The sequence below is a fragment of the Zootoca vivipara genome, chromosome 5 (genome assembly GCF_963506605.1).
Source record: "Zootoca vivipara chromosome 5, rZooViv1.1, whole genome shotgun sequence".
Lineage (NCBI taxonomy): Eukaryota > Metazoa > Chordata > Lepidosauria > Squamata > Lacertidae > Zootoca > Zootoca vivipara.
This window is the reverse complement of record NC_083280.1, coordinates 62,897,321-63,041,499: the sequence shown is the minus strand read 5'-3', so window position 1 is coordinate 63,041,499 and position 144,179 is coordinate 62,897,321.

The following is a 144,179-nucleotide window of genomic DNA, read 5'->3' as shown; positions in this document are numbered from 1 at the left end:
GTTGATGTGTAGCTAGGGGGGCAGAGTATGACCTTGGTAAAAGCGGCAAAGCTCAACTGACTTCAGCAGGAGGCCTGATTGCATGTGACTGAGTTCATAGATAACAAAGGGATGCTTGATCCCACCAGTGACAAATCATTGCGGGGAAAATACCCCTGGCAGATTAACATAATTACGTCCAAAGAAACTGACAAAATGCATATGACTGTTACACCAGGTTCTGTATTTGCCTAACAGCAAGGAACTGTCAAAATTATTTTTCCTCACTTAGGCTGGAGGGAAATTAAAATCTGCTGGTGAGGGGGGGGGGGGAGAGAACCACATGAAAAGGAGAAATCTGCGGAGACATGTTCAATAGGCTTCAGTATTTATATCTCATTATGCTAATTTGGATACATTTTAGCTTTGATGGAATGTTGATGATGCTATTTTTGAGATTAAGAGAGGAAAGAAAGACCATTTCCCTATATCTGAGAATCTTATCTCAGGAATAAAGGAATGTTTATGCCCATATGATTCGTCCCATAAGATATTCCGAAGGGCCTCCATGACCCACCGCTGTCCAATGGTGGTGATATTGAATATTTTTTTTTTTTTTGTGTGTGTGTGTGTGGCACAAGAGGGCACACCCAAACCCAAAAATCTTAAATTATCATAAATTAAATCATTGTTATATTCTAACATAACTCTCTCATGTCAAGTAATATATATAAAAATGCACTATAACTGATAGCAGCAGCAGTAGTAGCAGCAGCAATAATAATAATAATAATAATAATAATAATAATAATAATATTTATACCCCACCAATCTGGTTGGGTTTCTCCAGCCACTCTGTGGAGCTTACAGCATATATAGAACCATAGTAAAATATCAAGCATTAAAAACTTCCTGATACAGGGCTGCCTTCAGATGTCTTCTAAAAGTTGTGCAGTTCTTTAGATAGATATTCTAAAGCTCTGTAGTCCATCTTTAGCTAAATTTCTACTCATTATAATGTTTCATCTCTGATCAGAAGGTATGTAATGTAATTGGATGCTAAATTGGGAGCCCCCTCCCCCCCAGTATTTTGCACAAGGGCCCACGACAATGTATGGCCTTCACTGCCTCTGCCTGAGCTTATGTTGGTGAATATACACCAACCTGGTGCCTTCCAGATGTTTAGGCTATAACTCCCATTGGCTATGCAGACTGTGGCTTATGGAAATTGTAGCCCCAAACATCTTCCTCCAGATGTTGGAGGAGTCACTTGGATCATAACATATATACACAGGGAGATGGCCCATCAGCACCTTATAGGAACCCACAAAGTTGGTAGTACAAGGTGAGAAATGGCTGAGCTTTCCAATCTATTCTTGGTTCACATAACCTTCAGAGAAGATTTCCTGTCTATGTGCCTGGGAAATACTTCAAATGTGACTAGTATTTTTTTTAAGAGGCAGGTGCTTCATTCTCAGTCCTTTCTCTAAACTTTGAAGTCCTATTGGTTTTAAATAAGAGCATTAAGCATGCCCTTAAGAATTTTTTCCATCGCTGGGTGAACACAATTTTGCAGAAAGATGTTAGAAAAGTGCAATTCTGTGTTCTCAAAATCTCCCCTTTTTGTGAACATATTTCTGTATGCTACCCATGAAATCACCTGCTTTTGAACTCTGGGCTTCATGTAGTGCATTATGGGGCAGTTTTTAAATGGCACTGAAGCCAGCTTAAAGGAGGCAACCATTGCTTATTGGGACTCAAGAGCTCATCCTACTTCTCCATATTTAAACAAATGAGCCCTCACTACATTATATTTGCCCTTCTTTCAAATAACTCCCTTGCAGGCAATGACGAATTTTGGTTGAGAACCTCTTAAAGTCTCACCTGTTTCCTTCAGTTTTGAAATAGAAGCAGTCTTCTTACTGAATCTTCAGCTTTTGCTGGCAGAGTTGCCAAAGATGGGAATAATGAATTGGCCACTTGACAAGACTTCAGTGCTTAGCAAACACACAATCGTGTTGTTGTTGTTTTTTTGCTCTCTGTAAGCAGGTCTGACTAGGAAAGCATTATTCTGCCAGATGCACATGGTTTACCTACTGTTGGAACTATTTGTGTGAAAGGCAGTAAATGTAAGTATCAAGGACACATTACTCTAGTGGGTGATGCACTGTTTTGATTGCTGGAAGTCTAAGTAAGCAAAAGCCAGGGAAGAAGTTTGGGCTTGTTTGTTTTTAACACGGCTAAGAGCTATAGAAACCAAAATGATTTGGAGTTTATACAGAAAGGGATAGGTGTCATTCCTCCAGAAATCAAGAGCGAGAACAAGAATTGCTGTAGAAACTACTGCAGCACAAAAAACCACACACAGTTTAACATCAGAAATTTCGGAAACAATCTACCGTAATGTGCAAATCTCTATTTTTGGCAATGGTGTCTACTTTCAACAACAGCAATGGGGAACCTGCACCCCCAGCCAGTATGTGTAGCCTGCAAGCAAGACCTGGGTGCAACAGGGCTCTCCCCATTGAAAACCAGCCTTGTAATTAAGCACTAGCCTGGTAGTCATAGATGACTAGGAGTGAGCAGCTTGATGGAGGAGCGATGGGGCTCTGCATCCCTGTTCTGCACCCAGAAAGCAAATGGACTGTTAGAGAAGAGAAGCCCCCTCTTCACCCATTATGGAGGTGCCACACTATGCCCCTTCTCTGTTCCCAGCAGGGTAGTGACTTTTCTGGGTTTATTTACAAGGGCCTAGAGAAGAACATGCTAGTGGATCCCTCTATGTGAGATACAGAAGACGTATCCTTAACCAGCAACAAGCTTAGGATGTTGCAGTGCACCAACATCTTCTCCAGCGACATGATCAAATAGAAAGGAAGGCAGAGCTCGGAAAGAGCAAGAGGAGGAGCAGTTGTTGTTGTGAGATGAGACAGAGAAAAGAAAGAGAGAGGAAGGGGAGAAGAAAGCAGGTAGGATGTCAGAAAGAATATGATGGGTAGAATGGAAAGGTACAAAAACTCATAGACTGAGAGGACTAGATTGATTGCTATCCAGCTAATGATGGTTGCCTGACAAAAAGTAGGTTGGTCTCATGTTTCTTCGTTGTTTATGTGCACTAATTCATTTGGGTTCAAGAAATCTGTTTAAGCACCCTGAGATCAAGATAATTTGACAGTTCTCCTCTTCACACCTGCCATTGACAACTTTAGCCATTTTACCTTGGCATGAGGTGGAACGGCTCAGCAGCAGTCCCGTGGAGATTCTCATGTTGCTGTGCATAAGGAGACAGTAGATCATGCCTTTGATTTGTAAAGGCTGTCAACCAAGGTACCTGTGTAAAAATAACCATTGTGCATTTTTAAAGGATTTGCAGTTAGAAGCTTATTTCATATTCCACCCAGAGGAGATAAAAAATCTTGAGACTCTTAACATCTATGAAGCAAATGTATGGACTTCTAGCGTAAGACACAGAAATACTATTGAAAAAGCAATATTTCAATATAGCAATAAAATGCATGTGGAAGACCTTTTGGGGAACTTACAAATACCATAACTTGTGTGTTGTCGTTGTTGTTGTTGTTGTTAACAGCATTAACATTATCATTTAATAGAGTCAAGATTTACAAACGCTATCTACCTACCCCAAGAGAGACAATATATTTGTCTAATTCCCCTGCCCAAACCATGTCAGAAAAGGCTTCTAGTGTCATAGTCATTCTCACTTTGATTTTTAAATAACATTTATAATAATATTAATAGACTATATGTTATATTCAATAGGGTAGGCAGCACCTAGATCCTGACCTCTTTCCTGTGAAAAGAAGCCCTCTGCTTTTGACCCAGCTTCCAAGAGGCTGTGCTTTCAGAGTGTGCCCTCCTAACCACCTTAATACAGAGACTTATTTGAAACTGCAAGTTAGATTTGAGAAATGAGTATATCTATATGCATGCATTAAACTCTGTGTTACATTCCTCGCCTCAATTTACATTTTATAGCTATCTTCTTTAAGGACAATTATGAAGCTAATGAGACATACACTGCACAATGACTACAGCAACAAAGAAGCAATAACTATTTATTAACCTGACAATAAATATTGTTTAGCCGAAAAGTGCCTATATTAAATAACATTAAAATGCCATTGGGGTGCGCAAAAATGGAATAAAATACCAACCAAGAGTCCTAAAATATGAGAATAAGAACACAACTTTCTCATAAATGGCATTTCAGCTACAGCAACATTGTGTCAGCTCCACTGAAGTCAATTGGCAACCAGTGTTTTCTGTTTCTGCCACAACTGAGCTGGGTCATCCCACAAATAGAATGAATGGGCATTTATGCATTTATGCCCATGTGTGGACTTCCATTTGTGCCCATTTGTTCTCCTATGAGCAGAGCATTTCCTGCAGGACAGATGAAAACGAAGCTGAAATGAACACCATTCAGTTTGATTTGCTATTTGCTCCATGCTCAATATTTCCCACGGAAATATTGGAATGTACGCCCACTTAAATCACAAGAAGGTAAATTCAGAAGTAGGGGATCAGGCTGTTTTTGCCTCATAGGAGTCGCTCCTTGCAATATCCAGCTCCTTTTCACTTAGCCTGATTTTCTAGGGACAGTGGGTGGAATTCAATATCATGCCATGATGAATGTTGCGTCAGCATAAGTATTGCAGCTTGCCAAACAGAATGATCACCCCTATCGTCACAACACACACTGTTCTGGGGGTTCTCACAAGCCCCCACCTGAGCCAATTTGGGAAGGAGAGGAGGGAAATCCACTTTGCACAAGTGGAAGTCCTTGTGCAGTGTTTCAAGGACTTATTAGGTGAAGCCCACCCACCCAGTGCACATTATTATACTGGGTCTCCACATCAGAATGCTGGCAGCAGGGCAGAGATGTATTATGGTGTAGTCCTATTTCTTCTTTGGTGATCACTTGTAGCTGAGTAAGATTGTCTTCCATAAACACGGTTTTGAAAGTGAGTCCGTAAGTGACTGTGGAGGCCAATTCTGGATACACACGTCCTTCCACAGTGGGGACATAGGTTTCTGGGCAGGAGTTGATCATGGTGAGGGCTTACCAAGCATGCCTTCCTCTTACAGTCTTAGCATGTTTCTCCCTTTCATCCTGAGTTTGAGCATCTTCAAAGCCCATGACACCTTTGATAAAGGCTGTTCTCAAATTGGAGCGCTCACAGGCCAGTGTTTCCCAGTAGTCGGTGTTTATACTACTTTTTTTTTTAGTCCTATATGTATCTAAACAGAAGTGAAACAAAATAAAAAAAAATCCTTCCAGTAGCACCGTAGAGACCAACTAAGTTTGTCATTGTAATGAGCTTTTGTGTGCATGCACACTTCTTCAGATAAACAGAAGTGAGTTGCATTAATGGGACATATCCCATTAATGTGTGTTTAATCCCATGTGTGTGTTTATAGCAGAGGCCAGGAATCTGCAGCCCTCTAGATGTTGTAGAGCTACAGTCCTCAGGATCCTTGGCCATTGGCCATGCCAGTTGGAATTGATGGGAACTGGAATTGAACAACAACTACAGGGCCACAGTTTTCCCCATTCCTTCCTTACAGCCTTTCTCCACTGTAGGATCCGTAACTTGCCAGAAAGAGTTTTTCAACACGATTGGTGCTGATGGCTAATGGGTGGTACTGCAGCTATCAACATAGTAAGATCAAATTACACTGGGGGGCGTCTGACCCGATAAAGCTGCTGATCTTGGCTTGTACCCTTAGTCTGAGCACCTTATTGCTGAGGCACAGGGTTTACTTGAGTCGGTTCCATCAGTCATATCCAAGTTCTAGAGGTGCCTATGTAGACTATTTGGACAACCACCATTATTTTCCTCCTTCTTTAACTCTAGTCACACCACTTTTCCTCAAATGTAGCTACACTGCCATCAGAGTGTCTTGTAAATCTGTTAGGTCACTTGTATTCTGCCGGTGAGAAATAGCATTTCACTTAGATCCAGTGGGCTGCTCCTTGTGACCTTGGGTTCTCATATACAAAAAGTGTCCCAAGTGGTTCCTTGTTCCTGCTTCACAGTGTTGATCAAGTTTGTTTAATCATGTTGATTAAACAGATGCAATGTTAATGCTGATGGGCCTGCTCTCATTTATAGAGCTATAACGTCCACGAAATAAATAGCTTTACATTGGGGGTCCCTTAAATGGGGAGATTTTCCATCAGCCGGTTCATTATGAACATAATATCCTTGGAAATGTTTTGCACTCGGTAAATGCAGGTGGTATTATTCATCTCATTTCCTCAGTTCAATCTTTAGCTGAGCTACGGAATATGAAATGGAAGAAATGGCTAATGCAGAGACCCGCTTCTCAGTTAAGTGTTCCCTACTTATTAATTCTAAAAACAAGTCAATTTGATTCCGAGTTCAATGGGAAGGTTATGGCTGGGGCAGGGGGAAGGATGGTCTTTGAGCCACCTCTTTGCTACAGCAATTTTCAGTGATCAAGTTTGCAGCTTTTGTAGCCATGGAAGCTTTTCTCACCTGCCAACAATGCCCTTCAGTTGCTTACACTCAGCAGTCTAGCTGGAAGGTAGCCCTTACATAATAAGAAAAGGGACAAAAACAGCTTGAACTTTCAGCACTGAAACCAACTGGAAGCTTTCCAAACTTACTAGATCCTCTACAACAGGCATCACCAAACTTCGGCCCTCCAGAAGCTTTGGACTACAATTCCCATCTTCCCTGACCACTGGTGCTGTTAGCTAGGGATCATGGGAGTTGTGGGCCAAAACATCTGGAGGGCCGCAGTTTGGGGATGCCTGCTCTAGATGTTGTAGAGCTACAATTCTCAGGATCCTTGGACTACAATTCCCATCTTCTCTACACCAGTGTTTCCCAAACTTGGGTCTCCAGCTGTTGTTTGACTGCAACACCCAACATCCCTGGCTAGCAGGACTAGTGGTCATGGACACTGGGAATTGTAGTTCAAAAGCAGCTGAAGTTTGGGAAACCCTGCTCTACACCAAGGATGGGGAAATGCTCTCTCCAGATGTTGCTAGACTGCTTTAATCCTAAACCAGCCAGATGGGTGGGGTATAAATGTAGTAGTAGTAGTAGTAGTAGTAATACAACATAGTGTTGAAACTGTAAATTTTCCCTGTGGGTTATTATGCCAATCAGCTGATCATTACCTGCAAAACACACCAGACCTGAAAGCATCATGGAGGATGTGCTGCACACTCCATAACCATTGTCTGGTGTTCATTACCTCTTCTCAAATTATAATTACTAGTACTGTATATGGATTTTAAAATGGCAGCAGTAGCTGTGCTACTTACTGGATCACATATATCATTTAGTTCTCCGAGTCAACATGTCTCTCAGTTCAGACATTTGGATGCCTAGAAGACACTTTAGGTAATTTACTTATGAGTATGTATGTGCTTTTTTAAAAAATAGAGACAATTTTTAAAATGATCACTTCATGAATAACTGCAATGGTAAAATGTTGCTTTCCCCCTATAATCATAGGTTTGAGTGGCATATATGCATGCATACTGTAGGTTGGGTGTTCATTTATAATTGCTTTGTTGACTCACCCGCCACCACCTCTAGCTAGTCAATGTTCTACCAGAGCAATTATGACAATGTAATTCCACTTGGTTTCCTGCCAGTTTGGTAATTTAGCAATTCCAGTGGTCAATCAAAAGTTGCCGTTCTTCCCAATGCTTCAATTAGAAAAGTGCTTGCTTGTTTGTGGGCATGATTTAGACTTTCAGAAGAAGGTGACAGAGTAATGGAATACATTGCTGTTGTCACTATTCTGCAGAGTGGGCTGGATCTTCAGGCAGAGCACATGGGGCATTTCTGAAGCTGAAATATAGTTCAGGTGCTGAAAATGTAATGTCAGGGATCGAGTGATTGCATATCTCTTTGGAAGGGGGAAAAACCTGCTTACTGCCAGCTGTTGGGGTGGCCTCCAGGCTCAAATGCAACTGGGGGAGGACATAGCTTCTTCCTCCTCCCGGTGCGCTGGCTCACCCATGGTTGTAGCCAATCGTGGGCAAGCCAGCGGGTGTGGTTTGTGGAGTGGACCAGAGGGAAACCTTTTTTCCTGTGGTCCTCTCTCTGGCTATAAAAGCCAGCCATGTCCAGGCCCTGGCGTCGGTTGATACTGAATTCATAGCTGCCAAGTCTCCCGTTGAAAAATGCGGCATCAGCAGCGGCGCGGCACCGGAATTCGCTTCTACGCATGTCTGGACATGCATAGAAGCAACTTCCGGTGCCGGCGGTGCCCGATTTCCAGTGCCCAGGCATGGGTGGAGCGGCACCGGAAGTCACTTTAACGCATGTCCAGACATGCGTAGAAGCGACTTCCGGTGCCGCGCTACCCATGTCTGGGCACCGGAAATCGGGCGGCGCCAGCACCCAAAATGGAGCCTCCCTGGCAGGTAAGAAATCCGGGGGATTTACGGGATTTTTTCCAATCCGGACTGCCAGTGGGAAACGGTTTAAAATACGGGGGTTTCCTGTGAAAAACGGGAGACTTGGGAGCTATGACCCTGCAGAGGACCTTGCTATGGAAATCTTTGGTCACTAAATTTGGGGCCAGGGAGGAATTTGCCTTAGACAAATTCGCCTGTCTGGGAGTTTTGCCTTCCAAAGAATTATGGAAGCTATTGTTTGTTAAGTGTGCTGAGAGTTGTTAGGAGACTCCTTTCCCCCCCACAGAGCTATAATTCCCAGTGGTTTAACGGTCAGCCCCTTCTCACAGGAATCTCTACCTAACAACTCTCAGCATCCTTAACAAAACAACAGCTCCCAGAATTGTGGGGGTGGGTGGGGGTGGGGAGCCATGACTATTTAAAGTGGTGTTTGCAGCTGGTTTTGGGAGATCACACTCTATAACAGGCATCCCCAAACTGCAGCCCTCCAGATGTTTTGGCCTACAACTCCCATGATCCCTAGCTAGCAGGACCAGTGGGCAGGGAAGATGGGAATTGTAGTCCAAAACATCTGGAGGGCCGAAGTTTGGGGGTGCCTGCTCTATAAGCTCTCAGCTAAGGTCTGGTAGTTGCTGTAACAACAGGAAGAGGAAAGGCTGTTGCTTAATTGTAGAGCATCTGCGTTGCATGCTGAAGAGCCCAGATTCCGTCCCTAGCAGCTCCAGGTAAGTGCTGGAATAGAGTCCCATTTGAAACCCTGGAGAACTGCTGGCTGTCAGTCTAAAAATACTGAGCTAGTATTTGCTCTTTGTACAAAGCCTGGAAGAAAAGGAAGAATTGTGCATGCTCTGGTCTTGCAGCTTCCGTAGAAATGTGCAGCTTGGCCTCAAGAGACCAAGAAACTGGTCCTGGAATGTAACATAACACATGATATCTGCTTACAGGGCTAATGCTTCACACATCCTGGTAATTTTGCATGATTAGAAAAGCAATATTCCTGCTGATCTTGTTTCCCACTGCCAGTATCAATGCCATCCCTGTTGCAGCATGCACACTGCTTATCTCACAAAACTACTCTGTGTGTCATACCTTTCAGCCCCCAATCAACTGCAGATCCTACATGCTGATGTGGTGCGATTGTTATGACAAGCTGACACACATCAAGACTTGTGCATTAGCTGTTTTTTTTCCATGCTAGTGAACCTCTATCAAGACCTCTGTATAAAAGAGGAAGAGGGTTCATTTTCAAAGAAAATGAGATTTTCTTTTTAAAAATAATGTTCAATACTTTCACAAAAGAATGAGCACATTGGTATTGACAAATGATGCTTTTTTATGCCCATGAGTAAGCTGTTGTATTCCAAACTCCCAATCACATCTAACTATTCTAGCACTCTCGTTGAATGGATCTATTAATTATAGCCAGGGCCAGCACAAACATTAGGCAGAGTGAGGCATCCACTTTAGGCGGCACACTCAGAGAGCCCACATATTTCTTTCTTCTTTTGGAATAAATACATACCACTCTTCAACAAGAATTTTTTAAAAGCAGATTACACAGGGAAAAATGGACAACGATGCAAAGCATCCTGAAGCATCTTTTTCTTTTGTTCTCAAGTTTTCACATCAGTTCCTCCTCTTCTGCTCTTGTCCTTGAGCAGCTTGATCCTTGTGTCTGTAGGTTTTACTGGGCAGATGCTATGATCCTGGCTATTTGAACTTACTTCCAAATGTGGAAATCCAGCCCTGCTGCATTGGGGCCCTGGATGTTTTCCTCCTGGTGTTTTGCAAGCTCAACTTTGGAAGCACATTCAAGCAACCCTGTTAACTTGGGTCACACCCAAGCCACACATTTAAAGCATTATTATGCAGCTTAAACAGGTCCCCATTGGCATTGTACCTTTAAAATAGTATAGTGCTGCTTTAAACAGGCATGCCCCTCCACCAAAGAATCCTGGGAAATGTAGTTCATTAAGCACACTGAGAATTGTTAGGAGTTCTCTATTCCCCTCACAATTTCCTGAGTGGTTTAGTCAATCTGTTTTCACAGGGAACTCTGAGAATTGTAGCTCTGTGAGGGGAATAAAGGTAAAGGGACCCCTGACCATTAGGTCCAGTCGTGACCGACTTTGGGGTTGCGCGTTCATCTCGCATTATTGGCCAAGGGAGCCGGCGTACAGCTTCCAGGTCATGTGGCCAGCATGACAAAGCCGCTTCTGGCGAACCAGAGCAGCACACGGAAACGCCGTTTACCTTGCCGCTGTAGCGGTTCCTATTTATCTACTTGCATTTTGACGTGCTTTCGAACTGCTAGGTTGGCAGGAGCTGGGACCAAGCAACGGGAGCTCACCCCGTCACAGGGATTCGAACCGCCGACCTTCTGATCAGCAAGCCCTAGGCTCAGTGGTTTAACCACAGCGCCACCTGGGTCTCAGTGGTTTAACCACAGCGCCCCAGGGAACTCTGAGAATTGTAGCTCTGTGAGGGGAATAAGGATCCTCTAAAAACTCACAGCATCCTTAACAAACTACGGTTCCCACCAGGATTTTTTGCAGGAAGCCATGAATGTTTAAAGGGATATGGTACTGCTTTAAATGTGTAGTGCAGCTGGGAACACAGTCATGGTTTGCCCCTTTCTCAATTTACTTGTGAGTTTATTCCTATGAGTGGTTTTTTTTTAAAAAAAACACCAACCTCTCCACAATACATATTGCTGCTGTGCCAGGATGTGTTCATCAAGATCAGCCTGGGAGTAACCTGGAGGCACAGGTTAATTCTGTGTCCAGGGCGGCTGTCTACCAGCTCCATCTGGTACGCAGGCTGAGACCCTACCAGCCCGCAGACTGTCTCGCCAGAGTGGTGCATGCTCTGGTTATCTCCCGCTTGGACTACTGCAATGCGCTCTATGTGGGGCTACCATTTTAAGGTGACCCGGAAACTGCAATTAATCCAGAATGCGGCAGCTAGACTAGTGACTGGGAGCGGCCGCCGGGACCACATAACACCGGTCCTGAGAGATCTACACTGGCTCCCAGTACGTTTCCGAGCACAATTCAAAGTGTTGGTACTGACCTTTAAAGCCCTAAACGGCCTCGGTCCTGTATACCTGAAGGAGCATCTCCATTCAGCCCTGACCCTGAGATCCAGCACCGAGGGCCTTCTGGCGGTTCCCTCATTGCAAGAAGTGAGGTTACAGGGAACCAGACAGAGGGCCTTCTCGGTAGTGGCACCGCCCCTGTGGAACGCCCTCCCAGCAGATGTCAAGGCAATAAGTAACTATTTTACTTTTAGAAGACAACTGAAGGCGGCCCTGATTAGGGAAGTTTTTAACGTTTGATGCTGTACTGTTTTTAATATTCGGTTGGAAGCCGCCCAGAGTGTCTGGGGAACCCAGCCAGATGGGCGGGGTATAAATAATAAATTATTATTATAATATTATTATTATTATTAGGCAGTTTAAGATGCCTCAGACATAACTTTGAAAACAAGGCATTCCCTAGCATTTCTAAACTTTGTGTGTGTGAATGATGAATTGTTTAATAGAGTTAGCAGAACCAAGTAGCAAAATCTTCCCTGGACTGTACTAGGGGTGAGGGAAGGATGTTGCCCAGAACTCTCCATGAAGCTACTAGAAAAATCATCATCATCATATTAGGGAGAAGGCTAGATTGAACCCTTCCTCCTGACATCCTCAGGAAACTATTCTGTTTTCCAGAGGCAAAATGTTCTGTTCCATTTCCCCTCACCTCTCCTCCTATTGATTAATACTTATTTCCTGCCGTGTGTAAATCAGATTGGGCCATCTGCTTTCTAACAACACCTCTTCTGCCTAGCCTGGTAAAGCAGTCCAGGAGGACAAGGTGAACAGGGACATGTTCTCTCTTGTCAACAACACAAGAGATACTCTGTAAAGGTCAGGGTGACTCTTTCCTGGGAAAGGGGGAGAATGCTACTGTAGCCAAGATCCAGATTATTGCCAGACAAACAAGACCTGCAACAAAATGTGCTCTGTGCAAGTTTCTAGCCAGCCATGCTAGACCATCCAGGACCCCCCATACCATCCCTTTCTCTGGTTTCCCGTTTTTCTTTTGCAGCTGACAACACAGCATAGATATATTCTCAGTTCTCATCAGGCTAGGAGTTGGGGGGAAGCATTCCACAAACCTTGGCAAACAAGCTGATACCTCCCAGTGAGAGCCAGTGTGGTGTAGTGGTTAAGAGCGGTGGACTTGTAATCTGGGGAACCGGGTTCGCGTCTCAGCTCCTCCACATGCAGCTGCTGGGTGACGTTGGGCTAGTCACACTTCTCTGAAGTCTCTCAGCCCCACTCACCTCACAGAGTGTTTGTTGTGGGGGAGGAAGGGAAAGGAGATTGTTAGCCGCTTTGAGACTCCTTCAGGTAGTGATAAAGTGGGATATCAAATCCAAAAACACAACAACTCTTCTTCCCTCGTGCTTTTCAGTGGCCCTGTTTGGGCTACAACCCTATAGGCACTAACTGAGTTCACAATTAGAGGGAATGATGGACAACATTTTTCCTCCCACTCCCTACATTGTCTCCAAAAACCATGTTCATCAATGACAGCCCCCGCCTCTCACCTCCCATTGGACGTCATACTTATGGTGTCTGCTATGGAACCCCAGGAATTCTGCGACTGATGCGACTGAATTGGCCGTGCTGCCCTAGATGCACTTTTTTATGGCACATCTGAGCCGGAGCCAATGGAGATCAGAAAGGTTTGTTCCAGTGCTATCGTTGTTTTTCAACACTGAGGCCTTCCTGATTCTGGAATGTGTAATACAAGCAGAAGAATGGCAACTAAACTCAGTTATGGTTTGAGTCCTAGCTTTTCCAGTGTTAGCTTGAATTAAAAGTTTGACCCACTGCTGTCACACACACACAAAATCTATTATAATGAAAACCCATTTATCATTAAGTTTTACTTGGTGAGACAGGAAGTCTCAAGTGTATTTCTTGGGGTAGTATTTAGAAGAGAAAATTGCAGTTGGCATGACTTCTGCTGCTGACACTCAAAATTAAGCTCACTCTCAGTGAAGACTGATATTTGACAAAGGTTAAGCACATGCACACAAGACTGAAGAGGAACTCTGCCCTATGCTGGAGGTTCCATCTGGGTAACAGGGGAATAAAACTGACCAACAGCATGCAAATCTAGCATTAGAAAACACTCCACATGTTGTGATGTTCAGAGGTGGAATAATGTCAGCCACAAATATTTCCACTGGCTTTAATTACTCCTGCCTGGACAAGTTGGTTAAGATCATGTGATTCCTCTACAATTAGATTAGGTGAACTAGTTAATCCCAAATAGAGAGGCACAATATATGTCACAAAAAATATATATGAATTATTTTCATGTTTTACCCAGAATTTATTTAACCTTACCAGGCTGGGAGTCAACTTTATTAATTCTTTTTCTGTTTGCTGTTAAGTTTTGCTCAAGTAATATATCATTACATTTTTGTGGGTGTTTCCCCCCCATTATTGCTGAGTTACTTTCCTTTAGATTGCTTTCTTTTATATGAACACATTAAAAAAACCTAAGTAATCTTGTTTGGTTTTGGAATAATTTTTCTGTTGCCTGGCTCTTTTTCTTTCTGCTGTGCCTTACACTGGTAGTTTACACACACACACTGTACAAACACACTGTGTACACACACACACACACACACACACACACACACACACTAAAGGGCTTTACAAAACCCTGCCTCTATTCAAAATCCACCTGCTGTCAATTTATGTTGTTCCTCCTCCTCAGTCCATTATGTCCTTGTGATCCCAATCAGCAAAAATAGTAATATTGTTTTCCATTCCCATTGACACTGTGAACTGTTGGTGGATCCCAATATTTTGTTTCACTTGGAACTCCCTTCCTAGACAAGCTAGACTGGCTCCCTCCCTGTTGTCATTCCATTAGCAGGTAAAGACTGTTTTATTCTGGCAGGCTTTCGGGAACTGACTGCTTGTAAGGAAAGGGCTCTTGATGGTGCACCAATACTGTCTCCCCCCCTCTTTTTAATAAATGTTGCATTGTTTTAATTAAACATATTATATAATATATGTTTTCATTATATGTGTCTTATCTGTATTTGTTTTCACTTTTGTGAGTCACATTGAGTCCCAGTTCCAGGAAAAATGCAGGAAATAAATAAATACATTAATAAACAAACTGTCTCCCAACATACTGTGAGTGGACCACCTGGTAAAATTATTCTCTCCTATTAGAAGCTAAGAATGTTGGTCCCAAATAGCTCCTCTACTCCCTTCTCCCTACTATGGCATTTTCTTTACATGGCAAACTTTGAAATAAATGTTTCTGCATTTGCAGACATGCTGTCTGCAGTGTTTTTTCAGTGTCCCAATCTCCAATGTGCTCCAAATCACTGGAGGTTGCTTCTTCACTTCCATGTACTTTGGAGAGATCTTGCTTTGATCCAGATAATCCCCAAGGCTGCCCACTTTCACTTTAAATTGAGGGTTCATCCAAATGTGATGGACATCCCTAGCATCAGCATAATTTGCATCAGTCACTTAGGGCTGACCTTCATATTATGAGATCCCTTCAGTGGGAGGCCATAGGAAATCTTTCACAACTGTTGCAGCTGACCACAAAGCCTGCAATGGATGCAAGCTGAGTGACTGGTCTGATTGCTTGCACATTTGGGTCAGTACACAGAGACTCTTTACTTACAGCTGGGCCTTGCGTGAAGCAGCTTACAAATGTGAGAACTGCTGTGTGGTGCTGATGCCATGCAGAACCTTTTCTGGTTAACAGGACAGATAAACCTCTCCGTTTCTTGCCACATTGAAGATTGTGTCAGGGCAGGCTGGCCTCAGCACTCTATAATTTCACTGATTTCTTTTTGCATCCCTTGCCTTTAAAACAAACTAATCTTGAAGTCCATAAGCCTGACAAACTTTGGGTTAAAAGAACCTGCTTTGTGAGCCTGGTTTTTGCCAATTTTATCTGTGCCTAGAACAGAATCTTTGTTCTACATCCTTGTGTAGCCAGAGTTGAGGGTGCAGTGAAAAAGCCCTCTGTTCATCTCTCCCTCTTTTGAAAAATGATAATATTACAGTTGTTAGAATCCTTCTCCCTTCAAAGATATAATGACATGTTTTCCTCTTATCTGTCCTTAAGACATTAAATCTTTTATATGAATTGCTTGACAGGATTTTTTTTTGAAGGATAACCTTTTCAGCACCATAAAATAAATAGAGGTGGTGAAGGATTTAGATTCTAAATGCGGTACCAGTGCACTAATAATTTGATGAGCACTTCTATCATTTTTCGAAAATGACAGTAGATTAAATCTTACTCTTCCTGCAAATTCCTTTGAAAAGGCTCACCTTTAAAGAGTTGATTCCACTAAACAGCCTTGAAATGTAATTGTGATGGCTGAAATGTCCTCCATCGCAGAGTCCATTTTCTTGGCGTTGCATTTTGAACATTTTTGTTCGTTTCCCATTGGACTCCTTTTTATTATTTTAAATATGTTTACAAGGGCAAGATGCCATTTTTTCGTGCCACAGTTCATTGTAGCGCCTTGGAAACTTCAGCACTTAGGGGCTGTTTCTCTCCCCCGCCCCCCGGCCACAAGGCATTCATGTCAGCAACACGAAGCCATGATGTGATAGGAAATTGCTTCCAGCCCCTCTCAAATTGCTTGCTTGGCTTGAATTAATCTTAATCGAATTTCTGTCTGAGATGTTTAAAAACCTTACAGAATCTCATCGTTGGAGCACAGCTCTGCTAATTTGATTCCGTATAAAACATTCTAAAAAGTGACGACGGCTTTTGTGGCACAGCAGGTCTTCTGTCGCTGATAATGTTCCCGTGCAGGTGGCAGAGGCCGGCTGTGCATTTATATGACCGACCTTTATGTTCATAATGAACGTCCACCCAGCAGCTGTGGATGCAGCTGAATTGTCTTCGGAATGGACTGCACAACTTTGGTTGCCGAACATCCAACATCATGAGGAACCCGACATACATTTAGGGAGGTGAAATGTGTCTTACGGTATTCTGAACCAGGAAACAAAATTTCAAACTATCGACTTCTTTCACGTGCCTTGTTTTTAAACGCTAAAGAAATAATGGGAAATGTGACAAGATCAGCGAAGAAGTGTAAGAGGCTATATCAGGATATCACCGAAAAAACAACTCGTGTGATGTCAACATTGGATGGACCGCTGAGTTCTGTTTCACGTGAAGAAATGAATGGCAGTTGTGTAAATACAGTATACTCTGGGGGGCAAGGAGACAGCCGCCTGGGACACATATCCTGCCCTGGCTTCCTAGTGTAAGCCAGCCTGGGTTTGGAAGGGGTGACTCACCCACCACTTCAGGCTGTGTTAATGCTATACCTTTAAAGCACATTCAATGCACATTCAGAATTCTGGGCCCTTTAGTTTCTTACAGGTTGCTGGGAATTGTACCTCTGTGAGAGGTGGCTGAAATGTTGTCAGGGTGCCACATGTCTCACCCTTCAGCCTTTGAGTTGACCATTTTTTCACCACACAAACATATTAAGCAGTGCCGCCACTGAAAACGGCAGCCACGGCCAACCTAAAAGCTGCAGCCCCCCCCCCAAAACCCCCCACAAAACTGAAGCCAACCTCACCACTCCCAGCAGTGCAACACCACCAGTTCTGGGGTTGGGTTTCCTGCTCTGCCACGACTGCTTTTTGTGTTTTGGTGCAGGTGGGTCACAAAAGTATTAGCATCATTTGGGACCAAATCTCATTGCAGTAGTCTTGGAAAAAGCTGGTGGGAGCTGCTGTTCGATGATAGAGCACGTTTATTTGGGGGTGGGGAGGACCATAGGTCAGTGGTAGAGCATATGGTCCGAATGCTTCAACCAGCTTGGGTTCAAAAGAACCCTGGAGTTAATCCTGAAAAAGCCGCTTCCAGACCAAATGGACAATGCTGAGTTTCGGTGGACAAATTGGTTAATTTCACCACAAATTTGAAGTACATCCAAGAATTTCCTCAAAGAATCGTGGGAATGGTAGTTTCCCATTACAGAGCGACAATTCCCAGCCCCCTTAACAGGTTCCAAAAGTGCTTTAAATGTACGGTATGGATCCGCCCTCAGTTTCTCATGTGTCCGATATTCAGTTCAGTTTGCCACATTTCTGCATCAGTCTGCTTTTTTGCTTTAACATCCGCATGAAAAGGCTTTTTGGTACACAATCCTAATATACAAATTTTTGCAAGTGGTATTTCTTAGCATGATGTGCTTTTGTATGCTCTCTTTCACTCATATATGCATTTTATGCTCTCTTCCCTTTTTTATGTGCTTTTTTTTGCACACATTTCTTAGTTGGAGAACTACATTGCAAAATTCAGAGACATGCACATTTCAAAGAGTACTGCATTTTGGTTCCTGTATTGTTTTAGAAAATGTGAATCCAGTCAATTCTAATTTAAAATGCACACCAAACTGCATTTCTCCCTGATCCCTAAGGTGACCTGACACAGCTCAAGGTGCTTACTAGATCCCATTGAAGTCAATGCCAGGCTTCTGATTGATTTGATAGATGAAGAAAGCTTGAAATTATCCACTTCTCCAAACAACCAGATTCGAACGCAAACTTCTCAAACAGTGGCATTACCTGGGATGTGCAGTGATTACTATTCAAAGAGCGCCATGCATGGCTTACATATTCATTTTGCGAAGCCATTCTCTGATAGCTGTAATATCAAATCTTGAGTCAAAGCTGCATGATAGAAACAAGCGCTGCATTTTTCTTTTGTTTGCTTCCCATTGTTTGTCACTCGCATTATATATCAGACGTTAACATAACGTAAGGGATGTAATGCGTCCAGAGAAGTTATAAACGAGGAGACGGTTTTGGACATATGTAGTGCATCATGAGAACTTGGTAAACTAAAATCTCCCATTTTTCTCTACCCTCTATGTATAATAACATGATCTCTTCGCACATTGACTTTTGAAGTTTGTAGACTTTCTAGGGATTGGAAGTAATTAAGTTTCACCTCTATTCACTGAGGAAGGATCCAATAGCCACAATGACCTCTGAAACAGTGGTCAAAATCCCGCTCAAACTGTATGACTACAAGGAGGTAAGGAGCGCCCAAAATGTGCCAAATCAGTTTAACATAACAGTGCAACTCACATGGTTGAAATAAGCAGCGCCAATTCTAACTTTAAAAGATGGGGTTCTGGCACAGGCAGGGGGAGGGGCCAGTGCATGGGGGAGGGCAATGGCCTGACACCAAGGCTGGGTGTTGGGGGTGGGTTAGCTGCTTGAAGCTTCCTTGCCCACCCACCCAACTACCTACCAAGGCACTGCTGCCCAGGTGAAGAGGCCTCCCCTGCCCAGGTGAAGAGGCCTCCCCTGCAGGTTGCTGTCGCCATCACTGCCATCGCTTACCTGTTGGCAGCTGTTTGGCAAGGGAGGTGCCTTTCCTGCCGGCAGGGCTCCACAAGCCAGCCCCTCTTCCCTGCCTGGCTCGTGCTCTCTCGCTTATGGGGCAGCCTGCCAAGTCTCGTGCTCTGCTACGTTGGGCAGTCAGTGGCTACCAGATGCATCTTTGACCTACTGCTTGCCCCCACATGCGAACTCCGGTCTCTGCTCCCTTGTCCTTCTCTCACACACCAGACTGCTTCTGCCAAGCATGCTCTCTCTCTCTCTCTCTCTCTCTCTCTCTCTCTCTCTCTCTCTCTCTCTCTCTCTCACACACACACACACACACACACACACACACACTGCCCCCAAGCTGCCATGCAGGGATAAGTAGGGGGTGAATGGCTATGTTAATGTGTGGTGTGTGCATTGCCTGAAGGCTGTGGGTGGTGGAGAAGGGCACTTTCCTGAGTTCGTCCTGCACTCTGTTGCTCTGGTCTTGGGGCAGTGGTTGTTTGGAAGCCCAGGCTCCATCTGACCCTTTATTTTATTGCAGTGCTGAGGAGGAAAAGCTCCAAATTCATTTGCTGCTGCCTCCGTTGCCACCTCTGCCCTTCAGAGACATCACATGCCACAATCTGCCTACAGTGCCACCCTCCAACCCCCAGTAACATTCTTGCTTCTCCTCAGTAGCAGCCAAATGGCAGTCCTGAACTCTTGTGTGTGTATCTGGTAGGAAAAGGTGGTGGTATTGTGTTCTGGTACATTCTGCCAGGGGGGGAAAGGACTAGTATAATGAATTGGAGCAGGGTCCTTTTAGACTAGTTCAGGGACTGGATATTTCACTCAGGCCTGGGCTGGATAATTTCCTAAGCTAGGGACTACCTAAATCTTGATAGGATGGGGAGTGTCTTCCAGCCTGTTCCTTGTTAAGGCTCATTTCAGCCTGAAAAATCTTCTTATCGGAGCTGTCAAGCTTTCTTCATACATGTCCTTTTAAGATTTGCCTGGAAGCGCCATGGCTCCAAGGCTAGGATGCTTCTTGCATCAAAACACTTTTGAAAGCATTGATGTAGCTCACCACCTTTTCTTTATGCAAAAGGTTGTACCTTGTTTGAAGGGGAAGTTTCGAATTGAAACTGACAGACTTACCGCTTAGCTTCATTAAGGAAAATGACCAGATGACTACAAATGAACTCCATTGGCATGGAAATCACAGAGAACTGACCTGGGAAAACATTAAGTGGTTGTCCATGGAGCATACGGAGCAGGATTGATATAATTTTGCAGTATTAATTACATAGCAAAGTTGGCATAATTGAACAGAGCAGCAAAAATGAAAGCTAAGGGCTACAGCAAGATAGGCCTCGGCAAATGGTTCAGCAGAAGTGCTTGTCAGAGGGAAAAAAGCTCTGAATGTCCCCTTTCAGGAATGAAACTTCTGTTAACACTGTGTCACAGGACCATGTGAACTCTTCAGTAAATCATGATTTGCACGAACAATTCTATGTGACAAGAGTTTCTGGGTGGGGTCTCTCTCTCTTTTAAAGCCCTTATGTGGAACTTTCCTTGGGCATTAATGAGACTTTGTCAGCACATAACACTGCTCAGAGATCTGCACCAGGCAAAGTTCAAAGTGCTGCTATTAGTTTTATTTTTTTAAAGGGACGTGGATGGTCTAAACCACTGAGCCTCTGGGGCTTGCTGATCGGAAGGTTGGCAGTTTGAATCCCCACAATGGAGTGAGCTCCCGTTGCTCTGACCCAGCTCCTGCCAACCTGGCAGTTTGAAAGCACACTAGTGCAAGTAGATAAGTAGGTACCGCTGCAGCAGGAAGGGAAACAGTGTTTCCGTGCACTCTGGTTTCTGTCACGGTATTCTGTTGTGCCAGAAGTGGTTTAGTCATGCTGGTCACATGATCCGGAAAGCTGTCTGTGGACAAACAGCAGCTCCCTCGGTCTGAAAGCTAGATGAGCGCCGCAACCCCATAGTTGCCTTTGACTGGACCTAACCATCCAGGGGTCCTTTACCTTTACCTATTAGTATATAAAGCACTTAAGAACTCAGAGTTGTTCACCTCCACCTGAAGGACCACAGAGCGAGCCATCCCTGCTTAAATAAATTGACCTTATGAACTTCTTTTGTTTATGGAATTCTAAGTTGTCTTACATTTTCCTCAATCTTCAGAGGTTTGTAATATGCAGATCGATGGAAATTATTAATGATCAAGCAACTGAGAATCTTGTAATTAGTTGACAGCCCTAATTTATTAGCAACATATATAAAGCAATTCACAGAACAACTCGTAGATATTGCAGGCTCAATAATGTGTTCTACAAAGGAATATAACCCACATATAATGAACTCATCAAAATTAAGAACATTCCCCACAGAGCAACAACTGATTCTCATTTCAAAGAGAAGCTTACTACAGCTATATCTGCAGAAGAATCTAATGTTATGCAGCTGCTGCAAATAACAGGTTTACACGCATGCAATTAAACAAATCAAGTTTATGCACAATACATCAAGAGACACCCTTCTAGAACTTTCACCACTCTGTTAGCATCGCTATCTATGCCGTCATTCATTTATCTTTACAGGGAAGTGTCGGGCAACTGGTAAACACCGTCATTGCATGGATTTAATCAACACAGCTACGTTTCTGCCATGATAAAAAGGTACACACACTTATTCAAAACAGAACACATTTGCCAACCTTTATAAATATGACCCAACTTTCAATGAATTTATTACCGTGTAGTGTATATTTAGCTCTGAAATTGTGTAAATTTGGTGCCTCTTTTCAACCATTTTGTGTAGCCTGGTTTTGAAGTTGATGCAGGTGGCGCTGTGGTCTAAACCACTGAGCCTAGGGCTTGCTGATCAGAAGGTCAGCAGTTCGAATCCCCGCGACGGGGTGAGCTCCCGTTGTTCAGTCCCAGCTCCTGCCCACCTAGCAGTTTGAAAGCATGCCAAAGTGCAAGTAGATAAATAGGTACAGCTCCGGTGGGAAGGTAAATGGCATTTCCGTGCGCTGCTCTGGTGCACCAGAAGTGGCTTAGTCATGCTGGCCACATGACCCAGAAGCTGTCTGTGGACAAACGCTGGCTCCCTCGGCCTATAGAGTGAGATGAGCGCCACAACCCCAGAGTTGTCCGCAACTGGACCTAATGGTCAGGGATACCTTTACCCTTTACCACCTGTAGAGGGGATCCACTAGAAGCCCAAATTCCAGTATAATGGCACCACTGTGATAGGGCTCTGGTCTGGTGTGTATATATTAGAACATCTTCAACAGTCTTGTGTACATGCCTCAGTCTGTGCTTGCTGTGTTTCCAGAAATAGATGGGGGCTTGTGATTATTATGATTGTTTAGAGCTATGTTTGAAATTACTGTTAAGTCATCCTAGAGAAGTCATTTGGCCTTAACAGAGCAGCACAAAGCTATGTTTCATTATTAGTAATCCCCTGCTGTGCTTGGTAGCAGTGACAAAGTAATTTCACACTTTGCTACCATAAGAAATATCTCTCTAAGTCTGAAAAAGCAATGAACAAGGCAATACATCATGAAGCCCTGATGCCTAGAGGAGTCGATTGTTCCCATATTTGACCCGCTATTTCAAAGTAATATGGCAGTGATAAGGGGTACCCAGAAACCTTTAGCAAGTCTATGTTTTGCTTAAATTCTAAGGCATCCTGGGTCACAGACACAGAGCTCAGAAAAGGTTAGACTGACTTGCAGCCCTCAGTTCCAATTTCCATTTGAAAGCTACCATTTGGTAGCACCCAAGATTATGTCACAGACAAGGGAAGATGCTCTTCTCCTGCATGTCTTTGAGGAGACCTCATTGGGTTGACATTGGTTGCTACCTTTGTTGTCATGTTCAACAGGAATTGCCTATCATATTTTGTAAGAGACTGTGGTCCTGGACAATGTTCCTGTTGGGCAAACATGAAGACCAGAGTTCTCCAACGGCAACTTCTCATTCAAATTGTGTACTGGGAGAATGATAACTTTTTATTCTTCTTCTTTAGGAGCCCTATAAAATTGTATGTGCTCAACTATACAATGAAGGGTGCTTTTGAGTTTGTTAAAGCAAATGCTTTATTTCCCCAGGACTGAAGTCCTATAGGATTTGTTTAAAACCATCAAACTGCTCGCATTTAAAAATAGTTTTAATCTGTTTTTATTGTTGAGTATGTATTCATGAGTTTTCATTGTTGTAACTTGCTCTGGGTTTCATTTCAATGAAGAGCAGCTAAAAGTGGTTCAAATAAATATAGAATGTGATTTTTCTCAATTCCAGTGTGGAATTCTTTAGTAGGTTAGATGGGAGAGGAAATTAAGAGAATTGATTCTGGTTCCATCTATGATTTTTCCCTCAGGTGTAGAACCAATTGTCTTGTAGGTAAATTGCACGGGTGGTCAGAAGGAATATTATGAAATGTGAGTTGATGTAAAACAGGCTAAACATACAGGGTTGTATCTAACTCATAAATATAGTAGACCAATTAAAATGGATTAACTTAAGTCTATTGATTTCAATGGGCCTTCTCTGAGTATGTTTTAGCTGGATACAACCCAAATAATGAAATGTTTTCCCTGTAATGATAGTTTCATTTTTTTTACGATGGCAAGTAATACTTTTCGAGATTTGTTTTATTACACTAACAGAGTCATTATACATCTGAATTCTGCAGCCTTGATCATTAATTACCTAATTGGTTTCTCAGGTGTTTCACAAGACAACTGGTGACCACCAGAGCTGCATTATTATTGCTACATCTACTTATTAGAACTACTTGGCATTTCTTCTTCTTGGCATTTCTACAGAGACATCAACGGTGCTTTACTTAGCAGAGAGCAGAAGAAACAGAAACACAGATGCCAGAGCTCACAAAAGGAAAACAAAGCAGAATGAGAATGTTTAGATGTCAAGGCCTAGCATGGAGAATGGGGTTATGGTAGGGGTCCCTTAGCTCTAAATCTGGGGGGGGGGGAACTGTCCACCCACTACTTCTAATAAATGGAAATGAGCCAGAATGTAAGGCGTTATCGAGTGTGCATTGTGGCCACACCTCTTTCCCCCATAGTGCATCATTGTCAGGGCAGGATGTTGTTTTGCCACCCACAATCTGCCACCCAGAACACATGCCACCACTTTCCCCTGTCAATCTGACCCTGATCACAACTCTCCCCAGGACTATCCCCTCACCAGGTCGCACCCTCACCATCCCTTGGCTGGCTAGAATGTGTCCTCGAACTGTGATATTGCCTCTGGCACGTCTTGGTGTAGCCTGTCTATGTAAAAACATCTGACTTTTGTATGGATGGAATGTATCCTATTGTTCAAAGGTAAGAGTCACTTTCATGGTTCCACCACTGGCCACAGTCACCATAGGCATATAGTCCCTGTTGGGATTTTATGCAACCGATACTGCTAGTGTGATTATTATAAAACACATGAGATGTCTGAGAAGAGTGTAGGAATGGAAGACTGTGTCTTATCTCTTCTGTCTGAGCGTACTGTACTTTCACTTTTGCAGTATGCAACAGTTGTTCTGCCAGAGCTTGGAGAACACAGACGTGATTATGGATCGTCTGTATAGAATGTAAATAAAACATAGTTTAGATCTACGGATGTTTCTTTTTTCTTGCTGTATGATGCCAGAAGACTTGTGTGCACTTTTCATATGAGAAGTGTCGCAGAAAGGCACTCTGGAGATGAAGGGACATACCATTCCAGAGATGTGCCTACTGGTAGATTCTCAGTGGTTCGGGGTGGTGGTGGTCACTGTCTCCCAAAGAGCGTTTGCCAAGAAGGTTCCCCGTTGAAAAGGTTCTCCACCCTTTTGGCATATGTTTATGCCCAAATGGCTTCATAATCAGGAGAGGATACCTAGGTAGTATTACTGCAACCTTGTCCACCAAACAAATAGCTTGTTAACGGAGATGTTTGGAAATGGGGAGATTCCAAGTGGCTACTCCGGTAAATATCAGTGCTTACTTGCTGCATCATTCATGGATCTTTAGATACCTATGATCTTCATTGCCGGATTTATTTTATTTATGACTATGTTTCTATCCTGCTTTTCCTCCAAGGAGCTCAGGGGGCAGGGGTTATGTGGTTCTCTCTCCTCCACATTTCATCCTCATGGCAACCCTGGGAGGAAGGTTAGGCTAAGCTACAGTGACTGGCCCTGTGAGTTTCATGGCTGAGTGGGGATTTCAACCTGGGTCTCCACTCCAACTACTTTAACCACTACAGTACACTAGTTTCCCCATTACACCATACTGGTACAGTGGTACCTCGGGTTACAAACACTTCAGGTTACAGACGCTTCAAGTTACAGACTCCGCTAACCCAGAAATAGTACCTTGAGTTAAGAACTTTACCTCAGGATGAGAACAGAAATTGCACGGTAGCAGTGGGAGGCCCCATTAGCTAAAGTGCTCCCTCATGTTAAGAACAGTTTCAGGTTAAGAATGGACCTCCAGAACGAATTAAGTTCCTAACCCGAGGTACCACTGCATTTGCAATTTATATCTAAACCTCAAAGTTCAGATCGAACAATAATCTAATCCACAATATTTTGCTCTAAACTTCTGACCCCAAAATCTCTTGACCCAGAGCTGGTTTCTGACTGGATAATTTGCTTCACTGCAAGCTGATACTATTTCCCTCCCAAGTTTCTTATTTTAAAACTGCTTCATGGGACCTTCCAGCAAGTCTTAAGATAGGTATTCCCTTAAAGCTTTCTCTGACCCTGTTCCACCTTCTCAGTCAGCAAAGAGACAAAAAATCCCTTAAGACAAAGTCGTCGTCTTCCTCCCACTATTTTTTTCTGTCTTTTACCATTTTTCATCTCAAGAAGCTTTCAGCAAAAATGATTCTGAGGGGAAGAATGAATCTCCTGTGTGAACCATGTGACTGTATTTTGCCCCAGAGGTAAAGACAATACATCAGGATTTCATGTACAGTGGTGGGTACCATAAAACCTGGATTCTGTTGGCACTTTAAATTTTATTTTTCTATTGTGCACTGTTCCATTTGAAATGTAAGATAGATCTAAATCTTCCCCCTAACACACACACACACACACACACACACACACACACACACACACCTTTCCTGAAATCACGCAGCGGGGCATCATTAATTGTGACTGAATAGCTCATGTGCATTGAAATGACTGCCCCTGCAATATATACAGATATTTATATTGATGTCTCATTGCCTAATGCACTCCTACTTAAACACTTGCACACCATTAAGAATTGAGACACTATGCATGCATTATTCCCATCTAGCTTCCTCTGTTTCTCAAAGTTTGAAATTGTGATGATGATGATTAGAAATTCATTGAGTATTGCAAGCATCAAATCCTTCCTCTTTGTCTCCTGTTTAGTGAGCAATTATTGATTTTGTGTGGGACCCTCCACTTTCCTGAGTGGTTGGAAGTTCCAGGAGGCAGCACTGAAGACTTAAGGCTATTAGTGAATTATTATTATTTTTTGGGGGGGGGGGACATAACTGTCTTATTGCGAGGTCAGTCCATTGGTCCATCTTAGCTCAGTACTGTCTTTTTAAAAAAAATATTGAGGATTTTCTTGGTTTACAAAGGTAATGCAGTGTCTCATAATTTTTCCAAGCTCAGTACTGTCTTTACCAGGGGTAGCTAATGTAGCGCTCTCTGCATGTTTTTGGACTCTCATTACCCCTGAACAATGGGAGCTGCAGTCCATGTTGACAAAGCTCCTTTAGGCAGATGTTTGTCATGTGGTTTGCAGTACCAGGAAAGCTAAACCACACCTGGATGGGACACGAAACCAAACTGTGGCTTAGCTCTCTGTGGTGCAGTAGCAAAAGGGCCAGGTAAGACCAGGTGGCCACCATCTCCTGGTGGCCCCCAACCCACCCCCTCTTCACAGGGACCTCTGGGAATTTTGGCTCTGTGAGGGTCAACAGGGGCTACCTAACAACTCTCAGCACCCTCAATAGACTGCAGCTCCCATAATATTTTGTGGGAAGCCGCAACTGTTTAAAGTGGTATGATGCTGCTTCAAATGTGTGGTGTGGATGTTGCCATTCTCATGCATTCATGCTAGCCATGGTTTGGCTTAGCATGATGTGAGAACCAAACCATTGTGTAGTTTTCTTGGTAAGAAAGGGAAGCGGTGGTTTCTTTTAGTAGGAGCAGCTAGTCCATGGGGCAGAGAGAGGGAGACTGAATGGGTCTCCCCATCTCCACCACCTATGGAAACAAGTCAGGCTGTTAGACATGGGGTTCAGTAAATTGCATCACTCAAGAGGCTTAATACAGTACCGTAAGAAAACATGTGTGCCGCTGTGTATTAGAGACTGGCATCACCTTTTCAGTTCCAGGGAACTGCTAACGCAGCAGCACTTATTTACTTGCTTTTGAAAATGGCCTTTATTGTTTGTCACGTACTAGTTGACTGGGAAATGGCAAATGAGCTTGCGCCCTGCTGCTGGAAATGGGGCCCTCGTAATGTTCTTGTAAAACTGACAGTGCTGAGTTTAAAACCCTCCTTGTGTGCTTCAACCACACCTTGGCCGCATTTCAGTAACCATCTATCTGCCAGACTGGCATACTGTCAGCTGTAATTCTCCGCTTTCGTCTGTTGTGTTCTATACTTCAGGGAATCTCTCTATCCACCCCCCTTCATCCACTGCTAGTGAAGTATCCCCCTCCAAGCCAGGGAACATTTTGTAGCTTCTGCTAAGAGAAACTTTCATTCATTCAAACACCTCTGCTTCCAGATCCTGCAGCAAGCCTGGTGCTTTGCACAATTTGGTCTGGAAGAATGGACATGATGCAGGCAATAAGCCCAAAGGATACGAGATATTTCTCTTCAGCTGCAAAGCTTTTTCCATCATTGTATCAAGGCACTCCTGATGCACTTAATGGAAGAAGGGAAAGTCCCATTTGTAAGCAGAATGCTGCTTGCACAGTGTTAGATGCAATTTAATTCCAAATACCCATCCCCCAGCTGCACTGCACTTGATGGTCCTACTACTGGTATGCATTGTCCTGAGTAGATTTCCTGAATGTTCGGCCACTCAGATTGTCCTGTTGGCACCACTGTGCGGTGCAGACAGGACAAAGAGCAGAATTTAGTTCAGTCCTGCTCTTGGTTGAGCACGGCAGCCATGTAGACTGCACAGCAGTCTTTTCTCCCCTTATATTCCCCTTCTATTGTACAACTGTTGGAAGAGATCAAGTGAGTCATAACCTACCAGGGGATAAAGCCTGGGCTTCTGGCTACTGTCTAAAGTGTTCTGACAGCTGAGCTAGGAGTCCCAATGGATTTTAATGCCAAGTCAACCATTGTGTGTAAATTTCCTTTTCTAATTTTGCAGATGGGATTTTTTTATGAAGCCTCGTGCAGCTTGAGGGCCATTCTGACCTGTAGGGATGACACATTGATTAGTCCCAAGACCGTAGGGGCATGATCCTGTCACATTCTGCTCTGAGTGTGGAAGAACTGAGGCTCTTGGGTGTCTGGCAGAGGATGACTGAGTGTAAGATTCCCCCCCCCTAACAAATCTGTTATACTACATTTTTCTTTACTCTCCTTTTATAATTGCAGTCTGGTACTTGAAATATTGAAGGCAGCATGAGATGGTCCAAGGAACAAGCAGCTGCTGCTGAAGGGCAGCCCCAGCTCTCCTCCCATGTAACGCCTGGTCAATAACAATGTGTGACACCATTAGGGATAGGCAAAACTGTCAATTTCAGTTTTTCACAGTTTCTCCCTTTTCCAATCTTAAGTTCACATTTCTCCATATTTCCACATCAGTTTTTGAATTCATTTTCTTTTTTAAGCCATGAAAATGTATCCACATTTTAGTGACCATTTCTCATAATATAGACATTTTGCATGCAATTTTGCCTAATACTGTATATGCATTTTTGCAAACAATTTTATTACATGTTATCTTCACTAATTGATGCATTTTAGTGCACACTTCCCCCTAATATGTGCAACTTTGTACACAGTCTTTAGTTGGAGAACTGCATCACATAATTTGGAAACGTGCAATTTTTTAAGGATGGCTGCTTTGTGGACCCTGTTTTGTGTGGGCACTCCAGCCTTCTTTGTGTGTGTTGTACTGCAAAGCATTGCTTTGGGAACTATATAATAGGATTTGAACACTTTCCTAGACAGATGACTGTGGCTGGCAATAGCAAGCTTGTTGCTGGCTGAACCACTGGAGCTGATGCAGTGGGTAGGTGTGCACACTCTGGCATCATTATGCCTGCCATACTTGTTTCTATGCAGGGACATATGCTGGGGGTGTGTCCCAGTCATTGTGAACCTATTGGCTCCCTGCATGTGTGGGTGTGGCATGTGGACATCATTGCCAGTGCTGTCCCTAACTGGTGGGCTCTGGCTGTGTCTCCAGGGATACTGGGCTAGTGTCTGCTGTTTTTCTGCTATTTTTATATTTATTGAGCCATGTGTCTTCCCCTCTCTTCCAAGGCTGAGTGAGCATAGTACAGTCATACCTCGGTTTAAGTACGCTTCGGTTTGAGTACTTTCAGTTTAAGTACTCCGCGGACCCGTCTGGAACAGATTAATCCACTTTCCATTACTTTCAATGGGAAAGTTCGCTTCAGGTTAAGTACGCTTCAGGTTAAGTACGGACTTCCAGAACCAATTGTCTACTTAAACCGAGGCACCACTGTATACGGTGGGCATTCAACCAGCCCAGCAGCACCCTCTTCTTCTTTGGCAATCACTCATAGCCGAGTAAGATTGTCTTCCATAAACACGGTTTTAAAAGTGAGTCCATAAGTGACTGTGGAGGCCACACTTCCTTCCACAGTGGGGATGTTGGTTCCCAGGTGGGAGTTGAGCACGGTGTGGATTTGCCAAGTGTGTAGATTGCCAAGCCTGGTTCTCGGGTGGGAGTTGATCACGGAAGAAGAAGAAGAAATAGCCTTTTTATTTTCAAATACTGGTTGAAGACGGTAAAAGAGACTGACTCTTCTACATCATTGTGGAGGGCCAAATCAAACTGATGAATCTTCAATCGAGTGCAAGTTAGCTGATAAAGGTCAAAATGCCTGAAACGGAAGGTGACGTAGCCCATTTATGACTAATGCACTTTGTACCTTTCAGAAGTGATTTTTTAAAATATAAAAAAATCTCTACTAACTCATTGTTCGTAATGAAGGGGACAAGACGAATCATATATTCGGTACAAGGAGACGAAAATTCTAGAAAGTAGGGGGTTAAAATGTTTTCCAGCTAAATCATCCAGTGAATCTTATCCTAGTGCACTCCCAGTGAGAACAATTAAAAGTAGCAGTCGATGAACAAAATTTGAACTTGGTTATCTGAGATGTTAAGAAGCATGTCTAACAGGTTTTGCTCTGAATATTCTCCACTGATTTTAATAAAGCAGGCTATCTGATACAATTAACTCATATGTTTCAGTTAGTAGCCTTATGGGAATGGGGCAAATAACTCTGCAATCTTAAGGCTTTACGGGAGGCAGGCTAAAGGCAGTTGAACTTTCTAGTTTTTGTCCTGATAGAAATGAAGGTAGAGGAGCTTTACCAATGTTGGTAGGGCCAGAGCTGTGAAAATTGTGATGGCCAGGAGTGGAGACCTGACATTGGATTCTCCAATGCAATAATTCAGGAGAAAGTACCCTCTCCCTCTTCGATCTTGCTAGTGTTGACACCAAACCTGTTCACCAAGCCTCCTCACATGTGCTTACTTTTCTTATTTGTCCTCAATTAACTCATTATGGTGCCTTAAAGCAAATACAGATATAATGAGCAATAGAAGCCAGTGTTGTCCAGTGAACAGACAATTGGACTCAGAGAAGAGAGGCTTCCTGTGAGATCACAGCCATTCGTCACCTTTTCATCTCTGTACTCCATAGATAAGAATGCATTTGTTGCTGATTTTAACAATCTCTTGGATGCAAAGAGCGCTTTATCAACTTCATTATATTTTCATCCATGGTATTAGTACTTCACTCAGGCTTCATTTTACAGGCAGGTCCTGTTGCTTGGAGAAGGATTTGCCAAAGGTACACAAGCAATGGGTGGCAGCAATGAGACCTGAACCCATATTTCTTGGGACAGTTTTACGATGTGAAACAGGATAAACAGCAAAAATAATACAGTGGACCCTCAGGTTATGTTACCTTTGGGTAACATAACTTTCGGGTTGGAAACGTGCCAAACCTGGAAGTGTATACTTCTGGGTTTCTCCGTGCATGCATGCGCAAAAGCGCTCTATTGTGCTGTGCGTGTGCACAGAAGCGGCACCTCTAGACGGACCCCCGGAATGAATTAAGTTTGTATCCGGAGGGTCCACTGTATACTTAATTGTGCCATATCATTAAAGCACTATTAAAAAGGCATTTCTTCATCTTTAAGAATATTTCGTAGTTCGTCTTAAAATGCTACAACAGCCTTGTAGATTGATTTAACTATACTTATGTTTATAAGTTAGGGGTTCTACATGCCTACATGGCATCTGAGCCCAATACAAGTAACTGAAGTGGTGCTGTGCTGATTTCTGTCCTTTTTTTCAACAGCACTTTTGAATTTAGGATTTGCGTGGGTACAGGATTTTGAGCATACAGTCTCATTGTGAGGTGGCCAAGGGTGGTTTGTGCATTTTTGTTTCCATCAAACGCTCCTCCAGCACTCTGCAGACTCCCCAGTTGCCCACACTTCCTGACCTGGGAAGCCTGATGGGAGGAGCTACCTCATGATGTCCTCCTGGCCACCTGGAATGGCTGCAGAGGACAGCCCACTGATGAGATGTTTTGTAGAATGAAAGAAAGGATGCCCACAAACAGACCTGGGCCCCCTCAAAAGTAAGTAAGGCCATCAAATTACTTTGCACCCCACCCACCAGAATTTCATCAAAAATTTCAAGCACAAGTTTCTTTTCTCCATTAATTGATGGAGGATGGTTGAAGGCAGGGGAGGAGGAATGTGAAAGAAATTGTTGGCACAGCCCAAGAGTCAAGGTCAATTTTTATCCTACCTTTTTTCTTTTACATGTACTATAGAACCCATAGGATTAATCGCCCTTAATGTTGAAGCTGTTCACCTTTACATCAACAATGTGCCACCTGAGTGTGAAGAACATTCTTCCTGCTCCCCAAAGGGTATCTGAACTACCCAGAGTGGGTCATGTGGAGTTCATGGAGCTTGATAACGTGCTCTTAGAAGAGACTTCTGAAAAGGGCACAGCTGTGGTTATATAAAAATTCCTGGGAAGGTTTCTGAGTTCCTCCTGCATCAGTTGGTCTGTGTTTTTTTCTTTTCTTCCTTTGCCGCAAAAACCTATTCATCATCCTTGGAAGAGAATGACATTTTGTCCAAATACTTTGTATAACTAGGGATAAATTTCTCTTTTGCTTTACTGAGTTTGTCATGAAGGATTTGTCCATTGTTGTAAATGTTTCTTTTTATTTATTTATTCCCTCTCCTTGCACCCCAAATGCTTTTGCATGGTTCACTGATGCTAGATGTGTACTATGCAGAATAGTCTTTTCTTCAGTGTCTAGAGAGGAAGAATGTATTTCTGAAAATCCTATTCCTGTCCTTACATTAAGTATCTATCAGTTGTTCCTAAATAATCTTAGTTTTCATTGGTTCAGCAAAAAGCTCTTTCCCCAGCTGTATATTGCGCAAATACCATGATGTCACCAAACAGTCAATGCTTCTTACTCCTGTTTTGCATTCTTCCTTTTTTACTGCTGCTTATTCCCTGTTCCTGTGTTCTGTCTGATCAGTTTTGTAAGGTGCGGCCAGTTTCTCCGAACTGCTATTTAGGCTTCAGTATAGAAACAACTCATTCTTTAGTCAGATTACTGGATTGGTTGCACATAGATTCCATGGAGATCAACGGGACTTCAGCTGGTCAAAACTAACTTGTCACATTGATTTAAAGGGCAAAACTAAATTAGTCATATCCATCCCAATGAATTCATTGGACTACTTGAAAATAAATGATACCGGTATTGTTTTCTTTGCACACCACAGCATTTGGGGAGGATCTTTGAAAGTGGTAATACAATTTACAAGGTAAGCATTTGGCTATTTAATTTAATGGATCTGGGTTATTTTTTCCTGTAGATGTGGTATTTAGACATGGCTTTCTATGCTTCTGTGTCGTGGTTCAGGGTAGTTTGAGGTTGGTGGGTCAGTGGCCCATTCATCCTCCACTGAGTTCTCCTGGCTGCTTGCCATTTATTCCCATATGCTACAAGTGACACCCATGAATAAGCTGTGTTATGAAAAATGTTGAATTAGGAGCAAATGCATATTCATATAAATCACTTTCCCTAGCCTTTTTATATATATAAATGCAACACATGATTTATTGCTTTATTTATTCTCTCACACTTTTGCACTTGAGCAGATTTGATCTTCCAAATTCAAAATCCTTTCTCTTCTCCAGCTCATTCTGTCCCCCTCCCCCCTTGTCTTTCCAGGTGCCGTCTACCCAGTGGGCTGAGCAGTTGAACTGATTAGATAATTAGTTGTGGGAAAAACCCTGTCCAATTAAGTCAGATCATTTTTGCTCTTTCTTCCTGATTTCATTATGTGATTACCAAAACATTCATCAAGAAGTTTCAGACAAGCATTTCCATCCCAAATGTTTGCTGTATAGTGCTCTCTCTCTCTGCCCCCCCCCAACCATCTTTTACTGTTCTAATCTGTTACATACAATGTGAGCTCGGCTGCTTATGTCATCTTTGGGGTTACATATTCCTCTGCTGACTATGAAAATGGAATACAGGTGATTCTCAACGTTCTGGGGATATCACATAAAGCGAAAACTGTGTATAGTCAAAACACATCTGGTTCAATGGTGGATGGGGTTGCCAAAGTCTTCTTTCCAAGGTGACCACCCCATTTCTGCCCCCATTTTAGGGTGGTTGAATACACATAAGTTGCAAGGTGACTCACAGTGGATTCCCACCTGCTGGGAAACTAGCTTACCTGCTGTCCCATCCAGTGAGCTGCTCCTGCAACCATGTGATAATTGCAATGCTCAAGTGATAGGCGTGATTGTTCCAGGACTTATCAAAATGCCTATGGACTTCCCTTCTGTTTGTTTTGGAAGATACCTGTTCAGTTCCACAAGCAGGTTAGCATTCAAATACTATTTTAGTAATTAACAACCTGTGTTTCTCACAAAATGATGATTACGTTTATTAACTGCGCCTAACAATTTCTCACCTTTCAAATCCTCTGCAGACTCAGAGTTAATTTTTTTTTATCAAAGTTAAACAACCTATTATTTCTCACTTCCATAAAAGATTATATGCTACAATGCACATTACTCAAAAGGGAAAAGATAAAGAAAATTATTTTCCTTTCCTTCCAAACAACGGCATTATCCATGCAAGTAAAACTTGTGTTTGTCCTCACTTCAGCTGTTTCCTCCCTTTCTAATTTACAAACACCAATCAAAGAAGAAGATAAAAGGTGCCTGAATGAATTGTTCAACTGAATTGTTGACTTTTATGAAGAGATAGCAGAATTTTTAGACTTTCTGGATTACTGATTTTACATACCAGTTAGATATCCTTTCAAAGCAGAGATAGGAAACCTGCACCCCTCCTTGTATTGTTGGACTCCAATTCCCATTGTTCAGTACATACAGAAGGTCCCAGGTTCTGTCCCTGGCATCTCCACTTACGAGGACCAGGATGAAGGTAATTTGAAAGTCCGCTACTGAAAGGGCTGGCCAGACCATTAGTCTATGTGAGGCAGTTGCCTCAAGCCACTGATTTTAGGTGTCACAAAACCACAGTGCATTGTTATTTATTGTATTTTTACTGCCAGAGAAGTGGAGAGAAGCTTGAAAAATTTTCTTGCCTGGCCTTGGTTGCTATGTTACTTGACTTGAGGTTCTTACAGGGATATGAAATAATCTGCCAAATCTTAGGCTGGAGGACTCTAGTTTAAACTATGGATTATTTCCTCAAAATGCATGAGCTATATTCCTGAAATACATCATGCCTACTTCTGTGTTCTGTGTTCACCTTGGAGCTTATCTAGACCATTTCTGTTTGGCAACTTTTATCTGCCAAGAGCCCTGAATGGATTGCTCACTTTCAGTTGTGGAAGCAGTAAAGTAATAATGAAGCTTACCTTGGCTGTTGGACTTTTGTGCTTTACTTTATAGCCACATATATAACGTCTTTGCCATGTGCGAAACTGTTAGGTTAAGCAGCTCCAATGAGCCACATGAAGGTACAAATTCAGTATCCCAGCCAACATGACACATTGTTTATCTAATTATAGCATATAATATTACATCAAATAAAGTGCACACTCTAAAACGAAAAACAGTAACTCATGGTGCACTACTCAGGGAGAATTAGATGAAACAAAACAGGCCCTTCCATTCTCCCCCCCCCAAAAGCCAGTTACATCTGGAAGCATCCCGCAGGCAAGTGATTTCATAATACCAATATGAAATTAGCTGTATCATCCATGCCTACTTTCAGTTGCTACGGAAGACTTTTCTGAGTGCCCAGGGTTGAAAGAAAAACACACGTGGCCTACAAAGGATGAACAGGTTAAATTGGTTATGATAAACTGGGCAAAGGACTTAGGACATAACATCCAAATGGCAGATTGGGAGAGGTTATGGAGAACAGATCTGAAATTTACAGCATGTTGTACACTGAAAGAAAATTATATGAAAATGATATACCGGCGGTATCTAACTCCTACTAACAGGTAGGTAGCCGTGTTGGTCTGAGTCGAAGCAAAATAGAAAAATTCCTTCAGTAGCACCTTAAAGACCAACTAAGTTTTTATTTTGGTATGAGCTTTGGTATCTGAAGAAGTATGCATGCACACGAAAGCTCATACCAAAATAAAAACTTAGTTGGTCTTTAAGGTGCTACTGAAGGAATTTTTCTATTTTGCTTTAACTCCTACTGAGTTATTTAAAATGTATAGAACAAGCTCCAATATTTGTTGGGAGTGTAAAGAGAAGGAGGGTACCTTTGATCGTATGTGGTGGTCATGTAAGATAACAAAGTCTTTTTGGAAATTGATATATAATGATTTTTTTTTAATGTTTAAAATAACATTTGTCAAAAAAAACCTAAAAGCTTTTCTACTAGGAATTACAGGTTCTGACATCCCAAAAGACCAGAAAAGACTGTTTATGTATGCGACAACAGCTGCAAGGATGCTACTAGCCCAAAGATGGAAGGAACCCACAGTCCCGACTAGGGAAGAATGGCAAGCCAAACTGCTGGACTATCCTGAAATGGCAAAACCGACTGGGAGACTCATTCTTAAAAAAGAATGGGGGAAATTCATAACCATTGTAAACAAATAAGAATGTTATCTGGATTTTAAAAATAACTTGCAAAAACTAATAAAACATGGACACAGGTGGCTCTATTAAACAGCTTATTGATTAGATCGTGCAAAAATGATTCACCATAATTAATTGTCTTGTAATACCTTAACATTGTAATTATCTCTCCTATTTGTATTTGATGCGTTTCCTGGTTTTGATTTTCTCCTAGCAGCTTCTGATGTTCCCCCCCCCCACCTGCCACTCCAAAGAAAGGTTTCAGGACATCCAAGGGTAGACTTGTAAGGTAGGGAGTAGGCATACCATGTCTCTTATTTTATCCATTGTGTCTAGAGTGAAAGTTTAGCTATAAACATACTCCAAGCTTTGTGTAGGGAACATGATCTAGGCATCAGTGCCATCGCTGATTACCACTAACTGTATATATCCCTGTGATGGAATTATTTTCATGGAATCCACTTCGTTTAGAACTCTGAAAGAAAAACCCTAGTCCAGTTAAACATTCTGATTACTTATTTAGGGCTCGATATTGGCTATGGTTCATGTTGTCTCCTTAGATTTGTGTCTCTTTCTTCACCCTCTGTTGGCTTTCCAATTACAGTTGTACCTTGGAAGTCGAACGGAATCCATTCCAGAAGTCCATTTGACTTCCAAAACATTCAGAAACCAAAGCACGGCTTCTGATTGGCTGCAGGAAGCTCCTGCAGCCAATAGGAAGCCTTGGAAGCCCTGTTGGATGTATGGCTTCCAAAAGTAGTTTGCAAACTGGAACGGTCACTTCCAGGTTTGCGGTGTTCGGGAGCCAAAACATTTGATAACTAAGCTGTTCGGAAATCAAGGTGCAATTGTATTTCTTTTAGATTATAAATTCTACTATCCTCAGTGATGGTCAAGAAGGTGTGCGATCTGCCTTATCCAGCTTTTACCAGCCCACAAAATGTGGGCAACAATGTGTCTGTTTTGTGCAACTGTGTAGAGTGCCACCCACTGTGGTTGGCTTAGCATTATGAGCAGTGGCCAGAACTGACCCAGACCCATCCCATTAATGGGTCTAATATTTTATATTTAGGAATTGCCCTGCATACAAAATGTAATGTCTTGTGTTCCTTCCTTTGTAGCACTTCTGAGGTTTTTGCTCTGAGATCTGATCCCTATGCATAATATCAAATGTTAACTTGCTTTTAAATGCTGGATCATGTACAAATTTAAAAAGATGGCCTAGAGTTCAGTGTGTATTATGGCGAGTTCTCCTCCTGCCTGCTTGCTGAGGCCAGGTATTCACTAACTGCTGCCAATCCTTAGTACCATTGTTATGCATATTATACAATGTTTTGCATTAGTGGGTCGGTTTTCATAATAGCTTGAAATAAAATGCCTTTGGAGCTCCTGGGGAATGACTGCCCAGTATGTATATAGTTTTCATTCTTATTTCTAAGATGTAATCAGAATTACTTGGATGACTTTTATAAAATATGTCCTATTTTAACATATTGCTTGAAAAATGCCTCTGGAAAGATTCATTTTAAATTTTTATGGTATTTTTGATTACCGTATCAAAGGCTGTTGAGTTAAATTAGGAGTCCTCTAAATTAATAAGAATAGCTTTTCTTGTGAGAGGTAGACTGAAATGGGTTTCTTATATTGCTTTGCCATCCATTCATTATAGCAATAATACACACACACACATATACTGCAACTTTCTTGTAGGCTTCTCCTAAATTTCAACAACATGACTTAGTTTTATTAGATTCATTTTTACTTTTCTCCCTTTGGGGGATTCCTCACAGGGACATATACTTAGACAAAATTGATTGTACTATGGTGAAACATTTTGCCTGTCCTAGTGAAGCCTTGTTCATCATCTAGAAAAGCTGTAATGTTTCTACGGGAAAAATCATGTTAGAAATGAAACGTATTAAGGCTACAGTCCTCTTTACACTGGAATGGGAATAAATCACATTATACACGGTCAGTCAGTACCCAGTAGCAATGGGTGAATCGGTCAGGTTCAGTTTCTTATTTTTCCAATCCCCAGTTCAGTTTTTCATATTTTCACATTAGTTTGTTATTCTTTTTAAAATGCCCTCATGAAAATTCACAAGCATTTTTATGTGAATTTATCCCAAGATACACATTTTTGCAAAGCAATTTCCCCCAGTATAATGCATTTTTAAATGTCGTTTTTAGTGATACATACATTTTGATGCACATTTTAGCCTACTATGAGCATTGCACATGACTTTGTCGGAGAACTGCAGTGCAAAATTCGGAGAAACGTGAATTTTGACACACTTGGTTTTTGACAGTGATTCAGTTTGTGTATTCCCTCCCTGAAAGTGCAAATTTATAAGGCTGCCTTTAATGTGAACCTAACTGAATTTCTCCTCTGTCCTTACCTCCAAGTAAGAGTAATAAACTTAGGGCACAACAAGTTGGTTGCCCCTGATGTTGGCTCCAAATCTCCTTACCCCCAAGCCAGGGTCAGGCAAGCTTCTCTTTATCCTTCCAATGCTTCCGGGTGCCCACTATTACTCTCATCATTTCCCTCCTGCTCCTCAGGACTACCTGCTCACTGTGGCCTATTTAATCATAACTTTCTGCTGCACACCATATCAGATAAAATAGAGTTGCCCCTCTCTCTAAATCCACCCCAAATTCTTGGTGTGAACCAAAATATAATGAGAAACAGTGATATCCTGCCCTATCACGAGCCAGTTGAATAGAAGGACTGTACACCTGCTCAAAGCCTTAAAAACTTTGGTCAACTGAGTACTCAGAACTGTTTGCAATATTGCAGCAGATTGAATACACCAACTTTTGCACAACATCTGTTTGTACCCTTGTAAGGGTCTGAGCTGAGTCTTGCAGATTTAGTCTGATCTTTCAAACATCCCTCCTCCTCCCCTTCCATCATACTTATCTCCACCAGCAGATTTCTGGCATAGTCTTCAATTGCCACGAAAATGCCAGGTTGTTCCTGAAAATCCTTAAGCTATCGCGGCTCCTCACTTTGTCATGCAGAGTCCCGAATTCCCCATTACAAGCTACTTTAAGCTGTTCTTAAAGGTGCCATGGGCAAAATTGCAGCTAGCTTGCAGGTTTAGCTTATCTGCAGTTTGGCCCATGGCCCCTTTAAGAGTCAGTAAAAGTGACTGGAAGAGCTCTCATGTGACGTAGTAACAGTGTTCCTCTCTGCATGCTTTACATCAGGCTTGCTCGACCTCGGCCCTCCAAATGTTTTGAGCCTACAATTCCCATCATCCCTGACCACTGGTCTGGCTAGCGAGGGATCATGGGAATTGTAGGCCATAAACATCTGGAGGACCGAGGTTGAGGAAGCCTGCATTACATGCTTGGAAGTATTAAAGCCCAGATAGAGCAGCTTGGATTGCCCCAGGTCTGAGGCTCCCCCTTCCTTAAAGAAATGGAGGGGAGGACTACATTCTTTCTATGATAAAAAATATGGAATTGAGCGCTGGGAAAATGCAATACCTCAGTGATAGAAACACAACCCTCAGGGAATATGTGAGGGTGGCAGCCATTAAATGAGAAACAGATGTTGGGTTTTTGGGGGTACTACAAATGGCTTGGAAAGGCTCCAAGCCCTTCAATATTTGTATTAGTGCAGCTGTGAATATAATTGTCTTTCTTAATGACATATTTTTAAACTGCCAAGTTAAAGCTCAATTAAAATGTAAAAGAAGTTTGTCTCTGCAACGTTCTTGATAATGCCATTTGGATGATATATTACAACCATCTATTATCACAGCAACTGTTCTCAGATAGTGTACAGTATTAGAACAATAAATCATCACTTAGAAATAGCATCTTTTAGAATGACATGTTTTGTAAGGTGTTGTTTAAAACACACACACACACACACATATATAGGAAATTAATCAGAGCTTAGATGTTAGATTAAAGGGAGGAAACATTATTAAATGGATGGAAGATTTCAATTGTTTGAAAAATGTATTAAGATCCACACAACTTAAGGAACAGGGAAGTGGAAACATTTCCCAGAGGGTCTTCGGACATAGTGCAGATCCTCAAAAGTTGAGGGGCTTCTAGCTCTTCATGCTACATGAGGATTCTGCTGTGTGTGGAGAGGCTTCCCCCATCTACAAAGAGTGAGGCACTCCCTACTTCTATGGCATTCCATGTGTACACTTAGGTCAGCCATTGCTGCTGTAGTTATCAATAAACAAATATGAGCTCTTCTTATAAACAGCACTTACTGTCAGAAAGTTCTTCTTGACATTTAGTCAGAAGCTCCTTTCTTGTAACTTGACTCCATTGGTATCAGTCTTCCCTTCCAGAGCAGGAGAAAACAAGCTTGCTCCATCTCCCATGTGACAACCCTTGAGATATCTGAAGATGGCTATCATATCTCCTCTCAGTCTCCTCTTTCCCAGGATAAACATCTCCAACTCCCTCAACTGTTCCTCACAAGGCTTGGCTTCCAGACCCTTGATTATCTTGGTTGCCCTCCTTTGCACACGTTCCAGGTTCTCAATGTGCTTTTCAAATTGTGGTGCCCAGAACTGGGCACAGTATTCCATGTGTGGTCTGACCAAGGCAGAATAGAGCATTGCTATTATTATGGGGACAAATGAACATTGCAATTTCTGCATACAAGGCAGATGTTCTACCACTGGGTCAGAGAATGAGTGCATATGTGAATGTGCATGAATGGCCTTCTCACCACCAGTGCCAGCCATGCCCTCTGTGGGTGAGGTCCATTGGTATGCAGCTCTCCAAGCACCTAAGCTCCCCAATCCACCCAACCCCAGAGTCCTGTGTTCTGTAGGAGCAAAAATGTTACCCACCCCTGAATCATTGTTTGTGAGAGGTATAGTTACAGGTAGGTAGCCGTGTTGGTCTGAGTCGAAGCAAAATAAAAAATTCCTTCAGTAGCACCTTAAAGACCAACTAAGTTTTTATTTTGGTATGAGCTTTCGTGTGCATGCACACTTCTTCAGATACACTGGAAACAGAAGTGTCAGACCCTTATATACAGAGGGTGGTGGGGGTGGGTGGGAATGGGTGATGGGCTGATGGGAGTGGTAAACCTGTGGATGGCTGTTAACGGCTGCTGATGACTGCAATTAGTCCGGGGGGGGGGGAAGCAAGGGCTGAGGTGCTAAAGAAAGCTTGATCATGCATAATGAGATAAGAATCCGATGTCTCTATTCATCCCAGGTGGCTCCATAGTTTTAAGCTTGGTAATGAGTTCCAATTCAGCAACTTCTCTTTCCAGTCTGTTCCTGAAATTTCTCTGTAATAAAACAGCTGCATTGAGATCTTGTATAGAATGTCCTGGGAGATTGAAGTGTTCTCCTACTAGTTTCTCTGTCTTATGGTTCCTGATGTCAGATTTATGTCCATTTATCCTTTGGCGTAGGGTTTGGCCTGTTTGTCCAATATGAAGGGCACTGTTGGCATTTGATTGCATACACAATGTTAGAAGATGAGCAAATGAATAGTCCTGAGATGGTATGTTGGATGTTGTTGGGGCCAGTAATGATGTTGTCCGGGTGTATGTGGCAGCAAAGTTGGCATTTGTGAGAGGTATATGCATTTTAAAGGAAACCTATTTGATCAGGGCTGTCTCGAGCAGGTCGCGCGCCCTGGCGCTGAGGGGCGGAGATTGCTCTGGCGCCCTCGCCCTCGCAGGGCGCAGCATGGCTTCCGTGCGGCTTTGCCGCGCAGTGCCCTGCCTACCGGCCCGGCACCTCGCACCACCGGGACTCTACCTAGAGCCGGCCCTGTATTTGATGCAGAATCAGAATAGCTTTTTCTTAATAGCTGGCTTCATTAAGGAATGTTTTAGCATAACAATTTGGGACAGTCAGACTTGGTTTGCTTAGACAGTGTTTATGATCACGGAGCTAACACCAGAAGGAAAACCTCACTGCAAAAAAAACCAAATCAAGTTGATATTTTGTTAACTTTGCCAGAGCTGTGGAATCAGTTCCGATTAGAACATCCCTCCTGTTCAAGTCTTTGATTGTAGGCGAATGCTAAAAACATATCATTCAAAACAGTGTGATGGACTGTTGCTTACGCCAGAAGAGGAAAGCAAGAGATCTTGAAACTCATTATCACTTCTCATTTCAAACATATGCGATCGCAGCTCTCCTGAGATACACTAGCAATGCTTTAATCCTTAGCGACACCATCCTTGTTCAAGCTTGCACTGATTCAATTATCACCAAGTTTGAGCAGGGCTCTATTTCTACCAGTTAGGGGCTGTTGTTGTTGTCATAGTAGGCAGGGTAAGCATATACTAGCTATCTTCATTGAACAGCAAGTGGAAAGCTGTGTGTTTTCATAATGTTCACACTAAAATAGTTTAACTCGCAATATAAATCCCAGTGATGAGCCCTTAGGTGATACATAGTACTGTGTGATGCTGCTTAAATTTTGTTTCTGCTGTGCTACAGAGGCTACTGATGCATCTTCTTAACTGCTTGCTCAGTATTCTGAAGCTGAATCCACACTTCTCCTTTAATAAACTGTTGTGAAATGTTATAGTTCATTTCAGTTCAATCTACTATGGGTGTAAAAAATCTCACAAATCCTCCCCAACTTTCCTTAAATATCTACATTGTGTGTGGGTGTGGGAATATAAAATTGACCACCAAGTTGTGATCACGCATGACAAATCACAAGAGATGCATCACAATGGTGGTTGTATAAAATGGAGAGTTTTGCCTTAGTGGAAAGCACGTCTTCTCATGCACCTGATTTTTTGCTAAGGTTATGTCCCTACTTGCAGCACTCTTCGCCATATCTCACTTTGTCCCAGAGGGATCCCCAACCCTGAGAAGCAGCATTTTAGGGAAGATAGGAGGATTGAGTAAATTAGGGGGGGTTCAGTGAAAATGAGATGCTCCAACATGCATAAACAGAAATGCTTTTCTTCTAAGGAAGAGAAGTGGAATCTGCAGTCTTCCAGATGTTGTGGGACTCCAACTCACATCAGTCCAAGCAAGCATAGCCAATGGGCAGGAACGATGGGAGTTTGAGTCCAACAACATTTGCGGGGGCTGCAGCTTCCCCATCCAGATACTAAGGCACCTTTGGACATGACCCTTATTCACCAAATAATTTATTGAGTGCAACCAAGATTCCTATGGCACCTTAAAGACTAACCTATGGTGGAATCAAGGGATGCGGGTCATGCTGTGGGTTAAACCACAAGCCTAGGGCTTGCTGATCAGAAGGTTGCCGGTTCGAATCCCTGCGACGGGGTGAGCTCCCATTGCTTGGTCCCAGCTTCTGCCAACCTAGCAGTTCGAAAGCATGTCAAAGTGCAAGCAGATAAATGGGTACCGCTCCTGCGGGAAGGTAAACAGTGTTTCCATGCACTGCTCTGGTTCACCAAAAGCAGCTTAGTCATTCTGGCCACATGACCTGGAAGGTGTACGCCGGCTCCCTCGGCCAATAAAGCGAGATGAGCGCTGCAACCCCAGAGTCGTTCACGACTGGACCTAATGGTCAGGGGTCCCTTTACCTTTACCTTGATGGTGGAATCAGCATTGTTATGCAAGAGTCTATGTCCTTCCATTAGATGTATGAAGTGGACAGGGATGTTGTAGGCAGAGAAGGGTGGAATGAGATCTACTCTACAAGGTGATTAAAAGACGAAGCAGACATTATCTTGTTGACTGAATATTGTTTGTTTCGATTCATTGACCCATGTATGCTATCCTTCCTTTAAAGATATATATTTGACTGCATGATCCTATCCATGTATTTACAGGTGTAAGTCTCATTGAATTCAATAGGCCACACTCCCAGGTAAGTGTGTATAGGATTGCAGTGTTAATCTCACAATATAAAACATTTTCTTCTTCTACGGGACACGTGCATAAAGCAGTAGATGCCATTTTCACCTGCCATCTACTGAAGTGGATGTTACCCTTGGCATGTTATTTAAGGTGATACAGAACTCTTCATTTCCCAAGATAAGAAGACGTATGAAAAGCAAAGAAGAGAGATGAAAAGAACAGTGCAGTTTCTCAGGTGGGATGCTCACTTGAATAAGTCGCAACTTAGTTTTGTATAAAACAAAGTCCCATGTCAATTGGCGGCATCCTGGTTGGCCAAAATACCCAAGGAATATTGAAAGGTGCAAAATGTTTCCCTAAGACTAGTAATATTTCTCGGGGTGTGCTTGCAGACTGTGTTGTCTCTTGAGTCCTGAAATACTTCCTTCCTTCTTCACCCAGTGAACATCATGTGTCTTTCAAACTTCCTCCGCTGCAATTCAAAATAAATTTCATTGAAGCCATAGCATTGATTTAATATGGCACCCCCCTTTTTTGCCTTCTCTAAACTTAACAAAGACAGACAGATGAAAAATTGAGGAGGTGAGGATCTAAAAGGTCACCCACAACTTTTGAGACAAAGCAAGGATAAAAGGTTTCCTGTCATCCTGTCTCATACCCTGTTCACGGGATCATTTTTCTTTCCACACATATTACACCATCAGAGATATGGGGAAATATTACTTTAAAACTCCCTGACCTTTGCCTAGCTGCCTCTTCCTTATTGATCACGGTGCTGGATCCAATTATAGCTTAATTAAATCTGCTCTGAAATTAAACTTGGATCTTGGTCACACTGCCATTTTCTTTTGCGTTTATAGCATCCTGGATTTTAGCCACAATAGAAGCTGCATTGACAAGCAGTTCTGCTGCTCTGTACGCAAGATATTTAGATTCATAGCCCAATTCATCCTAAGGGCTTGGGACATCATGAATTTCATTGAAAATGGCACTAAGCATTATCAACAAGGTATTTCCTATAGTGTGGGGAACTAGCTTATTTGCAAATACCGTATATGGAAATGGGAGACCCAAAAGCCTATTAGCTCAGCATCTTCTTACCAGCTTAGTCCCCCTCTTTCCCCTTGTTTATGTGCAACCTAAGGCACTTACACTAACACACATATATTCAGTGTCTGTGCAAAAATGCATCTCATCAACCCTAACCCTCTAGGCTTTTGCCAATGATTCTAATAGCTTAGGCTTGCCATACATCAGAAATATTCCAGACATGTCCTGGTTTTTGGGGTGTAAAAATGGTGTGTGGGTGTGTGGGTTTTTGCCAAACTGGCAAAACTTCAGGGAAAACCCAGATGTGTGGAAATGCGATGAGAAAAGCAGCAGAAACAGCTCAAAAAGCTTAAAATCACACCAACTTTGTGGGTTTTGAAATACGGCAAGCCCAAATAGCTGCATCTAAGAAATGTTAAGGATAATAAATAACTGGCACTAGGGTAGCCATCAAATTACCATTAAATTACCATCAAATTTTAATGGGCAATATTAATTATGGGGAGAATTGGCTTTCTCTATTAATAGCATATCTTAAATGGAATCCCATTTGCTACTGTGTGGTTGCTGCTTAGCTCAGGCTGATGCAAATGTCCTTCTGCAACTCTAAAACCACACCTCAGAAAAATAACTATTTGAAAAGGGAAGTCCACATTACCAGGCTTCCACCAAGCCAGTTGCCCGTAGAAAATCCCCATCTACCTAAGAGCATACATAAGAACAGCCTGCTGGATCAGACCAATGGCCCATCTAGTCCAGCATCCTGTTCTCAAAGAGGCCAGCTTCTCTATGGGAAGCCAACAAACCGGACATGAATGCAACAGTCTTTTCATCTCCTGTGCTTTCCAGCAACTGGTATTCAGAAGCATTACTGCCTCCAACCATGGAAGCAGAGCAAAACCACCATGGTTAGTAGCCATGGATAACCTAATCATCCATGGGTCTGTCCACCTTTGGTGATTACCCCTCATAGGTGCCAACACCCTGAGGCCCCGGGTGCCTACAAAATTCCACATGAAGGTGTCAGGCACCCACAAATTTTGGTGCCAGGGTCATGCATGCTGCATTGCACCCATGGCCCTGGGCACCCATGGTCGTGTTGGAAAAACACTCTGGGGGCGATGACATACTCCCCAATACGCCGGAGTATCTTTCCGTGGCCCTCTCTGGCTGGCCTGCCCCTTCAGTCCAGAGTGTCAGTAATATGTGATCCTTTCCTCATGAAAAGAGTATGCAGGTCTTCTAGCATCTTGCAGCAAGAAGAAAGACTCATCTGTAATTCTAAACTACGGTACGTTTTATTTACAGTCTATATACATAGACTCCATAACTCATGTCTGTGTTCTCCAACCAACAGTACAGAACTGTGACACACCAGAAGTGAAACTAACATTACAATAACAACACTTATGCGGAAGAGATAAGACAGACTTCCGTTCTCACACTCTCTCAGACACTCATGTGATTTAAACTAACCACACTACGGTAGTCCTTGCTGTAGCAGCTAAGAATAGCTAAAATACTAACAGGTCGTGGGGCCAAGTTGGCACTCCTGCTATCCTTACTCTAGAGTGCAGAACAAACTTCCCTGAGTTGTCGAGAACAGCAGCATGAGTATTATTCCTTCACCATATACTGAGAGTATCAGGTGCTATGCTTCTAAGACCTTCACACATGCCAGATAACTCAAGGGAGTACTGATCACAACGATTCTTTCTTAGGGCTTCCCACAGGCACTTGGCTGACCACTGAGAGAACAGAATGCCGGACTAGATGGGTCTTTGGTTTGACCTAGCAAGGCTCTTCTTATAGAAGACTTCACTCTAATATTTTCCACTCTAAAGTTTTCACTATAAAACTAAACACTTGCTTATACTAGGCTTTTTTCAAAACAACAACAGCACATATTTTGCCCTGAGCACTTCTCAGCATTTCCCCCAAAGCATTGAAGAATCTTAAATCAATTAGCACGTTGCCTGTTTTTTTCTGTTTTCCTTTTCTTAAAAAAAAAAAGCAGTCCCTGTAGTTCAAATAGAACTACAGCCACAGAGAAGTGAATAATAATGGAACCCCCGCCCGCCCGCCACACACACACAAGTAAGTCTTAGAAAGCTGGCATTCCGAAAAGCATCGTCTCTCAGCATTTCTGTTAAGTGGCAAATGGCCTCCCACATTATCCATTAACATTCAGGGCACATTATAATTAACTTGGAGGGAAGATCACTTTTGTGCTGAAGTATATTGGTAGCATGGAACTTTCAGTGGTCTAATTTTAGTTCCTGATAGTAAAAGCAATTTGAGGGACCCTGAAAATCTCAACTTTGGGCCTTTCAGTTCATTACTGGAGAGCAGTCGGTGAGTTTTACTGAGGGACAAAAGAATTTTCATAGCATCTTTCTTCCCCTCTTGATGATCTCAGCAGCAAAATAGATGAGGTGCCAAATGGAAATATTTAAACAAATTTGAAATAGGGTTCTTTCAGCTTCTCATTTCTTTTCCCCGCTCTCCCCCCCCTCAAAAAATGGGGCTGTATCCAGTGCTCTTTCTGTGCATGAGGAGAGTGGCTTTCACTCTGAGCAAGGCCTCAGAATTTGCTCCAGAGGAGAGAAAAGGAAGGTGAAGTCCAGCTGCAGATGACCAAAGTTAGATTCACCCATTACTTAATGCGATGATTTTTAAGTTGAAATGAGATAAAAGACCTCAAGGATAATATCTGTAATCTTTACTTGCAAATAAATAAGTATGCAGGGAGCAGCACTCTGCAGGACTGAACTTGCCTGCTCTGGGAAATGGGCAGAGATACAATATGTACCCTTTCCACCTCCTGACCATATGTTGAAAATAGCATTTAAAAAACCCTTAGCCCTCCCCCTAAATTGCTTCAGGGGTGGATCCAAGGTGAGGTGGGTGGGGCATGGTCAGCACAGTGCAGATGGCCAGATCCAGAGGCCACAGATTGGGGCCATGGAGCGGATGGAGGGAGAGTGCACAACCCTGCCTTATACCATTATGCTTTCCTATAACTCTCTGTGCCTCTTGGTCAATGGGCTTTGCAAGCAGTGAAGCTGTCCAAAATGTTGCCTGCAGAGTACTAACAAGTTCTGGGCTGTTGTTGTTTGTTAAAGCAAAGCAGCGGATGATTTTTTTATATATATAAAAAAGGTTTAAAAACTTCATTTAAGTCTCCCCCCCCCAAAAAAAACCCTTGCTCTGCTTTAACAAAAACAACAGAGCTTTTCAGAACTCCTCTGGCAAGACCTATGTCTCAAGGCCTATTGAAGGGCACAGACAAGCACCAGAAAGGAAGGTGTGAAGCTACAAAGTTTTAAAAGATGCATAAACAAGAATGCACACCAAGCAGCTGTCTCTGAATTATTTTAAGATAAGAAAGTGAGAGGTGACTCCCCACTCCCACCTTATAAGGAATTACAGAGGAAATTTAATCTCTTTTATGTCCTCCTCAAAATGCCCCAGGACTTTTTTGTTTGCAATTTGGAGACTTAGTCCACTCTTTGCCTGTAAATTTTACCCACTTTGTCCAATGAGAAAAAAGTTATTGCTGTATTTAGATTCCCCGTTATAGTGAATGAGGAACATGGAGCTTCATTTTATCCAGAATAACTCAGAATCTGAAACACAGATCTAACTGGAGAGAGCACAGAGTGATTCAGAAATGCATCAGAATTTCATGAAATGCACAGATACAATGCAAATCTTGGAACCTGTGCACACCCCAACTAAACACCTAGATCCCATAAATGCCTTGACACTCACTGTTTGTGTTAACCTCAAAGTTTAAATTTCCCCTTTGCATCTGTAGGTATACAGGATAAGAGATATGGGAGCATGGATAATAGGTGATTCAACAATGTATACTTAAAAAGAGAGTGAATATTGACTGATCTGTTAGACATTTAGAGTTATAACTAGCAGGATTTAGACACTAGGCAGACCATATCTATAGTGCCAAAGACATTTTCAACTGGGGTGGGATGTTAATGGTGATTTCATTTTACTTGCCTTATGCAGACCAACTTTAAATATGCTAATGGAAATTCTGGAAAAATCCCATGTTCTCAGAACCAATGTGTGATCCCAGGCCAAAAAAATTAACTGGGATTAATAGAAAACCTGATTTATTAGAAGCAGTTGTGAAATAAACTCATTGCAATATTTGTTCAATCCAACAGTTTCTTCCCAACAGTTGCCTCTGTGCATAGAGGCAATTTTAAGATCTCTCTCTGACTTTGAAAGTGAACAAAACTTTAATGATTCAAACACTTAAAGCTCGAAATGATTAAAAAGGAAGGCAATTTCAGGGATTGCACAATCTGTGTTTTGTCTATTAAAAAATCCACGGGAGAAGAGTACAGAGATCAGAATTACCACCACAAATTATTCTTCTGAGCATCATTAGTCTTTCTGTTGATTCCAAAGAGAATTTAAAACTGACTTGCATTTTCACATTACCAAAAGGCCTGTGATTTGGATGGTAGGCGACAGTGTGTTTGATGGGATCAGAAGCTAGCAATCTGATCCATGTAATGAAGTGAGACCTGAATAAAATGCAGTATATTACTCATTGCGGAGACTTGCTCTTCCAAGCAAGACGGTCTGCCATTGGTATAAAAGATTCTTTATGGAAGGCTCTTATCAACACACACATCTACACTTCAGCAGTAAAGCAAAATTGGATAATGCACTTTTGCTTTGAAATGTCCTTACTCAAAAAAGGTTATTTATTCAAAGGCTGCATCTCAACTTTATAAATTATCCATTTGAGTTTATTTTTGATTTGATTTTTTTTAAAGCTCATTGTCATATTTCTATTTTTGCCTTTATTTTCAACTTGACAGTATCATATTTCATATGGAAAAAGTTTACGGGAAAAGCAAGGCAATTGTATAGACAAAAATAGCAGAGAAAAACAGAGGCTGTGAGCGGGGGGTGGGGGTGGGGTGGGGACTTAAGTCTGCTGATCAATGACCTACCTAACTTTTTCAACTGTATCTGAGATGGACTAACCTTTTCCTGGAGAACACAGTCAGAAGGGATGGGGGAGAAGTTGCCAGAGGTGAGATAAAAGTCTCTAAGCTAGGATAGGTAATGAAAAATGGCAAGAGGCTCTGGGCCAAAGTGGGGCAACCCTTGTTCCCACAAGTGGTTTACTTCTTAGATCTTTTTTAAAAATAAAAATAAAAAGGGTAGTTGCCACTTGCTACCATCCAAAATAATGTTTGATTTAGCCAGTATCTGTGTGCTTTCAAAATCAAATATAATTTTCTAGTAGAGTACAACAATAAATTAAGCAAAGGGGAATGCAGAAGGTTTAAACCCAAAGGCAATTTACAGAGCAGTGCTATGTGGGGAAGTTAAGAAACAGCCTTAATAGAGGAGGGGAGGGAGAGATACAAATGGGAAAGCCATTAAAAATATCCTCTCCCTCTAAAAGGAAGACTCCATGCCAACGTTTGTCAAACTCCACCCCCAATGGACCAGAGATTAGACTGTTCCATTTCCATATTATGAAATCACAGGTCCTACCTTCATAGCTTGCTGGATGGTCCAAATAGCCTTGATTTCTGTTATCAGAAAAGACAGGGCCAAATACAGATATTCTCAGCTGTTCTGCAACTTTTCTGCAGCGCACCAGAATGGTGCTTGCAACTCACCTGTGATCTGCAGACCACCGTTTGATAATTTCCGTTTTGAGGATGTGGGAGAAATTTGGTTAGTTTGTATATTATTGTGAACCTAACTCATTTGCACAGAAATAATCCACGAGCTGAAATACAGCTACTGAAATACTTGGCATTTTGCAATGCAGTTCTCCAATCAAATCTTGTGATATATATATATATATATATATATATATATATATATATATATAATATTAGAGGAAAGAGTGCATTAAAATGTTTACAATGGAAAAACTAACGAGCAAAATTGATGTATATTGGGGCATATAGCTTGTGAAAATGAGTGTATTAGTACAAATATGCATTAAAATGCTGGCTTTCATGATAACTTTTTTTTTTAATTACAAACTGATGCAGAAATATGACAAACTGAACAATGGAAAAATAAGAAACAGAGAAATTGAAACTGAGAGATTTGGCTATCACTAACAGTTACCAGTTTCTTTTTTTCCTGTCAGATGTATGGTAATTCACTAGAATAACTGTCACTTGAATTAACTCATACTACCTTTTTATAGTTCTGGAGTAAACACCCTGACTTTATCAGATGAGATATTCGTATTACAATATTAGAAATAATGATAAAAGCAAATGCCTTTGAAAATACAATTTTCACCAATGAGAGAAATCCTTGTCAATGAAATATGATAAATCTCACTGTCCATATTTCAATGCAATGCACTGAATGAGATTAACATCATTCTTAATCTCATGGGACAGAAGCTGCCTCACTTCTCTTAGCATTTTTAAGAGCTGCAAATATTTTGTACTGACCCAATATAGCTTTTACTACTGCCTCCAAATATGCCACAAACCTATCCCATATCCTATAGGTTCCTGTTTAAAATGCTGGGCTGTTTAATGCAATCAACCCACTTATTTCGTATATTGTACAATAAATACAATGTATTATATATTGACCTAGGTTGTTACTATTCATCATGCAGCAAGAAGTCCACTCACCTTTTCCCACTGGGTGGCGTTGCGGCCAGGCAGCCAGGTCACAACAGCTTACTGGCTTAAGGGGCGGAGGATGCCGCCTCTCCCTGCATCATGCTGGCCACATCATCATTGCTGGGGTTCTTCTCCCTGTGGGGCAGCCCTGGCCAATCAGCTTTCAGGGTGGGTGTGGCCGTGGGCAATTAAACTGCGGTGCGGCCAGCCAGCACCCTCTCTCTCGCCCTACCTTAGGAAAGAGCCCTTTCTCATCAACACTGAATGCGTCCCTGCTGAGGAGTATGGCCAGTGCATGCAACACATGGAGGAGGAGGAGGAGGAGTTTGGACTTGATATCCCGCTTTATCACTACCCTAAGGAGTCTCAAAGCGGCTAACAATCTCCTTTCCCTTCCTCCCCCACAACAAACACTCTGTCAGGTGAGTGATGCTGAGAGACTTCAGAAAAGTGTGACTAGCCCAAGGTCACCCAGCAGCTGCAGATGGAGGAGTGGGGAAGTGAACCTGGTTCACCAGATTACGAGTCCACTGCTCTTAACGAGTCCACCACACTAGCTCTCTACACCACGCTGCTGGAAGGTGCCCAGCAGGTGTGGTCCCGCACTCCAGTTCAGTCGATACTTGGAAGAGATGTCTGTACATCTCCAATGTGGTGACAACCCAGTAGAACAACTTGTCTGAAATGGTGCAGTCAGGGCCGTCTCAAGCACGTCGGGCGCCCTGGCGCCGTGGTGCGGAGATCGCTCCGGTGTCCCGTCCCCCCGCTCTGTTTCTTGCCGCGGCTGGTGCAGCGTGCAGCACCATTTCCACGCGACGTGCCCCCTACCGGGCAGGCGCCCTAGCATCCCGCGCCACCCAGACTGCCCTGGGTGCAGTGTAGAATGGAACCCGGAGGTAACATTTGCTGGGAATTTGTAAACTGGAAAATGGCCAACAAGCACTTGAGTTTATCATCCATGGGACCTTTTCAGATACCCAAGGTCTACTTAACTCTGTTCCCATTGTCGCTACAAAGTCTATGCACAATCATAAATATGCCCAAAGTTGCATTTGTGAAATATGAAACACACAACAAATATTCTCAAAATTCTCAGACTTACCTCTCTGTAAACTTATTTGTAAATATGTTTAAGTATTTTTTCCATGGTGATATGTCAACAAACTGCAGCATTATAGGAGTAAAAGAAACTTGATCAACTAAAATGTCTTAAATAATAAAACCTGCCATATTTTTGAAGTGGTAAAATAGCTACAATTAATTTGCTTTCCTACAGAGTTTTCCCTGTAAGGGTCAGCTTTGCAACACTAGCAATCCCATATCCTTAATCTACCTTCCTTTGACTTCCCATTAGATTTTTTTCTACACGGTCAGCAAAGTTATTCCTTGCATTCTATTGCTGATGCTGTTTGTTTGTATAAACACAAGAATAAATCAGAGATACCCTATTTCCCCCCAATAATCTTCACTATACAAACAAAACAGCGGCAAAATTTTCATTCGGAAAAGAGCAGTTGTCATGGCGGAATATTTATGCAATATGAAATAGGTTATGATGGACGTTGATAGATTGTGCTGATGTTTTAGTGACCTAGAAAGAATTAAATCTTCCTTTAAAAAACAAACAAACCCCAAAACCTGAATCAATTTCCTGATGGAAATTACTCAAAAACAGAGGTCATCATTACAACATGTAAACCTAGAGAAAACCTGGTTTGTTCCCAAACACTGTATCCAGAATTTCTTTTGATGCCACATAAAGGTAAAGCTAAAGGACCCCTGACAGTCAAGTCCAGTCGCAAACGACTCTGGGGTTGCGGTGCTCATCTCGCTTTACTGGCCGAGGGAGCCGACGTTTGTCTGCAGTTTTTCCAGGTCATGTAGCCAGCATGACTAAGCCGCTTCTGGAAAAACCAGAGCAGTGCACGGAAACGCGTTTACCTTCCCGTCGGAGCGGTAACTATTTATCTACTTGCACTTTGACGTGCTTTCAAACTGCTAGGTTGGCAGGAGCAGGGACTGAGCAACGGGAGCTTACCCCGTCGCGGGGATTTGAACCGCCAACCTTCCAAGTGGCAAGCCCTAGGCTCAGTGGTTTAGACCACAGCCTTTCCCACATTTTACTGAGTCAGACCATGCAGCTAGCTATTTGATACTAAGAACCTCTATAGCATATGCCTGGGATGAAGCTAGAGGACTGTAGCCTTAGGATGATGCACTAGGTTAAACAACCTTGTCCTCATTTCCCTGTCTTGAGATCTCTCCAATGACACCTGCAGGGTGCTCATACCATGTATTTAGGCTCTCCTACCCATTCCTGGAGCAGGTGATGGAGAGATTGCTCCCAGAACCAAAACAAGGTGAACAAATGAACAATCAGTACATGTGACTTTCATAAGCATCACATCAAGTTCCATGGTGCTTTTTCCAACTCTAAATAGGAAGCAGTGCAGGGAAGCGGGGGCAGAGAGAGCAGAGAATCAGGAATGGATCTGTGGCACATGGGATGAAGTTCTCATGTGTTTCCTCCACCACTGAATTCACAACAAAATTCCCCCCCCTTGGTACTGGGAGCTTTTCCATTTGTGTACACACCTGCCCGATGCAGTGAGCCAGCCATTGCCTGCTGAACCACCTGAATAGGCAGTTTGGTAAAGGTTACCAGACATCCCTGTTTCCTGGGGAGAGTCCCCAGATTTACAAATCAGTCCCTATAGAAAATCCATTGAAGTTGAAAAGTGTCCCCGGATTCATTGAAAAAAAATCTGGTAACCTTAAGTTAGGTATCTTTGGGTGTTGGGTTGAACCCATCTATCCATAACGGTCACTGGCTCCATCTAGATAGGAAGGACAGGAAGAGCGTAACAAGGCCTTCCTGAACTCTAGTGTTTATTATGCCTTCTGGCTTGCTCCTTGCTCCTGCTTCCTGGTTTGTCCTTTGGGTCTGGCTCCATCCTGCCTCCTGGTCTATCTTTCAGTTCAGATTTGCTCTTTGGTCCTGTCTTTGGACTTTTCCCACAGCTCCTGGTTCTGCGATGACCACCAACTGCTGCTCACAGCTCAGCCCTGACACACTTGCAGCTGCTTTCAAACTCCTGGATGGAAGCTTCCGTCGGTTCCAAAAGTGCCTCCCTCCATGTTTTTGGATTTATAGGCTGTGCTTGGTACAGTGTTCTTTTGTGAAATTTGAACAAATTCTCTAACTAGTTACTTGGTTGTATTTAGCCCTGTCAGATCAGAAAGGTAATTTGTCTAGAAATTGTATTGAAAAACGTATTGCAACATTTGTCATAAATGATTTGACAAATATTACCAGCATGTGTCAGGCTGTGATGAATATACACATTGCTAGAATTTCTCTGTGGAATTATTTCAGAGTGTCTCAGTGACAGAGGTCGAAACTGGAAAAATCAATGTTTTCCTATATTCAACACACAGCCAGAACTGTATTTTCTGAGTACTTAGACATGAGTAGCAAGAGAACGTCGACCATTCCTGAACTGCAAATGTACTTTGCAGTGTATCCTCTTTGAATTATACGTACAAGAAATGCTAATTGAAAGGGTTCAGAAATAGTGCAAGTAGCATGCATTGTATGTTTAATATTCTATTGCTCTTTCCATCATGCAGTCAGAGATATGAAAGGCTGGGTTCTTCCTTCCCCTTCTTATTTCCGCAGTGCAATCTTCCTCCATATTCCCCCCCCCCCAGTTGTGAGTTGCACTACTGTGAGTATATTTACGTGTGAAAACGTTATTCTGATCTCTGTGATTTTAAGAGTCAGGATACCGGTATATTTGTTTGTTTATCTATCTGGATTTTTTTTATTGTGTGCTTTTCATTACAAAGGAACCCCAAAACAGGTTCCAGTCGCAATGAATTAAAACAGGCACGCCCAAACTTCGGCCCTCCAGATGTTTTGGACTACAATTCCCATCATCCCTGACCACTGGTCCTGTTAGCTAGGGATCATGGGAGTTGTAGGCTAAAACATCTGGAGGGCCGCAGTTGGGGATGCCTGAATTAAAACCATACACATCGGAAACCAAGAAAGATCTGTAAAACATTAACATTTCAAGAGAAACTCAGGGGTTTAACAGTTCATCAAAAAGCCTAAGAAAATTAGTAGGCCTTTGACTAGTACCGGAAACTCATAAGGGGTGGCACCACCAGCAGCAAAAACTCACAAATTTGAACAGTCTGCACATAAAATGAATAGTGGAAATTGTGCATCAGGGAGAAAGTTCTAGATTAAACTTGGGGGGAAAAGAGATACCTAGAGAACCAAAACTGGCAGATTTATTCACCCCTACTTGAGGTTAATCCTTCTCAACTGTTGAGCCCCCAAACCTGTCTGTTTCAGAAAGTTTTGGATCTCGCATAATGTAAATTCCTTTCGCTTTGTATCTATACATCTCTTTGTTGTTTTCCCCAAGCCGGTTTCCCCAAGCCACCCCCCCTCCCACAGTGAAAAAAGTAATGTGCTTAATGTTCAAATGCCTGAATACAATAGGTGCACATTTCCTATATTCACACATAAGCTTTTCCAAACACTGCTTCTTAAAAAAAGCTCACCTTTTGGATTACGGGGCTTTCCTAGTCATCATTTCCTAGTCACGAAAGGCAGTCTGCCATCGTTTAATCTGGCTCTCTGCCAAGTACTGCAGGCAGCTTGGCTTTCCATAGCTGTTTGTTTCACTGTTGAGCTTAAAACAAACTGCCGTTATATCCAGAATGTGATTTTGTTTCCACTCATCACTGGTAGGTATGTACAGGTTGCTTGCATTTTAGCAGCATGATACCTGACCTTCACCTCGGCACCTGCCATTCTCAATTACTGCAGCTCACGGAAGGCCTACTTGCTTTCACAGGTACCTCCAGAAGCTAATTGCTTGTGAAAATTCACTTAGTCCCTTGCAAGTTGACATGGCAGCAATTGCAACACCCAGCCACCCCTCCAATCTCTGGACATTAGGTTGAGCGGAAGAAGCTCTTTAAAAGCCATTTCTTATGAGATGGGGTCCTTTTTGGGGGGGCGGCCAGATACTGACATCTGCATAACTCAAAACGACTTGAAAGGTATATATACAGGTACTTATCAGTTATTTCCTCCTCTGAATGCATGGCAGACTGGAAAAAAAGATTGGATTACTCTTGTGCATGTTTTGGAGAAGTAAGCCAACATTTATGTAGATGTACCACAAACCTCGGGCAGGCACCTTTTTCTCTAAGGACCACAAGGGGTATGTGGTTCTTCTCCTCCTCATTGAATCCCCACAACAACACTGTGAGGTAGGTTAGGCTGAGAAGCAGTGACTGGCCCAAGGTCACCCCAGTGAGCTTCATAGCTGGGCCTTGTCTGACAACTGTAACCCAGGCATCCCCAAATTCGGCCTTCCAGATGTTTTGGGACTACTATTCCCATCATCCCTGACCACTGGTCCTGTTAGAAGAAGAAGAAGAGTTTGGATTTGATATCCCACTTTATCACTACCCAAAGGAGTCTCAAAGCGGCTAACATTCTCCTTTCCCTTCCTCCCCCACAACAAACACTCTGTGAGGTGAGTGAGGCTGAGAGACTTCAAAGAAGTGTGACTACCCCAAGGTCACCCAGCAGCTGCATGTGTAGGAGTGGAGACGCGAACCCGGTTCCCCAGATTACGAGTCTTAACTACTATACCACACTAGCTCTCTAGCTAGGGATGGTGGGAGTTGTAGTCCCAAAACATCTGGAGGACCAGGTTTGGGGATGCCTGCTCTAACCACTACACCACACTGACTCTTGTCAAGATCTGGGGGCCAAAATTTCCACGCATCTGGCTTAGAATGCTGGTTGACAACAAACTTTAGAGGAGGACTACTTGGAGGAGTGAAAGACAGACGGCAGAACAGAATCCCACCACACATTTGCGCACTGCAAATGTGCCTTCTTGCCTCTAGAGTGGCAATGAAGGGGGCAGGTTTGGCCCAGGAGCCACCAGTTGCCCATGCCTAAATCTGGAGATCTTGTGCCCTGGTTTTTTCTTTGGGGCTTTTCATCCCCCCCCCAATAAGACACCAATTATGAGCCCAACAGCAGCCCATCTTGACAGCAAGTCAGTAAGAGCACTGCCATTTCCAAGTGTCATTAAAATGCCACTCAGTCTGGTACTTGGTTATATCGGGTGGTATTGTATTCCCACACATCCCAATATATCACAAGGAATATATACCACCAGGTTATTTCACATTAATCCACAACATATTATTTTGGTCCCCAAAATTGCAATCACAAATTTAGTCAAACTAGTTTTAGATGTGATTTCATATGCTGTGCTATAAATATTGTATTTGCTATATTCATGCTCTATCACCGGTGCCCATGAGCTATTCATAACTCTTTTTTAGTAGTAAGAAGTCATTATTAAAGAACAACCCCCTGTATATGCATTTAGGTGTCTGTTTGGTCTTAGGTAGCATGCCCTGCTCAGAAATAAACTTTCAGAAACTTTTAAATTGCTCATTCCTTTATATTGGGCTATGACTTTTTAAAATAATGATGTGGATATTTATATTATAACTTGAGCCTGATAAAAGAAAATTGCATCAATTGTTTATTTATTTGAAGCACTTTTAACCCTGCTCTTCAGCCAAAAAAACCCTCCCCTAGCAGCTTGCAAAGATCAATAACAAAGCAGTCCCTGCCCTCAGGCTTGCAATCTAAAAGTCACAGCACAAAAGGGATTGGGAGGGAGGCAGAAAAAAGCCAACCCAGGCATTTGTTCTTAGGTCACATCCACCCTCTCATACCACTTTAATAGTCATTGCTTCCCTACAAAGAATCCTGGGAACTGTATTTTGTTAAGGTTGCTGGGAATTGGAGAAACGTGTGCGCTAAACTATAGTTCCCACAATTCTTTGGTGGAAGCCATGTGCTTTAAATGTGCTTTAATTTCATGGGGTAATTGCGACGCAAGTTCCAATGTGTCTTTATTTAAATAGTACCAAGGGTCATAAAATAGCCCTTTCCTGGTGCAGTAGTGGAACAATTGTTATCTGTGAAATCAAAGTTCTTCATTACAGCAGGCATGGGGACCTTGTGCCCCCCTGTTGTTACTGGACTACAGTTCCCATCATGCCCAAAGGCCATGCTGGCCAGGGATGGTAGCAATCGGAATCAGCAACACCTGAAGGGCCAGAGGTCCTTCAATTGCTTCCTTGCTACATCTGAAGTATGTGCCCACACTTTCCTCCTCAGGGGCAGAGTTACAGATTTTGCAGGCCATGCACTAAGCAAGAAGTCTGATGACTCCAGGGCTACAGAATTCATATCTGAGTCTGGCTTGAGCTGTCATGAGATATTGTCATGGCACAGGTGAGTTAGTCCCTCGGATAATCAGGGCCGATCTGATGAAACAGGTTAAGGATGAGGAATGAGGCCTTGAATTTGATGCGATATTCCTCAGAGAGTCAGCAGAGCGAGTGCTGGTATGATATGCACTCTGGTCCCAAAACAATTGTAGCATTGCACATGTCAGCAATTTCAGTCCAGATAATTGAAATAATCACGCCTGAGGGTTGTGAATATGTGAACTTATCATGTATGGCAAATCATGATGGCTGATTCCAAATCCAGGACGACAGGGAATAATTTGCTTTTTCTCTGACATCAATAGAAGGAAAACTAGGTTTTGCTCTCTAGAAATGTGGGTAATGGCAAAATGGCTTCCCCTGAGTAAGAAATGATAGGGCTTATATTTTAGAGCTTTCGTTTAAGGTTGCAGCTGTGATTGTCTGTTGTGTTCAAGCCAAAGGGTATATAAGAAACTACTCTCATTCAGTGGTGCAGATAGGCCTGGATCTCAGACCCAAAGTCCGGAATCTCTGATCCAGGGGACACCCAAATTACCACCTGATGTCAGGGACTGGACATTGGAGGAGGAATGGTGGAGTCCACCCCACCCCACCCACCCCGCACAGTATAGTGGTTTGCAGAAGATCATAGTTCAGAGGCTGCAGAGGGAAGAAGCTGGGAAATATTGGGGGTGAGCAGGAGGAGGAAGAGGAAGCACCAGGGGAGAAACAGCCAACAGACTCAGTGTCTTTAGACAGCATTCCTGATCCCCCCTCTCCCAGGACATGGCGTGCATTGCAAGTAGTAGAACAGAAAGCTCAGAGGCAGAAAGCCCAGATTAGCCAACAAAGGGGTGACATAAAAAAGGAGAGACAGAGTGGGTGGGACTTTACTTGGAGCAACACCATTATCAAAGAGAGATGACATTTCTATGTCTCTCTCTGTGTGAATATTGAATAAAAACTGGTAAGAACTCTTCTTGTTTTTCTACTTCTTGACTACCACCATGGGAGGGATTGGATTCCCTGAAGTCTTGACACCCAGAGAACAACATATGGTGGGATCAGGTCCCATTTCAGCACCAGGGACAGTATGAGCATGCCAGAACCCATTGGGACATATGCTCGTCACTACCATATCTCTCCTTCCTTCCTTCCTTCCTTCCTTCCTTCCTTCCTTCCTTCCTTCCTCCTCCTCCCCTCTCCTCCTCCTCGACACAAAGTCAGGAGGCAGCTGGCCAGTTGTGTGCATGACTATGTTAATATTTTTGCTTTGAAAATACACTTCCCTTTTCTACAATAAAATGATGCATATTCCCAAGTTAAAAATGTGTTTAGGATCAGGGCAGCTGAAGTAAAGGTAAAAGGTAAAGGACCCCTGGATGGTTAAGTCCAATCAAAGGTGACTATGGGGTTGTGGTGCTCATCTCACTTTCAGGCCAAGGGAGCCACCGTTTGTCCACAGACAGCTTTCCAGGTCATGTGGCCAGCATGACTAAACTGCTTCTGGTGCAACAGAATACCGTGATGGAAACAACAGCGCACAGAAACACCATTAACCTTCCTGCTGTGGTGGTACCTATTTGTCTACTTGCACTTGTGTGCTTTCGAACTGCTAGGTTGACAGGAGCTGGGACAGAGCAATGGGAGCTCAATCCATTGTGGGTTTCATTAGTCCTTCCTATTGAAGGCCATGGCCCAGGAAGAGAAAGGAAAAATACTGGAAGTAAACCAGGTTTGGCTTATTGGACTATTTTCTCTGCTTTCTTGAGGAAGGACTTCTGGCAAGAAATGGATTGAACCTCACAGCAGTTGACAAGAATATGTTTGCTAAGAGTCTCACAAACCTGTTCAGGAGAGCTTTAAACTAAACCCTGAGAGGGAGGTTTTAATATTAAGATAATATTACGGACAAGAGGGGAACACCAGGTACAGGGAATAATAGTTTCATGGCACATGAAACTGAAGTGGTATTACTGAAACCTGCTAAATGGCAGGAAACTACAAGAAAGAAACAGCTGTAGGCAATGACTCAACATTTCATTGGCTCTATCCTAATACACAGAGTATGCGAAACAAGCAAGACAAATTTGAATATTTGCTCACCCTTTTGGATGGCCCCAAGTTCAACTATTATGAGAAAGGAAGAAGTGTCCTTGTCCACTTTCTCTACACCACACACCATTTTATACACTTCTACCATGAATAAGAACATTTTTACAGATGTATATTGTTATAAGTTGTGTTATATGTACCGGAAAACAGGTTTTCATAATATATTTTGAGGTGTCTCCGGAGAAATTTAAATAAATATATGAAAAGTTATTTGTTGCACCAGGGTGAGGGAGCACTTTAATCTGTTTTAATTGTGCAAACCTAAGTATCCAGTGTGTGCTTCAATCTTTCCCGCAAAATACTGGCAGTCTGGAGGCAATCACAGTTCAGCTCAACATTTGGGACAAGAGAACATTCTGAGCACAGGATATCCTTGCCAGGAGGCATTTTCAAATGGATTTAATGGTGACTGCTTCAGCTGTGCCACAGTTTTATCTTCCTTAATGAGGACAGGAGGATCAGCAAAGGTACCGTCTCTTGCTGATCAGCTCAGTGGGTGGCTGTGGTGGAGTGGACAAATAGAAACACAGAGCGATGGAGTTAGTTTTAGCCCCTACAATGAAAGTGTGTGTGTGTGTGATGAGTGCAGCAGCAAGTACTACACCGCAGCTGAGTCACAATAATAAATATTGATTACAGAAAATGGAGAAGAGCACAATTAAATATAAATCTACTATGCTTACCACTGCCACTACCGTATTTTGGTGCTCTGTTAAACAGCAAATACGGCAAGCTAATTTGGCTCATGGTATAATGTCAAGAAAAAGTGGGGAAGAGATCAATGACTTAGGCGCTGGGGGTCATCATCTACTGTTCTTTATGAATGTGCTCTGCTCTTTAATGTAATTCATTTTCTTCCACTTTGCTCTCTCCGCCGCCTGCCTTTTCTTTGACGGGCACAGATCTGTCTAAATATACGTCTAAAAGAGGTTTGTGCTGCTCTGATCAACTAAGGAAGCCATTTGTCTTTTGTCTCATATTTTTGATGTCCTGTTCTCTTTCCTTTAGAAATCAAGACGGATGGATTGATTTCAAAACTTTGGCATCGACGGCTGTCATTCTCTCTGTAGCCCGCTCCACTTTATTTTCCCAAAGATGTCTAATCCACGCGGTAGATGGAGCAAAGAACTGCAGGAGAAACTGTGCTGGTGCTTAATAAACTGCAGGGAGCCAGAGCAATCTAGCAAAATAACAGCCATGATGTTCTGAAGGAAGTAACTAGTGAGTGTGAAATACTCAAAATCTTTTCATAGCACTCACATATATATCCATGCCTCTTTAAAGAATGACACTTCCTCTTCTTTTGATTTTTTTTTAAAAAAGGCTGCTTTTACTTAAATTTAAGAATTTCCAACGCCATAGCAATAATATTGTGTTTCTCATTTGCTGTACCTTTCATTCATCCTTAGTCTCAATCCCACCCCCATTCCTGTGACATTAGAGTGGCTGTGACATTCCTGTGACATTATTTCTGGCTGTCATATAGCTATTGAAGCCTCAGTGTCTTCATCAGGAAAATGGTAACAACGGTATATATTTTAGGGGTGATGTCAATTGAGCAGGTAATCTGCAAAACAACTGGTTTTTCTGCACATTCACCAGACTTCATGGGCAAGCTGCACTTAATCTGTCTACAAAAAAGGGAATTGCACATATTTCCCAGTCAATGTACCTAATCTCCAACAGGTATTGGGGAATGTGCCAATAATAATAATAATAATAATAATAATAATATATTATATTATTTATACCCTGTCCATCTGGCTGGGTTTCCCCAGTCACTCTGGGCGGCTCCCAACAGAATATTAAAAACACAATACATCATTAAACGTTAAAAACTTCCCTAAACAGGGCTGCCTTCAGATGTCTTTTAAAAGTAAGATAGTTGTTTATTTCCATGACATCTGATGGGAGGGCATTCCACAAGGCAGGCACCACTACCAAGAAGGCCCTCTGCCTGGTTCCCTGTAACCTCACTTCTCACAGGGAGGGAACTGCTAGAAGGCCCTCTGCGCTGGACTTCAGAGCTAGTTTACCAGATTTTTTTTCAAGGAATCCAGGGACACTTTTCAACTTCAATGGAGGGAGGGGATCATAGTGTTCTACTTACTTTACCACAAAGATGCTGTTTGATAGTCAGAAATTCAGCAGGCAAACTTTTCTCCATCATTGCATCCTCAGCACAGGTTGCATGTGGCTGTTGAATTTCTGAGATACAGTTGTTGAAGGCACAAGGATGAAGATGTGATAGTTTTGAGAATTCATGTGTTCTATTGTTATAGTTGTTAATGCCAACCACTTTTTTGAGTGGCAGGAAGTTTGTGCTATACAATTTGGCCTCCAATTGTATTCCCAGTGTGCTTTACAAGAAATAATATTATTCCCCCCCCCCAAATATAACAGCATGCCCCTGGAATACTTCAGGGCAAGTATCCATTTTGCCAGCTAGCTGTGAAAACCTCCACCAAAACACTTGCTGGCCCACTTCTAACTGCAAATCTGCCTGATCCAAGCCACATCCTAACTGGTAGAAAAACTAACCAATAACAACAACAACAACAACAACAACAACAACAACAACTGTATCTCATGCATCTGACTGGGTTGCCCCAGCTACTCTGGGCAGCTTCCGACAAATGTAAAAACATAATAATGTCTTGGAAAGATACAGAGCAACGTAAAAGACCGCGCCGCGCTCTCTGGTTCCCCGCCGCGCTTGGCCTTGCCAGAGGGCGCGCCGGGGAGCTGGAGGGAGGGTGCGGCGCGGCGCGGCGGGAATGGCGAACTCGCGCTACGCCGGGCTGTGCTCCGCCTCTGCCCACCAGCCCTGCTTCTAGAGTAGGGCAGCTGCCCTAACTTGCCCCGTGGTGGGTACGCCCTTGGTAAAAGTAATAAGCATATCTTATTACTAAACTTGTTCTAGATATGGATGTCACAACAAGGGCTTGTTGTCACATCTATGGTTGGCCGCCTAGCCTGTGGCTGATAGATACATGACAAAGGCAAGTGGAACTCTACACGCCATAATTTCTCACTCCAGGCTGTAAGGTGATTCCTTTAACAACTCCCCAATGCAATCAATAGACTTCTGCTTCAAAACTGCTGGTTTAATATGATTATCTAGAATTTTGAAAGCTTCTTTTTGCTTCAATGCCATATACATATAGATTAAGTCAATTGATTTTTCTTATGAAGCACCTTTCCTTTCGTTATGAAGTCCTTTGTACTCATTCCCACTTTGACAGGCCTCGGAACTTTGGACTGTCATATTATTACACAATGGGATTCAGTTAAGTTCTGCTAGTGCCAGCTCTGTTTAATTTTCACCGGATACAATTACACTGAAGCCTTCCTTCATGATTTGCCTCTTTTCAAAAGACAGGTTGAAATGGGGAAATGCTTTCATATTGCCTGTCAGGAGCTGCTTGTTCTGCAGCCCTTGCAGTTTAGCACAACTCACGCTGTGATCCGAACCGAGTCTGTTTAGAAGTAAGCCCCACTAAATTCAACGGGGCTTACTCCCAGGTGAACCGAGTTAGGATTGCAGCCTTTAGAGTTTAATAAGTGGCAAATGTGATCATTTTATACCAGGATAAAATGTGCAGGGACAGCATCGGCAAATAGTATTTGATGGCTGCATCTCAGTTTTCCTGTTGCAGAATTAAAAGATAGTCACTCAGGAAAGAGTGTTCTGTAGCTGCGTACTCCAGGTAGTGTTTCATAACTGATTATGCGAAGTGGTGATGTGAGGAGCATTTCAGACCTATTATTAGCAACGTGAATTTGCACGGTAAAGTACCAGAACAGAAACTCCAATGGGGAAATTTTTGCCATCACTCTAAGACAGTGATTGGTTGCTGATGGCATGGTAGGGCGTACCATCTGGTACACAGGCTGAGACCCTAACTGCCTGCAGACTCTTGCCAGGGTGGTGCATGCTCTAGTTATCTCCTGCTTGGATTACTGCAATGAGCTCTACGTGGGGCTACCTTTGAAGGTGACCCGGAAACTACAACTAATCCGGAATGCAGCAGCTAGACTGGTGACTGGGAGTGGCCGCCGAGACCACATAACACCGGTCTTGAAAGATCTACATTGGCTCCCAGTACATTTCCGAGCACAATTCAAAGTGTTGGTGCTGACCTTTAAAGCCCTAAATGGCCTCGGTCCAGTATACCTGAGGGAGCGTCTCCACTCCCATCGTTCTGCCTGGACACTGAGGTCTAGTACCGAGGGCCTTTTGGCAGTTCCCTCGTTGCGAGAAGCCAAGTTGCAGGGAACCAGGCAGAGGGCCTTCTCGGTAGTGGCGCCCCCCCCCCTGTGGAACGCCCTCCCATCAGATGTCAAGGGGGAAAACAGCTACCAGATTTTTAGAAGACATCTGAAGGCAGCCCTGTTTAGGGAGGTTTTTAATGTTTAATAGATTATTTTATTTTATTTTTCTGTTGGAAGCCACCCAGAGTGGCTGGGGAAACCCAGCCAGATGGGCGGGGTATAAATAATAAATTATTATTATTATTATTATTATTATTATTATTAGGCAGCGGCACTTACTTGACCTCTGGTTGGACACATTCCTGATGCTTGAGAGGGGGAGAACAAGGCTGGTGCTGTGCAAATGCATTAGCTGGAGCATCGGACTGGCTCCGATAGTGCACTTGCACTGTGCTGACATGGTCCCTTCCCTCTACCTCCTGCTAGCAGCAGTGATGCAGCCACCATGCTGTCCACTACTGGCAGTGATCTCCAGTGGGAATGAAGGACCTTTTATTTGTTCTCTTTGTGGGATGGAACACTGGGGCAGACAAGTCACAACAGTTCCTAGAGTGTCCACTAACAGGAACTCACCTGGAGGGACACCTAACTACAGGTCAGTTCCTGTTCCTCCAGATATGCTGAAGAGATTAGGTGGGACAAAAGCCCTAGCCTGCAATCACTCGCTCTCTTAGCTACTTCCTCCTTCGATGAGGACACATCTCCAGAGAATCTCTAGTTAGCATGGTTCTCACTCTAGGCCTGCAGCCAAGAGTGAGACCAAATGGAGTCTTACTTTACTAAGTAGTCTCTAGATATATATATACTTGTAACTTTTCTAAGCAAGCCTGCCTTTCTGAGATTATGCTGTAACTCAGGATGAAACTGTAAGTAAACTCTATCTTATTTTATAAACACTGTGTTGTGTATTTCTTTTAAGAGGGACAAAGGGGACCTTTGCCAGGAAGTGTAATATTGAACTATAAAGTGTAATATTGTTATAGAGATTCTAGCGAATCTAACGCACATGCTTTGCTGCGCACAAAAGGGGAATGTCACTCTGCTGATATTGGAAGCTTGCTAACACAAGCTTGGATAGGATCTATCTAATAATATATCCTAATCCACATCCCTAACATTCCCATACTCTTCATCATTCTTCCTCCATTCGCTTCAGGGAACAAGGTCTGGATCTGGGTGCACACGGTTGTAAACTGAGCACTCAAAACCTAATCTTAAATAGTTTTTTTTTAAAAAATAATATAGATAGAAAGAACTACCCCCCCCAACAGATGAATACACACTGATATACCATTTTGTCAGACCAAACAAACCAGAAAAGATAAGCAAAACCAGATTACGTATTCAAAATCAAATTACCCCAAACAAAGGATAAGGTTATATGGTATCCAGGACTCCGTCACTTCAATAAAAAATAATGTAAAGACTCAATTTCTCGGTGAATTGGTTTTAGCCTGCTGTTTAAAACTTTATGCAAACTGATTCAGTCTAGATACAACAATGTGTTTCAGCAAAAGGAAAAGGAAATGATGTAAAATGCAGTTGTTCTGTACTGGCCACGAGAGAGCCAGACAATCCCGTCACAGAAAAATGACAAATTGCCAAGTCCAAAATTGTTGTTGAAGCCAGAAATATGTAACATTTATTTTGCATTTTTGGTATCGAGGGGGGGAAAGGTAAATACTATGTTGACTTACAGGCTGTAAAAAAAGCCTGCTTTTCTGGATGTGGAACCTATTTTTAGAATGCTTTTTATATTATAGTATGTTTGATATGATAAAGTGGTATCTCAGAGGAATATGTGGCAGTTCAACAATTTACCAATAGTGGTAGAATGAACAACTGTCTTGTAATAGTTTACAAGGTCTCAACAGGAACAGGCGAGACTGTCACAGAAGACCACTGATTCACCCAAGGAAGAATTTAGAGGTGGGCACCAAACACCCATAACAGAAATCAGGAACGAAACTCCTCCTCCTCTTTACTGTTATTAGACCACCTGTCAGCCAAAGGTCCCTGGATTTTATTCAGAAGAGACCCATTGAAATTAATGGACCAAACTTAGTCATGTTCATAAATTTCAGTGAGTCTACTCTGGGTAAAGCCTTGTTGCTTACTACTCACAGTAAAATATGACATAAAATCACCCAATGGCAAAACAGCAACAATACAGAACAGGCCAGCCATTTCTTCAGTCCCCAAAGGCCCTTTAGAACTGATACGTCTTTAATAGTTGTCAAAAAAGATGTCAAAGACTGGCACAAATATATCTTTAATGGGAGAAAGCACCCTAGAGCCTATTTTTCTAAACTGGGAAAAATGTATGAGGTGCTTACATTCCTTGTGCATCTATCCCACTACTACAAGATGTATTACAGGAACTGCATACACCTTGAATATTTCTTAGATGTTATTTCCCTGATTTTGTCTTAACAGTGTTTACTTATGTTATTTAAGACATGTCTAGATTAAACATCTCAATTAAAAATGCCCAGGGCAATTTAATATATTTAAAGTAAGGGGGCAGTTTATATTTGTAACCTGCTAATAAACCACAAAATGTTACCAGTTTGCAGGATATAATGAGCTATAAACTCCACTCCCATCTGTCATTCCAACAAGCTGCGTGGAGATGACCTATCCTTACATACTACCACAATGGCTAATAATAATAATAATAATAATAATAATAATAATAGGCTCAGGCCCAAGATCTGCTACGAAGGCAGAACCTCATGTCTTATGGCAGGCATCCCCAAACTGCGGCCCGCCAGATGTTTTGGCCTACAACTCCCATGATCCCTAGCTAACAGAACCAGTGGTCAGGGATGATGGGGATTGTAGTCCAAAACATCTGGAGGGCCGAAGTTTGGGGATGCCTGTCTTATGGCATTATACAATAATTGTTTTGGTGATTCAGAATGACATACACTGCAATCCTGTGCACAATTTGGCCGTTCAAACACCATTAAAAGTGCAAAAGAGTCCAAGGGTCCATCTGATTCCCTGTTGTGTTACTAACAGTCAGCCTAATACATCTGTGAGGTGCACATCCTTCCTTGGTTCCCATTGTATTTGGAGGAATGACCACATTTCACTATCATGGCTTACTTTACCAAATCTAATGGCATTTAAGCAGTGTCACTGTGTGCAGGATTACAGCTGGTGTGTGTGCATTTCCTCTGAGAGTTCCCTTTACGTTTAGCCACTGAATCTCTGCCATTCACCCATGGGGCATCTTCAATGTGGCCTGTGACTGACCACAGCTCACATGAGAGAAGTGGGGCCAGTGAGTTCCTATCTCAGCAGTGCTTTTTAATGGGGGTACTCAAGGGGTAAGCAGTACTGGCACCTCCCCCCCCCTAGAAGAAAAGCACTGAATCTCAGTATCCTTATTCAGGTAGCCTGCTGCAGAGTCCGAGCAGTTCAACATCCATGCCTTCCTTAGGACAACAAACTCCTCCTCAGATGTTTCTACAGGTGGTAAATGCTCCCCTGGTAACCTCTATTCTTTTGTATTCCTTCCTCCATGCTCCCCTTCTCCACCATCTCCACAGATTCTGCTTGTGTGGCATCTCTCTGCTCCCCAAGCACCTGGCCTTTGGGTTTTTTTGTCCACCTCCACCCTCTCTCTTCCTCCTCCATCTCTTCCCAGGCTTTACTCTGCCATCTCTAAGCTACTTTTAAGCTGAGTATGACTCTGTGGAATTATATTCTTGCTGGCGTTCAGACCTGCCTCCAGCCCTCTGGTACCCACACTTTGGTACAAATTACCTGAGCTCAATTTGAGATTGTTAATTAGTTAGTGGAGTTCGTTAGTCACTTTGATCACAGAGTGACCCCAAGTAACATACATTAAAATCCATTTAAGAACATTCAATAAAAACCTAAAAAACGCAGCTATACAGATAAAAGGCAGGACTTACAGGTCCCATCTCACTAAAGGAGGCCAAAATGCCAACCTTCAAATTAAGAGCCAAAGGCCTGGGTAAAGAGATAAGTTATACTGGGAGTGGACTTATACCATGACCATCCCATCTTATATTGTTTTGACCCTTGTGATACAGAAATCAGGTCATTTACCAAGGTAGAACATGTGTCGTCTCTTTGGCTGAGTACATATCTCTGTTTACTCTGTATCCAAAGCACTCCTACTGCTGAGCTGGGAAGTGGTGCACATATGATGTTAGCTACAATCCATATATATCCTGCTGTTTTTATGAAAATACTGTGTTGTGATGCATTTTCCCCCAAGGCAGCTTCAATCCAAACTGAGAAAAAGAACAACTGAACTGTGTTTTAAGGCTTTGTTTCTATAATTCTGTAGAACAGAGCCCATTGTCTTAGTTTGATGGCCAAGCCATGCATACTAAGCCTGGTGTTGACAATCTTACCCTCTGGAAGGTTTCCATCCCACTCCTGCCCCCTCCCTCCAATCCACTGTGTTGAATTCTAAGAAATATTGGCAGCAATAATCAGGAAAGCTACAGCTGCCCTTTTGCCAAACTCCAAAGAGATTATACTTCCAATTCATCAGTGACTAGAAATAATTGAAAGAATGTACTTTTTTCTGGGCAGCTTGTCAACAGTGCTGCTCTGCTGCTTATTTTGTGTGTGTGTATATAATATAATATAATATAATATAATATAATATAATATAATATAATATAATATAATATAATATAATATAATAAATACACACACACACACTCTAGCTGACTTTTTTGGGGGGGAGTATTGATGTCTTTTGTGTTTTGAATGGTAATGGTTGCATAACTTGTTTTTGGTTAGTGTTTTAATGTAATATGCTTTTCCGGATGTATGAACTTCATCCTTGGATTTGTTGTTTTAATTATTTTTGTTTTCTTATTATCATTTGCTGTGCCTGACTCAGGGTCCTTGTTTCCCAGGAAAGGGGGAGAATGTGTCCATTCCCCCCTGGACTATGTGCCCCCCCCGGTCGTTGTGTCTCATCCCTGTGATTACTCCCATCCTGTAGCGACCCATGAAGTATCCCGTACCCCCTCCCCCCACCCTGTGGCTCCCCCACCCTACGTCAGCCCATGACCTATGCAGGCCCCTCCTCCCCCACCCCCCCACCCAGGGCTCCACTCAGGATAGTATTTAAAGTAGAGTAGAGGCCTAGTTTGTAGGCTGTAGAGCTGAGGCCTAGTCTGTAAAGTAGAGCGGAGGCCTAGTCTGTGAAGTAGAGTCGAGGCCTAGTCTGTAGGCTGTAAAGTAGAGCCGAGGCCTAGTCTGTAAAGTAGAGCCAAGGCCTAGTTTGTAGGCTTTAAAGTAGAGGTCTGTTGGCCTTGGCTTGGGCTAGTATTTAAATGTGAGCCAAGGCCTCCGCCCTGTATGTCCATTCCTTGGCCCCAGCCTGACTCTGTGGGTTGTCTGGTAATGGCCGCCTTGGTGTATTTAAATGCGAGCCAAGGCCTACGCCCTGTATCTCCATTCCTTGGCCTGTGGGTTGTCTGGTAATGGCCGCCTTGGTGTATTTAAATGCGAGCCAAGGCCTCCGCCCTGTATCTCCATTCCTTGGCCTGTGGGTTGTCTGGTAATGGCCACCTTGGTGGTTTCAGTTGCTTGGTTGATGATGTCATTATTTGGCGCCACCCTTCAGAGCTTTTGCTGGTGACAACGCGCAATCTGCCTTTCTATTGGATGCTGCTGGAGTCTACAGAGCTTCTGCTGGTGATGTCTAATTTGGGCGCCACTTTTTGTGTTTAATCATTATTTTAGGTATGAAAGGTGTGCTTTTTTGGGGAAAAAAATTATGCCACATCCCTCCCTGATGGGCAAGGTATGCTTTGTCCTAATATGATGCAATTTGGTTCAGCGGTTACAGAGGAAGGGTGTTGAGTGGGAATATATATATATATATATATATATATATATATATATATACACACACACACACACACACAGAGAGAGAGAGAGAGAGAGAGAGAGAGAGAGAGAGAGAGAGAGAGAGAGAGAGAGAGATCCTGAATGGACTCCATATGCAATTGTATTTTTCCTCTGGGATTTGGTGGGTCACTTTCTTTGAAAGCTGTGATGACCATAGCATTTTCCACATCACATGATTTCAGCAGCAACTCTTAAGGATCTTGCAGCACCACAACAGCTGAAACACTGTGGGAATGCATGAGTTTCATGTTTCAGTTCAAATATGAGCAAGATGACAAAAAGTGAACTGTCTGAAACAAATGCTCTGATTTCAAAGACATTTGTTGTCTGTTTATGATGGCATATGAGCTCTAAGAGAAAAGTGTTAGCAATGGTCACACAGTTTGGCCATGTATAAGATGATTTTTTAAAAAATTCTAAAATAATGTTTAAAATTGGGGGTCGTCTTATACACAAATAGTGCAGAGGTGTGACAGGCAATTGGTTGTAGCCTCAAGCAGGAGATTGTCATTGGCAATTGGGTTGGTGATTGGCGGCTGCAGCAAGGTCTGCTGTTGATTGGCTGCTGCTGTGGGAATTGGGCGGGTGATTGGTCAGTTGGGTGAGCGATTTTCGGCAATTCTCTGCCCCAAAGCTCAACAACTCTGGGCAACCCCCCCAAAAAAAGCTTAACGATTCTGGGCAATCTCCCCCCATTTTCTTAATTTGGAGTCTCCAAAAATAGGGGTCATCTTATACATGGGGGCGTGTTATACATGAAAAATACGGTATGTTTTAAATTATTGTACGATGACTGTAATACTGCATCTTGGCAATACCATTTTTCTAAATTCCCTGAATTTAGAAAAATAAAGAATGAGCTCCTGTGATTTTTTTTTAAAAAAATATAGTACATCAAAATGAAGGTTCTAGTCCATCTCGTTGTTTGCTCTGCTGGTTTTCTGCTTCCTGGGAGTTTTTCACATAGGGTAACAATAAATAAAAAAGAGCACCCTAAATGGTACAGTTCATTTTATTGCCCCAGAACTCTACCACTTCATTTCACTCTTTGTAATATGGGGGAATAACAGTACACTTCACAAAACTGAAACACTCTCTAAACTGAAAGCTCAATAGATAATACCCTAAAACACTTCTAACCTTTTCCAATGTGATGTGATTAGGAAAGCACTTCTGTTTGAGTGAAAATGCTGAATCCTTTGAGTTTTCTAAAGCAAAGTGTTACAAAGCCAAGTACAGGCAGAATGGTACCATTTGAAACTGTGGCTGTATGGCAGACTCCTCCCCCACCCAAAGAACCCTTTATGAAAATAGCTTCCACCTATCCTGCCATTGTACTTTCAGATGTAAATTGCTCTCAGGAACAGGGAGGGTAGAATAAGGCTTGCTATCCTATTTTTATTCTCAAAACATTAATAGGTCTCTTTTGCCTGCTCCAGATTGCAGAAGCCTAACCATTGTCCAAGGTCTGTTCAAGTCAAGGTTGCTCCCTTTCCCAGAGAACAGAAACAAACTGCTTATATTAATATAAATGCACATATAGTTACACTAGCCCTCAGATTAGTGCAGGATATGTTGGAATAGCCAATGAGAGAATGTCTTTAATAAGGACCACTGAATGCATCATTGTCAATTTCTACTCATGTCAGGGTGCCAGTTCAGAATAACTTCTTTTTTATGATGTTCTTATTGAGCTCTTTTATTCTATAATGTATGAAGCATGTGTACTTATTGAACATGCTGGGAAATCATCACACCGTACTTCGCTCATCAGAGAATGAGGGAACCTTGAGACTAGTTGATAGATATACTCATTGCTGTGATAGTCCTATATGCATGATGGAAAATCAAATCCACGATGCTATGGAGAAGGCTGATTTTCTAGATGCTTTTCACTCAAGATTCAGACCCAGTTTTGGTAGAGAAAGTATCCTGGTCATGCTGTATGGTGGATGGTGTCAGGAGAGAGACAACAGGGAGAGTGTGACTCTCGTTTGTTGTCTACCATCTCTTTTCAATACTATCAACCATTGTATTCTTATTGGGGGGGACTGGTGGGGTTGTATTTGTGGGATGTTATCCATTGGTACAGTCAAAGCGCAAGATTCCTTATTTCCCTAGAGTGGGTACATATAGGGGGACATCCAGTCAGTGTAACTTCCTGTTCCACTGGTCTGGAGCTTCCTCCCCCTGCATGTGTCCTGGGAGATGGGCGTGGCTCTGGCTGACTCTATAAAAGAGCCAAGTCATGCAGCCATTTTCTCATTTGCAGTTTTGTCTTTCTATCGTCTTGTTGCTCTTTTGCTGCCATGCTGCTCTCCTGCAGCCATTTTGTTGTCTTAATATTTTTTTGAGAGCCAGCAGCACATGAGTTCAATCTCTCTCTGAGAGGAACTCACAGTTTCTTTATGTAACTACCCAGTAAAGCCTGCCTTTCAGGGATCAAATCGTGAACTGAAATGTGAGCAAACTTTTTGTTACTTTATTCAGAAAGACTCTTGTGTCTTTATTCTTTTAAGAGGGATTAAATGGGACACCAGGAAGTAATCTTAACGAAGAGATTCAAACAAATTTGCAAACTAGCTTCCAGCTATATTGAGGGGAATCTGCTCTGCTACATCAATTACTAGTATGAGTGAAGGAAGGATAATACTTATTCAATATATTCTTCCCTACTATCCTTAACATTCCCACAATATTGCAGTGGTTCCACTCTTACTTGGATTGCCAGCTTTAGAAGGTGTTGCTGGGGGTGGGGTATTGCAAAAGCCTGTGGGTCAGGCGTCGGCAACGTTTTCCGGCCATGGGTCGGACCATCGCCACTGACGCTGGTCCGTGGGCCGGACATGCTCCAGACTTGCACAGAAGCCATTTCCGGTGCTGCGCTGCCCATTTCCAGGGCACTGGAAATTGCTTCTGTGCATGCTCAGACATGCGCAAAAGCGATTTCCAGCTTCTGGGCATGGGCAGCACGGCACCAGAAATCGCTTCTGTGCATGCCTGGACATGCGCAGAAGCGATTTCTGGCGTTTGGGCATGCCCAGATGCCATTTTCAGCACCACTTGGCGAGTCACCGCGCCACACTCCGCCAGTTTAGCACGGCGCAACACAGGACTTGCCGAGCGGGCGGCTCGGTGACCGGGTAGCTCGTGGGCCGGATAAACGGCCTCCGTGGGCCACATCCGGCCCATGGGCCAGAGGTTGCCGATGCCTGCTGTGGGTTCTCCAGTATTGAGTTCCACAGCGATTCTGCACTCTATGGAATATGGATATGTCAGACCTTTGGCCTCTCTAGTTAATACTGTCTACACTGAGCAGTAGCAGCTGTCCAGGATTTCGGGGGCTGTTCTCTTGGAGATACCGGGGACTGCAACTGGGACTTTCTTAATGCAAAGCAGATGCCCTGTAACTGAAACAAGTCTACTGTCAACTGTAATGTCAGCATTTTTTATGCAAATTGTTTGAAATTAACTGGCATTATCCTTGCATCTCTCACCCCCACACCTGCTGGCCAAATTCTAGACAAAGGATTCCTGCTGTAGAGGCGATTTCAAAAGGAATACAGATGCATCATAACTGCTATCTTTACTAGGTAGTTTCCACCCCTATAAGTCAGTTTTACTACTTTCTTCCACCCACCCAATGACCTTTCTGTGAACTGTACACAGAATAATGACCACTATATTCAATGCAAAGCATGGAATGAATGCATGAATTTTCATTTGTTTCATTGTCATTCATTCAGATTCCCATTTCTCGGTGCCTATAACCATCAATGAATGCATGGGGCTCATTTGTTCATTTTTTCCATTCATTTAAAAAATGAATGCGCATCCCTAACCTATCTGTTATTCTGAAGGCTAATGCATATATACATAATGGTAGAGTCTTCATACAAGGAATCTACCAGCTAATGCTTCATGTTTCACATTTGTTTCAAAGCACCCACATGTGAAATGTTCTCCTACTAAGTAAATGATAATATTTGGGGTGGGGGGTGGGGACAATGGAAGTGGTGTTTTTAGTTCTGCAGCAATTTTTTGTTGGCTCACAATTATCAGACAAAGACTTCAGTCCTCACTTGGGGAGTCTACCACTGAGTCATGCATGTATTGACCCACTCTACAAAAACCCAGCTTTACCAATAGTCTCCTTTCACTTTTTGTTCTTCATTCATTTGCTTGTCTGAGTTTAGATTCCGATCATTAAGGTTTTAGAAAAGTTTGTCATTGGAAACTTCTCCAAAAGATTTCTAAAAATATGAATAAGTAATGCCATCTGCCATTAAGAACTTTGATGCCTCCTCTAAAGTATCTGGAAAGAAAGAATGGCAGAAAGCTTGAAATTCCTTGTCATGCCAGTTACAGTACTTCTTATTAAATTATTGCTATTCTCCAGAGTCTTCCTTGTTTTTTAAAAAGTATCTATCTGATGCTGTTTCTCTTTGCTAATTACCTAGAAATGTGTAGGTGACATCTGGCCTAAATATATCCTTTTTCTTTTAGTAGCAGAATGGCAAGTTTTCTCTGTGATGCTATAGATGCCATTCCTCCCCCTCCCCTTTAGCATGATGGGCATACAGTTTCTTATTTTGTGCATAGATGCATTCCTATACTTACATGCAATCCATTCCTTGCTGCTACTTTTGTCCTGAGCAGGAGTGGGCCCTTTCTTAGCCCAATGACTGCATCCCAGGTGTGGGCATGGCCAGTGGCAACAGATGCCTCTTAGAGCAACAGATGCAACTCTTTCACTCATCATTACACACATACCCCAACTAGGCAAGCAAAAAGCACTACCACAGATCATGAACACATTCCACCCAGACATAAACATTCAAGGTGAATTTGGAGCCCAGCCCACTAGGGTGTGTGTTCTGGGGACAGTCTGGAAGGCTAGAGGACTGGGAGGGGGGCGGTTGCATTTGGCCTTCGGCTTGAGCTCAGTCACCCCCCACTTTAGGGCATCTGTGCTCCATCTCCAGAAATCGTGGCTACACTCACTCAGGAAAATCCCAGGCATGTTTTTCCTCCCAAAGAGCATGGAAATATGCTTACAAATCTGCCACTTGCACCATATCTAGATCATGATTTGTGACAAGTTTTATATGTTCCTACTTATTCAACTCATCAACTCCTTTGTGTCTCTGGTAGAGTGTATATGTGGGCTGATGTGCAGAGGGATAGTCACTTACACAGGCCTAATAGAACTTGAAGTTTTCATCTTATATGGGAGAGGTTGTGTGTGTGACCCACCCATACTTGCTCCCAAATGTTGACTTGTCTTCTGTCAAGCCAGCTTAACTAGTGCACTCTTGGTAGAATCATAGAATTGTAGAGTTGGAAGGGACCATGAGGGTCATCTAGTCCAACCCCCTGCAATTCAGGAATCTTGTGCCCAACATGGGGCTCAAACCCACAACTCTGGGATTAACAGTCTCATGCTTCACCAACTGAGCAAGGAGTTCTTCTCCAGCTCAGATTATGTTCCAAGCTGAAGAACTGTGCTTCTTTGTTTGCTTTGCTCAGGATACTGTCAAGCTTTATTTTAAGCTGTGGAACTTCATTTCCTAAATCCCTCTCCCCAACAATCCCACATTTTGGTGGCATAACTAATTATGAGACAAAGGGGAGAAATCTCTGTCATTTCCCCCCTTAGTCATTATCTTTCCAAATTAAAAGCTCCAAACCCTTAAGCCTTTCCTCTTGGCAAAGGTGCCAAAGTCATTGGATGATTATTGTTTCCATTTTATACCTCTTTTCCTGCTCTATATGTTCTTTTTTGAGATGGCTTGATCAGAACTGTATTATCATTTATTAAGCAAATATTCATCCTACCTTTCCACCCTCAAGACAACTCACAATGAGATTACAAAAGCACATTAAAATATAATACATTTAAAAATTAATTTAAAAACAGTAAAATGAAAAAGAAAAAGCTAACATAAGATAGCAAGAGCAGAAGAAAATAGCACTGCAAGAGAAATATGTAGGGGAAAAGGAGTGATTCAACTAAATGAGAAAGCATCAGTAAAATATAATTGCTTTTACCTGGCATCTGAAATCCGAAATCTGAAATCAGAGGCAGTAACATGGGCCTTCTGCCTTAGGATGTCCCAAAGTCTGGTCCACAAGGAGAAGGACTAGTCCTCTGCCCAGTACAGGCCAGCAGGGCCACATCACTGACCTGGCTTCACAATGCTGAGCATTACTGCTGTTACCAAGAGGCAGAGGGGGAAAGTCAAGGCTGCATGGAGCTTGGTATGGTGTGGGCACAGTGGAATTGGCTGCTACTGCCTTGACCAACCACACTTCAGTCTAGCATAGTATTCCAATTGCATCCTCACCATTGCTTTACAAAATGCCATTAAAATATAGGCCATTTTCCCCAGCCAATCACTTTCTCAATTATCCCCAAAACAGAAGTTCTGTAGCTCAGTGGTAGAATGGATGCTTTTCCGGCAACAGGCCCCAAGTCCAATCTTTGGCAGCTCAAGGTATAAAAAATCTCTGCCCAGAACACTAGAGCTAGTCAACACAGACAATGGGTGGGCAACCTTTTTCAGCCAGAGGGCCACATTCCTTCATGGGCAACTGTTTGGGACCACATGCCTGCAGCGAGTGAAGCCAGATGCAATGGATGTTACTCTTACTTTTGTTACTCTTACTTTGTATAGAAGGCCACACAAAGTCAGGAGGGTTCTTTACATATCTCACCATCCTTCCTCCTGGTGAAAATAGGTTAGATTTTAACAAACAACTGCAATACACCTCACCTGCCATGTTCTCCATTCACACACATTGCTGAGATCCTTTTCAAGCTTTTCACAGTGTGCCTGGGTATCCACTATAATGGGGTGCCATTCACAAATTTGGCTATTTTGCTGCTTGCCCCTGACTCCAGATCATTTATGAGCAACTTAAATACAATTTATGAATGGTATTTAAAAATAGTTTCAATCTGAGGGCTTCTTCAAGCTATCGTTTTCTGAAATTGCTTACCTTAATGTTAAAATCATGATCTATTTCTTCTAGGAGTAGGTTGGGAAAAGAGGCCATTTACTTTCCATATGGCCTTATCTAATGGCATCGTGCAAGACATGTTTTGAATTCTATATAGAATGTGTCAAAGTATCTCTCTATCAAACATTGCACTCCACATACCCTGGAATCCTTGGTGCTCAAGAAGTAGCAAAGTAACTGCATCAAAAGTATTTATACAATATTCATTTACCCTATGAATATTGTAAAAATATTTTGATGCAGCTACTTTACTAATCAGGAACTAATCCATATGTGACATGAAAGGTAACTTCTTTTGTTATAGTTACAGGTAGGTAGCCGTGTTGGTCTGAGTCGAAGCAAAATAAAAAAATTCCTTCAGTAGCACCTTAAAGACCAACTAAGTTTATATTTTGGTATGAGCTTTCGTGTGCATGCACACTTCTTCAGATACACTAGAAACAGAAGTGTCAGACCCTATATATATACAGAGGGTGGTGGGGGTGGGTGGGAATGGGTGGTGGGCTGATGGTGGGCTGCCCTTCAGCTCTCTATATTGGACAAACAGGCCAAACCCTACGCCAAAGGATAAATGGACATAAATCTGACATCAGGAACCATAAGACTGAAAAACCAGTAGGAGAACACTTCAATCTCCCAGGACATTCTATACAAGATCTCAAAGCAGCTGTTTTATTACAGAGAAATTTCAGGAACAGACTGGAAAGAGAAGTTGCTGAATTGGAAATCATTACCAAGCTTAAAACCATGGAAGCACCTGGGATGAATAGAGACATCGGATTCTTATCTCATTATGCATGATCAAGCTCTCTTTAGCACCTCAGCCCAGGACTAATTGCAGCCATCAGCAGCCATTAACAGCCATCTCCAGGTTTACCACTCCCATCAGCCCACCACCCATTCCCACCCACCCCCACCACCCTCTGTATATATATAGGGTCTGACACTTCTGTTTCTAGTGTATCTGAAGAAGTGTGCATGCACACAAAAGCTCATACCAAAATATAAACTTAGTTGGTCTTTAAGGTGCTACTGAAGGAATTTTTTTATTTTGCTTCTTTTGTTATAAAGACCTCTAGCCCCAGGAAATAAATTTAGAATCCATCTCAGGCAATTGTGTAGTTTGTAATACTGAAGTCATAAATATACTAAAGTCCTCAGTCTGATTCCATGCAGTTTCCTAAGCCTATCAATTAACTGTGTTTATCAGGCATCCCCAAACTGCGGCCCTCCAGATGTTTTGGCCTACAACTCCCATGATCCCTAGCTAACAGGACCAGTGGTCAGGGAAGATGGAAATTGTAGTCCAAAACATCTGGAGGGCCGAGGTTTGGGGATGCCTGGTGTTTATTATCATAAGTAGTTTTCCCAATGTTGTTGGACTACAGCTCCCATCATCCCTGACTACTGGCTGATGGGGATTGTAGTCCAACAACACCTTGAAAGCCACATGTTCCCCATTCCTGCATCTCCTGTCTTCCACTGCCTCCCGCAGTTTGGTCAAACTCATGTTAGTAGCTTCGAGAACACTGTCCAACCGTCTCATCCCCTTCTCCTTGTGCCCTCAATCTTTCCCAACATCAGGGTCTTTTCCAGGGAGTCTTCTCTTCTCATGAGGTGGCCAAAGTATTGGAGCATCAACCTCAGGATCTGTCCTTCCAGTGAGCACTCAGGGCTGATTTCCTTCAGAATGGATAGGTTTGATCTTCTTGCAGTCCATGAGACTCTCAAGAGTCTCCTCCCCTGCAATGAGTACCTTATGATAGGCCCATGAATGGTGCCTTACTTTAAATATATTTACATGAAATCTAATCCTGTTTGTCTGAGAGGTGTGGGTTTTTAATTTGCATCTTGATGTTTTCAAGCAGTTACTACAATTCATCGAAGAGTAAACTCTCATTTAATGCAATCCAATATAAATTAGTTGTGACAAAAGCCTACTGCAACCTATGGAGTGGATCATGCATTCCTAGCCTGTGAATGTTTACATAGAAGTAAGTTCCACAGACTTACTTGCCAATAGGAACTGCATACAGTAGTCAGAGCTACCTTGGATTGTACCCAATGCATTTAGGTTTAGGGTGCCAATGTATCTTTATAGCTGCATCTGGTTTTAGGCTAAGAGAGCATTCAGCTGTCTGGCTGCATTTACAAAACCTCCTCTACTAGATGTAAATAGACTGGTATATTGTAAACAAATTTATGTGAGTTTCAATAGAAAATCTAAATGATACGAGTAACACACATTAATGTAATATTGTACGGAGCAATAACTTGTGGCACATCATTTATTTCTCAGAGTTATGGATGACCTCATAACTCAGGAGTGATGGAGCAAAGCAGAACTACAAGTGAGTTATGGAAGGCCATCAAAAGAAATAAATGGGGAACCCAGAAACTAGCCTGCTGTACAGGTTCCATTTACGCAATACCAATTTGAGCCAGTGTTGATGGCCTGTAATATTTTATACCAAGTGCTGCATCAATATGGGAACCTGCTTATGGACTTAGCTGTTACATTAATATTGGTGGAAACATGAGGGAGGATTAGTCATAGGGGACAAACACCACAGATTGCTGACCCAGATTAGATATGCCGGAAGGGGTGGCTACCACAATCCTTTGTTCCGTTCCTTGAGTCCTCCTGGTAACATCTAAGATAGAAAGTCATATGACAGCAGATTTCCACATCCATGTCACCCAGAACATATTTTTGCTAGGCCCTCTCTGATTCTCAAACACCTGCCATGCCTTAAGATTTACTCAGAGTAGACACAATGATTTTTATTAACGTAACTTAGTCATGCTTATTAATTTCAATGCATCTCCTCTGAGTTAAATTTAGCTGGATACAATTCAATGTCTTATTTATATGCAGCTTTATGCAACTTTAACCAGTCAATGAAACTGACAATCAATGTAATTGATTGCCTAAGAATTATTAACTTAGTCATATTCTTTAATTTCAATGGGTTTCCTCTGAGTAAATTGAATATGACCCAGGGGTCAACCACAAAGATGCATCTACATGGAGGTAGGAATGACTGACTCAAAAAGTCACTGGCAAGTAATTAGTACTCCAAACTAAAGAGCAGTTTACACATTCAATGTTTTTTGTTTTTATAAGAGAGAGACTGCGGCAGGGCTTTTATCACAGCTTTTTATCACAAGCTGGAAAAAAATACCTGTCATTCTTATGTGGTTAATTCATACAAATAGTTCCCCCCGATCATAAAAAACCAAACACCTTGTGTCCCTTGCATGATTTTTGGGTGCATAAGTAACAACAGAAGAATCCCTCTGTGGTTTTCTTTCCCCACTTCTGCCCACTTCATCTGGCGGTGGTGTGTCTCTGCAAAGTAGCGGCTGAGCTGTCTTTATCACAGACTGGCAAGCTGAACATGCTTGGAAAATACTGCCGCTTATTCAACATGCATAGAGACTAAGGAACATACTCATAGCTAGGCTCTTGGACCTCTTTGAATGTGGAACGCACCTCTGCCCCTGCGTTTTAAGACGAAGGAAGCGAGAAGTGTCCATTTTTTCATAGCATATGAGTTGCGATGATGCAGCTACTGTGCAGTGAAGAAACTACTGGTGTACCAATTTGCACTGGCTCGTCCTGCTGTGCATTGGTTTGCTTTCAGCTCTTTTAAAATCCACTTAAACCCTGTGACTCCCGGTCCCATCAAAGCTGGATAATTAGATATATATTTCTGCAGCATTGTTTCAACATTTTAAAAGCGCTTAGATCTTTGTTATTGCCTAATGCAGCACCAACAGAGCATCTATTGTTAGTGACAAGTCTTTGAATTCCTAATTAATTCTGGTGAATCATTAGCTGCATCTTCATTTCTGTATCTTTCACCATCTCTGTGTCTCATAAGTTCTTAGCAATTAGAGAGGAGCTGGAATTACCCAATCTCTCTCTCTCTCTCTCTCTCACACACACACACACACACACACACACACACACACACACACAGACCCCTCCCTCTGCCATATACTCTTTGAGTACAATATTTATTCTCATGTTCCTTTTTACCCTGGAGGTCTGCACAACTTCACCACTGCCTTCCTTATTTTTAGCACTATCTGGTAGCTTAATCCCAGACTGACTCATTATATTTTCTCCGAGGTTCACTATTCCACCACCACCTCACTCCACCCCTCCACCCGTGGTGATCTTTCTTGTGACGCGCACACTTTTTCTTAGGTTTTTGTCTTCCAGAAATTCCTAAATCCCCATGTGCTGAATTAATAGAAACACCTTTCCTTGGTAATAAACCATCTTCCTCTCATAATTATGAGGTTGGTTAACAAATGCCTTCCTAGTTACTTGTTGAGAGAGAAGGAATCCATTATTATTATTATTATTATTATTATTATTATTATTATTATTAAACTTCACTTCTGGAAAGACACATTCCGGAAGGATTTTGTAACCCTGTCCTATGGGAAATCAGCTCTCTTGCCATATAGGAAGCTTCTGCTAGATTTGTGTACCTGTTTTACCTTCACAAATTTTAACATGCTTAGATACCGGGCACTGATCCACACTTCTGCTTGTCCTGTGTCTAGAAAGTAATGGGTTCTGAGTGGCTTCCCCCTTGCCCCACTCCTTTCCCAGGAAAAACTCGCTCTTTGGTGCTAAATCAGAGCAAATGTCAATCCGGAGAAGACCCAAATTGCTGTTTGCTCCAATTGAGTGCTAAAGAGTACTTTTCTCTGGGGGAAAGTGGCAAGGAAAGAGGAAGTGTGGGTGAACCCCAGTGCTTTTTTTTTTGGTCGGTACACAATGGTAGAGCGTACCGCCACCTCTTTCCCCCCTGCCACCATCATGCCGCTGTCTATTGTCTGTCCCCTGCTTGCTCACTTTCTCCCTCCCCCCCCCCGCACCTTTGCCGCTTCCTCCTCCATCGCAACTGCTTCCCGCAGCTGCCAAGGTTGCCAAGGCGCCTTCCAGGAAGATTCTTGATGATTGTTTGTCAGTCACCTTTCCGGAAGGTGTTTTGGCAATCGTAAGGGTCGCACCAAAGTGCCTCTGGATGGCTGTGGCTTCCATGGGAAGCAACAGCAATGGCTTCCATGGGAAGCAACAGCAATGGAAGAGGAAGAAGCAGCAAAGGTGGGGGGAGGAATGATCAAGCAGACGGGGCAGGCAACCAGTGGCAGGGGTAGTGGTGGGGACATGGTGTGTACTGGCACCTATTTTTTATAATAATAATAATAATAATAATAATAATAATAATAATAATAATAATTTATTTATACCCCACCCTCCCCAGCCGAGACTGGTCTCAGGGTGGCTAACACCAAATATATAATACATTAAAAACACAAAATCAAGCGATTACAGTCATACGTCCGCTTCATGTTGCGTCTTTTCAGGTTACGGACATGCCGAACCCGGAAGTCCCGGAACGGGTTACTTCTGGGTTCGGTGCGTCTGTAACCTGCACGCATGTGCTGAAGCACTAAATTGCACTTTGCGCATGCGCAGAAGCGCCTCATTGTGTCAAGCACGTGCGCAGATGTGCCACATTGCGTCATGCGCGTGCGCAGATGCGACGCTTTATGTTGCAGCCTTTTCATGTTGCGAACGGGCTGCCAAAACGGATCCCGTTCGCAAGATGAGGTACCACTGTAGTTTAAAATACAACTTGAATCACATTTAAAATCAAAATAAAATTAAGTGGGAACGCACAAATCATAACTGTAGGGGTAAGGAATTTAAAGTTCACCAGGCCTGGCCACTCGTGTTGGTCTCATATGGGCCGATAGAAAGAGCCAAGGAGGCCACTTACATACAGGATCCCATAGAAAAAAGGGGGTCAGACTGGGCCCAGACCAAAGGCCTGGAAACCTCCCTACACCGGTGAGCCCTTAAAACAAATCCATTGCAACAAATATTTTAAGAGGATGGGTAGTCTAAAAAGAGACAACACAGCACTTACATAAACACAGCAACAAGTAGAACAGAACATGTTGAGCAAGAAGGAAGAAGAAGAAATGAGAACGGATGTTTTGGACACAACTTGAAGCAGAATTGGCTTAAATTAGTGCTATGCCGTAGCACTATGTTGCACCATAGACAGAATCCTCCCACCCTGCACACACAGAATCCTGCATCTCCCCTTAGCCAGGAGTATCATTAGTACAGGATTTCATTTTCATGGCATATCTTCAGAACAGGATGAGGCAATTAATACGTATTAGACCATAATTGTCAAAATGGAAGCTGCTCTCTTTGGCTGTGCTTATTTCTCTGTTTGACAGACATTTAAGGAAAAGCCCAAGAATGGAGGAAAGAGCCGATCTTTCAGAGCACTCAGCAATCCCAGCTAAAATGGATAAAGCAGGAAAGGACACTATTCCCTTTCACTCTGAGACACAGACCAATTAAATGTAAGGCCACATGTAATTTGTGTCTTTATATGGGGTGCCAAAGGGGTGATCTTGGGCTACTTGCTATTCTTAAATGGCACTGTTGTGGGAATTAAAGTGTGTGGGTAAGGGGGGGCACTACATTTGTCCTAGTAGGAATTAATAGATAAAAGTATAATACTAATAATAATAATAATAATAATATTTCCTTGCTCGTAGTATATTGCACGTCTAAAGCAAGTTATTATACAGTCTCTTATGGTTACATTAGTGCGGATTTATTATCCCCTGCGAAGGAGGATAATAAATGCAAGATTACCTGTTTCTTTGGGTAGTTGTGGGGATTAATTAGATGAAGCTTGCCAAACTGTTTGAAGATGAAACATACTGTCAGAATTCTAAGTATTATTGAACAGTTAATTATATAAAGGGTCATATTTCCCAGTACAGATGATTCCCGTGTTAACTTTGAGTGTTACATCTTGAAATTCAACTCATGAGTTCGTGAATTATAGAACGGTTTAGAGCAACATCGATCCCAAACACAGGCCTCTCAAAGGACCTCAGCCTCTTCTTGTTGAAATCAATGGCAGGATCATCCCAAAGCCTTTCATAACTGTTGTTGTTTTATGCAGGACCATATGCAGACCAGGCAGGGCTGTCTGTGGTGATCCATCCGCAATGATCCACAAATTCCAATTCCGGGAAAGGCCTATTTACTTCAGTGGGATTCTGGCTTGACCTTACAACAACATAGTCTAGAGTCCAGTGTGCCTAATTCTACAATGAAACACAAGCTGGAATAATGTGAATAATAGGAAAGAGCTGTAATAGAAATTATGTTATTGCTCATAAAACTGAACAACCTCATTAGTTCTAATGTGAAGAATGAAATGTTCTTCCAAAACATAAACAGGAAGCTTTTAAAGCAACAACAAACAAACGATCATTGTAGGATTATATAAAATATGTAGCTGCTGTGGAGCGGAAGGAAATCGTCAGAGGTTTTGACTAATGGAGATCCTGATCATGCAGATTCTACAATATTAATGCTTTTGTTTCAAGGTTTGCTGGACTCTCTCTCTCTCTCTCTCTCTCTCAGCTTCTTGCCTTTCTCCTCTACATGTCCCTGATTCCACTATATTAGCATCAATCTGCCATATTAATTGCCACTTTGCCTAGGGAGTTCATATCTTCCATTTATCTTCTTTTATCGCAATGTCAGGCCCCAAATCACAACCTTGCATATGCACTGTAGCTAAAACACGATAATCCCACCAAGAAATTCAACCAACCTCACAATTGTTGAGTTGAAGGACAGAGAGATCCCCTAGAATAGATGCAGTATGGGATGAATATCAAGAAGTGATTTCCCATTGAGGTATACAGCTTCAGAAGGCTGATTGAGAGGAAGAAGGGTGGTGCTCAAGATTCCTCTCTGGTTGAATGCAGATCATCTTCTGGGCTATGTTCACATTAGTGGCTTGAAATACAACAAGGCCATTTCCCACCACGGCATTTCCAAGTAGTCCCTCCCCCCCCAGCTGTTCACTCTAGAACAGGGGTGTGTATGTCTTCACCCAATGATTTCAGAGAAACTTTCATCTAGACACACACACCATCATCTGCATGTTTACCTGTTTGCCCCACAATGGAACCACAACTTCTGCTTTTGAATCACATGGAAGCCTGTTCGAGAAAAAAAAAAAAGCACATGAAAGAGGAGTATTTCTCTGAAAGCTACAGGATGCAGATGGCTAATGGCTAATGTGGGAGTTCATTGGAGCCACAATAAATAGTAAAGTGGATATATCCTTGGAGTGCGCCAATGGCTAGGGAGAAAGGCCAAAAGCTGAAAGAGCTTGCTGAGGACTGTGGGGGAAATTAGTTTGCATTTAAAGGTGAGCCCACCTGATCCACAGTTTTCAGAACAATGCCAGAAACAAAAACACAGCTATTTTTTTTGAAATCCATACTTTCCCATTTGTTTTCCAATGCAGTTATTTGACCAAATAATCTGTACAAAGATGTATATACTGGGTGTGTCCGTAAGAAGGCATGTATTAGTGAAAATAACCTAAAATGCATTTTTAAGGGAAATTCCATTGCAAACAAATGTGTACAGTAGGTCAAATTGCATGCAAATATTTAATGTGCATTATCAGAACCTCCATTAGTCTGATAATTTGAATTCACTGTTTTCCTTCCCTTCCACGTCAGCTATTTATGTTTCGTAAGTCACTTAGAACATATAACATATGTATTGTAAGTTGCTGTGATTGTTATGCAGCTTCTTGCTGAAATCCTGCAATTTTTCATAGGTTTTTTTTTGGGGGGGGTGTTCCTTTTTTATTGTGCTATAGCACAAACATGCACCTCTAGATGGCACAATATTAGAGATGTATCACAGTGCACCCAATAAAGTTGAATGCTGTGTGGATGGTCCAGTATAAATCCATCACGAATGCACTATTACTGCATGAATATGTTGCACAACAAAAACAAAAACAAACCTTTATTACCACTTTTCCAGCCTAGGCTTTGTTTTTGTCCTTTTAAATTTGTCCCAGTTAATTGTGATTTTCTTACTGCTACTATTCTGTTTTATTGTGTTCTAAATTGAGTTGGGTAGATTTCCTTCCCACCTCTTGGGATTTTAGTCTTCTTGTTAGTAAGTTGCCCTGAGTGCTTGGTGAAAGAGTGACAGACAGACAGACAGACAGACAGACAGACAGACAGACAGACAGACAGACAAACAGTTTCTATAGGCAGCTCCATCTTGAATAACTTTGGCAATGATTGAAAGCTGCAATTGAAATAGCTACTCCCAGAAGTGCCAACTTGAGAGGGTGATGCACATGACATTGCATGTGTGTGATGTCCCAACGTCGCACACGCAACATGAAGACATCGGAAAGAACCAGCATGTGGAGCTGAACATGGCGACAGCATGGCGTCAACAGCTGGGGGCTCCTCCTCTTCCTCTTCCTGCTGCTGCCACCTGCTTCAACCCTCCTTCCCCTCCACGGCAGGAGGAGCAGCAGGACTTGGCCACTGAAGCTTTGCCACCTTGGTCTCCTCTACACCTGCTTTTTTGAATCGGCCCCCAGCAGTTGGTGCCCCTGGCTACTCCCATGTTGAGGGTCGGTGGAGGGCTCCCTTTTTGAAAAGCACAGCTCCCAGAATGACAGCTCCATGATGGGAAAAGTACTCTCTTTCAAATTCTTCCAGCCAGGCAGCTGTTCAAGGCACAGAGATTCTGCCAAGAGAATCCCTCTTGTGCATGAAAATGAAATAGTGGCTGTGATCTAAATTCTAATTTGTTCTTTAGAGAGCGAAACCCTGAGATGTAGATTTAACTAGTGTTCCTAACCCATTCTGCACTAAAATGAAGAAAAGCATTTCACCCTGAACTCATTTCAATTCAACCTTCTAAAGTGCAGCAGCAGCAGGCACACAATCTCCTAAGCTTTTAGCCACGGTGCCTCTTAAATCAAGGTCTAGATGTAAAAGGGCATTGCTAAGTCCCTGAACTGCATATTTCAGAAGGCCAAACCTTTGTGTTTTCATGGTTAATGCTCTGATCATTCTGGTATTGGTTAGCAGACGGAGTGCATTAATATGTAGGTATTCAGTGCCTTTATATGACATCTCTTACTGCTTGCAAATGTACACTAAGCTGTCGAGGGTAAGCAGCTAAATAAATAATGGTTTAAAAGTATCCGAAATAAAAGATTTATTGGCATTTTCTGTGAAATTGGATGTGACTACTAAATTTAAGATGAATGCTCTAATGTTATTGGGTCAATCTGAGAGCACAAAAGTTAATTATGAGCCTGCATCGCTGTGTTGGGAGAAAGAATAATCTCTGCCAAGAAAAACACATAGAGTTGTATTTAGAACCCTATTCATGTGAAATATATTATATGATGAATGTGTGGAGGGAGGCTGAGATTGTGCCCTGGGCTACGAATGGAAGGAGACGTCCATTTCCCTTCTGCAGTGCAGCGCTGTTTCCATTCAGTAGCAGTTCATCTTCTGCCAAAAACAGTTATTCGTCTCATGGTCCACCATGGCAAAATGGCAAAACTTACATAATTTACATTTCATTATCATTATGTTATTCCGCCCAATTTATTTCAGTGCAAAGGAATGTAATGCAAAGTGAGGGATGTAATCAACTATGCATTGTTTGTGGACTGAGAGCAGCAACAACAATGGCGAATACCAATGGTTTCAGTAGATTGATTTCCATTCCAGACATTGAATGAATATGTGAACATCAGCAATTTCAGCTCCCGTTTCTGTTTCCATGAGAATTCTCTGACATCCCTACCACCAAGCCCCAGGAGCAGATTTTGAGTACGGGCAAGGGGGGAGGAGCTGTAGGGGAGGGTGAAGAAACACAACCTGCACATTCAAATTAAGTTCTGTTGAGAGTCCAAGTGTGCATAGCGTGTTCACACAAAGGCTTTGTTCAGTTAACATTTGTGCTCTGCTCTTATGTAGCCTCTGTGGCGGATTAGTGCTTGCTGAGGACTCTGGTGCATTGGGGCTTAAACTATCCCTCTAATCATAGACAGTTCTCCAAGAGGTGGAAGTAGACTGTGTTTAAAAACAAAGGGGGGGATAACTGTTAGGGGGGGAGTCAGTTGGGGAAGGTGGATAGGGAGTGTGGGGAGTGGGGAGGTTAGGTTTGGAGGGGTGAAATGCTATATTAAGTCTGTGTCCTATAATGAGAGGAATGCGCTATAAGTTACCAGTGAAATCCATGTTCTCAAGTTAATAAATAAAGTTAAAAATGTGCCAAAACGCTAATTGATTCCAGCAGTGTGTCAGTTCCTCCAGTTGTGTGACTAAGCAGAGAACCAAGTTTCCCTGGGGTCAGGAAAGGAAGCTAGTTCAAAGTACTTCTGACATACTAAGGGCTGGTAAGTGAAGCCAAGAAAGCCACGAAGTTGCCCGAGGGAAAGGCTAACCAGAGCAGTAGGGATCCATGAGAGGGAAATCTCACTGGTGGTAAGGAGGTGGCTTTAGATAAAGTGCCCTGAGGTAACCTAAAGCCAAGCCCCATCTTTTGTAAAACTGAAGGTTTTCATCCCGCTTTTGCTGAAAGAACAGTGGGAACTACTGTCTGGGTGTTAGAGACTAGTTGTCCTTTCACAGCCTCCAGCCTGCACTGAGCTGTCCAGGGTACTGATGAAATCCTCCCTAGCCTCCATACTGCTGAGGTTGTTGCTGAACAATTCCTCATCCCTCACCAAGATGATCCAAGAACTCATAAAAATTCCCTCTCATCTCACCTGTCCAAACTCCTAGCCCCCCCCCAAAAGGTAAGCTCCCTGCGGAGCTGAATCTGAAAAGTGTTCAGAAACTGCCAATGGCTGACTGGAGACAGTTTTAGTGAGCACGACACCTGCTATTATAACAGACACAATCCAAAGAGCTGGTTCCATCTCTATTAAAGCCCTAAATGACTAGGGACAAGGATACCTAAAAGACCAACCCATGCACACCTGCATGGTTTTTAAGATCTTTGGGAGAAATGACTTCTTTCCTGCCAATATACCAAGTGCACATTCTAATCTCCCAAGAAACTAGGGAGGCGGCCTTTTCGATGGCTATTGCTAGGCTCTGAAAATCCTCTCCCAAAGGATGCTCATTTATCACTTTCCTCTGACAACCCTTCTTAATTAGACCATCCTTTGCTCTTACTAGCTAACTTATGTGTTGCATGTGTGTGTGTGTCCTTGTGTGTGGTTTTAATTGGCCACTGTTTCATTGATTTGTTTTTATCTGATCTCATTTTTATATGGTGACTTTTTAATCGTGATAGTTTATTTTGCATTCATTTTATTGTTAGCGGCCTCGTGCACATTCTCATGGAAAGATGGAATATAATTTAGTACTGTATATCAATAAAAAAGCAATTGAGTGAAATCACTTTATTGTTTTGTATCGGGGGAAGGGGACCCAGCAAGGGTGAAATCTGATGGGTCCTCTAATGAGGTCGGATTCCTTTTGCAAATTCAAAAATCACCCTTGCATGGTTCACTGACCCACCACTATGCAAATTAATGGACCAAGTCCATTTAGCTTGCATGGGGCAAGGGTGGGGGCAGAAATTCCACAAGGCCTAAGCGAGCAATTCTTCTCCGGTTTGGATTTCAAGCCTTTGATTCCCCCCCCTCCTGTCCAAGCCTATGTCTTAAGAAGTCCATTGGTTTCTCTAAGTCCTAGTAGACAACACTTTATATTGCAGCCTGAGGCTACAGTCATAATCACAGGTGATTAAGTCCCATTATACTGAGAACTAAAACTGGGCTGCATGGCTGTGCTTCTCATACCAGAGATTAAGCTCCCCTGGGAGTCAATGGGACTTACTTCTGAGTAGCCACACTTAGGATGTTGCTGCTGCTGTTACTGCAGAACAAGTTAAGCAATGTCTTTTTATTGGGTCAGCAAATGTTTGGGGGGGGGGCTAGAAATGTGACCTTTCAGGCTACACAACACACTCTATGTGTGATGTAAGATAGGAAATGTTCAATGTCAAAATAAAATAAAAACTTTACATGGCAGGTGTGAATGGGGGTCAGCACTAATTAGATTACAAACAGTGGCATTGCTAGAGGGATCAGATTATATCTTCCCAGAGGCAAAGTATCAAGGGAATGCAGAGAAGCTAGAAGGCAAAGCATTTTTATATTCCCTGCACGTTAGATCAACAGAACTCTTACAAGCCAGAGAGTGGCGATAACGTGAAACAGACAATTCTCATCAGCAGGGATACATTTGAGAAGTGACCTAGGTTAAACTGCAGCTATAGGTACATTTCTATAGTATTACCTAGTGGTTGGGGGGAGTGTTTGTGTGTTGCATCTTCTCTACATCTCTCAATAACTCTTAAATATTTGGTTACAGGTAGGTAGCCGTGTTGGTCTGGATCGAAGTAAAATAAAAAAATTCCTTCAGTAGCACCTTAAAGACCAACTAAGTTTTTATTTTGGTATGAGCTTTCGTGTGCATGCACACTTCTTCAGATACAGTGAAATGGAAGTTTCCAGGCACTTATGTAGAGAAGGGGTGGGGAGGGGTGGGGATGGGGAGGGGGGATCACTCAGAAGGGTGGTGGAAATGGGTGATTGACTGACTGATAGCTGTTGATGACCGCAAACGACTGCAAATGGTTTTGCATGAAAAAGCAAGGGTTGAGATGGCTGAAGATCGCTTATCATGTATAATGAGATAAGAACCCGATATCTCTGTTCAAACCAGGTCCCTCCATGGTTTTGAGCTTGGTGATAAGTTGCAATTCAGCAACTTCTCTTTCCAGTCTATTTCTGAAATTCTTTTGTAGTAAGACAGCTACTTTGAGATCTTGTATAGAATGTCCTGGGAGATTGAAGTGTTCTCCTACTGGTTTTTCTGTCTTCTGGTTCCTGATGTCAGATTTATGTCCATTTATCCTTTGGCGTAGGGTTTGGCCTGTTTGTCCAATATAGAGAGCTGAAGGGCACTGTTGGCATTTGATGGCATACACAATGTTAGAGGATGAGCAATTAAATAGTCCTGAGATGGTATGTTGGATGTTGTTGGGGCCAGTAATGGTGTTGTCTGGGTGTATGTGGCAGCAAAGTTGGCATCTGGGTTTATTGCAGGCTCTGGTACCAGTGTCCATGTTAAGTCTGGTGGTTGTATTATTGTGGGTGAGGAGTTGTTTAAGATTGGGTGGCTGTCTGTAGGCAATGAAAGGTCTTCCTCCCAGAGCTTGAGAAAGGGAGCGGTCATTGTCCAGGAGAGGCTGTAGATCTCTGATGATGCGTTGTACTGTTTTAGCTTGGGAGCTGTATGTGATGACTAGTGGTGTTCTGTTATTTTCTTTTTTGGGTCTGTCTTGCAGCAGGTTCTCTCTAGGTATCTGTCTGGCCCTGTTGATCTGTTGTTTAACTTCATCAGGTGGATATTTTAGTTCTAAAAAGGTTTGCTGTAGATCTCTTAGGTGAGATTCTCTGTCTGTAGGGTTGGAACAGATACGGTTGTAACGTAGGGCCTGGCTGTATACGATGGATTGTTTGGTATGTTTGGGATGGTAGCTAGAAGCATGTAGATATGTTTGTCGGTCAGTTGGTTTTCTGTATAAGGTGGTGTCTATACGTCCATCCTGTATTTTTATAGTAGTGTCCAAAAAATGTATTTCTTGCATAGATTGGTTCATTGTTAGGTTGATGGTGGGGTGAAAGTCATTGAATGTCTGGTGGAAGGTTTCCAGGGTCTGTTGTCCATGTGTCCAGATAATAAAAATATCGTCAATGTATCGCAGGTACAGGAGAGGTTTGAGTGGGTAGGAGTTAAGGAAACGTTGTTCTAAATCTGCCATGAAGATGTTGGCATACTGTGGGGCCATGCGGGTGCCCATGGCTGTGCCGCTGATCTGGAGGAACAGGTCATCACCAAATTTGAAGTGGTTGTGGGTAAGGACAAAGTGGCAGAGTTTGGTAGCAAAGTCCGCTGTGGTTTTATCTGAAATGGTGTTCCTTATGGCTTGTAAACCATCATTGTGTGGGATGTTGGTATATAGAGATTCCACATCCATAGTGGCTAGTATAGTATTGTTAGGAAGATTGTTCAAATATTGTATTTTCCTCAGAAAATCTGTGGTGTCACGTACGTAGCTGGGAGCACTGATAGCATATGGTTTCAGAACAGAGTCCATATAGCCGGAAACACCCACTGTAATGGTGCCAATACCTGAGATGATGGGGCGTCCTGGGTTTCCTGGTTTGTGTATTTTGGGTAGAAGATAGAAAGTTCCTGGCCGAGGTTCCGCTGGTGTGTTTGTGAGGATCTGTTCTTGGATGTGTAGGGGTAGCTCCTTAATAATCTTGTTCAGTTCTTTTTTGTATGCTTGTGTGGGGTCTGAGTCCAATTTCATGTAAAAGGCAGTATTGGAAAGTTGTCTGTGGGCCTCTTGGATGTAATCAGTTTTGTTCATGATGACGACAGCTCCACCCTTGTCTGCCTCTTTAATTATAATGTCTGGGTTGTTCCTGAGATTTTCTATGGCTCTCCTTTCAGCATGGTTTAGATTTTGTTGTAAGCGATGGTGTTTTCTGGTCACATCCGTTTGGATTCTGTGGCGGAAGCATTCGATGTACAGGTCTAGTGTGGTATTGCGTCCATCAGGAGGGGTCCATGTGGAGTCCCTTTTTGTGTAACTTCTTTTCGGTGGTAGTTGGTGGTCAATGTTCTGTTCATTGATGCGTTTGGAGGGTGATGGTTGTTCCCCAGTAAGTTGAGAGGTGTTGTGTTGTGGGGATGTAGTTTGTTCTACTTTGTCTTGTTCTTGTGTGTGATGAAAATACTCCTTCAGGCGTAAACGGCGGAAAAATGCTTCCAGGTCCCCGCAGAACTGAATCATGTGTTGGGATTTGGCAGGGCAGAATGATAGTCCCCGTGAAAGGACGGATTCCTCAGCTGGGCTGAGTGTTTGCTGTGAAAGATTGACAATGTTGTTGATCTTGTTTTGATTGGTGGCCTGTAGGTTGGAAAGGTTGCAGAGTTTTTTATTTTTCTGGTTCTTCAGTAACTCCAGTTGAGAGTGGTAAATGGTTTGTTTTTCCTTGTGGAACTTCTGCCAGGCCGGGTGATTCCTGATGGAGTTCTCCAGTGCAGAGAGTTCCTCCTTTATTAACTTCTGTTTGGAATACAGAACGCCGATAAGATGTTTCAGCAGTTTCTTAGATAAAGTGTGGCATAGTTTTCTGGCATATCTAAGTTTATCTAAGAAACTGCTGAAACATCTTATCGGCGTTCTGTATTCCAAACAGAAGTTAATAAAGGAGGAACTCTCTGCACTGGAGAACTCCATCAGGAATCACCCGGCCTGGCAGAAGTTCCACAAGGAAAAACAAACCATTTACCACTCTCAACTGGAGTTACTGAAGAACCAGAAAAATAAAAAACTCTGCAACCTTTCCAACCTACAGGCCACCAATCAAAACAAGATCAACAACATTGTCAATCTTTCACAGCAAACACTCAGCCCAGCTGAGGAATCCGTCCTTTCACGGGGACTATCATTCTGCCCTGCCAAATCCCAACACATGATTCAGTTCTGCGGGGACCTGGAAGCATTTTTCCGCCGTTTACGCCTGAAGGAGTATTTTCATCACACACAAGAACAAGACAAAGTAGAACAAACTACATCCCCACAACACAACACCTCTCAACTTACTGGGGAACAACCATCACCCTCCAAACGCATCAATGAACAGAACATTGACCACCAACTACCACCGAAAAGAAGTTACACAAAAAGGGACTCCACATGGACCCCTCCTGATGGACGCAATACCACACTAGACCTGTACATCGAATGCTTCCGCCACAGAATCCAAACGGATGTGACCAGAAAACACCATCGCTTACAACAAAATCTAAACCATGCTGAAAGGAGAGCCATAGAAAATCTCAGGAACAACCCAGACATTATAATTAAAGAGGCAGACAAGGGTGGAGCTGTCGTCATCATGAACAAAACTGATTACATCCAAGAGGCCCACAGACAACTTTCCAATACTGCCTTTTACATGAAATTGGACTCAGACCCCACACAAGCATACAAAAAAGAACTGAACAAGATTATTAAGGAGCTACCCCTACACATCCAAGAACAGATCCTCACAAACACACCAGCGGAACCTCGGCCAGGAACTTTCTATCTTCTACCCAAAATACACAAACCAGGAAACCCAGGACGCCCCATCATCTCAGGTATTGGCACCATTACAGTGGGTGTTTCCGGCTATATGGACTCTGTTCTGAAACCATATGCTATCAGTGCTCCCAGCTACGTACGTGACACCACAGATTTTCTGAGGAAAATACAATATTTGAACAATCTTCCTAACAATACTATACTAGCCACTATGGATGTGGAATCTCTATATACCAACATCCCACACAATGATGGTTTACAAGCCATAAGGAACACCATTTCAGATAAAACCACAGCGGACTTTGCTACCAAACTCTGCCACTTTGTCCTTACCCACAACCACTTCAAATTTGGTGATGACCTGTTCCTCCAGATCAGCGGCACAGCCATGGGCACCCGCATGGCCCCACAGTATGCCAACATCTTCATGGCAGATTTAGAACAACGTTTCCTTAACTCCTACCCACTCAAACCTCTCCTGTACCTGCGATACATTGACGATATTTTTATTATCTGGACACATGGACAACAGACCCTGGAAACCTTCCACCAGACATTCAATGACTTTCACCCCACCATCAACCTAACAATGAACCAATCTATGCAAGAAATACATTTTTTGGACACTACTATAAAAATACAGGATGGACGTATAGACACCACCTTATACAGAAAACCAACTGACCGACAAACATATCTACATGCTTCTAGCTACCATCCCAAACATACCAAACAATCCATCGTATACAGCCAGGCCCTACGTTACAACCGTATCTGTTCCAACCCTACAGACAGAGAATCTCACCTAAGAGATCTACAGCAAACCTTTTTAGAACTAAAATATCCACCTGATGAAGTTAAACAACAGATCAACAGGGCCAGACAGATACCTAGAGAGAACCTGCTGCAAGACAGACCCAAAAAAGAAAATAACAGAACACCACTAGTCATCACATACAGCTCCCAAGCTAAAACAGTACAACGCATCATCAGAGATCTACAGCCTCTCCTGGACAATGACCGCTCCCTTTCTCAAGCTCTGGGAGGAAGACCTTTCATTGCCTACAGACAGCCACCCAATCTTAAACAACTCCTCACCCACAATAATACAACCACCAGACTTAACATGGACACTGGTACCAGAGCCTGCAATAAACCCAGATGCCAACTTTGCTGCCACATACACCCAGACAACACCATTACTGGCCCCAACAACATCCAACATACCATCTCAGGACTATTTAATTGCTCATCCTCTAACATTGTGTATGCCATCAAATGCCAACAGTGCCCTTCAGCTCTCTATATTGGACAAACAGGCCAAACCCTACGCCAAAGGATAAATGGACATAAATCTGACATCAGGAACCAGAAGACAGAAAAACCAGTAGGAGAACACTTCAATCTCCCAGGACATTCTATACAAGATCTCAAAGTAGCTGTCTTACTACAAAAGAATTTCAGAAATAGACTGGAAAGAGAAGTTGCTGAATTGCAACTTATCACCAAGCTCAAAACCATGGAGGGACCTGGTTTGAACAGAGATATCGGGTTCTTATCTCATTATACATGATAAGCGATCTTCAGCCATCTCAACCCTTGCTTTTTCATGCAAAACCATTTGCAGTCGTTTGCGGTCATCAACAGCTATCAGTCAGTCAATCACCCATTTCCACCACCCTTCTGAGTGATCCCCCCTCCCCATCCCCACCCCTCCCCACCCCTTCTCTACATAAGTGCCTGGAAACTTCCATTTCACTGTATCTGAAGAAGTGTGCATGCACACGAAAGCTCATACCAAAATAAAAACTTAGTTGGTCTTTAAGGTGCTACTGAAGGAATTTTTTTATTTTCTTAAATATTTGGTTCTTCTACTGTAGACCTTTATCTTTGGGTTTAAAGTTCTGCCCGACACTGTCATTTCATACCCTCAGGTTTTACATAACATGCTTGTCATTTTTTTGCAGTGGTTGACTAATACAGATGGAAAACATTTTGGGATGTCTACTCTCCTCTGGCATTTTCATCTGAAGACCTGGCAGCAGTGAGATATGATAGTGGAATGGAATAAAAATAGATCCAATGCATTTCTCAACAACAGCCTCCCCCAACCTGATGTTCTCCAAATGTTTTGGGCTATGACCAGCTCCTGTTACCTTTGACAGTTGGCCATGCTGGTTGTGGATGATGGTAGTTGTAGTTCAAAACACCTGGAGGACGTCAGGTTGGGGAAGTCTTCTGCACAAACTCAGTTCAGAGCTTGGTGTGTTTTGGATATATGAAAGAAAAAGAGGTGATTGAGCAGGAGAGCCGAGCTATACCTGGATTCAGTATTCTTTGACTGCTAGTGCAAGGGCTGTTGTGCTAACATAAGGGTGAGAAGAAGGGTTGCACAATATGAAATCCAACACAACAGTTGGGCTAGTGGAAGCTTGAGGTGCAGTAGTATCAGGGATACAGCAATCTGTCGCACAACCAGGCACAAGAACCATACTGGCGTCCTGCCCTTCTCTTGCACAAGCCATTCCACTAGCACAAGCCGTACGCAGCTAAGGGACATTAACTTAGTCCAGTGTTGAAATTCTCCAAGGGATCTTGGATGCCATCTAACCTAGATCACTGCTCTGTGCAGGGCCTACAATGTAGGGATACCACTCCAGCATCTTTGATGGATGGAAGTCCAACCTCTGCTTATATTCTTCCAGCGAAGAAGAGTCCAATACAGCCCAAGTTGGCCAGTTCTGTTGTCAGCAGCACTTGCCATTACAAAGCTTCTCATACAGTATATAAAAAATCTGCTTCCTTGCCATTTCGACCCATTATTTCTAGTCCTGCCCTCTGAAGCAATAGTGCAGGTGAGGGGAACCAGAGTTGGATGACAGACCAGGTATTTTTCTCCACACATATCCGTGGGACAAATTTGATAGGTGAACGATGCCACCAACTTGTCAATCATATTAAATCACAATGACATAACTTGTTTTTGCCTGCATGGTTTGAAATAAAACCTGTGTGCGCGTGCGTGCGCGCGCTTTACTTCCCAAGTGCCAATAGGACTGTGATGTGTCTCCCCAACGAATCAGATTCATGACCTATGAAATGTGTGTTTTTTAAAACAAAAACAAAAAACTAGGATTGAGAAAGCATTACTAAATGAGCAGAGACCTGGGTACCTGTTTACTGTTGAGGAGGTATGATTTAACTGTGTGCACATCCATGAAAATGAGCATAGAACTAAAGCTCTGGAGGTACTGTACTAAGTTTTAATAAAACTTAGTACAGAAGGACAGGAAAAGAACTGGGAAAGGTGGAGACCACAGAACATTTCTCCCATGCCAGAGAAGCAACTGGGACAGTAGGGACCCCCTTCTGAACCAAAGTAGAACATATTTTAGTTTAGTTTACAAGGGAGAAGAATGGGGATAAAACCAGAATTTGGCCATGCCCACGTGACTTTATTGGCTACACTCCATGGCTTTCTAGCAGCCCAACCAGGTCTAGTGGTCACCAGCTGCCACTGAGAGGATCCTTTCTTACCACCTGGACAAAATTTGTCCTAAAAGTGCCTCTCTGCCACGACCTCATTCTGCCTTCCTAGCCTAAAGAGTTGCAATTTCTTTAATTAAAACATTAATATTTTATTTTTCAAATAAAACAAAATGGGAGGTTTTTTCTTTTTTTGCAAACCATTCAAACATGATTCATAACATATTACAACTGCCGGCTTGCTGCAAGCAACATTGCCCAGAAGTGAAATCCCAAACCTGGTCTAAAAGTAAATTGTTCTCAAGAATGGTGTGGGAGGAAGAATAGATGTGGCCGCTCAACTCATTAATGTTGCCACTGTAATAAAAAATGGGAGTAAAGAGAAAGCGACTTGATGCTGCAAGAGAGGGATCTTTGCTTGCTTTTATGGCCAATGGAGTTTCTTTAAAAGGATCAAAGCGGCTGGTGCCAAAAGTTAACAAAGAGAGCACACTACAACTTTGAAATCTAGAAAAAGGAAAAGGAAATCCAGAAAAAGCCCAGTGGGTCCTTATCCTCAGGCTTGCAAACCAAAATATGAGTTTCTCTCATTGTTTACAAAATCACAACAAGTTGAAACTCACATATTTCAGTAGCATGTATTCACCAGTATGCATGCAGAGCTTCTGTGCATGTAGACATCTCAACATGTGCATAACTGTTAAATGCCAACAGAAGCTGAAATGCCGACGGAGGGGAAATTTGTTTCAGCTCACGTTTAAAAGTGAACCTACACAATGTGCCCTTCCCAAAACAATGCATTGTACAGCCTTTGAAATTTGCACATCCGTGAATTTTGCCCTTCAGTTCCCCAGCCATGTAATGTGCACACAAATTCACACACTGGTGTAAATTGCAAGTAAAAATACATATATTAAGGGGGAATAAGATTAAATATGCTTTATTTTAGGGGACATAGCTTTGCAAAAAATATGCATATTAGGCAAAATTGCATATAAAAGTTTGTGATTAACTGTCATGAGGGCCTTTTTTAAAAAAGCCAATTGTTGTGGAAATGTGGAGAGCTTAACTTAAAACTGGGAAAATGAGGAAACCCAAAACGGACAGATATGTGCATCCCTAGTCTGCAGGGCCATATGATTTGCTACAAGAGCCAGAGTAGAATCCTGCCCATCACTGGCCTAATTTGGAACACTTTCTGTCAACTTTCTTTTTCTTAGAAGATGGTTGTCATTTCAGACACCCTTTTCCACAACTTGGAAAGGAAACAAAGAGAATATTAAGGCGTTTGCTTCCTGCGTTGATAACACAAGGATATTTAATGATTAATCACATGGATATATGGAGAACAAGAGGATCCCCGTGTACACAATTTATTTATGAAAACAACAATTTTCCCTTTGGGAATCTTTCTTCTTTGGAGGCACAGTTTGTGACAGCTTTGTTCTGTGTAATTTGCAGGCATGTAATATTTAAGATACGTTTGTGAATTAAGCATTCCCCCACTAATGGTACTTCATTTGCATAGGGTATTTAGTTAACTGGGGATATTGTCTGTGCTACCAAAACCATTTGAGGGTTACCGCCTAGGAAATAAGATAATGATTCTGTGTATGATATAACCAGTTTCAGTGGTAATAATAAATATTCTAGTTACCGGTTCCCCCCCCCCATGTATAAGATGCCCCATGTATAAGACACCCCCTATTTTTGGGGACTCCAAATTGCCCAGAGTTGTTCAGGTTTTTTTGGGGGGGGGTTGCCCAGCAAAATCCAACAATCGTCTGCCCCATCGCCGGCAGAAGCAGCCAATCCCCACCCAATTGCCGCAGCGGCAGCCAATCAACACCACCCCTTGCCGCAGCCACCAATAACATGCTGCAGACAATATCAGGCTCGTGGCACTAACCAATCCAATGTCCCCCCCCAATGCACTATCCATGTGTAAGACGACCCCCAATTTTAAACATAATATTTAAGGTTTTTATATATATAAAAAAACCCTCGTCTTATACATGGAAAAGTATGGTAATTCCAAATTCATTAGACCTCCCAACCAGGATACATTCACAAATAAAAATAATTCATTTGTCTTCCTACTCCAGATGTTGACACATTTCGATTTATTTATTTTTCTTCTAAATGTTGGCAATATGGAGGTCAGCAACTGGGAGCCTCTTGGTCAAATCCGGCAAGGGTGAGGAGCCTCTGTCTGAGGTTTAGAACTCTATTTGGGCCACTTTCCACCCCCACCCCCCACTTTCTACAACCCCTCTCCCCAGAGCACACACTCACTAACCTTGCTTCATATTTTACTTGAGTATTTTTGCCCGGCTGAAATGTGTCCTGGAATTCTGATGATGTTACTTGCTTGCCTAAATAAAGGATAGAGTGTGTGTGTGTGTGTGTGTGTGTGTGTGTGTGTGTGTGTGTGTAGAAGCTAGCCTTTTGGACAAAAGCAGCTTTTGCCCCTGGCCCCACCCTCCACTGGTATGTGGCCCTTGGAAGGTTGTTCATAAGGGAATGTGACCCTCAGCCTGCAAAATACTCTTCATCCATGCTGTATGGCTTCAAAAGGCCCACCAAATTGCCAGAGGAAAAAGAAGAAGAATAACATAAGTTGCTGGTAGGTCATCAATCAATTTGATGTCCCCAAATAGCTCTATGAAAAACCAAAGGTGCAGCTAGGTCATTTTTAGGCTCTGAGGCTCTGTAGATGCTAATGTGCATTACTATACTTACTTCAAAATGTGGCTAGGCAGCCCCGTTGTTTTGAGGGACCCTCCAGCTTATTCTGCTAACTGGGGCCCTGGACTTCTGCTCAGATGGGCAACAGCAGAACAAAGATGCTTTTCTCTCTGAGAAACTGAAGGCACAAAAGTGGGGGGAGAGGGGAGATGCTTTTAAAATACATGCACAACAGCACCTTAAATAACAGTTTCTGGCAGGCGAGCGAAACACATTTGCAGCTAGAGTGCAATTTTTCATATAAAAAAAGTTCTCAACAAAGATTTAGAAGAGAAATGCTGACATGTCTTGAACAGCAGTGGAGGAAGCAGGCACTATGGTCATGTTGCCTAATGTGAAAAGTTCCTGAAGCTGACCCACTGTTTCTGTTTTGTGTAATTACAGTACTTAGGGAAGCATTTCCCAGCAAAAGAGGAAAAGGGTAACCTTCACTTCAACAGACTAGTCATTCTGCCTCCTTTCCTCTCTGGCGCCTCTAACTTTCTTGGAGGTCACGTTTAATGAGTGCATACACACACCTGAAAAATCAGGTGCATGAATTAAATACCAATTAGAGTGGTAAGAAAGCACGATTTAATTACTAGTTTCTATATTTAAGTCCACTCATTAGTTGTACCCAGGCCTGTGTGTTTATAGCACGGCAATTACTGAAACTCCAAAGGAAAAAATAGTGCTTTCATTATGTTGCTCTCTTGAAATGGAATGTTTACATGCATCAAAAAATCCCTTGTACGCTCACAAATCAGTTGTCAGAGTTGAAAGAATACTGTTATTTTAAAACATAATAAATGTGTAATAGTTATTGTTATGCAGCTTACACACACACACACACACCTTCCATTTAATATAATCAGTGTGAAGTAGATGTTGACCTACATTTTCAATTAATTGCAGGGGGAACACAAAATTGGTATTACAACAATGATTTTCTTCACTGGGTTACCTGTGACAGATCATCAAAAATAATAAATTACATCCTATCAAAAGTACCAACAGTGAAATATTGTCATATTACAAAACCGAAGCCACAGCATGACTTTAGAAAAATGTGGAAAATTGGGCTTGGTGAGCAGTATAAAGTTTAGATACGAGATGGAGAAAGAAATGAAAAGCATCTTAGGAAATAAATATGAGCACTAGAAACTCTATTATTCTGACCATTGGTCTGACTAGTCCAGGAGAGTTTATGCCTTCTTTTGCCATCCTTATTGTTGACCTCAGCCAACATGACCAATGGTCAGAAATTATAGACCAACAAGATCTGAAAGGCACTAGGTTGTGGAATCCTGGTCTATTCTGGCTGACGATGAGTCTTACCCATCCCTATAGCCTGAGTTCCTTTGAATTGGAGGTGCTAAGGACTGAACACTTTGCATGCACAGCACATGGTTTACCAGTGGAGCCATGGAGCCTCTCCATCATACTATTGCCCAGTATAAACCTCAGTCAAGTTACTGGCTACCCAAACATGTTGTAGATGATGGGAGGTAGCATAAAACTCCTGGCAATGGTCTGTGATGGCTCTACACACACACATGAGCCTGACACTGCTGCAGTTAAAAAGCAAGGATCCTCCATATGTGAATTTAATCTTATACAGCCTCCAGGTTACTTTCAAGGTTCCATTTCTGAAAATTCACAGATGTGGACCATCTACCCAAAAAAATCATGGCTGTGGGCTGTTCTTCACAAGGAGTACTACCAAGAATCATAGAAACAATTAACTTAGTAATGCTAGGATGATAGTTAATTAACTTAGCAATGCTAGGATGACAGTGTCATCACCAATTACTGCTGTTGTGGTGGGTCACAACTGACCCATCACTAAATGGACATATTTGAAGATGGCTATCATATCTCCTCTCAATCTCCTCTTTTTCAGGCTAAACACACCCAGCTCCTTCAACAGTTCCTCATAAGGCTTGGTTTCCAGGTCCGTGGTTATCTTGGTTGCCCTCCTTCGCACAAGTTCCAGTTTGTCAACATCCTTCCTAAATTGTGGTGCCCAGAATTGGACACAGTATTCCAGGTGTGGTCTAATCAAGGCAGAATAGAATGGTACTACTACTTCCCTTGATCTGGACACTATAGTTCTGATGACATTGTGGACTAGTGGTAATCTAACGCTGGTATCCACTAATCTTAAATTCAGTTCTCTGCATTTCTGTCAAAATTTCTGATTTTTTATTTTAAACTTCATCAGCGTTCTGTGGTGAATTTATTCTAAAAAACACATTTCTGTATGCACTTTTGACTAATGCACACAGGTTTTCAAGCGATTCCCCACAAAATGTCTTTTTGTATTACACTAATATACCTTTTTATGCACTGTTTACGCTGGAATGTGCATTTTTGTAAATATTGGTTGGCTAGGGAACTGCGTCACAAATTTTGGATAAATGCAAATTGTGAAGGATGGCTGTATTGCGGTTCTCACATTGTTTCAGAAAGTGCAACTTTGACAGATTTGACTTTAAATGTGTACTGAATTGAATTTCTCCCCCATCCCTTGTTGTCACTGCTATTCCAAAGGCAACACAATTTTGAGTAATGTGCCATTTAAAGCAGGGGCCATTATGGACATTTCCTTGATGAGTTCATTCAAGCACTGCATTTACCATGGTTGAAATCAAGTACTCACTCTCCAAATTAGTCTTGCATCACTAAATGTAAGCCATCCATTCCCACTATATTATCTTCCGTCATATATTGTTATATCGCCCATATCGCATGGCATAAAGCATCTTGAAGCAGTTTCTCTGTTTAGCTCTCAATTCACTTAGAGCAGTCAGTTTGCTGATGCAAGTAAGAATATCATTTAGGCCAATATCTGGCTGCTAGAGAGCCAACTCCTGTTTAATGTTACTACCACCATGCACCTGTATGGTCTGGAATTCTGGTTGTTGCATTTGAAAAAAGATTCTGTCCATTTAACATGAATTATCCACAAGGCTGTGGTGACAGAGGTTAATGGCGGCATTATTAGCTATTAACATAGTGCTGGGAATATGTGCTAATCAGCATTGGCTCTCAGACCAACCATTATTCCCCATAAAAATTCTATTAAGCATGCGGTTCAGGCTTGTCAACAACATTTGCTTGGCTGCAGAGAGTTCATTATCAACAAAAATGAAAATTTTGCAGTACCTTAATTTGTTAAAATTTGGGTCTGAATGCTACATGTGCCTTTTAGGTTTATGTTCCCTGTGACATGGCATGTGTGCACCAACTATTTCGTTGCATGCGCCACAGTTTCTGCACAGGAAGAAGGCTGATGGTGTTGCTGGATTTAATTTCCTTTGGATGAAAGCATATCAGAGACATATGGTCTAGTTGTGATGGTTGCTATATTTACAAAATATACAAGTATGCTTGGAGAAAAATGGGTGCTCCTACTAAGTAGACCCTCAGAGAGCACCTTGAGCGAGCCCTGCTGGATCAGGCCAAAGGCCCATCTAGTCCAATATCCTGCCCTCACAGTGACAGCTGGATGCCTGTGAGAAGGTTTCAAGGAGGACATGAGTGGAATAACACTCTTTCTGTTTGTGATTTCCAGCAACTAGGACTCAAAGGCCTACCACCTGTTTAGTTCCACCCACTCAGTAACAGCTAACTTCAGCTAGAAATTCTCGGCTCTCCCCTTCCTTTCTAAAAAAAAACCTGCCAATTGCTGTTTCTCACATATACACACATTTTTATTTATGTATTGGCATTTGACAGCCGACGTAATCAGGGGCTGAAGCATCATTCCTGTGAGATAGAGGTGGGATAGAGGTTAATATAATTATGCCTGATGTGGGTTTCAGTGTTTGGGATAGAGGTTGATATAATAATTACGCCTGGTGTGGGCAGAGTGAAGTTTTTTCTCCATCTCTCATTATACCATGGCCTGGAGCCCATCCAATGAAGCTGAATGGTGGGAGATTCCGGACAGATGAAAGGAAGCGCTTCTTCACAGGGCACATACTTAAGTAACCTATGAAATTTGCTACCCCAAGGAGTCATATTATAATGCACGACATTATAACATGGAGGATAAATGGCTGCTAAACATATAGCCATAATGACACTTCCTGAATGCCATTGCTGGGGAACAACAGTGGGAGAGGCTAACGTCCTCATGATCTGCTTTTGGGTTTCTCACAAGAATCTGGTTGGCCACCATGGAAAACAGGATGCTGGGCTAGGTAGACCTTTGACCAGCTTTTTAAAATGCTCCTGTTTCCTCTTCCCTCAACAGAAGGGGTGTTACCTTTCCCCAGACCTGATGAGCTTTCTTATTCAAAAACAAAGTCACTCCAACCTCACCATTAACTCTATTTTGACAAAACGTCAGCTGACCATAACGGACTGTGAAACAGCCACCCGTCTAACGAAACTGTGGTTGACCTTCAGCCATAACAATATAACAAAAACAACAAAGTTTGCTCAATAGTCATGCTGTTGAGTCTGTTGACTTTGCTGAAGTTTTAATCGTTGTTTTTTATTAATGTTTAATGTGTTTGCTTTTTTATGGGGGCTGTCATGCTGTAATGCAAGCTGCCTTTTGTGGTTTGAACCAAAAGAAAAAGCTATAAATCAATAGAATAGAATAAAATAAAAGGAACAAACGTGTGTGCTTGGATCAGGAATTTACAAAAGAAGACATGAATGCAGGAAAACGTGAAGAGGAGTCGTATGGGCAAGTATGAGCTACAAAAATACTGACTGGAAAGAGACGGTCTTGATGGCCGGATCACAGCTGAAATCTCCCCAACTAGGCAGTTGTCTAGCCAGTAATTTGATAGGAAGGAAGGAACTTAGGTGGTGTACACAGTCACCATGCATTTAATTCAAATCCACCCAAAGAATTCTGGGAGCTGTAGTTTGCCCCTCACATAGTTAGTTTCCAGCACCCTTCACAAACTACAGTTCCCATGATTCTTTGGGGGAAGCCATGTGCTTTAAATGCATAGTGTGTGCAGAGCCTTAATTTTAAAAAGCCACACTAGCTTTCCCTTAATCTTCAGAACAGATGAAACATGAGATCAGTAAACCTGGCTGCCTTGTTAATAAGGCTTCATGTTTACATCTTTCCTTCATTCTATTTTCCCAGCTCAGAATTAGTCAGGGCTGCACACACAACAGTCTGCCTGTGAATAGCCAAGGAGACACTGATTATTCAGTTATAGGGTGAGTGTTTTTAATGCCTCTTCTGTCTTGCAGGGTTGTCAGATCTTAGGATCTGCTGTTTCCTTGCCTTCTGCCAGGATCTTTGGGAACAGAGAATTTCAGGGAAATAAACGAGTTGCTAAAAGCTAAGGGGAAGGGGTACAGCTAGGGCTAGACTTTGGGGTTAGAATCCAGCATGGTCCAAATCCCTCCCAGAGAGCAGCAAATGACGAGGACAGTTGCAAACATGTTCTGAGGGGCCGGTAATTATCAGGACTACAGCAGACATGGAGAATGAATTGGATAAAATAGAGGGAGGGATTCCTCCCAGTGCAATTAATAGCTTCAAGAGGAGTATTAATCACGAATGCAGCAGGCAATAAATGGGTTAACCCCCACTTTCCTACCTGCTGCAATTCTAATCATTATCACCACAAACACACCCACCAGTGACTGTTATTTACATGTTTATAACATGACATTAGGTGCAAAGCCACATTAACATCTAGTTTCACCCTGATAGGTAAACATGAATAAGGCATATTTTGAAACCACACAAGGAATAGCGCAATAAGCTTCTGAGCCCTTAAGCTCCGGAGTTCTCAGGATCTTCTGACAACCTTATGTGTGATGTTGGGCTTTTTCATCATTGTGGGCCTCAGAGCATTGGGGGGGGGTAGCTTCTTACCTTACATTTTACATGCAAGCTCAGGTACCAGATGGCGGAATACTGTGTGCATGAACTGCATTAGTTGTGAAAGCCCAATCCTTTCCCAGCTGCTGCTTTTCAGGAAGCAGCATTCATCCTTTACTTTCTGGGATAGGGATTTTCTGGCCCTCCAGCTCATGTTGGTCTCCAAATATCATCAGCATGACCTTTGCACAGAAATGGTGGGAGTTGTAGTCCGGCAATATCTGGAGGGCAACATGTCCCCCACCTCTCTTTTACATTGCATAGGTGCAAGATTTCATGCTGCTGATTTCAGGAATCATGCTAACCCTTCTAGTGTGTGTACCCTAAAGACTGTCATGGACCAGAACCACTAGCATCCAAAAGAACAATAATCAGATCAGTTTATGCAGTCAGTTTCTGGCTATTATAGCAGGAAAGTACCAGGGGGAAGAAACAGCTTTGTAAAAAACAGATACTTCTTCCACATGCCCTCCATAGCAGGAACCTAGCTAATTTCCTAAACACAAATTAGACACATTTTAGAGAGCTGGAGCCAATCAAAGCTCTTCAGATGTTCACATGTTTACGGCTGCAAGTCTACCTTCACATTTTGTTGCACATTTTGTTGCACATTTGTTGCATTTATAGCCCACCTTTTCTTCCAAGGAGCTCAAGGCAGCATACATGGTTCAATCCGTCCTCATTTAATCCCAACAACCCTGTGGGGTAGGTGAGATTGAAAGACAATGACAGGTCTAAGGTCACCCAGTGAGTTTCATGGTTTTGAACTGTGGTCTCCCAGGTCCTGGTGGACATAAGCACTATACTATGCTGGCACTAGACATAGGAAATGCCACCACAGCAACCAGAAACACAATTGCTGCACATAGAGTAGGGGTGGCTAATCTGTGACCCTTCCACATACCGCGGAACTGCAGCTCTCATCATCCCTTGCCATTGTTCTGGGAAGAATTCAACACAAGTGAAATCTAGCTTTTTAAACAGCTTGTGAGTTGACACCAGGATTTCAGCTCTTGCTCATAAAGCTCAAATTCAAAATGCACCTTTCCCATAATATAGATAATCCCTGCATAACATGAGGGGAAATGCCTTTGTTTTTCTTTTTATTCTTTTTTCATCAGTTCTGGTCTCCAGGGAGAATGCTTTGCAGGGGAAAAACATCTCTTAATTAAGCGATAATTCCCTGATATAATGCCATGAGATATTTAAGCAATTTTCACATCTCTTTCCATTTAACTTCCGTAATTCCTGATAACAGCCAATTAATATCTATTTCCAACTAGATGTTAGCTTTTCTAATTTTTCGAGGAAGTCAAGTGCAAACAATCTTCTTTGACATTAAATTGCTGTCTGTTTCCCAGTGACTTCCTTCTATCAGCACATCTAGTCCAGCATCTTGTTTTCACAATGGCCTTCCACATGCTTGTGGAAAACCCTCAGACGGGACCCAAATACAACAGCAATCTTCACTCTTGCAGTTTTCCACAACTAGCATTCAGAAGCATCCATGCCTCCAACTGTGGAGGGAGAGCATAGCCATCACAGCTAGGAGCCTTATCCTCCATAGATTTGCCCAGTCATATTTTAAAGTCACTAAACTTGGTGGCCACCACTGCCTCCTGTGGGAGCAAGTTCCATAGTTTAACTTTGTGCTACATGAAGAAGTACTTTATTTTATCTGTTGTGAGTCAAAGAACAAAAAGATGGGAGAGAAAAAGCTGGCCCCTCACCTTCCACTCTGGCTGGTGTGTGGCTAGGCGGAGTTTAGGATGTGGTGGTTCTTCTGCCATGGATTCTTCCCCCCCCCCCAACTCCATTGGATTGATCTGCCCATTGTGACACTAACTAAGATTGTCAACCCTAGAGTAGGCATTAAAGGTAAAGGTACCCCTGACCATTAGGTACAGTTGCGGACGACTCTGGGGTTGCGGCACTTATCTCGCTTTACTGGCTGAGGGAGCCGGCGTACAGCTTCTGGGTCATGTGGCCAGCATGACCAAGCTGCTTCTGGCAAACCAGAGCAGCGCACGGAAACACTGTTTACCTTCCCGCTTGGAGCGGTACCTATTTATCTACTTGCACTTGACTTCCTTTCGAACTGCTAGGTGGGCAGGAGCAGGGACCGAACAACGGGAGCTCACCCCATTGCAGGGATTCAAACTGCCAACCTTCTGATTGGCAAGCCCTAGCCTCTGTAGTTTAGACCACAGCACCACCTGCATTAGTTTAATGCGGCATTAGTTTAATGTTGGATGATGGGCTTGAGGGCATCCTGAGCAAGTTTGCAGATGACACCAAATTGGGAGGGGTGGCTAACACCCCAGAGGACAGGATCACACTTCAGAATGACCTTAACAGATTAGACAACTGGGCCAAAGCAAACAAGATGAATTTTAACAAGGAGAAATGTAAAGTACTACACTTGGGCAAAAAAAAATGAAAGGCACAAATACAGGATGGGAGACACCTGGCTTGAGAGCAGTACATGTGAAAAGGATCTAGGAGTCTTGGTAGACCACAAACTTGACATGAGTCAGCAGTGTGATGCAGCAGCTAAAAAAGCCAATGCAATTCTGGGCTGCATCAATAGGAGTATAGCATCTAGATCAAGGGAAGTAATAGTACCACTGTATTCTGCTCTGGTCAGACCTCACCTGGAGTACTTGTCCAGTTCTGGGCACCACAGTTCAAGAAGGATACTGATAAGCTGGAACGTGTCCAGAAGAGGGCAACCAAAATGGTCAAAGGCCTGGAAACGATGCCTTATGAGGAACGGCTTAGGGAGCTGGGTATGTTTAGCCTGGAGAAGAGAAGGTTAAGGGGTGATATGATAACCATGTTCAAATATATAAAAGGATGTCATATAGAGGAGGGAGAAAGGTTGTTTTCTGCTGCTCCAGAGAAGTGGACACGGAGCAACGGATTCAAACTACAAGAAAGAAAATTCCACCTAAACATTAGGAAGAACTTCCTGACAGTAAGAGCTGTTCGGCAGTGGAATTTGCTGCCAAGGAGTGTGGTGGAGTCTCCTTCTTTGGAGGTCTTTAAGCAGAGGCTTGACAGCCATCTGTCAGGAATGCTTTGATGGTGTTTCCTGCTTGGCAGGGGGTTGGACTGGATGGCCCTTGTGGTCTCTTCCAACTCTATGATTCTATGATTCTATGATTCTAATGTTAATTAACACTGAGCAGAGCAGAATTCTCACTGAGCAGTTTTGGGGCTTCTGGCTCACTGAGGTGCTTCTAAAAAGTTTACCTCAGAGAATTTCCAGCAACTATTTTCCGATTTAGATTGACTCCGTTTTAAATCTTTAAATAACACTTTTATATTGGCAATAAGTTAGAATGGTTTTTACATGAGCAATAAAAAGATATCTCTTTTAAGTGCAATTCTTTATGTTCCTGAGCTGTTTTTGTTTTCTTTCAAAAACAGAACAGTAGGACATCAACTTTTCCTCCCTCCCTTTCTCTCCCATCCCTGATATATACCGGTATAAATTTTAAAATCTCTGTGTGTGTTTCTGTGAATGCTGTGGTAGAGGAACATTTGTTGGCCAAATTTGTTCAGCCCACTTCCCTCCAAATGAGAAAGGATATCATCATGAGAGAAGGAAAAACCAGAGAGAAGAGCAACTTTATTCCTTCACAGCATGACTCACTTTTCTTTTCAAGGAGTATAAGAATATGGGGAACAGCTGAGAAGAGCTTTGCTTTCCTCTCCTTCCTCACCTTAAGGCATAGCTGCCAAGTTTTCCCTTTTCTCGCGAGGAAGCCTATTCAGCATAATGGAAAATCCCTTTTAAAAAGGGATAACTTGGCAGCTATGCCTTAAGGGCTAGTCCAGGCATCCCCAAACTGCGGCCCTCCAGATGTTTTGGCCTACAACTCCCATGATCCCTAGCTAACAGGACCAGTGGTCGGGGAAGATGAGAACTGTAGTCCAAAACATCTGGAGGGCTGAAGTTTGGGGATGCCTGGGCTAGTCACTTAATCCTCCAATCTACAGCCTCAGTACTAGGTACAAAATATGGTCCTCTAGGGCTCTCTATCTGGCCCTTGGGACTCTCCCCAGACCACACCCCTCATAAGCCACACACTCTTCTAGACCTTATTTGCACACACACCATGAGTGGTTGTGCCTGACTGGAACTCTGAACTTTGAGAATGTCTCTTGTTTGCCTGGATGGGGGGGGGGAGAGGGTGGGTGCGCCAGTGTGTGTAGAAACCAACCTACTGTACAAAGGTAAAATTTGCATTTGTTGCTCCGCCCAATTTGGCCCCGCCTGCCGCTGTCATGTGGCCCCTGGAAAGTTGCATAGAGAGGAATGCAGCCCTCGTGCTGGAAAAGTTTCCTCTGCCTGCTATAGTAGAAGTGGACAAGCCAACTTGTAGCTTTGTGATTGCTTGCTACACACTCATCTCTGTAGGTTACATTGGATTCATGCCGCACCTGACAAGAGCGGAGAAATTGCATCACTGTGAGAGATTGAGTTAGCATGGAAGGGTTAGTGGCTGAGAGCAGAGAGTTTAAGGTCCAGGCCCAACTTCATTGTCAGGCACCTGTCCAGGCCATTGCCCCTGTTAGAAGGCAACTGCTCGCCCAAGGGATTTTCCTGGCCACCCTGCTCCTCGTTCTCCTCACTGTTGTTGCCTGTTCTCCTGTCTTGCTGATCATCAAAGGAAAGGCTAGAGTGAGGAGGTTCACCTGCAGCAACAACCTTTGCTTGCCTTGTGTTTGTTCTGAGTGGTTTTCCAGTTTGGGCCCTGCAAAGCACAAGTGAAACCAGGCCAGAAAGTTCAAACCCTGGTTTTGCTCAGCTCAAGATGCCCCATTGCCTTAGTCACACCACTGTAATCTGTGCTCCATCGCCCCAGGTGATAATAACAGTTGCTGCAAGGATTATGGCAGCTGTTAAGTGCTGCTGTCAGGATTGCTTAGTTAATATACGTGAATGTTCTTCCTTTAGCCGACAGGTAGTCCTGCTTTGGAAGCCTCTAAATACGGTGGCATCCAGATTTGTTAGGTCAAGGAGAGCAGAAGACTGAAGATGCACAGCAATGCACTGATGCATATATGTGCAGTGATATTTGGTGGGGGGAAAGAAGGTATGCACTGACCTTTGTGAGAATGTACAGATTGCATAAAAGTTTCTTTCCTGTTGACTCTTCTGCAGTGCGTCATAGTTATCCATATGGCAGCATTTTCCTGCAGGAGCTCTGGGCTACTTTGCACCTCCTTGGCATGTCTGACAGATGTTTGCCAGATGTACCTGCCGCGCTTTGAAACGCCACTGAGTACGGTGGAACACCCGACGGAGTTGAAAATGATGTCGCGGGGATTCCAGCAGAGGAAAGGTTAATTCATTTTTCATGGCTCCCTCGACTCCCGGGGCTACATCATTTGCTTGCTAACATTTGTCTTTATTGAATGCCACCTTTAGGAGACACATGATCAATGTGCACACCTCAGCACACTCCTTTTGTCTTCACACCTCTTTCATGCCTCCTTTGGAGATGCAGGGAGGCGGTGAAATTTATTCATTAGACAGTGTACTGCAAATAATCCTCAGCCTACTGGACGATAGGAATGTGTGAAACTACTTTCCAAAGGCCTCTGCCTCCTGAGAGAGATTGCTTGTGTGTTTACTTCAAAAAGCAAAGTTGACAAACATTCTGTTTTTCTTAGCTTCCAAGCTAAAGAGATTTGAAAATTCAATCTGCCTTCAAATAATGCTTGACATTCTCTCCTCCCCCCCCTTTCTTTTTTCACTATATAGTTATAGACCTCCATATTTTCGATAAAAGTAGCCCTTGGCTAGCCGCTACCCCTGTGATATATGTGTCAATAACTCTGTGAGATTGTTAACAGCTTGCTTCCTAAATTCCTCTCTGCTTTCTGAGCCATGTTGCAAAGAGTTTTCTTCTTCAAAACAAAAATTCTGGTTGTCTCATGGGCCTGGTGACAGGGCTGGCCCAAGACAGCATCCCATTTGCATTCCATTTACAGAAGTGAACTGGAATGGTAGTTAAATCTTACTTCAACACTAACAATGGGACAGCAGCTTTCACCATAACTGAGGGCAGCAAGCAGCAGACTAGAATAGGAGGCATCGTGCAGGCTTCATGGCCTAGGCATAGCTGCCAAGTTATCCCTTTTTTTAAGGGAAATTCCATTATGCTGAATAGGCTTCCTCGCGAGAAAAGGAAAAACTTGGCAGCTATGGGCCTAGGCCAGTGGTTTTCAACCAGTGTGCCATGGCACCCTGGGGTGCCTTGAATGGTGGTCAGGAGTTTAGCAAGCAACACTGGCCTCTGTCCTTTTTTCCATTCCTTCCTCCTCTGATGCCCTCTCACGTCTCTCTGCCTTCCAAAGGTTTGCACAGCCTTGGCTACAAGCTCCCTGGGCAAATGGTGCTTCCCAGGCTCCCAGGAGGCCCCTCTCTTTTGGGTGGATGGGGGTGACAGCTCAGAGACCAGAGGCAGCAGCTGCAGCTGCCCAGAGGCCCAGAGAGGGGAGAGGAAAGGAGGCTGAGGGAACCCTCCACAAGGGAGGGTGTTGGAAAAAAGGGTGAGAGGCTGGCAGCTCTGCAGGCAAGGGGTGACAGAACTTGACTGATGAGCCCCATGGGGCGCTGCAGAAAGAATGTAGTTCAAGGGAGCTGTGGACCCCAAAAGGCTGAAAACCTCTGGCCTAGGCAGTTCTGTCCTCCACTATTTCACTGGGACTCCTAGCATCTGCTGCCTGAGGTAACAACCTCACTTGGCCAAAGGTTAGGTCCGACCTTGGTGATGAATTTATATACTGCTCACATGCCAAAGTGGCTTCTAAACAGTTTAAACCTTTAAAAACTAAGATACAGAATCTAGAACTGCAGCTGGAAGGGAAGCAAACCTTGCAAGTGTAAATGCCCTCCTAGGACTATATAGGTACAGAATCAATATGCATATATGATATACAGTAGATCAATCTGCAATGAGTTTTTATCTTCAGGATGCCACTCCCCATTCTGGAGACTTAACTGGAGGTCAATAAATGATGCTACTTACATACATGTACTTACATGTATTAGATTAAATGCATTTTAATAGCATCATTTATTGACTTCCAGTTAAGTTTCCAGATTCTCATTTCAGATCCGAAAGCCATTTCAGGACTGGACATATTACCTAACAAGAAAACTGTGGAAAATAAAGTAATGTGGTTTTTGTGCTTCCTTATTATTTCAGCAATATATATTCTATTGGAACACATTTCAATATTTTAACAATGAAGAGTAGATCCCCACCCCACCCCCCGGCTAAACCTTAACATGACTGTCGTTATGTGCTGGGGAAAGTCACATTGTTTCTGTTCTCCAGACAATGCTGTTCTGCGGGGGCATTTTCTTTCACTGACATATGCCAAATTATACAGAATCTCATCCATCTAATTGCATATCATGTACAGTGACCTTTAGAAGTGTATTTTAGGGCTCCTAGACTCACTCTAACCTTTGAAAAAGAGCTCCAACCAAATGTAGCGCCACTTTCTCTACCCCCTCCCTATCCCCCGGCTCAAAATTTTCCATTGGCTCCCTGTGGCATCATCTGTCTCTTAGCCCTGGGCTTTGTCCTGGCTCAACAGAGTCAGATTTCCTGGTTGATACCGTTTCATGCCTTGTCCAACTTTCTGGTGACTGAACTATCTGCCCACATAGTCTGATGACGTCCATCTATTGTAGGGAATTTTATGTTGATGTCTATGAGGCTCTTTAAAGTACACTTTCCAACAGGGATCCTACCATCTCACTTAAAGGTGCGAATCTGAAGTTTGCTGGAGCCTTCCCAATATCTGAATCAAGCAGGAACGCATCATACAAGTTGACATTATATTAACGATTTACTAAGCTGCAGCTAGAACAGAACTGATAGACTAAAGAATCAGAAATAACACACCAAAGAATTAGCAACACATGCAATTATTGTCCTTGCTTCTCTCCTGCACACTTGCTCACAGTCTAGGCAGTTCCTCCATTCCCAGTCTTACCCCTCTGCCATCTGTATCCTTTTATCTCCTTTTCACTGTCCTTACAAAAATAAACTTCTGTTTAAAAGTCTTGCACAAGCATGCTTTATGTCCTCGCTTTGCTTCTGTTCATGTTGTAAGTTCCTAACTGCTTTTAGTTATGATATGCTGTAAGTCTTGTGAGTTCATGTCCCCATAATCTTGAATCCCTTTGATTAATCAGAAAATAATATATTATCTCTATATAGGTATATGTATATCAATATGCACCACTTGTTCTAGTCTTATACTATATCATTTTCAGCCATCACCTTGATATTGATTATTACTTCTTTTGTACCTATTATGGAGGGTGACCAGGAAGATTTGGGGTTTCCATCCTCTTGCTTTGAATAACCCCCCCCCCAAAATCCATTTTTGTGCGACCACAATGGAATAAGTCTTATTCATTAGCTATAGGCAGTGTGTGCACACTCCCATTTATTCTGCATCCACGTGTTCCCACGGCTGATTTGTGAAACCATGCACACACAATGTTAGCTGCAATCCACATCTATCCTGTAAATTGCTGTGTTTTGATGTGCGTGTGTCTCCCCTCCCCCCAATCAGCTTCGATCCAATTTGAAAATGTAAGCCATATGAAGACAGCCATGCCGCCTCTCTGTCCACTGGTGTGGACAGACAGCAGGCAACTTGAAAGCACACCCAACCATACTGATGTGGAAATGTGATTTGAAATTCAGTGGAAGAAATCACTCTGTGTTTTAAGCTGGCAATGTGTACACAGCCAAATAGTCCGAGAAAGGATATTCTATTTACTTCCTCTTCTGTGCCCCATGGAGCGCCCAAGAAGTCTGGCAGCTAAAGGTTTGACCTGAAAGCCTTTTAACCCCTCCAAGTTGCTTTTAAATGTTTCTGTGCTCATTCTGCTGTCCTGTCCTTTCGTTGAGGATTAAGTGAGAGTTACTTCAAATCTGTCAGTGAGCCTTCTGAATTGACAAAAGCTGGAGGATTTGAGTGGCAGAAGTTATTCGCTCCTTTCCAAGTATAGTCACCTCTTCAAGGTTCCCAGCACTTGCTGTTTTCGGGAATTAAGAAAGTGAAATCCACATTCATAAAGATTACAAGCTTCACAGCTATGTATTTGGGGTCCCTGATCCTGTCAGTCCCATCCCCTCCAAATAGAGGAGGAAAACTCTGGACCTGATGATGTCACGCCCAAAAATCTCTTTTGCTCCACATTACCAAGAGGGAGAAGAGAAGTGATGCAGCTCTACAGTTCTGGGTGATAGCCATATGTCTCATATGGTATATAGTTTTGCTGCTCTGAAAGCAAAAAGCAAAGCCAAGATCAGCGGCAATGCAGTCCATTAAAAATATAGAGGGAGAAATGAAGCGTTAGGAGGGGGTGATACCATGCTGAGGATCCAATCCAGAATAGGAACAAAGAAAGATTACATCTCCATGTAGTTCAGTACTGTTTACACTGACTGGCAGAAACTCTCAAGGATTTCGTAAAGGGGGTCTGCCCCTTCTAGCTCTAAATTGAAGGGTCTAATAGTGTTAGAATGGAATCAATGCTTGGAGCATTAAAACCAGGAAATAGCCAGACCTTGTTTGTTAGACACATGTGTATTAGGACAGACATGTGTGTATTAAGCTGTGTTAGACGCTTCTAAATCCTGCAATCATCAAGTGTTAAAATTAAACTAGACACATTTGATCCTGTGAAATTAGCATGTGTTATGGGCTAATTAAGCAAAGCTAACTTCCTCATGAAGTAGGGCCTGGGGTGAGCCATTAAAACAGAGATTTCCAAACTTTTCATGTTGGTGACACACTTTTTAGATATGCATCCTTTCGCGACACAGTAGTCCAGTTTTGCTAGCAAACCAGACGTTAAACTAACCCCTTTCCAGCCACTGAGAAGAGTTTGCGTGACACACCTACACACTGCAACTGACACACTAACGTGTTGCGACACACAGTTTGGAAAGCTCTGTATTAAAGGAACAAAATAGATGAAAGGAACTCTGTAAAAGATGGGTAGGGCCCCTTTCACTCAACAGAAAATCCCATGTGCGCTAGGCACTCAGAGGAGGGAGTTACGTGACCAGGACAAGCAGAAAGTAGAGGGCAGAGAAATAGCTGAGGACTACTTGAATCCAGACTGTGGCTATGGAAGAAGCAAGACTTTGGGGGTTATAGTTCTGGGGCCCTCTCCATCATAGGCTCAGGTTGTATATGTGTGATAAACCATATATCCTAAAGACACCACAGTCTCTGCTGTGCCTCATTGCTCAAAAGGAAACATATTGACTCTGGGTAAGTGTGCCTGGAACTCTTGGAATCACACACTGCTGTGGAGATTGGAATGGTGTGTAACAATATATTGTATGAGTAAGGCAATGGTTTCTTCCAAGTAAGATAAGGGCATCTTAATTGAAACAACACATCTTACTTGACCCTTCAGCTCAGATTGTTTGAGCTGTTCTCAGCACACCCTGAATTGCTTTGTCCCCAGTTGTTTTTTATACCTGAGCTGGAATAATGCCGTGTTATTTCTACTACACTGCACAGAAACCACAGCCGAAATTTCCCCTCATTCATACCTGATCCCCCAGACTGTTGTGGAGTCCAAGTAACTTCAGTCCCTAGGCAACACCAATGTAGCTACAACAAGCAACACTATTGTGTAAAGTATCTATGGGCTTCTACACTTAGGAAACAATACTTAGGAAATGTAATTGGTTCCGCTACACACACTCACACACCCTTTAAAAAGCCACAACCTAAATATTATGGGATGCATTCAACCAACGTTTACTCAAAATAGAAACACTGAAACTTATGGGCCTAAGTCATGGCCATTAATCTCAGTGGGTCTAGTCAGTAAAAGTTAGCTGAATACAACACACATAATTTGGATTGGCAATAAAGAAATAACATGCACACACACACACACGGCTCAGTGATGGAGAGTACATTATTTGCATGCAGCTCTATTCTAGCATCTGTAGTTATAGTTTTAAAAGATCATTGATAGTACAGGAAGTGAATGATGTCTGCTTTGTGAGCCTAGTCCTAGACAGTCACTTTTTAATCAGGATAGCCCATTCTAAGCTAGATGGGCCACTGTTCTGACAGTATAAGGTAATGTAAAGGGGGAAATGCACGTGGTTCACTTTTTACTGCTAACCTACCTTATTCATACTTCCCAAAGGCAGATATACTTTGAGATTCACATCTTTCTGAATTTTGAGATGTGGTTTAGTCAAAAATACACCCTCAAAGGCATACATTAAGTGAGATCAAAAGTGTGCATATTAATGAAAATAATGCACAGCAATGTATCATGTTGGGGGGAACTGCATGCAACAATGTGCATATTGGGCAAAAATAGATTTTAAAAATCATGTCTGCAAAAGAAATGTACACACAAAGGTGTACACGCTTTCATCCAGACTTTTTTTTTTTTAAAAAGAGCACATGCTGTTACAGAAATAAAGAGAACTGAAATTACACGTGAGAAACTAAGAGAAACTGGCACAGACAGATTCATCCGTCTCTAGCGTAAGGCAACATTATATGTTTATACACATGACACCTTATTTCAGTATTGACACTGAGATTGTTGAAATGTAGCAGCACACAGATGACAAAGGTATCATCCCTTCTGTACTATGACATCATGAGGCACTGAGAATCCCTTTCATCTAAGAGTAAGCTGACTAAAAAAAAGGCCATATCAGTGGAAATTAGTATATCTTTTCAGCTCTGGTAATGAAATTTTGTTTCAGCATAGTTGTAATATAGGTCAAGCAAATTAGCTGGAAAAGATAATTAAACAGCATAGTAGTTTACTTAAGCAGAGAAATACCAAAAATAAAATAAAATAAAATAAAATTCATCCTGCCTGTGGTTTTAAAGAAGGGTTTTTTTCCCCATAATGATTGCCTTCCTTCAGGGGCAAAAACCCACGAGTATCACCACGGTGCTGTGGAGTAAGGCCTAGAGCAATAAATGAAAGGGGGAAAAATATATTCAACGAGAAAGAGACTGCAGCTGATAAATATTTGATCAGATACACAAATTCACACAGTTTGATAATGCCTGGAGGAATTTGCCATCATTTATTAACTCGCGCAATGTAAATGTACAGCACTATGTTTCTGAAGAAACAAAACATTGATAAAAGTCATTACCTTTCCACCCTCCCCCCCTTTTGCTGTGTCTTCACTTGGGATTTTGCCAAAAATATAAGCATCTGAAACCCTGTCAGACTTCGCACTTTGGCGGATGAAACAAGGGAGTCAAACAAAAGGAACCATGGAATCTCAGTGCGAATCAAATCACCAGCATGTCTATCGTGCCCTGGATAGGATGGGGGGTACTCACACCAAATGTTTACCCTAGTACACAAGGAAAGTTGTGGGTGGGTGTAGCGGGGTTCCGTTCAGTGTGCACTGGTGTGTAAAGGGATTGTGAAAATGTCCATTTTGATAGGTGCACACTTGGTGGCAATGTATAGCAGGTTTCTGGATGTATACCAAGGACAGTGTGCGTGGTTTTTGCTACATCGCCGTATGCATGGAAAACGTCATCTTTGAAGAAACACTTTCATGGAGTAAATAGCCCACCTAGGCTTGTGCTTTTGAGACTTTTCTCATCGGAAAACTGCTGCTGTGGCACAGCTTGTTTGGGTGAAAGAATATCCTGCTGTAAATAAAAGGCTGGCCCTACCATTTGTGGGAATTAATGATGCAGCCAAAATAAAATTTTGTGTGTTGCTAAATAAGCGAAGGGTCATGACACTGTAAATTCCTGGTGGGAAATGTAACAATAGGAAAATGATCCTTATTACTTCCTTCCTACTCAGAGCTCAGTCTCTTTCATTGCCATGGAAGTAGCTGATGAGAATGGATGCTAGTCCATAGCTGTCAAGTTTTCCCTTTTCTCGCGAGGAAGCCTATTCAGCATAAGGGAATTTCCCTTTAAAAAGGGGAGAGCTTGACAGCTATGTGCTAGTCCTGTGCTCTTCTGAGCACAGACTCCATTTTAATTTCAACCATGTATTTTGTAATCTAGAAGCACAATCTCCCTGACTTATTTTTCACAGCTGCTTACTGCTGAATCGATTCTGAAGCTTTATATAAATAAACAATATTTTACATTACAGACTTGTGTGGGGTTATTTTTTCCAAGGGATAAAAAGGGAAAGATCCTGTCAGCTAAAGAATCCTGGATGATTCTTAATAAGGTTAAGCAACCTTTGTCCCTGCAAAGGGATGGTAATTTTAAACTCTGTAAACTGGATGTTAAACTCAAACAAGTGAGTAAAGAAGGATCGTTAATAAATAATAGCCTCTCCTACCCTTTGAATCCACCCAGCACCATTTACATAGAGTGAGGCAGCTGGCGGCAGAAGTCTTCCTCCATCTTCCTTGAGCGCTCTAGAGTAGCCCACTCTCCTCAGGTACATTGGGGCTGTTGCCCCATTGCCAGCTTAGAGTAATATTCCAGTGTGCCAGTCTGGAACAGAAGTGGAGCACCAGACAGGTATTTTCCACTGGGCTGTCCCAGATTAAATATGATTTAACGAAAGCATTTCTCTAAATTCCCCAGTAAGTGTTCTGGTGGCACAGGTGAACGGGAGCTGTCCACGGTTGTAGTGAGGCTTTAGTATTTCAGAAAGAACAGAATATATATATTTACTGTTTCTAACACACAGTCCACATAATTTGACGGGTGGGCACATGCTCTTGTATGCTCCTTGGATGCAACAGAGAAATGAAGGAAGTAGTGCTCAAAATGGGAAATATGCTCACAGTTACTGGGCAGGCAGATGCTCCCTAAGCAAACATGATATGCTTAATAGCTGGTCTATTAAAAAATCCTCACACCCTTAGGTTTCCCTGCCTCTCAAGGGTCATAATCCACAATTCACTCATTCCAAGGTGGTTTCATTTGACTTTCATAGGGCTACTCTAGAATAGATGGGTGGTGAAGTGCAGCCAAGGACACTTACGGCTTAGGGGGTTCTGTCTTTGCCCATATTTCAGTGAGCATCTGCATTAAAAAGACCTCTGTGTATACTACTCCGAAAATTGTTCACAGCATCTGATGCCTTTTCTATTCCCAATATGGAAACTTCCCAATTTATTTCAGGAGGGGTAAGGGCAAACTCGAGAAGCCTCATTCAGCGTGCTTCCTTCAGCACAAACCCGTAAAGAGTTTAATCCCCTAGGCCAGAACTCAGGCGGTACAAATTAGCTGGTAAGTTGCCCTGAAGAGACAGCTAGGCATTTCCTTTGTGTGCTTTTAGAGCTTCCCTTCCCGAGCTTTTGCAGCCCCATAACTGGGGAAGGAGACCTTCAGATGCAAATTCTTTGCGAGGGTGACCTTTTCCATTGTCTGCTGCAGCACAATGGCCACCTGCGATGCAGAATAAATCACACTGTTGTTTATAGAACGCCCATAAAACCCCAAGTGAACTACATTAACGTATTATTGCAGAAAGCAAGTAAACATACAAAAGCAGCATGATTGTGAGTTATGGCCTACAAAAGCACACATTTCATACAGGGGGAAAAATGGGAAAGGGCTCTTGGGAGACTTGCTGAGACGTGGGGCTCGCAGGGCTGCATTTATTAATTTACTGGTGCCAGCGCGTATAAAACAGACAAAACTTACAAATGACTTACAAGCCTACAACCAGTTCAACGTGCAGAACTAGAAGTCCTCCATGCTATGGGCCAAAGTGCACACAAAATGCCACACAAAAGAAACAGATTTTGCCATGCTTCTATCATATCACCAATGGAGTGTGCGCTTGCATGGGTAGATAACTTGCATATAGCCCATACCTTTGCTATCCTCCTATGCTCCAGGTAAAGGCTATCCTGTTTCCAAAGGGCTCTTGATCCCCGATGCTCTACATTGTATTAATTAGTAGACAGAGTTATTAGTGAGTTATTCGCGCCGTTTGGGAAGGCGCTGGTGGTCTGTTATGGTCTGTGGACTGCCGGCACTGCTTTGATTACTGCTGCTTTGCAAATATGGGCTTGTTTTATCTGCTGCTATTGGGTTTTTACTGCTTCTGTATTGTTATTTTAATGGCTTTTTTATTTTCCCAAGAGCTGCCTGGAATACCACTGCGTGGAAGAAATGCAGTGTTAAATAAATAAATGGCTAGCATCTTGTCTGCATGCCAGTCACTGCCAGCACTGGTACAGCACAGCAGCTAAGAGCATGAGGAAGCCATTGATTCAGATCTCACCATTGTCATGAGCTTATCAAGCAGCCTTAAGCAGACAGCCCCCGCAAGCACATTCATCCAATCTACAATTCGGGGGTGATAATACACTGACCTACCTAACAGAGCTGTTGGGGGGATTACAGTAAGACCATGTGACATAAAGCTTTATAGGAATGCTAAGTATGATGATGATGATCATACAGAAAGTGCCTCCCTCTGTTTATATACATCAAATTCATATGCACATCTGTATTGTAGTATATCTTCTCACCCCCTTTGTGGAAAGAAACTGGAGATGTAATGAGGTCGAGGGTACGTTCTTTCATGTGTGGTGGGCCTGTAAAAGGGTAAAAGAGTATTGGGAAATAATTTATAATGAATTGAAAAAAATGTTTAAAGGCACTTTCCCCCCAAAAAACCCAGAGTCTTTTCTGTTGGGGATAATTCAGACGGAAATTCCCAGGTGTCAAAAAGGGTTATTTATGTATGCCACTAGTTTTGTTAGCCCACAAATGGAAAACAAGTGAGGTCCCAACCAAAGAATATGCGCAGCTTGGGGACCTAATTTATAGAGTAAGAGAACAAGAAGAATATACATTTAAAGAAGTTTGGAAAATGATTATTGAATATATGGGGGGAAATTGTGTACATTTGAAAACATTGGCAGCATTAAGATACATTCAACAGTGTAAATAAGCTTTGATGGATGCAATACTGAATGGTTTAGTTTATATAAAATATGCAGGGATTTGCGTTATGCAAAATGAACCATGGAAAGAGAAGAAGGAAAGTCATTGATATTTTAAGGTTGTTTAAATGAATATTTTAAACTGTAAAACAGAAAATTGATATGTGTGTGTGTGTGTGTGAGAGAGAGAGAGAGAGAGAGAGAGAGAGAGAAACTCAATCAACATCTTTATATATATATATATATATATATATATATATATATATATATAGAGAGAGAGAGAGAGAGAGAGAGAGAGAGAGAGAGAGAGAGAGAGAAGCTGGCGCATATGGGCTTGCTTTGATTTCATATCTTGGTTTCTGAGACATCAACATATGCTGCTATTGTCTTTGAGATTTATTTACCCAGCCATGAGGGTTAAAAGCACAGCACATTTTTACATGAATTGCTCACTATGGGTCAGTGTCTATTAGAGGCATCTGACCTGCCTTATCCCGCATGGTGGAAGGCATCTGTACACTGACAGCATACAGGAATTGGTAGGAAATTGTTACCATGCCAAAGATCATACTGTTTGAAGAGGCACCCGTTTTCCTGCTTCAGCTAATGATGCATGGGGAAAATGTGTAGATGAATAGGGGATAATGGTTTCATGTGCTTTCTTCTGGATCCAGATACTATATTTGGAAGTTTGGGGGGGAGGGACTCTGTCTCTGAATGCTGTACTTGTGTTAGTTTTGGTCCACACCCAAACTATCCAGGATAAGGAATGACAATAAAAACACAGGGAATTTCTGCACATGAAATAAATTCTACTGTTCTTACTAGGGCTGTGCAATGCAATACAGCGCATGTGTGCTCAGATTTAAGTCGTACCATGTCAAGTGGCTCTCATTTTGATAGCACAATCCTGTGTATATCTAGAGTACACCAGGAATAAGTCCTACCCGAGTCAATGGGACTCACCCTCAAGTAAGTGTCTTTAGGATGATAACTTAAGGCTAAAATCCTATAAATGTGTACCTGGATGCAAGTCCCACTGAATGAAATGGGATTTCTGATTAGACATGGATAGGATTGCACTGTCAACCTAGGAGCCAGGGTGAAAGACATCACTGGGGAGGTTATTAGTTTCCTGAGTTTCCTTATGCAAAACAGTTGAGGTTTGTGACATGGAAGCTTGGCTTGCTAAGCCAATGCACCATATTGACAATGCACTGACCAAGAGAGAAATCTCAGGGTCACGTGTATTTGCATATATAGGTTCCTTGATCCATTTGGCTAGCCTCCCATTGGTCAGATTGAACCCAGTAACAAGGGACCTACCAATTGGGTGTTGTGGCTATCCAATCGTACCCACCCACAACAGAAGGGAATGGTTGCTAGGTCTCAACACAACACGTGCCCTCTTTGAGGGAGGACACAATTTAGGCCATATATAATCTTCTGGGGGGGAGGGGTGTGCGAGAAAGTATGTTCGCACTCATGTGCACGCAAGTGTTCTGGATACGGCAGTAACCTTCAGGGTTTAGACATGAAAGGATGGAGTATTTTTTTTTTATTCTGAAAGTGTGCCCCCCCCCCAGAGAAAAAAGTTTGTGAACCACTCTTAGCAGCCATGTACAAATTTCACTTGCTGCTGTTGTCCTGCTGCTCTGGGTCTAAAATAGTCTGCAGAGGAGCAGCTTGAGAAAGCCAAGATACATGTGCACACTGCCTGACTACAGAGCTTTCCAAGTAACAATTACATATTTCAGTTTGGACGAAGAGCGACAGTCGGTTGCATTGTTGTTGTGTTAATTATACTGCACTTGTGGATTTAGCTCTAACGTGGGCAATTACTTTGTTGCTCTGTATAATTTTGTTTCTAAGGGAAAGCATTTTTGTTCAGTTCAAATCTTTCCTAGCATTTTTCCAACTAAGCCTAGGACCCTCATAGGCAGAGGCACACGAAACGGACAGTGTGCACTCCCTTTAAGTACACTGCCATCCTTCAGGCTTGGCCCACCACGATCCTTCTTCTTCCCTTGGATTAGAACAGGGGTTTTCAACCCCTAAGAACCACTGAAGACAGCGGGACATTACTGACCTCCCCCCACCCAGTTACAAAATGGTGGCACAGGTGCAGAATCCATCACAACATGGTGGTGGGTGGAGGTGGAATCTGTGCAGATCCACTGGCAATTACTGACATAATTTTCTATTAATATCAAATCTACCTTTGGAAATTGCCATTTTTTTTGGCATAGCATTTCCCTTGTGACATGGAGTTCCATTGCTCAGCTTTCCAAGCTCTGGAGATATTGCCGCCCTATTTTAGACAGAATCTGCTGGTTCCTTTTTTTTTTACACATCTCCTGTAAGTCTTTCACACTCAGCTTGTACTTTATCTCCCCCGCACCACACTCAACCTGCCAATTTCTTTTTCATCCCTTCCCCTCTGGCCCTTTTGCATTTACTTTTTTTGATTTGTAGCAGCTTTCTTCTCTTATCCCCACCTTTCTGTTCCCAGTTTTATTTATTTAACCTTTTATCTCACTTTCTAATTTTCAGTCACATCAACACCATACATGTAAAGTCCACAGTTTCCCCTAAAAGAATCTTGGCAGCTGTAGTTTAACCCTCATCGGGCTATAATTCCCAGCACCCTTAACAAACAACAGTTCCCAGAATTCTTTGGAGGAAGCAGTGTGCTTTAAACATATGATAGGGATGTCCTTTGACACCTCTTTTGGCTCTTCTCCTTTTCCTTGGTGAGACTATCCTTTAAGCAAGCCTTGAAAGTCTTTCTCAAGCATCTTTTCCACTTTCAGATACAGAGTTATTGCCCCCCAAGAGAAATCTAATTGAGTCCTTTCACTTATTAGGACTGCAGTGCCAATATTGGAAGCTGGGGAAAATGATTTCCTGCTTGCTCCCTACGTTGATAAAAGGACCGTCCCATTCTGTAGCAACTGCCATTTGAATCAGCTGAAATCTTTGTCCAGGGCAGGAGGCTCGTCTTTGAGGGGAAGACATAAATCACTGCTGAGAGCCTCCCATTCCAGAGGAAATGCAAGGCGCTTGAATATGTTTTGCATGCACTCTTGCATATTTGTATCTAAGAGTCCCTGCCTCAATGATTCCGTGATTTAAGGCAATCCACTTATAATTGTTTATCTTAGCCTAAAGGTAAAGGAACTGGTTTTTTCTTCAATACATTCCATTAGTGCTGCTAGTGCCTCTTCTCTCCTAACTTTTGTAGACTGGAATTATTTATAGCATATAATTTTATTATGATTAATCATTTACACAGCCTTTTTCATGTGTTAAGTGCCTTACAACCCATAGAACGTTTGTCTTCACAACGGCTCCCTAAAAGTCCGCTGTGTTTCAAATTTACAAAACAGTAACTGAACTTTTGGCCCTCCCGATGTTGCTGAATGACAACTTCCACCAGCCCTAGCAAGCATGGTCAATGTCCAGTGATGAGGGGGATTCACAGCAATGCCTGGAAGGTCAAAGGTTCTGCGCACCTGCCTTAATGGGATAATTTGCCCAGGGCCAGCCAATGAGCTGAACTGTGCAGGCCAATAGCATAGCAGGCACCTATGCCAGCTGTCCCAGACATCTGCATAGATGTAGCAAGGAAGCAAATGTGTAGCATTATATTAGGGGGAATTGTTTGCAAAAAATGTGCCTCTGTTGTGGGGTGGCAAATAGGAGCACATGTTTTTGCCTCCTTTTTGCTCTGCCTTTATAGTTATAAGCAAATATTATTTTAAAAAAACAAACACTCAGTGTTCTCTTTGCTCCAAAGGCAATGCACTCCTCCCTTTTTAGGGATGTGGAGAATGCACAGCAAGATTCAACATTGAGGTGGGGAGGGGGACTAGTCCCTTTCTCACAGCAAAGCTCATATGAACAACAATGCAGGAATCATTGGTTTGTTGTTGTTGTTTCGTCATTTAGTCCGACTCTTTGTGACCCCATGGACCAGAGCACGCCAGGCACTCCTGTCTTCCACTGCCTCCCACAGTTTGGTCAGACTCATGTTTGTAGCTTCGGGAACACTGTCCAAACATCTTGTCCTCTGTCATCCCCTTCTCCTTGTGCCCTCAATCTTTCCCAGCATCAGGGTCTTCTCTTCTCTTCTCTTCTCTTCTCTTCTCTTCTCTTCTCTTCTCTTCTCTTCTCTTCTCTTCTCTTCTCTTCTCATGAGGTAGCCAAAGTATTGGAGCCTCAGCTTCAGGATCTGTCCTTCCAGTGAGCACTCGGGACTGATTTCCTTCAGAATGGATAGGTTTGATCTTCTTGCAGTCCATGGGACTCTCAAGAGTCTCCTCCAGCACCATAATTCAAAAGCATCAATTCTTCGGCGATCAGCCTTCTTTATGGTCCAGCTCTCACTTCCATACATCACTACTGGGAAAACCATAGCTTTAACTATACGGACCTTTGTTGGCAAGGTGATGTCTCTGCTTTTCAAGATGCTTTTCATTGCTTTTCTCCCAAGAAGCAGGCATCTTTTAGTTTTGTGACTGCTGTCACCATCTGCAGTGATCATGAAACCCAAGAAATCATTGTTTTACATGCTGCTTATGAACAGCTCTTTGGTTCTCTCCTGGACTCCTTCAGGTCAAGATGTTCTAGCACGCAGTCCTCTGAAGCAAACTCTGCATCAGCCAGTGAAATCAAATGGAACTTCTCTGATTGCCACCCACCAAGCAGCTCTTACACCCCACGGTTCACTCAGGAGGCTAATGAAATATCTCATATCTGGAGATGACTACATCTGGGTACAATGTTTCTCTCAGATGCACGAAAGGGAAATCAACTTTTACATCCCAGTGAAATACGTTGCCTCCCATTGGGAATATGAGCTTCTGTGCTGGTTATAAGTGCAAAGCTGCATTCTGAATGGTAAAATCTGTACTATTTATGTCTGGGTCAGGATGTCTCAGGGCCTATTTACTTGTTACGTTAACAATGTGATTAGAAATTACATTGTTTTTTAAATGAAATGCCAGAAACATCTCCCCTTGGAGGTGGGGGCAGTTGTCATCAGCACTACAGTGGATAAGAGGGTATTTAAACATTCCCTCCCCCGTGGCAATCTGTGTGAAAATTGCCACACCGACCTGTGGCAATTAGCACTAGGGGGGGGGGAGGGAATCTCCCACTAGCGCCAGCAATCAAAAAGTTGTAAAAATGCAGCTAATGCAACACCATTTTTTTGTGTGTAAAAGTACAACTAATGACCATAGCTTATTTGCTATGGTTCCAATCCTGCACCCCTTCCCTCTCAACTCATCCCATCCCTACAGTTGAAGTTGCTATTTAAGACACAGAACCCAAGCACTATAAATGCTTAGACTCCTTTAATGTTATATCAAGATTGGATTTCCATGATAAATTGTTTGAAGTGAAGAGGCAGGGCAGCCAGGTCCTTTTTATGACCAAGTGGCGCCCTATTGGTTCCTTGAGTTACCTCATGACACAAGAGTCCAATAGGATCCCCTGTGCAGCTGTGCTCTTGTGGCAACTTCCTCTTCCAATGAGCTACCACTGTGGCATATGGGAAGGAAGCTGCCTGGATCCTCCTGGTAAAGTTTATGTTTTGAGCTTATTGTCACATCACTTATCAAATTGACTTCTGCTGCTCCTCTTGCCTTGGTACATGTTATGTACTGAGCTGAATCCTAGAACAATAGGATTCAGAATCAGCAGGAGCTACCCAATCCAACTCCAGGTGGAAGTGAATCCGCAACCTGATTGGCCTGCGGGAGCAGCCAATCAGGCGGCTGGCAGAAGTGAATCTGCTACCTGATTGGCCTGTAGGAGCAGCCAATCAGGCTGCAGGCAGAAGTCAATCCACAATATAATTGGCCCACAGGTGTAGCCCTGAAGTAGCCAATCACGCAAGGCCCATTGTGTAAATAATGTATATAAGCAGATGGTTTTGGGAAAAGAGCGATTCGTCTTCTCTTCTTCTCCTTGATGAATATGAGCTGAATAAAGAGCATGAAATTCACTCTCGACTCCGAGTATATTTCAGTACAATTACTTTTTTCCTGTTCTCTCTATTTGTAGCATGCATAATACCCAGGGGTCTGCAAACTTTTTCAGCAGGGGGCCGGTCCACTGTCCCTCAGACCTTGTGGAGGGCCGGACTATATTTTGGGGAAAAAAATGAACGAATTCCTATGCCCCACAAATAACCCAGAGATGCATTTTAAATAAAAGCACACATTCTACTCATGTAAAAACACCAGACAAGCCCCACAAATAACCCAGAGATGCATTTTAAATAAAAGCACACATTCTACACATGTAAAAACACGCTGATTCCCAGACCGTCCGCAGGCCAGATTGAGAAGGCGATTGGGCCGGATCCAGCCCCTGGGCCTTAGTTTACCTACCCATGCATAATAATTTGGTTTTATTGTGGGTTACATAACTTTCTGTTATAGCTTAAACTTCAAAGTGTGTGTGTGTGTGTGTGTGTGTGTGTGAGAGAGAGAGAGAGAGAGAGAGAGAGAGAGAGAGAGAGAGAGAGAGAGAGAGACTTTTTAGGGCCTGCTCGCCACTCCACCGTCTGCCGCTGCCAGTCGCCCAAGAAGCTCAACAACTTGGGTCAATTGTCCCCCAAAAGCTTCTTAAAATATGGCAACCCTATTTTAGAGAATGCTGACTCAAATAAAAGTGGTTAGGGAGGGCATGAGGGGGAATTGTTTCCCCTTGTTTTGGGGCACATGCCATTCTTCTACAGAATTACCTGTGTTTCTGTTCATTGTGAGATATAAAAAGTAACTGCAAGAAATACTCTTGACCAGCACTGCCAATGCTTGCAATTTAATCATGAGAATACTAAGGATTTCTACTGCAAATATTATTATACTGAAAACAGCCTTGCTGAGACTTGAACTGCTGCCCCTGGGGTAAGAATAAGGTCCCCATGGTTTTATTAGATGGTGGTGCAAAAATATGAAAGTTTGACCATGTTCCATCTAAAAAAAAATACACTTTACCTTGCAATATTCTGAAATTTGCAGTGAAAGGCATTTGATACTTGGAACTACTACCATCAGCTTCTTCGTTATAAAACACCTAAGCAGACTATTTTCTTTCCTGAGACTCAGTTATATGCTGTGAAGTAAGCTATGAAATATATACTTGCATCCAGCAAGAACATTATAGTAATGTGCCAATAAACTGTGATTCTGCTGCCTTGATTTGATTTTTCTTTCTCTCAAAGGAAGCCTGCCTAAGGCTTATGAAAGATTAGAGGTGTTCCTTAGGTTTCCCTTTTCACCTAAAAGGAAGGCATTTTAAGTGTTAAGAGCCTAGGGTCAAATAAATCCCAGAGAATGTGTGCATTTTTATAGATATTAGTAAAATCTTTAGTGCAGCAGTAATAAAAATGGAAGTAAAAAATTGTATTTTTGTTCTCACCCGGCAATACGAACCACAGAGTCTAATTAACTTAATGTAGGAGCCGAAGGCAAAATTCTCATACATGGTATACTCCTATATTATGGTCTTTAAAATTATAATATGAAATATAGGTTGCGTTATTGTTCTGACACACTAGAGTTATCATTTGCATATGCTATAGTATCGCTCAAAGTCTTAACAATTAAACCTCGTTGTGTGGTAGGCTGTTATCATGTAGCCCTTTGTCTTTCATTTTATCTGCAAATGATAGATAGATAGATAGATAGATAGATAGATGATAGATAGATAGACAGATAGACAGACAGACAGACAGATTTGGTGAATTGTTGGACCAAAATCATATTTTCCCATGCCTGTGTTAATTTCATACCCTCTTTGTTGAATATTTCTGAAGACCAAACACACAGGGTCATCATTTGAGCCTTATCTGAGTTGATGTGCATAGCACCTGAAACCATTCACAATGTAATGTGTCAGTAGCTCAGTCAGTTGGGTCATGGGTTCGAGTCCCACATTGGACAAAAAGATTCCTGCATTACAAGGGGTTGGACTAGATGACCCTCGTGGTCCCTACCAACTCTGTGATTTTGTGAAAACTATAGCCATGCCAGTGTTCAGCATTGTCAACAAAATGCAAAATGCCTTAATCGGAGACACTAGTCTATACTGCTCAGTATTGCCTATTTTGGAATTTAGGACATTTCAAATTTCCAAGAAGAGATTACTTTAAAAAAAAAAGTTAGTCCTCAACATATTTCAATACTTTCCCCAATATATCTTGACCCTCTTTGTGACTGTCGTTTAGAAAGCAATCTATCTTTCAGAGTGAATTAATCAGAATAATAAACCAGAGTGCAATTTATAGAAAGTGGAGCAGTCCCTGAAATGTGCCTGTTGTTCAGTTTCCGAGACAACGTATAGCCTAATTCAAGTCTTCATTTTTATTTCCTATGCATGTGGAATTGCATTGTTACTAGTTCTCAGATCCATTTCAAAATAAGCACACACCTTTGCTATATAGCCACCCTTCTTATGGCTGCAAAAAGGTCCCTTGATGGTGATTCCAGAAATGTGTTTTATAATCCCACACAGAACACTGTGACTTCCAACTGTTTATGCTACCCTAATTATACACCACATTTAGACCTTATTTATTTATTTCCCTGCCAGTGCCCTGTCTTCAGATTGCTGGTGCAGGCATTCTCGCTCTCTGCATCTAGCCAAGTGATCTCTCCTGTGGCTGACCCACATTTGTGAAGCTCTTTCCCCCTGTGATTCATCAAAGTCTGATTCTAAGCATATTCTAGATGCTTTATAACAAGAGAAAACTTTTTTTTCAGGGGGAGGGACATCAATGGCTGGGGTTACACAAGCAAGGGAACAGTCAATTCATTTTATTATAAGATATATTAAAGTCTGCTGTGCCAGCCTGCCCACTGACCTCTGTGTCCTATGGTGGAGGTTCAAAGCATCTTCTCACTGCCTGCATCTAAAATGTCCTGCTTTCCTGCAGTATTTTAACATATGACAAAATCTATTTTGCTTTGGCAGGATTTTTGTTTTCATTGGATAGGTAACTTGTTTTATCTGGTGCCTTTGTTTTATTTGCTGAAACTGCTTTATTTGCTGAAACTCTCCCTGTTTTTGTTATATTGTATTTTTGTAATGTTACTGCTTTTCAGAGTTCATTATAATTATTGTTGGCCACCCCAAGTGGTGTTTAAGGACTGAAACAGTACAATCAAAACCTATGGCGCAATTACTTTATGGGGCCCTGTCATGGATTTATGTCCCAAATCTGGACGGGGAACCATTGTAACATCCTCAAAACAGATTTTTGCTGTCCCGCCATGTGCACCAAACACGGCCTTACATCTTGAGGCCAGTTTTCTCTCTGTTGAAACTCGGACATGGCAAAGAACACTCAACTATTGGCTCTGCCTAAATTTAAACCCATCTGGACTATTACCCCCGGTTACACAGGACGCACACAGATGCCCATGGTTCAAAACCGTGCATCAAAAACTCCTCACATGTGGCCTGAATGCACAGCATTTACTTAAGATGGGTCTGCCGGAGGCAAAAAAACCTCATAGACCAGGGTTTGAAGGATATCAAACAGCAAAGTAACCTGGCTATTATTAAGAAATTTTGTCCTTGGTACGATCACTTTCCTCCCTTTCACTTTGATTCCCGGGCATTATATTTGTCTAACCTAACCATCCCAAAATATAGACGAGCCTTTACGCTGGCCAGACTGGACATGCTACTTTCTGTAGTCCTTGAAGGCCGATTCAAAAAAATACCAACCAAGAATTGACTTTGCCCATGTGGAATTGGCAATGTAGAGACCGTGTCACACCTTCTACTGTCCTGCCCCCTATATAAAGACCTGAGGGACAAGATCATCACACCGCTCAAATCTGAAATCCCGGGCCGCTCACGCGAGGCGATATTGTTCTTTCTCCTAGCTGATCGGAATATCCTGACAACAGAGAAGGTCACCAGATTCATTGAGAGGGCAATGAGACTGAGAGCTGACATATGAACGATTATAGTATAGTCCTCATGATCCCTCGTTTAGTTCTTATTTGTTTTTATCTATGTCAATTTCTGAGAAATAAGAGTTTTAAGTCATCCCTATATACCACCTCTGGCCATTTGGACATTATTATCTCAGGCTGTAAGTGGCCTCTCTGACAGCTCTCCAACTGGATCGGAGTTTATAAGCTAGCCTAATTTGTTGGTCTACATAGGTTTTATTGGTGACCATATTTGTAATGTATTATTGCTTTGTGCCTTTTCCTTTTCTTCGATGCTATGGACTGCTGGCTAAGCAAATAAAGTTTGATTTGAAACAGTACAATATAAATCTTTCCACAAATAAACAAAGTGTAGGTCCAAAATGTGGGAAAAGTTGACATTTTGTAGCGGTCCAAAAGCTTAGTGATGCCTTCAGTGAATGCTAAGAGTCAGGCAGATAAAATTGCTTCTTTCCCCAGGGTTTGCTTGAGAAGCAGGAACTGAGGGGATTCTGACATTTGGGGAAAAGAATTGCCACAAATTGGATCGTGAATATTCATATTCTGCCAGGCTGTGAAGGGAATTAAGGATACATATTTCCAAAATGGTTAACTGAAGTCTGTTCTCGGGTTTTTTATATGGTTTTGTGTATTTTTGTTATAAAGCCCTTTTGGATATTTTCTATGAAATGGTGGTATATCAATATTTTTATAACTAAATGGATGAAGCTACATTATATATGCTTTCTCAGATACACTAACACTAGTGTACAACTGCAAACACATGATGTCAAACACATCTACACATAATACAAATACTCATTTCATTTGGTCCTTCACTTTATTTGTATGCTGCTTTTCCACACACACACAAAAAAATCATGCTCAAAGCAGCTTACAACCCCACCCCCACATTACAATACAGTGGTACCTCTTGTTGTGAACGGGATCCATTCCGGAGGCCCTTTCGCAACATGAAAAGGCCACATCCTGAAGCGCCACATCTGCGCACGAGCGTGATGCAATGCATGCGTGCAGGACGCGCCAAACCCGGAAGTAACCCGTTCCCGGACTTACGGGTTCGGCGCGTCCGTAACCCTGAAAAGACGCAACACGCAGCGGACATATCATGAGGTATGACTGTACTATAAATATATCAAGATTAAATATAAATATATCAAGATTGCAGCATGCAGCATCCAACAGCAAAAATAACAAGCGAGCTTCACAGTTTTCCCTCAGTCCTAGAAACATTCTGTTTCCCTGTCCTTCAGCCACTTGCAAGACTTTGAAGAACAAGGGCTGAGGTAGCTGTCCCATGATCTTACATACTTACTGACATCCAGGGCCGGATTTACGTATAAGCTAAAGAAGCTATAGCTTAGGGCCCCACTCTATGGGGGCCCCTCAAAAAAATTAAAGGAAAGAAAAACCTGGATGTAAATTTCCAAAATATAAGATAAAAAAAACAAATAAAATAAAACCTACATACAGCAGCAGTGGCAAATGGCTTTAGATACCTGTTAGGTCCATAATTTACCATATAGCAAATATTCAACACATAAAGACCAGTGACAAATTGTTGTTGACAAAGGACAACTGGACATATAAAGGGCCCCATTACCTTCAGTAGCTGAGGGCCTCATCAAACCTAAATCTGGCCCTGCTAACATCTATTCATACATATAACACATATACTTTAGATCAGGGATGGGCAATAATCTCAAGCCCATGGGCCAAATTTGGTAAACCAGGCCTGCCCATTTGGCCCACAAGCTGGTTCACCCCCCCCCCCAAAAAAATAACTATGCTCTCCATCATATGAGGTGTTAGTTGTAGAGCAGGTAGAGAGTTGGCTAGGTTCTATGACTGGAAAGCAGGATTGAACTTGTGCACATTAGCTGAAATTCAGGTATCTCATTTCCTGTCCAAAAGTCTGCTGAATGTTACCTAACTGAGCATCCCATTTCCCAGCCAGACGCTTGCAGGGAGCTCAGAAGCACAACACAATGGCAAGCAGCATCTCCCACTGTTACATATGAACATCACCAGTCTAGGTCTTTAGACCTAAATAATTCTTCTGAAAGGAATGGCACTCTCCCATTACTGCCCTTGGTATGAAAAGAAACAGAGGTCACATGCCTTTTTCCATGCTTGAGTTCCCATTTTGTCTCCCCGCGCCGAGAACTTTCAAAACCCTATTCCTTGCTTTTGAAATTTCAAGCCTCTGGTCATCTTTCTGCTTCATGTCATGTCCCTAGAATTTTCTCGGGGCAAAACATCTCACTTTGTGAGATTTCACTCCCCCCACCCTTGTGGTTTAACTCCGAGCTCCATGACTCCTTTTCTGTTTGCCTTGTCTTCCCTCCCACCCCTTTGATTCAGTCTGCTTCTATCATTTCTCAAAAGCACTCATGGAGCAACACTTCCCTAAGCTTGCAATCATGCAGAGCCTGTCAGATCCTCCTGTTGCTGTTTATTGCTTCGGTGTTACTAAATCTTTTGGGAAGCAGAATTCCAATTTAGGTTTTTGTGTAAATGGTCTCCCCAGAAAGGGAGGGGGGCTGAGAATCATATTAAGAATGCTAATGGAAAGACAAATTAAATGGCATGTCAGATTAATTAAACTGCCGTGCTTTATTCAGCAGAAAGGATACCTTCTGTTGTTAATGGAAGAACATAAGGTGAGAGTGCTGGATCAGGCCAGTGGCCCATCTAGTCCAGCCTCCTGTTTTCAAAGTGGCCAACCAGTGAACCATTTTGGGAAGCCCACAATTGGGATCTGAGTGGAGTAACTCTCTCCCCTCCCGCGTGGTTTCCCAGCAACTGGTATTCAGAAGCTTAGTGCCTCTGACAGTTTGTGGAAGGTTCTGGTTTGGCTTCTATGCTTGGCAAAAGCAATGAGAAGCTGGCTATAGAAGCCTCACTGCATACTGGAGTTTAATATTATAGCAAACCAGCAATGAAACCTCCATTAAAATGACTTGGGGGTGATTTGTGCTTTCATGTTCTTCGCTCTATGCCTCATTACTTGATCACTCAACGGTTGAAGATTCACAAATGAATGTGTGGACTTGCCGTCTTATCACTTGATTGTGCAATCAAAGGCACAAAGTGAGGGACAAAAATACAGTCGCACATGTTTGAATAGAGCCTAGGCTTGGTGAGAGTCTGAGATACTGCAACGCTGAAGGACTCTGGGAACTGTTGGGCAAAAATTAGCAGCAACCAGCTTCAGATGCAGCAATGGTGATGGGAGATCTGGAGCATTCTGGGAACTGTAGCACCCAAAAGAGCAGCAGCCTACCTGAGATGCAATAATACAGGTGAAGGAAATGAAGCATTATGGGAGCTGTAGTTCAAAACATGAACACCAACCATTTAAACCAGGAACTGCTATTTCCAACAAGGGGGGGGGAATCGGTTCGTGTTTTTAAAGAAAACAATGGATACTTGACTCCTTTAAAAGGGGAATGTTCGTACTTAAAAATTTAAAATTACAAAAAACATGACGCAGAATTAATTAAAATATATGTACGTCTCAGTTCTGTGGATGCTCATTCTGAATCAAGACCCATTGTGTTCCACGTCCTGGGCAAAACACTAATATTTTGTGTGTACATGTATAGATTCTGCCCATAACCCGAGCAGTTTGCTACAGCCAGGGTGAGAGATATGGGGCAAATATTTCATTACCTTCTCCTCTGAGCTTGTCCTCCTTGCATTAATGAGAATTCCCTATTGGCCAAAAGGCCCCACATGGTCTAACCCTTCAACACCCCCCCCCTTTGGGAGTGAATCTTCCAAGTCATCTTTCAGGAAGGGGAGTAAGGGCAAATTCACCCCTGATAGAAGAGAGGGAACGATATTCCCCTGTAAGTCTGTTTAAGATTGCAACTAGGCATTCACAAGATGTTCTGAATAAACACACATCATTTGTTAAGTTGTGTCCATTTCAACATAAAAGGAATGGTCAACTTGTATCCACTTCTCAATATTGTCAACTCACATCACTTTAAAAAATAAAATAAAATACTGTTTTTATTTAGCTTACATCACTTTTGACTACTACCGTAATAGCAATTCAGGTTTGATTATGTGTAATCTTGTATGGAAAAAGGAGAAGGTGCCTTTCTTTAGTTACTCTACAATCAGAATACAACAATGGATGCCACAGTGCACCTAATAGCAAGATTATTGATGTGCTTTTGAACGTTGTAGCTCTGATTTTGCTATCACATAGACATTATTTCGCAAGGGTTTGCTAGACTGGAGGTTTAGCTCCACACAGTAAGATTCCCACCTCCCCCAGTGGAAAAGAGACTAATACATATTTCAGCCTTTAATGCATTTTCTACTAGTCTGGAGCTTTGAAACAACCCAGAGCACCTCTAAGTAATTCACTTTTATGAATTCAAGCCTTTGACCACTCTTGATGCATAATTGGTGCATTTCAGCATGACGTACAGCCACAGAATATGCATAATGCTGATTCATACCTTCTTTTACCATATGGGGTTAGAATGCATTCTCCCAAGTTTCGGAGTAAAGCTCTGAAAGAATTGCAGCTCTGAATGACAAGCTATGGTCCCAGGGTTCTTGGTGGGAAATTGTGTGCTTTATTTGCATGGTGTATGGTGTGTTGGTAGCCTAGGGCAGCACAATGCAAGGACTTCCCACCCATGCCAGGAGCAATGTGCAGGTCTGGGCTTATGTCCTATTTCTAATTCATCATCTCAAGTCAGAATCTGTCCCAGGATTCTTTGAAAGCATCACCAAGGCTCAGTGGCATCATGGAGGAATCTCTGATAAACTTCCAGAAAGCCCAAGGGTTCCTCGGAACATATTTCGGAAAGCATTGCTTTGGAGGTCTCTAGAGGTGAGACAGATCCACCTGCCCAATTCTGTGGGCTTTTCTTATTCACGTACAGTACTCTTGGTTCCTGGGCCCTTCAGTTCTCTTCCTTCCTTACGTGTCTTCTTGAGTGCATCTTTCTTGGTTGAAATCTCTAGAGCAGGCATCCCCAAACTTCGGCCTTGATGTTTTGGACTACAGTTCCCATCTTTGCCAACCACTGGTCCTGTTAGGGATCATGGGAGTTGTAGGCCAAAACATCTGGAGGGCCACCGTTTGGGGATGCCTGCTCTAGAGCCTGTGGGAACATGGCCAGAGATGGAGTCTATGTAATTTTGTGGAAACCTGCTAAAATATGAATACTATCTTAAAGTCAAAATTCCCAACCAATCATGCAGTTTCTCATTTTGTGCTATTTTTCACTGCTTTTACTCTATGATAAGCCACCTTTGTTCTGATAAGAATTGTCTTCATGTATGAATGTCTCACCCTTGCTGTATAGAAAGAATCTGCCTTGGGATATTTGGCTAACCTCTTCTTGCAGAATGCATCAATGCCCAGATTCACTGGGGAAACCAGGCACTGAAGCTTTGCTTTATTTAGTTTCTTTTAAAAACTTAACGTTCTGGAGAACTTTGATCTGTGACTAACAGATCAAAATGCCAAAAAATAAAAAAATAAAAATTCAAACGTAAAACAATACCCAAGTTAAACTCAGTCTTAAGTCATTCCCATCCAAGTCAGTCATAATTCAAACACAACAAGGAACTGGACAGAAATAAATTGGCCAAAAGCCTGTTTGAGCAGCCTCATCCTTACTATACCATCATATAGTCATGGGGCCTGACATCCTTCACTGGGCAAAGCATTCCACAGGGTGTGAGCCACCCCAGAAAACGCCCTAGCTCTGATTGCCAGCAGTCATGTCTAGAAAGGTCTTGTGATCTGGAGCAGAGCCTCAGATGGTGATTGAACAACATAGAAAGTAACGTATGAAAGAAGCCGACCTTAGGGTACTCAGGCTCGTGTAGCTTAGTATTTTTTAAAGGTGTTTGAGGGTATCCATGTTGACCCTTACAAATTTTGGGCGGTTATTGCTTCCTACCTATTTCTTTGGATGTTTTATGTGAACCAGCTGTAGGACTCAAGTGAAGATGTTTAATAAACACCTCTGCTTGGTCTGGGCTTTGCAGCACACCACAGTGAAGTCAGAAGTAAAATGAAAAATGCCCAAATGAGACTGATATGGATCTTAATATCCATGTTGATTCAGATAGATGTAATATATGAAGCAGCTTTCAGTATAGCTGGCTTCATGAGAATACTCCTTCTAGCAGAACATCACTTATATAGATAAGTAATTTTTCTTTACCAAATATTAGGCCATATATTTAATGTATGATTAAATCTGAAGCCAAGGGAAAGGGCATGTCATGGTATGCTGAAAAATGTCTTAATTTCTTATAGCACCAGCCATGATCTGTCCTGAGGCAGAAGGTGGGAGGATCTTCTGCATCCATCTGTTCCACTGGGAGGTTATGAATTTGCTCTGCATAACTCATCTAGCACAAGAGAAATGGTTGGGAACAGCTCCAAAAAAATTCTCTGTAGGCTTTCCCAGATGACAGAAAATGGGGGGGGGGGTTTATTCTTAGCTTTATTCTACTGATAGCTGTAGCACTGATTCTGTTGCAGCCGTTCTATGCCCATGTCCCCCAGATAGCTACAGTATAGCCATCAAATGACAAAACAAAGCACTTAATGCAATCTGCAGTTTGCTGTCCAAATCACTAGACTGGCGTCCAAATCACTCGAGTATTCCAAGTCATTAGATTAGTAGATGTACTTCTCTGCCAAGAAAGCTCTTTGAATATAGTAATTAGCAAGCCCTGGCCATGTGTATGTGCAGGGCAACTGTACAAAGACTTGGATCTTGCTTTGCATCTTTATAGTTGCATTTGGCAAGATGGTGTTACTCAAAAAACCCAGGGCCCAGAAGAGTTAGGAGGCTGTCAGGCTCGGCCCTCATAAGAACACAAGAAGATTCGATTGCTAATCTCGATCAGCATCCTCTTCTCACAGTGGCCAACTGAATGCTTATGGAAAGCCCAAAAGCAGGAGATGAGTGCAACAGCATTTGCCTCACTTGTGATTCACAGCAACTGGCATTCAGGGGCATGCTGCCTTTCATGGTGGAGGCAGAAAAATCATACAGACACTGTGCTCTTATGCTACTGACTCCATTAAAAGGTAAAGGACCCCTGACAGTTCAGTCCAGCTGCAGATGACTCTGGGGTTGCGGCGCTCATCTCGTTTTACAGGCCAAGGGAGCCGGTGTTTGTCCTCAGACAGTTTTTCTGGGATATGTGGCTAGCATGACTAAGCCATTTCTGGCACAACGGAACACCAAATGCTCACAGAAATGCCATTTACCTTCCCGCCGGAGCTGTACCTATTTATCTACTTGCACTTTTTGGCGTGCTTTCAAACTGCTAGGTTGGCAGGAGCTGATGTTATTTCTCATGATCTGCATTATAGTCTAATTCTTTTAAGTGATTCTTCTATAAGAGAAACAGTTTTTCCAAATATGTTTACATTTACCAAATCTATGTTTTTTAATTCAAGTTCTTGGTGCAAGTGCCCCCCCCTCCCCATTTGTATTCTAACCTGATTTTTTAAAAAGGTTGAAGTGCTTTGATGTGTTGCCATTTCTTGAATGTTTCGACAACTGCCCTTGATGACATGCCATAAGGTGGCAACTGGGAAATATTTCAAACATCAAATACTATTGCATTAAGGTTATCAAATATTGTCAAATACAATTGCATATCAGCTATTGAGCGCTATCAAATACTAAATACAACACACAGGAACTATCAAATACAGTCAAATGCGAAAACTATTGCATGTAAATGCAATATACCATCAAATACTAAATACTGTTTCACATTGATTGCCAAATACTTAAACCAGCTATCAAATATTGGAACGGATGTTTAATTGATGATCTAATACTGATGTCAAATGTCAGGGGAATATTGGGGGGACGACTCAACATCAACTTTGTGAAAGAGAACTTTTTGGTGGGATTTCCCCCCTGCTCTAGATTTTTCTATTATAATTTCATCATGCACAATTTGCAATGCTCTTGACACATATGCCATTCCACAATATGATGCCTGAAGATTCTGTGTGTACTTGTCAGTAATATTTCATGGCAGTGTGGGAGAAAACCTATTAACAGACAGTATGATTTATTTATATTCTGGGGCACACTGCTGTTAAAACACACCATTCTGTGCCTACTTCTGGATAGGTAGGTAGGAAAATACAGTTGTTTTCCATTGACCATTTTTATCTAAGAAATGGATAAGATCTCTTCAATGTCTTCCCCCATCTCCCCCCCCCCCAAGGCTTTGAATTGGATTTTGATGAAAGATCGTGCTAGTCAAGTGTGCAACAAAGTAAATGAAAGATGTAAAACTGTGTTATTTATACTCAGCTTCTTAATGCCAGTTGGGTGATGAAGTAGCAGCAGTCATACAAACATGATGTGTTAAATGTCATTCTTTTTAATTTGGCATTCGAGCAAGATGGTATTTCAGTGACATAATGTGACTTACTGAAATTCATGTCAACTGCCTATAACCAGCATGACTTAGCTTTAGGAAGGGAAAAAAATGAGTCATTTTCCTTACCTCTTCTAGAGTGTTATTTAGAATGCAATTGACACTAGTTATCCTTCGGTATGTAACCATAGGGTTTAGATTCGGAAAGCAGAAGTCAAAAATCTTATTGCAAATTCACTGATACCAAACGATTTTCTGTGTGTGAAAATATGTTTTAAAAACCAACAATTTCTTGAACTGGGAGGGGAAGAGTAACATCCCCGGTTTTTTTGGAAATCGGAATTCTTCTGCCAGATTTTCATTAACTGAATTTGACACCCCTGAACATTGGCTGCATTCAAATCATGTCATTCCATTTTCCCCAACATTCCTTTACTTGATGACCTCCACATTTTATGCGATCTTTCACATGACTTAAAAGTCACTTCTGGAAATCTAGCAGAATCCAGCAGACATTTAGTGCATATTTCCATGTTGATTGCTTCCAGAAAATATCCATTTGCGAAATCTGCTTTTGCGCTGCAATTTTCACACAGTTTTCATGGCTTATGCCGTATGATGAAATTGGGGGTGGTATTCAGGCAGCAGAACTTTCCCACTGTTTTCATGGGTGAATCATGGGGAATAACCACTTGCCTGAGGCTCAGGGGGGGGGGAATGTTTGCCACATGGTGCCGCTGCAGTGGGTCTGAGGAGACTGCCATCTTCCAGCACAGCCAGGGGAGGAGATGGTCGCCTGGTGCCACTGCCTCCAGCCACAACAGCCTCTCAGGTGTGGGCAGGCCGTGCCTGCAAGGCCAACCAATGGCAGGGGCTTGGGGTCTGCATTCAGCCTGCCCTCTGTCTGGTTCCCTGTAACCTCACTTCTCGCAATGAGGGAACCGCCAGAAGGCCCTCGGTGCTGGATCTCAGTGTCCTGAATGGTGGGGGTGGCAATTATTGGTACCAGTGTCAAATAAATATTTGTATTAATGTGGATTTTTGATCTTATATATATCTCCAGCTCCTCCTTTCCCCCTTATGTTTCCTAGTTGGAAAGGAACATTCTGGTAGCAATGGCAATGCCCCATGTTGACTTCCAGGCTGACAGTCTCAGAAAACTCATGTTATATGATTGGAAATTCAATTGAGCACTGACCTTTTAAAGAATAGTTATGGAATATGCTTTCCCCCAGTTTAAGAATAAATTGTCCTCGGAATAAGACTTTACAATATATATATATATATATTCTACACCAAAGAATCGACAAAGGTCAGTCAAGCATACACTTTGTACAGTTTTGTTGACCATGTCCACTACAATGGTTGACAATTTTCTTATCTCTGTAGCTGAACAAAGCAATGAAAAAAAGGTTATGTCCTCTAGCCATGTGCCTCAATCCTAAATAGAATGCTCAGAAGTGTTAGAAACAAGAGGCATATGTTTTCAAGCAATGCATTTTGGGCTGCGCACAGCCAGTATGATAGGTGGCGCCGTAAGATTAATCCCATTAATTGTGGAACTTCCTCTCCACAAAGGACTGGAAGGTAGGTTAAAAAATAATAATATCAAAAATAAATAAATAAATAAAAGAATTCATAGATCCAGCAAAGAAAGCCCAAAATGATGCAAGACAAAATTTAATGGGAACTCTAACCCTATTTCAAGCTCTTCAGGAGGATAAACCCTAGTCACACCCTAGCCAGGCAGTGATGAATTGTAATGGAGCCAGAACTCCCTCTGCATCTGCAGCCCTCACACTGGTCAAGGACAGAGTGGGGAGGGAAGGCAATCTACTGCAACAGCAATGCCTGGCCATTCCAGACCATTTCCTTATATGTAAATTGTTCAACCTTACTTTGAGATGTGCAGATGACTGGGTCAGAAGCTTCCTAAGATCCATTCTAGTCAATTTCAGGTTTCCACTAACCCCTAATGGAGCTCAGTAGAGAAGGCATCTGCACTTAGGGACCAGGAGCAAATAGTGTCTATCGTTCACTACACAGCAGCAATGTTTGCTAGAGAGGGAAGTTGTCCCTTTTACTCTCAGGGCCGGATTTAGGTTTGAAGAGGCTCTAAGCTACTGAAGGCAATGGGGCCCTTTATATGTCCAGCTCTCCATTGTCAACAACAAAGTTGTTGGATGGATGGAGGATGGGTGGGTGGGTGGGTGGCGGCTAACAGATTGAGGTTGGATCTTGACAAGACAGAAGTACTGTTTTGGGGGGACAGGAGGCGGGTGGGTGTAGGGGATTCCCGGGTCCTGAATGGACCACTGTGTGCAGTCTGGGAGTCATT